The following is a 127,946-nucleotide window of genomic DNA, read 5'->3' on the forward strand; positions in this document are numbered from 1 at the left end:
AAAGCGAGTAAAATGGGTCACAGCTGCTCCCTATCGTTCTCCAATTTCCCTCCATCCCCCCAACGGATAACTCTGTAGATCCTCAAACCTCTTGCTACACGTGTTTATTTTTTGGGACATAAAAAAACAAAAACACCCCACATACCACAGACTGACTGAGTGACCTCAGCATCACTCGAGAGACTGGGAGGAGAGAGGGGAGGAGGAGGGGGGGTGGGGGTAAGGGGAGGGGGAGGACAGAGGGAGCGATATATTACTTTTCTCACTGTGGCTTTGTGTGCGCTTGTAGCACACTTCTATAGACCTTCAACCCCCCCATAAACCCCTCTGATGACCCCCCCATCCCACCCCCACCCCTGGGAACACGGCACAGCAGATGTAACTCTTCCCCACACCTTATGGTCACTATGAGCGTGTCAGTTGGTGCATGTTTGTATGCACATGCCTGTGTATACATACACTACAGGACCAAAAGTATGTGGACACCTGCTCGTCGAACGTCTCATTCTCAAATCATAGGCATTAACATAGAGCTGGTCCTCCCTTTGCTTCTATAACAGCCTCCACTCTTCTGGGAAGGCTTTCCACTACTAGATGTTGGAACATTGCTGCGGGGACTTCCTTCCATTCAGCAACAAGAGCATTAGTGAGGTCGGCACTGATGTTGGGCGATTAGGCCTGGCTCGCAGTCACCGTTCCAATTCATCCTGAAGGTGTTCGATGGGGTTGAGGTCAGGGCTCTGTGTAGGCCAGTCAAGTTCTTCCACACCGATCTCAACAAACCATTTCTGTATGGACCTCACTTTGTGCACGGACTGCAGTGTCATGCTTAAACATGGAATGGCCTTCCCCAAACTGTTGCCACAAAGTTTGAAGCACAGAATCGTCTACAATGTCATTGTATACTGTAGCATTAAGATTTCCCTTCACTGGAAGTAAGGGGCTTAGCCTGAACCATGAAAAACAGCCCCAGACCATTATTTGTCCTCCACCAAACTTTACAGTTGGCACTATGCATTTAGTGCAGGTTGCGTTCTCCTGCCATCTGCCAAACGCAGGTTATCCCGTCAGACTGCCTGATGGTGAAGCGTGATTAGTCACTCCAGAGAACGCATTGCCACTGCTCCAGAGTATAATGGCGACGAGTTTAACACCACTCCATCAGACGCTTGGCATTGCACATGGTGATCTTAGGCTTGTGTGTGGCTGCTTGAAGCTGACATTGCTTCCAGAGGCAGTTTGGAACTCGGTAGTAAGTGTTGCAACCGAGGACAGATGATTTTTACGCGCTTCATCACTCGGTGGTACTGTTCTTTGAGCTTGTGTGGCCTACCACTCCACTGCTGAGCCGTCGTTGCTCCTAGACGTTTCCATTTCACAATAACAGAACTTACATTTGACCGGGGCAGCTCTAGCAGGGCAGAAATTTTACAAACTGACTAGTTGGAATGGTGGCATCCTGTGACGGTGCCACGTTTAAAATCATTGAGCTCTTCAATTGGCAATTCTACTGCCAATGTTTTGTCTATGGAGATTGAATGGCTCTGTATTTGATTTTATACAGCTGTCAGCAACGGGTGTGGCTGAAATCGCAGAATCCACTCATTTGAAGGGGTATCCACATACTTTTGCATATATAGCGTACCTACAGTATACGTGACCAAATAATCACATTAATGAAATATTAAATACATTACAGTAAGAAGTATAATAACAGGGTGACAGAGGTTCCTTCTGCCCACTCTAGGGTTCCCTGGACACGGGCTAGAGTCAGGGCAACATATGGGTCCTCTTTCTCTGACTCTTTGTATGTGTACGTGTCCATCTTTCAATCTTTCCATTTTCATTTCTCTCTCCTTCTCTTTCTCTGAAATTCTCTCTTTCCATCCCTGCTCTCCTCTTCTCTCCTCCCCTCTCCTCCACTCTTCTCTCCTCTCCTTCCATCCCTGTTGTACATCCCTGGGTGGTCGTTTTAGGGTTAGCCCTGCCCTGTTCCACCGATAGGTCAGGTTTCTCCAGAACTCTACACAAGAGCTGGGAGGCCTGACTATCACTAGGAAACAAAAACCTTGACCAACCTTCCCTGCTCTCCTTCACTGTCTCTCCCTCTATCTCGCTCTCTCTCCCTCTCCCTGTTTGAGTCTGTTTCTCTCTCTCTCTCATTTACCTCTCTCTATTTATGTATTTCTCTCTATCTTTATCTACCTCCCTGTTTCCCTATACATCTCTTTCCCATCCTCCCCTTTTATCTTTCTCTCCATCGTTATCTCTGTATTCTCTTACTCTGTTAGTGTTTTCACTCTCTTTCAGATTTATCTTCACTGAGACCAACCCATGTCTTATCATGAATCAGTCCAGTTTAATCTACAATATCTCTGAGAAACTCTGCTATATTCTGAGCACACACGCACAGAAGCCAAAACATGCGCACCTGCAATGTCTACCTCAGGGTTTGTGCTTCGATATGCCAGATTCAGAGTCAATAGGGGGCATACACACACACACACACGCACGCACGCACGCACGCACACACACACACACACACATTCCAGTATGAAATCCATAACCTGGTGCACATTTGTGTTGTGGAGGGGAAAAACAAGAGATTGGTACCGTCTCATTCCTCTTTGCCAAGTCTCTACATCTAACTGAGCTAGTGCTTTAACCCCATACTACCTCATTAGAGAGAGAGGGGGAGAGTGAGAGAGATGGAGAGAGGAGGGGGAGAGGGAGAGAGAAGGAGAGAGAGAGAGAGAAAGAGGGGGCAAAAGGAAGAGACAGATAGAGCAGGGATGTGCCACCAAAAGGTTATGAACTCCGTCGGGGGTCTCAACTTACTGTTGAGTGTTAGAATAGTAGAATACACAAGGTGCAATTTTGAAACTTGGATGTTCATCAGCAGTTTTTCTCTTGTTATGTCAGTCACTGACAGTAACTCAATTAGCCATGTCACCGAACAATTGTTTGATTTGTAAGTTAGTCTAGCCAGCTAAACTTGTAGAAATCAAGGCCGAGTACCAACCAGGCACGCAGACCATGTGCCCAGGAGCCCTGACCTCCAGGGGGCACCCATTGATTTTGTTAGTCACTCTCAATCAAATATCATTAACAAGTTATAAGTCTTAGCAAAATGTATAGAATTGCAGGAAATTTGCTATAAAACTACAAGAAATTCTCTCCACCCCATGGTAAAATGGGTAGAATTGCAGGACATTTGTTATAAAATTGTTAAAGTTCTATGGTAAAATGTGTAAAATTGCATAAAGCTTGCTTTAAAACTGCAACATTTTCTCTACTGCCCATTGCAAAATGTGTAGAATTGCAGGAAATGTACTTAAAAAAAAGTTATATCTCCGCCATCAAGATAAGGACCACAAAAAAAAAAAGTCCTGCGAGGTGGTGGGGCCCCCAAACCAAATCTCAAGTAGGGCCCCAAAAGGCTAGGGCCAGCTCTGTTAAGGGGAAGCGAGAGGAAAAGATGGAGGGGACGGGTGGGAAAGAAAAGAGAGGCATGTGGATTCCCCTTCAGGTGGTAAACCTGGCATGACGGAATGGAACTGTGAAGCCCTGTGGCAGGCATCTGCAAGAATTCCCTTCCCCGACTTGATCCGGCTGCCATTCCTGTCAAAGAGCCCCAGGCCCTGACGTCAACACACAACCAAAATCCCTGTTTTTACCCTCCCAAACGTTCCACTTTCTGGGAGCACGGTTATCAGATCTTTAAGTCCTCCACCTCCACACAAACAGAGCCCCTCCCTTTAAAACCAGGTGTGAGCTTCAAACCGCTTCGCATGGCTGTCACAGGCACTGCCAGAAGCCTCACTGCCAGAAGCCTCACGCAAGCAGGAGCTGGCATAAACAAGGCGTTTGAAGAGCACTTTCTGATGGGCTCATCTGAGTTCACAGAGGCAGCAGGCAGTGCACGTCAGATAGAAGTGTATGTGCGACGGTGTGTGTGTGCGTGGGCGTGTTGATGTGTGTCCACAAAAATTACACCAAGATAGGAATCAAACCCATTCTGGGTGTGTGGCTGGGATAGAAGTGAAACAGACTGAAACAGGTCAAATCATATGTTATTTGTCACATGCTTCGTAAACAACAGGCGTAGACTAAACGTGAAATGCTTACTTGCGGGTCCTTTTTCCAACAATGCAGAGGAAAAAAAAGTGAATAGCAATAATGAGTAAAGATCACATGGCTATATACAGGCTATATACCCATTTTTCCATGGGGTGGAGAGAATTTCTTGCAGTTTTATGCATTTTGCTAAGACTTATACAATGTTAGTGATGTGAGAGTGACTAATGAGGTACATATAGGTAGGGGTAAAGTGACAGTTGTACAACTGAAATGTGTCTTCTGCATTTAACCCAACCCCTCTGAATCAGAGAGGTGTGGGGGGCTGCCTTAATCAACATCCACAGCACCCAGGGAACAATGGGTTAACTGCCTTGCTCAGGGGCAGAATGACAGATTTTTACCTTGTCAGCTCAGGGATTCGATCCAGCAACCTTTTGGTTACTGGCCCAATGCGCATACAGTAACAGCAGCGTGTGTGTGTGTGTGTGTGTGTGTGTGTGTGTAACAACTTCCTCTGCGCTAAACAACACTACTGCTCTCTGTCTCTCTCTCTCTCTCTCTCTCTCTCTCTCTCTCTCTCTCTCTCTCTCTCTCTCTCTCTCTCTCTCTCTCTCTCTGTCTCTCTCTGTCTCTCTTCTTAAGAAAAGTTGCTACCCCTGCTATTCCATTCATCTTTCTTTCTTTCTTTCTCTCTTTCTCTCTCTGTCTCTCTCTCTCTCCATCACCTACTCTTCAAATCTCATCTCTTTCCATCTATCGCTCTCTCCTGCTGTCTTTCCACCCAGCCCGTCAGGCGGTGAGCCTTTGAAACGCGCAGTAAAGCAGATCTGAAGGCCCTTAAATTGATACTTAACTCTCAGAATTCTTAAAAGGCTCAGGCCGATGAATTTTTTATCTGCACCACCCGCGGCTGGAGCTCTCCCAGCACAGGACGCACAAACAATGGTTTATTTCCCTTTTTCCTTCCGTCTTCGCTCTCTCTCTGTCTCTATCTCTGTGTGTAATGACAAAGTCTTTGCTGTGGCATGTCTCCATGTGGCTCCTGGTCTAATTGGTTGGTAGCATCTGTGCTAACACTGCAGAGACACTGCAGAGAGGGGGTCTGGGAGGGTGGGGGGAGTGTAATGGAGCGTCGCCTGAAAAACAACCTCCAACCAACAACAGCTTAGAGGAAACATAAATACAAACAGCCGGGTAAATAGAGAGCTAGCGTGTCTCAGAGAGAGGGCACAGGAGCCCACAGAGACATTCTGTGTATGTGTGTGTTAGTGTAAGTGTGTGTTTGTCTGCCTGGGTGCGCATGCGTGTGTGTGTGTATGTGTGTGTGTGTCTCAAAGAGAGGGCAGGGGAGCCCTTGGAGAGGCATTGGCAGGGCTCTATGTGAGCTGAGCATTAAAGGCGTTAGAGAGCGTCTGTCTCTGCCATGCTCCGAGAAGTTCACTCCTGTCCTGCCTCATTACCCGGCTCATGTCACACTGCATCTCTACGCCACACCAACACAACACATGCAATGGGAGAGCACCATAATCGCTCAGCGTATGTTATCTACTACAGTGAAAATGCAACGTGGTGGGTGTGTGTTCGCTTACTACGGATCTTCAGAGAGAGGAGCAGAAATGTGGATTTAATGTTGCGCTGCTTGTTGTGGTCCCGTGCCATGACACAGGTCGAAGGTTTTTATTGACACACTTTATGGCCCTAGTATATAAACTCAAGGATGGAACCATACGAACCGCTGCTTTAAACAGCATTTTGTTATTCAATCTCTTATTTTTTCTTTTTTTTGTTGTTGCATCTACTACCCTATAAATATACCTGTTGAAGGTTTCAGAGAGGCCCCTGGCACATTTGTGACTCGTTTCAGAAAACTAGGCGTGTGTCTTAACAAAAGGCTCCACTATGCAAGTAACCATTTCAATAGACTACTGTTGATAGACGTAGCTGGTAAATTCGCTCTGGCTATCTACTCCAATTTCAGAGCACTCTCGTCTGAGTGTGCCAGAGCGCAGAATAACTGATGAATTTATGAACACTCAACACCCGTTGAATATGGCTGATGTCAGTAAACGTTGGCAAAAAGCGTCAATTGTTGACAGCAGCACAGTTGCAGTCACCAATGCTCTGGATAACAACAAAAAACAGGCTAACCAGCTCTGCTAGGGCGAGTAAAATGGTCAGTGAGCTGTTCTCTCATTTGTGTCTGGAAGTAGCTAGCAAGCTAGCCAACGTTAGCCAGTAGGCTTGGGTGCTTGACTGTTGTTGTTAGGACAGAACGCTTGGATCACCCCTTAAAGAGATGGTTGGGGCAACATCTTAAGAGGGTGTGAATGATGCTGAATGGGTGTAGACAAAGATGAGCTCTCCTGTAGGTACCAAAACATTACTTTTCTCAAAAGTGAGGTTACAAGTTTATCAACTTTCAAAGCAGAATGACTTTCCCATTGTTCATCAAATGCAGTGTGTGATATACCATTTTGTAGCTCTGTGTCTCTGCTTTTATCCAATGTAAAAATAAAAAATCAGTTTCAAATTTTGCTACGTAAGACCGAATCAAGACGTTCGGTCACATTTGGTTGTATGTGAACTATCATGAGAGATACGGAGTTTGCATCATTCTTTAATCTGAGTTTTAGAAGGATAAGGGAGCAGAGAGAGAACGGAGGAAGAATGAGTAAGAAAAATATAAACAGGAAAAGAGAGCGATAGGGAAAGAAAGAAAGACAGGAAGAAAAAGACCAGAAGAAAGAAAAGAGGGAGGGAAAGGGAGTGCAACAGAAAAGGGAGCGAGAGATGCAAAGAGAGAGAGAGAGAGTGAACGTGGGAGAGAGAGTGATGTAGAGGGAGAGATACAGAGAGAGGTAAAGAGAGAGTGTGATGGTACCCTTGGGTATTCAAGTCTGGTTCTGAAAGGATCCCGTCGGGCTGCATATGGCACAGCAGGTAACCCTGCTAATAACCTGCTCTCTCTGTCTGTCTGCTCTACACCTCTACCACTCATGCTCTCTACACCTCTACCACTCACTTACTATAACAACATCCATCTCTCTTTCTTTACCTCCACCTTACTCACCAAATATAACCAGACAAGTTGCTCTGGGTCTTTCAATCAGGAAAGAAACATTTCTCTGTGTTTGTCTTCTCTTTACCACATTGTTTTGCATCTTGTCTTTAGAGATATGAATACCTCAATGAAAAATGGCACCTTTAAAAGAGGTTAAGAATTTGTAGCTAGCTACACTGAGTGCACAAAGCGTTAAGAACACCTGCTCTTTCCATGAACATAGACTGATCAGGTGAATCCAGTTGAAAGCTATGATCCTTTGTTAAATCCACTTCAATCAGTGTAGATGAAGGGGAGGAGACAGGTTAAAGAAGGATTTGTAAGCTTTGAGACAACTGAGACATGGATTGTGTATGTGTGCCATTCAGGGGGTGAATGAGCATGGGAAAAGATTTAAGTGTCTTTGAACGATGAATGGTGGTAGGTGCCAGGCACACCAGTTTGTGTCAAGAACTTCAACGCTGCTGGGATGTTCACGCTCAACAGTTTCCCATGTGTATCAAGAATGGTTCACCACCAAAAGGACCTTTATCAGCACTCATTGACGATGCATTGAGTAGAATGCTCAGTTGGGCATCAGTCCAAAACTAATGTTCAAAATAATATTGTGCCGAAACATGCAACCCATGACTATACTGTAGCTCAGTGATTTCTCCTTTGCTAAACTAGGCTCGTAATTTAGCATTTTTATTCATATTTACAGATCACATACAAATTTGCAATTGCGGCACATGAAAGTTCACCTGTTCAAAATGTTTTTTTGTTGTTCAAACGTTCCTCCTGTGAAGTAGGAACTAGTGTCAAATGTCTAGGATCCTGTAATCAGTCACGTATTCGCATCTATTGAATTAAACAGCGACTTCAGGGTACATTACATCGTGAAACAGTTGTTTGACCTTGGCCTTGGTCAAATGACGGACGCCATACAACAAGTGCCAGCAAGTTTCACAGGTTTCCCTCTCTCCTCAACCTGTGTGACCCCATCGTGACCCCCTGAGACCACACTGGCACTTATGGAAAGTCTTAAGGATGGTACATCACATCCTCACCCCCACTCCTTCCTTCCACCCCTCCATCCATCCCTTCATCCACCCACTTGGCCCCGGGGGGAGGGGGGGGGGGTAAGGGTGGGTAGAAAAGCGAGTCTTTGCCCTGGGTGTTGTGTATTGATTTTGGGACTCTAGAGTTAAGGAACAGATGGGGCTCAAAGAGGACATTGACGCGTGTCAGAAACAATAAGGATCAAGACTGGAGCAGAGAGGAGAAGAGTGAGCACACCGGAGGTGACATGGCACCCAGCCGCCACAGTCTGAGGAGGGAGGGAGCGAGGTAGGGAGGGAGGGAGGGAGGGTTGGCACTCTTCTTCCTCTGGGAAGACATGCAGTACAGTCTCTCACACTACAGACAGGGATGCATACTGTACTGTGTGATGAATGTACGCAGGATATACACAGTACTCAATGTAACAATGTCGTATTGTGACATGGTAAATGTTGGAGCAAGACACACACAAGATGGTGTGGAATGAGATCATTTTAAATGGAACTGGGGAATAGATCTGGATCCAAATGGAATATGTTTGTCCACTAAAAATGTATAGTGTATATCTGATATTGCCGTTTCATCAATATCTATCCAATATCCGCATCTTGAAGGGGCAATCAGCAGTTGATACATCCATTTTTGGACTCATAAATGTATGATATGTGCCCATAGAGTCTTGAAAACTATAGCTTATAAAAGCCTCACGAGCTATAGTTCAACTGTCATACCTCATCAGCATCCACAGTATGAACTTGTTCAACTCCAGTGTTTGTCTACAAAGTAAATGTAAACAAACACTATATAGCCTCAAAACATCGTTAAGCTATAATTTTGACATCATGGATGGTCAGTCATTGCATCCATAGGTGTCTATGAATTTGAGAGTGGTTACATTTTCTCCAGACCCATCCCTCAGCCTTTTACCGCAACGGGTAGGAATACCTTTGCTATTGTTTCAACTTCTGATTGTCCCTTTAAGGTGTCTTCTATACACTATATCTATACCAGCTTCTGCACACAGGAGTCTGTGAATGGGAGGGGGGTGTGTCCCTGGCAGATTCCAAGTCAGTCCGTCGCCACACTGCAGAGGGGATAAAAAAGGACTCCCTGCAGATGGGCGGAAAAATGCTGCTGTCACTCCGATCATTCCAGGAGTGTGAACTTGGCTGAGGATGAGTGCTTCTCCGGACTGGAGCCAGGCTTTGTGTCAGGGCCAGAGGGAGAGAGGGAGGGAAAGAAAGATATAAAGAAAGAAGGGAGAGGGGATAGTCATTCCGAAAGATGCCATCCTGAGGAGATGCCATTTTGGGGGCAGCTGGTACTGAGTGATTAGTCTGAGTGAGAGACGCTGACAGAGAAAGATGGAGGCATCACAATGCCCACTCGTCCTCCTTTCCTTCTCCTCCTCCTCCTCTCCTCCACTCCACAGGGTAAATAAGTCAACTCTATGGGGGACAACACTGATCCATGTTGCTCACCAAACAGCAACCCCTCCTCTGATATCATACTGACACAATGCCTGCGAGGATCATCATAACTTACATATGATAGTGTGTCTCTATGGGTTTTGTTGTTTGTCAATACTCCAAAGGACAACATACTGTTGACAAGTGTTTGTCACGTTATTTACCAGGGAAACACCATTCTATGGTCTGCGGGAGTGTATACACTGTTCAATCGAACGTGGCTTGTTATGTCATCACCCAGGTTCATTTGAAAGTCGTCTAGAAGGCAATTAAAAGGGCTTATTTCTCTTCATTCCTAGAGATCACAGGAAAGCTGTGAGCAGAATTAAATGGGGAGAAACTGGTAATTAACACAAAACTGAAGAAAATATGAGATATCCTCACAATCCTAATAATCTGTGGTCCCTCCTGTGTCTTATCGTGGGTTTATATCAAACGGAATCCAAACCGGGGTGATTATACTGTGGTGAAAACAGCAACAGGGATCAGTGGGACGTTGTGATGAAACCTAACGACCAGACTAGTAAAGTTGCGAGACTTAAGAGATGCTTGATAACAACATCCCAATCCTCACCGCCTGGCTGGAGCAGACATCCCAATCCTCACCGCCTGGCTGGAGCAGACTGATGGAGAGACAGATGAAGCAGAGGGGAGGGAAAGATGAAAAGGGGATGCACCGCAGAAATGAAAGAAAAGATAAGATCAAAGAAAAGAGGTGTTAGTTAGAGGGCGCAAGAGGTTTGTGGCACCTTAATTGGGCAGGACGGGCTCGTGGTAATGGCTGGAGTGGAATCGGTGGAATGGTATCAAATACATCAAACACATAGTTTCCATGTGTTTGATTCCATTCCATTAGCTCCATTCCAGACATCACTATGAGCCTTCCCCCCTTTACCAGAGTCCACTGTTAGAGAGAGAGATGTGATTTCATTTCATCATGGCTGTTGTGGATTAGTCACCTCCATCTTGATGTCACCTCCATCTTGATTACCTTCATTCATTTAACCCTCAGTAACAGCTCTTCATGGGTGAGCTGAGGCATCTGCTGGCTGTGGGAGGAGAGATTGAGAGATGGAGAGATCAGGAGGAGAATAGACGGTAGTGGAGTTGACTAAACTTCTCAAGGTCACTGCAGATTTTCTGTAGACTATGGGAAGAATAAGGTCCAAATTGTTTGAGAAATTGGTCTGTATTAAGAAAAATATCAGAGAGAGAGAGAGAGAGAGAGGAGGATTCGTAGCATCTGCTGTGGGGTTGATGACCATTTCTCATCATTGTAAGTCATTAGGACTGTTTCACAGGAACCTGAGAGAACACACACACACACACACTAACACATACACACCGTGCAGTACAGAGAGACTCTGGGGAAGTGTGTTTGATAGATACACTCCTTTATAAGAACTGGCAGGAAACTTTTAGTTTGTAAAGAGAATTATCCTCCTGTGCTGGTGTTCAGGAGCCGCCGAGGAAAGAAATTATATTGAAAATAACAAACAAAATACATAGTTGATTTGGCTACAGGGGACAGATAAAGGCATCACTGCTCTTATTGAAGATGGAGTAGGAGAATACCCTCTAACTCACTGGGTGTAAATCACAGATCACAGGGTTTCCTGGTTCCAGGCACTGTGTCTGTTTAACCCACACACTGGGAGAGTTGTGAAGAGAAGCGGTGATTGAACAGATCTCCAGTCTAAGAGATGAGAGTCCAGTCTGTCTCCCCCACTCTCTCACCCACCCACCCACCGAACACCATGTGGAAAATCAATATGTGCTTTCTCTCCCCTAGCTGTCTGTCTCTCTGCTCTGCGTCAGCAGAATGACTCTCAGGAGTGTGATTAAGCGTTAAGTGTTTCACAATGGCGGGGTGTGGGAGAGAGAAGAGGGAGAGAGAAGCATCAGAGGGGGGGATCCCATCACGACGGGTCTGGCAACTCGAGACATCTGTCCACCGCAGAAACGAAGGGAGGGAGAGAGAGGGAGGGAGAGAGAACGAGCAGAGGGGAAGCTCTATCCCTGGGTTACACATTATTGTTCGGTCTATATAATTATACTCGACTATAAGTGTCCGAGAAGTGAGAACTGTAACTCCCTTTAAACGTAAAATTATCTTGGAATACAGATTATTTATTGTATGTAGATCTGCCTTTTATAAGCATAAAGTGTCGTTTGAGTATTGTGAGTAATGAACATTTTCATAAGTCTGTGTTCATGAAGTGGACTATTCATCAGTCAAAGGGCGCTTTCACTGTAATCCGAGGACTTCCTGTAAACAGAAAGCAAACTTTCTCTTGAACTCATCACATTTCTCACTGGTGTGGTCTCAAGATGGTGTGGGTGATGTAACAATGATGTGGGGAGACGTATGGGGGACGCCACAGTCAGCAGCTGCCTCTGAAGTAGCTCCCTCCATCATCGGCTGTCAGCCACGGAAGCACCTGGCACCAGCATCACTCATACACACACACAGGGACACACACACACACAAACACACACATACACACAGACATATACACACACACAAAGACACACACTGTACCCGCCGTTCTGCACCAGCATCACTCATACACATCCAGCCCCACTGCTGCTGCTGACAATGATGATGATGATGATGACACACAGGATAAAAAGTATTGCTTGGTTTTTTATTCTGACACATTTGGTGATATTTTATGCGCTGCATTACTACAAGTCACACAGTCAGTTCAGTGAGACTTTGAATTTCATATGTTTGATGAATCAGAAATATTTGTGATAACTTTAGATGTTCTTCAGAGTTCCACCGGTAAATCATTTACAGTAACCTTAGTGTCAAACTTCTCAAACCCCCGCCACTCTGTAAAGCACATTGAGGGTGTTACGAACAAGTCAGAGCAGTATTATTCCAGATTCTTGGATTTTACTAGTGTTCCCCTTATAAAGTAGAGTGGTTTTAAGCTATGTGACCACAACCAGACCAGGCTTCTGCACAGCAATAAACCATTGTGGTTTCGCACTATGTTACATTTCCTTTTGCTTTCTAATACCTTAGTTTACTGGTAACATGTCTTAAAGTTAAGTGCATTTTACAGCAATTATAGGGTTATTATACAATCAGAGCATTTAAGAGCAGAACCTAAAAAACAAAAGCCAACAAAAATGGAAACTGTGGAGTGAGAAATACGTCAAAAATGGAATGCGCCACAAATGCAGGGAGAGCGAAAAAGATCATCAATATAGGTGTGTTACTGAACATGCAGTTTATTAGGATACAGATGAAACAAGTTATGAACTTCACAGGGTGGTGAACGTGCAAGGGGATGACCTTGATGCTCCTTTCCAGTAAATCATGAGGGTCTTAATCTGGTGACATGATCATCGATGCTTGGCTGAAGTTTGACATAGAAAAATAATCTTGCTCTTATCCATAATAATCTCGCTATGTAGTCTAGCCTATCCGCACTGTATCTGCGAGCTGTTGGCTAGAGCACATGCCAAGAGTGCTATTCAACTCAACAGTTTTGTAACAAAACCATTGGTATAGTTGAAAATGCGATGGAAACACATTGAAACAGATTTGATTTATTTTATTCGGTACATGAAAAGTTAAGTAACTTTTACGTGCACTAGGCCATCAAGCACTGCTTTTTATCAGCATCAAGTCAGTTTGGTGGAACACACCACTGGTGGGAACATGTGCATATTTTCTTTATGCAGAATTTAGAATATTTACAGTGCCTTCGGAAAGTAGTCAGACCCCTTGACTTGTTCCACATTTTGTTACGTTACAACCTTATTCTGAAATGCATTCAATTGTTTTGGTCCCCATCAATCTACACACAATACCCCATAATGACAAACTATTCTTTTTTTATTTTTTTGCAAATTTAATACAAATAACGGAAAAATCACATTTACATAAGTATTCAGACCCTTTACTCAGTACTTTGCTAATGCACCTTTGGCAGCAATTACAGCCTAGACTCTTCTTGGGTATGACGCTAAAAGCTTAGCACACCTGTATTTGGAGATTTTCTCCCATTCTTCTCTGCAGATCCTCTCAAGCTCTATCAGGTTGGATGGGGAGTGTCGCTGCACAGCTATTTTCAGGTCTCTCCAGAGATGTTCGATCGGGTTCAAGTCCGGGTTCTGGCTGTGCCACTCAAGGACATTCATAGACTTGTCCCGAAGCCACTCCTATGCTGTCTTTGCTGTGTGCTTAGGGTCGTTGTCCTGTTGGAAGGTGAACCTTCACCACAGTCTGAGATCCTGAGCACTCTGGAGCAGTTTTTCAGGAAGGATCTTTCTGTAGTTTGGTCCGTTCATTTTTGTCTTGATCCTGACTAGTCTCCCAGTCCCTGCCTTTGAAAAACATCCCCACAGCATGATGCTGCCAGCACCGTGCTTCACCGTAGGGATGGTGTCAGGTTTCCTCCAGACGTAACGCTTGGCATTCAGGCCAAAGAGTTCAATCTTGGTTTCTTCAGACCAGAGAATCTTTTTTCTCATGGTCTGAGAGTCTTTAGGTGCCTTTTGGAAAACTCCAAGTGGTCTCTCATGTGCCTTTTACTGAGGAGTGGCTTCCGTCTGGCCAATCTACCATAAAGGCCTGATTGGTGGAGTGCTGCAGAGATGGTTGTCCTTTTGGAAGTTTCTCCCATCACCACAAAGGAACTCTAGAGCTCTGTCAAAGTGACCATTGGGTTCTTGGTCACCTCCCTGAACAAGGCCCTTCTCCCCCGATTGCTCAGTTTGGCCGGGCGGCCAGCTCTAGGAAGAGTCTTCGTGGTTCCAAACTTCTTCCATTTAAGAATGGTGGAGGCCACTGTGTTATTGTAGACCTTCAATGCTGTACCCTTCCCTGTACCCTTCCCCAGATCTGTACCTTGACACAATCCAGTCTCTGAGCTCTACGGACAATTCCTTCAACCTCGTGGCTTGGTTTTTGCCCTGACATGCACTGTCAACTGTGGGACAGGTGTGTGCCTTTCCAAATCATGTCCAATCAATTGAATTTACCACAGATGGACTCCAATCAAGTTGTAGAAACATCTCAAGGATGATCAATGGAAACAGGATGCACCTGAGCTCAATTTCAAATCTCATAGCAAAGTTTCTGAATAAATATGTAAATAAGGTATTTCTGTTTTTAAGCCTTAATAGATTTGCTAAATTAAAAAAACATTTTTTTTCAATTTGTCATGATGGGGTATTGTGTGTAGATTGCTGAGGATTTTTTTTCATTTAATCCATTTTAGAATTAGGCTGTAACATAACACATATGTGATTCACCACCTGGATTTGGTCTTATGTAGCAACATTTGAAATTATATTTTTTACACTGGATAAAAGTAGAGACTCAGAGCTACAAAACTGTATATCATAAACTCCATTTGAGGAAACAATGGGTAAGTAATTCTGCTTTGAAAGTTGATCAACTTGTAACCTCACTTTTGAGTAAGCGTTGGTGACTGTAACAGTGCTGCTGGCAACAACTGAATTACTCTTTGTTGGCGACGTTAGCTAGTTAGCTAAACAATGGACCATAATCACAACTCATGACGTTACTACCCTGCATCAATCTGCAGGTAGCTAACCAACCAGGTTGTATGGCTATAACTTGTCAAGCAAATATGCCTGAGACACGAAGAATAAGATCATACATAACGTTAGCTAGCGACCCAGCCAGCTAACATTAGCTAGCTAACAGTACACGTGAAATGAAACCACTTTCTGTCAAAATTAGAAATGTGTAATATCTGAAAATGTAGCTAGCTAGACTATCTTAGCAGTATTTATCATGGTTGGACGCATGTCCTGTCTGATGCCATGCATGGTTGCCCTTAGTTTGACGACGTCATCCAGACAGGTGTTTTCTCCATCTCCTTAGCTATCATACTCGAATTCCACTGATTTCAAATCTCGGTCCTCCAGAAAGTGGAGAGCATACACATAACATTAGCTAGTGAGCCAGCTAGCTAACGTTAGCTAGCTAACAGTACACTTTAACTTGACATTAGGTTTATGCAGTTTTACTACACAATACATTTTTTTTTAAAGCCGTGTTTGACACGATTACCTAGACATACTGACCTGCTCCAATAGACAGACGCGTGCTATATGGCAGACCAATCCAAATTCATCTCTCGCCATGTCCAGCCCACCCATTATCAATCAAATGTATTTATAAATCCCTTTTTACATCAGCCGATGTCACAAAGTGCTGTACAGAAACCCAGCCTAAAACCCCAAACAGCAAGCAATGCAGATGTAGAAGCACGGTGGCTAGGAAAAACCTAGAGAGGAACCAGGCTCTGAGGGGTAGCCAGTCCTCTTCTGGCTGTGCCGGGTGGAGATTATAACAGAACATGGCCAAGATGTTCAAACGCTCATAGATGACCAGCAACTGGTCAGCACCTCAGGAGTAAATGTCAGTTGGCTTTTCATAGCCGATCATTCAGAGTTAGAGACAGCAGGTGCGGTAGAGAGAGAGTCCAAAACAGCAGGTCTGGGACAAGGTAGCACATCCAGTGAACAGGGCTGGGTTCCATAGCCGCAGGCAGAACAGTTGAAACTGGAGCAGCAGCATGACCAGGTGGACTGGGGATAAAAATCATGGCTAGTGGGAAGGTTGCTCACTTTTTCTGTGGCTAATCCAACTAGGCTCGTAATTTAACAATTGTATTTGTATTAACAGATGGCATACAAGTTTTATATTAAGGCACATGAAAGTTCACATGTTCGAGAAGGCATTTTTGACAAAAAACGCATTTTGATAAAAAAATATTTTTTTACGTTCAAACAGCTCTCCTGTGATGTCGTGACTTGCGACATACGCCTAGTTTCCTGAATCGGGTCACAAATGTGGAAAAAGTCAAGGGGTTTAAATAATTTCCAAAGGCACTGTACATGAAAATCTGCCGCCAATTTGTTGGAAACAAAGCTACTGTTATTAATATGCTCCTTGTTGTTGAAATACCATCCTCTATCATCCCCAAACATGTCATATCTTTGCCATTTCCTGCCACTTCCTCCCACTCCCTCTCTCCTACCTGCCTCCCTCCCTCCTCTCTCCTCTCTCTCCTCCCTCCTTCTCCTCCCTCTCTCCTCCCCCCTCTTCTCCCTCCCTCTCCTCCCTCCCTCTCCTCCCTCCTTCTCCTCCCTTCTCTTACCTCCCTCCCTCCTTCTCCTCCCTTTTCTTACCTCCCTCCCTGCCACTTCCTCCCACTCCCTCTCTCCTTCCTGCCTCCCTGCCTCCCTCTCCTCCCTCTATCCCTCCCCATATCATCCCACTGCACACTAAGACAACATAAAGCCAGTCAACAACACAGTCTTAGGGATGACAGGTGACTCTTTGAATGAATGTCCTCCTGTATGACGTTACACTCTGGGCTGTCACATCGCAGAACAGTAAAATAAATCTCACACACACTTTAAGAGGATTTTGAGGTGGGATGGGTGAATGAGGGGAAGGGTGGAGTGATGGGGGGGGCTGTGTACTGTAGTCTGTGAGTTGCCCTCAGGCGGTGTGGCTCTAATTGACTGCAGTGAGTGACATGGCCTCTCAGAGAGAAAGTTCTGTAAGCCCCTGTGTAACTGGGACTTCTACAACACAGCCCTCTAGCCTAGTGAGCTTCTCCTGTTCCCATGGTGTCTATGTCTGGGTTGTTTTCCCAACAATTACCATCCTCATTCCTCCATCTTTACCCCTCCATCCTCATCCCTCCATCCTCATCCCTCCATCCTCACTCCTATAGCCCTCCTTACAGACCGACAGTAACCCTGGTAAAAAAAGAGTACAGACATTCCCACTAAGTTCAGCTATCAACTCCCTGGAAAATTGGGGAAAATGGGGCTACATGAAAAGCCTCTGTAAATACACAAACACACAAACACACACAGACATACAGGAGTTAATGGGAGGATGGATGGATGGATGGATGGATGGGTGGATGGATGGGTTGAGGAGATTAGTGGAGAGGGAGGAGAGGGAGGAGAGGAGGCAAGAGAGGAGGTGGTCAGTGCAGGGTCCCCAGAGGTGTTCTTGTCCTGGTGCAGATGGCACATACAAGTTTGTGTGACTGTAACAGCAGGGCTAGTGTGGGAGGAAAGTTTCTGCTGCACACACTCGGAATACACACACACACATGCACAAACATACGCACGCACACACACACACACACTTCAATATGATTCTGAGGTGCCTCCTCCACCTCATGTCGTGTCTGATTTCAGGAGTGTCTCTCTCCATGTCTTCATCACACACTGATTAACAGAATTTCAGGGGAACTAAATTAAGCTCCTCTCACTCCTTAGCTCTCTGAATCAATGTGAAGATGGATGCTTTGGGCGAATGGAAGAGAACCAGCTAAGATCTCGCTATTCTAAATGGAATTTGTTCATGATGCAACATGTGTTCCTCCTCCACCTCCTCCACGTCCTCCTCCTCTTCCTCCTCCACCTCCTTTTCCTCTGCAGGTCTCAAAGTGCTGCTCAGACATTCCTTGGCCATCTTGCATTAATTATTCCTGATAAATAAATAAGTGTGGAGAGGAGCACACTCACCTCACCTCTCTTCTCTCCTCTCCCCTCTCCTCTCTCCTCTCTCCCCTCTCCTCTTCTCTGCCCTCTCATCTTTCTCCTCTCTTCTTCTCTCCTTCCTCTCCCTCCTCTCCTCCACTCACCTCACCTCTCTTGTCTTCTCTCCCCTCTCCTCTCCTCTCTCTCCTCTCCTCTTCTCTCCTTCCTCTCCCTCCTCTACCCTGCACTGATTTCAAGCCTCATCCATAATGTATGACCAAATGCTTAAGTAGGAATTATTAGAATGTTTTATTCATTGGGGGTACGACTCTGCTCTGCTAAGTAATGCGGTTGGGTTGGGGTGCGTTCATGGCGCCTAAGCGATTGGACATACTGGAACATGATTGGGATTAAATAGTAATAACTGACAGAAGGTGGAGATGCAACATTAATGCAGACAGGACCACAGACTGAATATTTACTGTTGCTGTTGGTTACATCTGCCTCCAGCCTCTTTACAGGCGGAGATGGAGATGGAGTTCAGTTCAGTGGTGAGGTGAGGTCACACCACTAATATAACTTTAGAGGACCTTTATGTCCCATATGGGACACCATGGTAATGTGTTTGAGATTATTTTATTAGAGCATTCGTTTTTCATCCATTTTCATCTACGACTTCTTAACCGACGCTCAACAACACGGAAGGAGACATACACACACATATACACACTGGTCCTAAGGGGAATACCATTCAGGTGCTGGTAGTTGATAAACTAAGCTCCTGTAAGAAAACACTTGGGCTGGTTCAGAGAAGTCATTTTCCACTTCAGAAAACTGTAGACTCCCTCAATTAATGTCCTTAGGTCCAGGAGCTTAGGTTACGAACACACACACTCTCATCTTGCTCTCAGGCCACAGCTATGTTTTGTGATTATCTAATATATTTTCTGTGTGTGTGTGTGTGTGTGTGTGTGTGTGTGTGTGTGTGTGTGTGTGTGTGTGTGTGCGTGCGTGTGCGTGTAATGTGTCTCCAGGCATAAAAGAAACGCCTGAAACTAGATCCCCCACATTCTGGTCTGAAACTAGATCCCCTACATTCTGGTCTGAAATTAGATCCCCTACATTCTGGTCTGAAACCAGATCCCCTACATTCTGGTCTGAAACTAGATTCCCTACATTCTGGTCTGAAACTAGATCCCCTACATTCTGGTCTGAAACTAGATCCCCTACATTCTGGTCTGAAACTAGATCCCCTACATTCTGGTCTGAAACTAGATCCCCTACATTCTGGTCTTGACTTGAAGAAAAAAAAACTGTCGGGGGAAGTTCTCTTCTGCACTGTTCAACCAATCCAGTAAATGTGGAGGACGAGTTAAGATGGAGTGTCGCCTTGTAACATCCAAAGGCGGAAGTCGCATCACAGGCTTTCTTTCCATTTATTTAAACGGAACATCCAGTTGTTGGTGTCTCGGCAGAGGCTAATATAAAAAAAAAACTGTTTGATTTCTTTCCCTGACACATGATGAAACAGTGTACCTTCAGAAGAAATACATGACCACTTCAAAGGGATTTCTTAGTTATTCTATTTGCTTACAACCTGCTACAGTCAGGCCTGAGTACGGTGTTGGCATATCCATAATCAGTCCATCTCTAATGTCCCAATGGGCATATTACGTAGCACATAATCATGATCACGTTTTCTCTCTCATCATATGATAATGTGATCGTCTCAGTAGTATACTGATCCGTCCTCAGATGAGATTGTGTGTGTGCGTGCGTGCGTGCGTGCGCACGTGCGTGTGTGTGTGTGTTTTATGATCACTTTAGCCGCACCACATTGACTCTAGTTTGTCGGTCAGTGAACGCCTGCCCTCCAGGGTCACCTCGTTAGCCCGTTCTCATTTCACACACCCTCCACACAATCTGTTACGCCTGGGAGAGGGTCGAGGCACACACCTGAACACACACACACACACACACACATACACACACACACCTGGACGTTGATGTGTCTTGGTGAGTCTAAGACCCAACAGATGGTCAGATCAGTGCTGCATATGTTCGCCCCCCAGACTTCCCCATACACACAATTAGAACGCACAGCTCACCATCACAGCTCATTTAATAGGAGGCCACGCTGGCCATCAAGTGCATCGTTTCCTATTTTCTGCAGATGAAGGACGCCCCTGTTTTTGTATTTTAACTGCCACAGCTAGCAAAGGATTATTTTTGCCAGCTATTGCATATTAAAGCCGTATTATGGATAACTGTCAAATTATAAATGTGTCAGAATTGGTTGAGGAAGCCAGTCATGTTATTATACCCTCGTCTCTATGTGACAGGGCAGCAAGCACCAAGGAAGGGTTGAGTCTTTTACTTTAGACCTGGTAGCTATACCATTTAGGAAGGACCACCTCACTTTAGATGAGAGTAGGAAACCCACCCGAGCTCAGTTCCGTTCTGATTTCTCTAAAACAACTGATCAAAAGTTTACCGCTCTAATAACAGCTCCTCTCTGAGTCACATCTCAAACCAGCGGCAACACTCACACACTGTCACCACACACTATGTGTTTGCTGATAGGGGGCTGATAAATTCACTTCTGAAATGTCACCCAAATTTCTACAACACGTTCCTAAACGGTCAGGGCAAGGGGATGAATAAATTCACAAGGAATTGTAAATGTGACTTTCGGGGGGAAAAGTGTTTAAAAGGAGGTTGCTTTTTAATGAAAGAGAGTGAAAGAAAAGTCACATTAACTAATTTTATTAGTCTCATACTTTGTAAACAACCGGTGTAGTCTAACAGTGAAATGTTTTCTTATGCAGAGAGAAAGAAAATAGAGAAATTATAGAAAAATAATAACACTCAATAATAAAAGTAATAATAAAAACACAATGAGTAATGATAGCTTGAGTCGATGTGCAGGTGTACGAGGTAATTGAGGTAGATACATATAACTAGGAATAAAGTGACAGATGGTAAACACTAGCAGCAGTGTATGTGATGAGTCCAAAAAGTTAGTGCAAAAAGGGTCAATGCAGATAGTTATTTGGTTAACTATTTAGCTACATATTTAGCAGTCTTACGCAGTAGTTTGAGGGTAGAGCTCTTCAGGGTTGCCGACTTGGAGCATCGGTACGGCTTGCCGTGAGGTAGCAAAGAGAACAGTCTATGACTTGGGTGGCTGAACATTTTTAGGGCCTTCCTCTGACACCACCTGGTATAGAGGTCCTGGATGACAGGGAGCTCGGCCCACACCAAGCAGTGATGCAGCCAGTCAAGATGCTCTCAATGGTGCAGCTGTAGATGTGAATGGCCCGTCGATGTGAATGGAGATTGAGGCCCTGCGTCCTGGAGTCAGTAGATGGATGTCACCACAAAGGGGTTGGATCCTCATGACAGACTCACCTCCTTCATCTCTACTGGATAGGAGAGAGAGAGAGAGAGAGAGAGAGAGAGAGAGAGAGAGGGCGGGGTGGATGAGTGAGAGGTAAAGAAAACAGTCAATGGAAAAGGTGGAGTGGTGACTTAACAAAGATGGCGGATAGAGAGATTGTGAGGAAGAGAGAGGGGGAGGGGTCGAGAGAGCGAGAGAGAGAGAGAGAGATTCTGTGAGTTGAGAGAGTGACAGACAGGCGAGTTGAAAAGGAGAGATTAAAGCGATGTTCATTTCTCCAGTCTGTTTGATTCCGGCACCATTGGATTGAAAGATGAGAGATGAAGGGATCAATATCTGCTCTGACAGGTGGAGCTAATGCTTCTACCAGGCAGAGACCCGACACACACATATACACACACACACACTGAGGTAGACGAACAGGTACTGTCTGGATGTCTGACCTACAAAGGAGTGCGTCTCCACCATCTTCCCACTGTCCTCAGTGATGGATTCTTCTCCGTACAAATCTCTCTCTCTCTCTCAGACGACATATGCAGTAGTATACAGAAGGTCTCCAGGCTGTGGAGAAGTTCAATTCAGCATACTGATGCTCTTATGGTGGGAGGAAGTTATGGTGAAGTCAGTTGGTTAGATACTCTCTCCCTCCAATCAGACATGGGCTGGGGCTAGGGTTAAGGTTTGGATTAGAGTTACCATTCAAGGTTAGGGTTAGGGTACTTTGTTACACAGCAAAGTACTAGGAAACAAGGAACTAACATTCACAAATGTAATTTTATACGCACATACTTGCATATACTCGCATTCACCCATCTACCCACCCACCCACCCACACACACACACACACACACACACACACACACACACACACACACACACACACACACACACACACACACACACACACACACACACACACCCTGACTGTGCCCCTGAGGACTGGAAAAAAAGGATGGTGCTTGTACGGTGATGATGCAGGAACACCAGATGGTTCAGCCTGAGCAGCAGCATCTCTGTTGATGTGGTCCCGGGATCCACTGGGGATCCACTAGAGCTCCACCAGAGAGATCCTGCCCAGGGCAGGGTAGCAGACTGTATCACCTGGGCTCATCCATCTGTGGGGTCAGACTAGGGGTCCCATTGTGTACACAACTCAAACATTAACACAAAGCTGTCACTGACATCCACACGTCTTCAGTGTACTGTGTCCTTGTTGTAGGACCCCTGTTGGGTGCCTCTCACTTACCCCAGCACTAGTAACCTAGCCCTACAACAGATTGACTGTAGTTCAGCAGAAGACGTCTGTCTACTTCAACTTCTTCCACTGCGCTCTGATCTAACACAATGCTTCTCATGAAATGTGTGTACGCCTGTGTGTTCTATTTGCTTACAACCTGCTACAGTCAGGCCTGAGTACGGTGTTGGCATATCCATAATCAGTCCATCTCTAATGTCCCAATGGGCATATTACGTAGCACATAATCATGATCACGTTTTCTCTCTAATGTGATCGTCTCAGTAGTATACTGATCCGTCCTCAGATGAGATTGTGTGTGTGTGTGTGTGTGTGTGTGTGTGTGTGTGTGTGTGTGTGTGTGTGTGTGTGTGTGTGTGTGTGTGTGTGTGTGTGTGTGTGTGTGTGTGTGTGTGTGTTTGTGTGTGTGTGTGTATGTGTGTGTGTGTGTGTATGTTGTTTCTAGTTAGCAGGCATTTATTTTGGGCTTGTGTGTTAATTCTAGAATGGACTTTTAACAGGATCCTTTGAGCTTTTGAAGAAGGGTAGATTAAAGCAGTGATCTCCCTCTCTTTGTCTCCAGGGCCGGCAGGGCCCTTGGGTTTGTTGTGTCCTCTGGCTGTGCCTGGCTCCGCCATGCCTCCCCTGTCCTACTTCTCAAATCTCTCATAAAATGATGCTGATTCAGACAGCTCTTCTTTTTGTTTCCTTTTCCCTTCATACCGTCTCTTTTTAGATTTTTTTCTCCTCTCAATCGCTCACTTTCTTCTTTCTTGCCTCCCGTCCGCCTCCATTTTTTTTCACCTCCCTAAACTTTTTTTTCCCTTTCATGTCGAGTAAAATGGCGCACTATACTGGGGTTGACGGATCCAAGGCCATGCTGCTGGTTTTGAGCTTTGACTTTTTGAAGTCTCGGGGAGATAAACACATTTCTCTCTTCTCTCTCTCGCTCTCTCTCGCTCTCTCTCTCTCTCTCTCCTCTCTCTCTCTCTCTCTCTCTCTCTCTCTCTCTCTCGCTCTCTCTCTCTCTCTCTCTCTCTCTCTCTCTCTCTCTCGCTCTCTCTCTCTTCTTAGGGAACATTGCCGCCCCTGCTATTCCATTCATACCGTGTGACAGGGTGTAGAATTATTCAGAGATTAAAAATGTCACCTTTGTCCCCGCGGTGCCAGGAATAAGAAAAAACATTTCATCACAAAGTCAGTAAAAGTAACAGCATGACAATCAAAAACGTTGGCCTGCCACGGCTAGAGGAACGTGTCAATCAGAGTCTCTTTAATGTGGGTAAACTCTCAGGCTGACTCAGAGCAAGGTCAAACTGTTAGGTAAGGAAGAGCAACAAACCAATGGCTTACTCTAAACCAGGTGCAGGGTGGATGTATAGCCACGGTGGGGGTGGCACGCATAACTTTTACTGGAGATTGTTTGAAGTACACAAAAAGTCACAAGCCAGAGATGCGTGCACACACAGAAGGGACTGGGTGTCTTTGTGTTTGACTGGGTCTCTGTTTTGGTTGGAGGGAGAGAGAGATAGAGATGGAGGGAGTGTGGGTAGAGAGCAAGAACAACCCCGTGAGAGAAAGGAAAGGTTGAGAGAGAAAAACATTGGGAGAGAGAGAAAAACGTCCATCATAGAGGGATAATGGAGACCTTTGCGATGAGGCTCTTTGGGCCACTGAAAGGTTTCAGCTGTCTCTGGAGTCCATAATGACAACCTCAGATGCATACACACACGTTTAAGAAATCTGACACACACACACACACACACACACACACACACACACACACACACACACGACTACAACATGGACACAGGAGAGCAGTGACTAAGTGAACCGCCAACAGCCTGATAATGAGTAATGCCAAAAGCACACTGAAATTACCCCCAATTAATATTTCATAGGAAGAAGGTCCTATGTACAGCAAATAATATTATACTATATATAATTCATACATGTGATTATAAAACAATGCGCCTAATATGACCGTGCTTGTGAATGTAGCCAGCAGGATCACATTACATTATATTTGTGCAGGGTTAAAACGGGTTGAAACAGGTTGAAAGAAAGGTACACTATCTCTCAGTTCTCCTGTGGATGTTCTGTGTCGCGTTGGAAGGATGTGAGATTCTCCGTCATCAAAGGCCTTAGTGTTTATGTCTGCAGTGAGATCAGAGTACAGCTAAGAGCCAGCCTCTACCACGGTATTCACTCTCCATCTGTCTGTCCTTCTTCTTTAATCTCAGTCTAAATTGTTTCCCGTCCAGAGCTCCTTCTGCTGTATGAACGTGAACGAAGAAGCCTTTGAAGCAAGGCAGATGCTGTGGTTTTATCCAGGGGCTATGCCTACCCTTAATCTACAAGCAAGTATTACAGAAGATGCTATGAAGTTCCGATTGAGAGACGCTTTGAAGCCTCGCCTCAGGATGCTCAGGGTCATTGTCTGTACAGCAGTAGCGCATCTCTCTCACATTACTGGCTAGTCACTGTATCCAGTATGTTTACAGGGCATCTGTGAGCACATTAAGCTGTGTGTGATAACAGTACACTGCCTGCTGTACACTAAGTGGCACCTCTGGTATCTCTATAATTCCAAATGAATGATTGAGATAAGACATCATCTCTCCTTCGGGCTCTGAGGCTATTTGGTGCTATAGCGTCAGTGCCCTCTTAGTGACTGAGGGGGATGTGTGGGTGTGGTCAACGAATAGGAGGTGACATTTGCTGAATTGATTTCTCTTTTTATTGACGGTGGATAGAACAAAATATCTCTCTTCCTCTCTCTTTTCACCACTGGCACCCCCCCCCCCCCCCTCCCCACTGGGCAGTCTCTCTTCCCTCTCTTCCTCACACACACAGTTCTCTTGTCAGCTCAGATTTCTGGCCAGTGTTTGGCCATGTCTTTGTGGTGGGTGCTCCGATGCGCTTTGGTATGTTGTGTTTCTGTGTGTTGTGTTTCTGTGTGTCTGTTTCCTGTCTCTCTGCTCTCCCCGTCTCATCTCTCCTGGTATTTCTGGGTTAGTTCCGTCTCTGCATCACCCTGCGGATCCAGTGGCGCGTCTGACAGACTCCCTCAAAGCGCCTATGAACCAGACTGATTGGCTTGGCCTGCTACTGCTGAGGGAACATCCAGTGTGGGCGGACACACACACACACACACACAAAATCCGGATACACTGTCACAGGGTTGCAGTGAACGTTGGTGCACTCTTAAACAAGTGCTGTTGCCCCAGAGGAAGTTATCGAAAGAGTTCACCAGAAATGGAACAAGAATGGGTGGCACCCAATCTGGCCGCACCACACACACACACACCCAACACCACCCATGAAAGTGCAAGCTGCCCTGAAGACCCTAACAGAAGGCATTGCCCCCTCTGCCCCTTCCTCATCCTGCTGCTCCTCTCCTGCCCATGGGATCAACGAGACACTCTGCCTTGAGGTCAGAGATCACAGGAGAAAACAGATACAAAGAGAGAAGGAAGAAAAAACATCAACCGATCAACCGAGGAATCTCTGTCATGGAGCCTGTATACTTCTGAGTGTGTTTCAATGACCGGAAACTGTGTAACTGGGATAGAAGGGGCTCTCACCGAGAGCAGAGTTTAGTTCTCTGGGGGCAGAGTGTGTGGGCTTGACTGTTGACTCTGTGTCACGTTCTGACCTTAGTATGAGGTGATTTTTCCGTAGTAGATTGGTCAGGGCGTGACAGGGGTGTTTTTGTCTATGTATTTTGGGTTTTCTGTTTTCTATGTGGGTTGTCTAGATTGTCGTTCTATGTTGTATTTTCTATGTTGGTGCCGGGTATGGTTTCCAATCAGAGGCAGGTGTTTTTCGTTGTCTCTGATTGGAAGCCATACTTATGCAGCCTGTTTTTCATGGGGTTTTGTGGGTGGTTGTTTTCCGTTTCGTTGTTTGTACCTGACGGGACTGCTGTTGGTCATTTTGTTATTTTGTGTTTTCATTAAAATGAATATGAGCACTTCACACGCCGCATTTTGGTCTCCTTTAGACGACCCTTACTACACTCTGACACAGCCTGAACAGACCAAAGGTCAGTTCTACCTCCCATGCCTATCAAATAAACAGATATTGTTATATAGATATGTGGCTCAAAATAACCTTAGACATGGGGCTCGTGGGGACGGATTTAAAGGACGGACAGTGACCCCAGGCGTAACCCCCTTTAGATCAGTGTGTGTCAGAGTAGTGAACGTGTCTGACACACACTGATCTGAAGACGGTTGCGACTGGAGTCTCTGTCCGTCCTTTCAGGTACAGCCTGAATGTGAGGGAGTGTTTAGTGGATGGTAGAGATCACTTCAGGACTGTGGTATAGGAAGGTGTAAGATACTTGGGGTAATCAAAACAGTTTTCAGTTCGGCATGTTGTAACCACCTCTTAATAAAATAGAACATGGAGTGTGGTTGTAACAGTCGTCACACTTTGTAATATTTGAGAATGTTCAAACTGTTTTCGTGTTTACTTCAAGGTAAACACAAACACCCTGCATATTTGTTTTTGTGTGTGTGTGTGTTTCTGTGTTTATAACCAGTATCTAGGCTTTAGCTTTCTTGTCGTCCTCCTAAATCCCCTCTCCCACTTCTGCTGACATTACAGAAGAGGTTCCCAGGCGTTTGGCTTCCTCAGTGTAAAAAGGTGGCCAACTGGAATCCAACCATGAGTGAAGCAGGAGCCAAAAGCAGTGTCTGAAGTCTGGGTTCCCTCCTTAGTCTCTGTGGCTAACACGCTCACGGTTCCACATCTCTTTAGTCATACCCTGTCATCAATCACGCAGTCAAACTACATCTCCCTTTTGGTGGTTTTGCATTGTTTTGGAGGGGGTTGCTGTGTATGAGTTGCATAGTATTTTACAGTGTTATTCAACTGATATTGTGATCTTCTGTTTCCATGGCCAATATGAGTTTCCCCGAGATTGTTGTCACCATCACTGTAAGCCAAGAAGCCATGGTAACAAAGTTAATCTTACACTCACCTCCATATGTATTTGGACAGTGAAGCTAAAATGTTTCATTTGGCTCTATACTCCAGAATTTTAGTTTTGGAGAATGTCAGCTTTTATTTGAGGGTATTGTTATACATATCTGTTTTGCTGTTTAGTGTCTAGTCCCCCCATTTGAAGAAATAAGTATTTGCACAAATTCACTTGTATTAATGTATGTATGAAAATACCCTCAAAACAAAAGGTGACATTCTGTACTGTCGCCTCATATAAAACATTTGATATGACATCTAAAATGGTGGAGTATTAGAGGCACGTTTTTTATTGTAGCTTGACTGTCCAAGTACATGGAGTGGCGTGTACAGTATATGTGAGGTATGGACCAATATGTTGAAAAAGCCCCTCCCTGTACATGTTCACAAGTAAAAGCTAAACCTCTACATTCCTAGGCTAGATGTGTTTCCATGGTTTCAACCACCATGTTGAGCATCAGCGTACATTTTGTGGGGACTAATGTTTATTTGTTTCTTCAACTTGAGCTCTCCACAGATGTTTCTTGTCTCATTGAGTGTGGGCTCCAGCTTTTAAACAAATCGGGTACTCTCTCTCTCTCTGTGGCAATCAAACTCTAAAGCAACAGCATGAAAATATGAATTAATTTGTGTGGGCTGATTGAACTTAAATTCAATTCCCCCAAAGACAGTGCAACCGAAGCCGGCCTCCCTCGCTCATCAGGCCAGTTTGATCGACTTTTTCATGTTGATGTTGTGAGCATTTCAATATTTGCCCAATAGCTGTACCCTTTCTTCTCCGGCTTCTACAGCACAGTTCCACATTCTCCCCAAAATGTAATTGGATCATAAATCAAAGAAAGCATGAGTGAAGATGTAAAAAAAGAGATTCACACAGTAGCTGAGAACCTTCTAGCAATTCAGACTACCATCCTACACTTGTAATTGTTTTAGACTTTTAGCTGAGAATCTGAGGAGGCGCCCTTAGTTCAATTACACTTGTCAGAGTGTGAGAGGGGGCGGCAGTTCTGCACTTTTCATGGCATTCAATCTCTCTTCATATCTCTCTCTCTCTCTCCCTCTCTCTCTCTTTCTCTCACACTTTTAATTTGATTCTGCATATTACTCTGACTCCTGGGGCTGTTGTTGTGGCTCATTTGAGGTGAGGATTTGCCCACATCCCTCTCCCTCTCTCTCCCTCTCTCTCTTGATCGCTCCCCTCCTCATTTAATATCTCCACATTTCTGTCTCTCTTTCACTCTCTCCTTCCCCTCTCTCTCTTTTCTAGTCATTATTAGTGGAATGTAACTCTACTCGCAGTACTGTAGTCTGTGATCTACCTCTCAGAAATAAAGAAAAATACCATCATCTATCTCTCTACCCTCAACATGTATAGTGTAGTTGTCCATATGTCCCATCACAGGAAGAGCTGCTACGATCACACACATACCCCCCCCCCCCCCTCTTACCCATTCACCCTCTGAATGGCACACATACACAATCCATGTCTTAAATGTCTCCAGGCTTAAAAATCCTTCTTTAACCTGTCTCCTCCCCTTCATCGACACTGATTGAAGTGGATTTAACAAGTGACATCAATAAGGGATAATAGCGTTTTCACCTGGATTCACCTGGTCAGTCTATGTCATGGAAGGAGCAGGTGCTCTTAATGTTTTTTACACTCAGTGTATATTACAGTACAGACATAATGGTTGATTAGTGGTGTTTGTTCAATCATTCCCACAAGTCTTCAGGGCAAGTTGGTGAGCCTGAGAAAGGAAAGTCGATGCTTAAACGTCTCCACCTCACCAGAGCAACAAAACAACTCAACCCAGTGTCATCCCTCTTTATAAATGCTTTTTATAAATCCTAAGTTTAACTGAGAGATAATACATAAAAAAACAGAAAGTCATATTTTAGATATTTTTTAAAACTTTTATACTGGTTTTTTTTCTTGCATTGATACAGTATACTGTACACTGGCCTTGCCTTCCCATCTTCCCTCCCTCTCTGTAAGGGGCTTTGTAGCAGCATAACCAGAGATGTGGGAGGTATTTGGACCACTCAGAGGCAGCTTTGGACGGATCCCGGCCGGAAGAGCAGGATTCTGAGGATCATCCTGGATGTGGAGGGCAGCGATCTGAGATGAGCCCTTACAAACTCCCAGATTCAGCTCAGAAATACTCAGAAATACGCACACGCACACAGTAACCTACACAGCACACCTGAGCTCAAACCTTATCACACACATACCTACATCTGCCAGCTCACAGAAGGTCAGTGATTGTCAGCACAGCCGTCCATGACATTCCCCCATTCAAGGTAGTGACTGGAGTTAGGGGTAAAACATATTTCGGTATGAAAGACTTTATCTCTGTCTTCTCCACAAGAGAAAGCTGTTATTCTGGGTGATAAACGTATGCAGAGCATCAGACTCCTGTGACAAGACCTGCAGTAAGATAAGGCCCTACTCTCCAGAAAAATACATATTTCTGTCTCAGTATTTGCATGTGTGTTGTGATAGAGCGAGATAGGGGAAGAGAAAGAGGGGGGGGTATAGAATAGAGAAAGAAAGAAATAGAGAGAGAGAGCGTGAGGTAGAGATAGAGAGATTGTGAAGGTCCATAAACATGTTTCCAGTTCTGTCTCTCCACTCTAATCTTTACAGCGCTACAGAGATGGACAGGACTGGTGACTCCTGTTCGTTTTAATAAGACTCAAACTCAGTCCAACAATGTCATCAAGATGTCAGAGACGCCACAACAGGCCGCTCTCACAAGGAACCAACACATAGACGTCCAGGAGGGCAGGGAAGCTTCAGTAATGCTACAGGACAGAACACAGAACAGAACACGCAGCTTGACCACCAGAGAGGGAGATGGGGCGGAGGGGGTTGTGGGGGTAGAGGCGGGTTTCATGTCTACATCAGTGTGTGTATGTGTGTGTTTCAATGTATGTGTGTTCTCTCTTATAATGACCCTCATTTGCTCCAGAGGACCCTGCTATAATAACCTATATCCAGAATAGGACATGTAATCCATGCAAACAAATCACCTACGGGAGTACGGGCGGTCTGAACCCGGTCGGACTGCCTGGACCGTGTCCTATTTCATTTGGACCGCGGGAGCTGAGCCAATAGATCACATCGCTAACAGAGAGGAGCCAGGGGAGTCAACATGTGGAGCCAATAACCCCAATAACCCCAATAACCCCAATCTTTAATTATCATTACCATCAGGGAGGGGGCACACACACACACACACACACACACAGACACACACACAACACACACACACACACACACACACACACCACACACACACACACACACACACACACACACACACACACACACACACACACTACCTAGCAGCAGAGTGAATATCCACCACATCCCACACTTCATCATTTAGAGGCCATTCTCATTCCCCGGTGTTATAGCAGCATTTCCCTTTATTATTGTGTTAAACAGGATAGATGTTGGCATCATAAATCAAGGGTGAAAATGAGCTTTCTGAGCTGCATGGCAGGGAGAGGACTCTAAGGACTTTAAATACATTTACCCCCGAGATCAATTTCACCTTGCATTGCCTCTTTTTTGGTCTACAGAAAAGTGTGGGTTTCAGTTGGTTTGTGTGTGGTGTGTGTGTGTGTGTGTGTGTGTGTGTGTGTGTGTGTGTGTGTGTGTGTGTGTGTGTGTGTGTGTGTGTGTGTGTGTGTGTGTGTGTGCGTGCGCGTGTGTGACGTGCATTCATGCGTACGTGCAGAACTTTTTTTCCCCGAAAATATACTTGTCGGCCATCTTCTCATACGGAAGTTTTTCACACACACAATTGACTGCTAATGTCTACAGTATCCACTGGGATTGTATTGGCTCCCGCTCATTGTTGGCACATGCTTTCATCAATGAAAATAGTCTGTATAGCCGGTGTAGCACGATTCGATCTTAGTCCTGTATTGACACGTTGCCTGTTTGATGGTTCGTCAGAGGGCATAGCGGGATTTCTTATAAGCTCCTGGTTAGAGTCCCGCTCCTTGAAAGCAGCAGCTCTACCCTTTAGCTCAGTGCGAATGTTGCCTGTATTCGATGGCTTCTGGTTGGGGTATGTACGAACGGTCACTGTGAGGATGACGTCATCGATGCACTTATTGATGAAGCCAATGACCGATGTGGTGTACTCCTCAATGCCAACAGAAGAATCCCGGAACATATTCCAGTCTGTGCCAGCAAAACCATCATGTAGGTTAGCATCTGCTTCATCTGACACTTTTTATTGACCAAGTCACTGGTGCTTCCTGCTTTAATTGTTGCTTCTAAGCAAGAATCAGAAGGATAGAATTATGTTTCAGATTTGACAATGGAGGGCGAGGGGAGAGCTTTGTACGCCTCTCTGTGAGTGGAGTAAAGGTGGTCTACAGTTTTTTCCCTCTGGTTGCACATTTAAATTTGGTAAAAACGATTTAAGTTTCCCTGCATTAAAGTCCCGGACACTAGGAGTGCCGCCTCTTGATGAGCGTTTTCCTGTTTGCTTATGGCGGAATACAGCTCATTGAGAGCGGTCTAAGTGCCAGCCCTCGGTCTGTGGATGTATGTAGACAGCTACAAAAAAATACAGATGAAAACTCTCTAGTAGATATGTGATCTACAGCTTATCATGAGATACTCTACCTCAGGTGAACAAAACCTTGAGACTTACTTAGACATCGTGCCCCAGCTATTGTTTGCATATATGCATAGTCCGTCACCCCTTATCTTACCAGACGCCGCTGTTCAATCCTGCCGATACAGCGTATAACCAGCCAGCTGTATGTTGATAATGTCATCGTTCAGCCCGACTCCGTGAAGCATAAGATATTACATTTTTTAATGTCCCTACAAATTCTCATAATGAAGGACAAACCTCGGTCATTCTTTTCTCCATCGTCTCTTCACGCAAATGAAGGGGATTTTGGGCCTGTTCCTTGGAAAGCAGTATGTCATTCACGTCGGGCTCGTCAGACTCTTCTCTCCGGCACAGTGTTCTATGGTTGTGTATGGACTGGAATAACCCATGTCCTAAAATGGCCTTTATAAAAACAGCAAGTCCCTTTTAGAGAGTGTAAAAGCCTGGGAGCGAACATGTGCGTGCACACACACACACACACACACACACACTCACACACACTCTGACCTGTAATAGCAGGTAGTCTGAGCCTAAAACACCCTGACAGGTCAAAAACAGGCCAGCCCGTAGGTCAGTATGCGTGGATGTGTGTGCGTTCCTGCTTTCATGGGTGTGTTTATGTCTTCATTCATTCTTATATCTGTCATTTTTCTTAGAGGTGGTTCAGATCCTTGTTTAGGTTCTTGTTTAGCAGTACTAGTCTGCCAGTCGTGTTTAGGTTATTTAGTCTGTAGCAGTACTAGTCTGCAGTCTGTTTCGGATATTTAGTCTGTAGCAGTACCAGTCTGCCAGTCTTGTTCCGGATATTTAGTCTGTAGCAATACCAGTCTGCCAGTCTTTGCCAGATGAGCTGGACTGTGGCCTGGAATGTTGATTTGGGGGGTGGAATTGGGGAAAATGGTGTTGGATGGGAACCTGCCCTGCATCGTGTGTTGGATGGGAACCTGCCTGCAATCGTGTGTTGTGCATCTAAATCAGATTATATTTCCTCTTCCCTTTTTCTTTTCTCCTCTCCTTCCTATCCTCTTTCCTCTCCTCCCTCTTTCTCTCCTTTTTCTTCTATTTTCTTCTCCTCTTCTGTCCCTCTGCCCTTCCTCTCCTCTTGTCTTTCTTCCCCTGTTCTCTCTCCTCTCCTCTCTCTTCATCTCTCCTATTTTCTCCTTTCCTCTCTCTCCTGTCCTCCGTCCTCTCCTCTCTCTCCTAATCTCCTTTCTCCTCTCTGTCTCCTTTCTCTCTCTCCCTCCCTGTCAAAGGGAGCAACACTATGGCAACAGTGAGTCATCCTCTATAACACAGCCAACCAATTAAACGCAGAGTTAGTCTTATAAAAAAAAAAAAAAAACTATTTTGCCAGGCACAACCAGTGGTGTTCCAGAACTTAATTTACTTCAGGAATTACCTGCCGCCCCACGCAAGGCAGCCACACGGTAATGCCATGGCACACTGAAAGAGGGCATGTAAGATTATATGAATATGTGTCATTGCCATGACTGCACTTAAATGCACTCCACAGATGTGTTAACTGGTCTAGACTCTAGACCATTCATTCCAACTGGCATAATCATGTGAATGCATGATTCTTTTAGTTTTATTCACCAGAGCAGGAAGCGACATAAAGTAAGCTGTAGAATATTGCAGTCTTTTATTATACACTGTGACATCCACAGAAAATGAAACTGAAAGTGAATTTGCATTACAGCACAACATGAACTACAGTCACATTGTTCTGATTAAAGCTTTGTGACAATGCATTTAGCTCATAGTGCCTGCAGTGTGTGTGTGGGCGTGTGTGTGTGTTCATGCACCAATGATTAACCCATTAAGTGACCCGAGGGCAGCCGCCCTGTCCTCTGTTATAATTAGAGGATCTGTCAAGCAGGGTGGATGTGGACCATTCTATCGTTATATACTGTGTGTTCACTATTACTCACTTCAGGTGAGTCACAACGACAGTCGCTCTGTCAGCCACAGTGACAGAACAACACCACAGGCCTTTTCCACACACACGTGGCCGCACATGTGCAAGTATAGATGGAAAGTTACATAAACAGCATTACTATAAACTTTAACCTAACCCACAGAGAGAGGAATCAGGCACACAGAATCTTGAGAGTGGGTAGAACCCCAACACCTGAAGGCATCCTGCTCTTTTAATGGCAGTGTCTCACAACCCTTCAGCCTCCACTATACCCCCTACAACACACACACCACAAACACACCTTTCAATCCCCACATTCCGTTAGCAAGATTAGTCATACTGGGCGAGTCAGTCTACTGGCCGTCAAGGGGTCTGAGTCACACTACCGCCGCCTGATAGAGCTTCTAACAAAACTATTACACCATGTTGACCTCTGACCCCACCAGTAACAAGGTCATACTTCCTGTTAGAGGTCACCTACATCTCAGCCCTCTGGCATTCCAGCTATGAATGAGTCTCTCTGTTTGTTTGGTCTTTTTTTCTATTCTCTATTTCTCTCTCTCTCTTCTTTCTCTCTCTCTCTCTCTCTCTTATTTCTCTCTCTCGCTCATTCGTCTCTCTCCATATCCTGTCAGTACTGCCCCCCTCTCTCTCTCTCTCTCTCTATCTCCCATCTTCGGGTTTCACTGTGGCCTCATTGAATTGAAACACTGTGTTGTTACTACGTGGTTGCTATGTGAGACCTGTTGTCCACTGTGGTTTATTTCATACATATCAGTTTATATCATCCACTCAAAATGATAGTTCACCCAAATTACAAAATTACATATTGGTTTCCTTACGCTATAAGCAGTTTATGGACAAGGTATGACATTTTTTACCTGGCCACTGTTCAAACGCTATCTTTTCGGCATTTATGTCACAAATCCGATGCAAGTCAATGGTTTGCTTGGTTCGCTTCGTCACATCATCTATAGGTAACTTCATTGAGTTACACATTGCATTTTAAGATACGTTTGGATGATTTGGACCCGCAGCGCAAAAATGCTAATCCATAAACTGCTTATAGGGTAAGGAAACCAATATGTCATTGGTAATTTGGGTGAACTCTCCCTTTAATGAGAAAAGAAAGAGGAATCCATTTTGTTTCCATCTAGAAACCTACAATTGTAGTTGGATACTTTGGATAGAAACATTAACATTCCACAGAAGTACAGTAGGTACGTCAATAGGACAGGGTCATGGGTTCAACCAGAGGGAACAATGTTTACGTTCCTTATTCCTGCCTGGAGCAGAGAGAGGTGGAGATGGGCTGTACAGATAGAGTGACTCAGATTTAAATGTCTCCATGTTTAGGACTCCTTTTACCAACTAACTTACCCTCACAAGACTGTTATATTGCACTGTATCACCCCCTTGTGTCTTTTTAGTAAACTGCAGGTTGAAGAGGTGCAATGCAGAAAAAGGATGCTGTGAGCAGACATCGGGAAAAGAGGGAGATTGTGTGTGTGCGTGTGTGGGTGGGTGTGTGTTTGCGTGTATGTGTTCGTGTGTGTGTATGCGTGTGTTGCTCAGCAGAAGGAAAGGTCAGACTCAGAGACAGTGCTTGAGCAACAGACAGGAGAGGAGGAGGGAGAAGCGGAGATTACACAGACCTGCCAACAGGAGGGAGATTTTAAGTAAATGAAGTCATTTTATGTGTCAACATGATCTAGCCATATGTTTCTAGGCACTTCTCAATATAATGCATAATATGCAAGTCATCTTAGTAAGATGGGAATGCAGACACACACATCACACACACTAGCTCTCCTCTCTCAGTTGGGCAATGTGCCTGGTCCTGGCTGTGCAGTAGCAGGGGGATGCTCTCTTCTGTCTCTACTCTGGGCTACTAGCCAGGACTCTGGCAGTGGTGCTCACTCACATGTGTGTGTGAGAGCATTAGCCTCTGGTACCCAGCAGCATCCTGCATACAGCGAGCGTGTGTGGTGTTGTGTGTGTGTGTTTGAGTGTGTGTTTGTGTGTGCTTCTCGATGGAAAGGGTTTTCTGTTGGTTTCACAGCATGAATAACCCTGGTGTGAATCATCTGTGGTAATAGAGCTATTCTGCCCAGCGCGTTTGAGGCTTAAATTATGCCAGAGCACATGCAAACACACACACACACAGATTCTGGACATGGTGTGGAAACTGTTTTATACGCAACCAACATTTCTCCACCAGTGAAAATAAAATGTTTATCCCTTGTGCAATTTGTCATTCATTGTCTGCAGAATAGAAAAGTAGAGTTTCTCTCAGATTGAAGAAATCTGTTTTTATTTTTCCATGAAATTGGAGGAGGTTTTCTGAAGTTATGCAAGACATAATTTCTAACATACATGTTTTCAAAAAAAAGGTTAAATATAAAACTGTATCCCGTTTCTGTAGTTGTCATTTGTGTACGGACATCATGTTTCACAGGCATCTGTAGATTGAGCATGAATCACACTCCACTGCTCTAATGATGCTTACCTATGTGAAGGAGTGCTTGTCTTACTCAGACTATAGAACATACATCAATTAACACGCACTGATGGTGTCTTCATTTCCTAAAATATAGAAATAACTATGGGTAGCCTACGGTACATACTGTGACATCCTGAATGGTCTGGTGAAAACTGAGTATCCAGTGTATGCTAATGCTATCAGTGGCTATGCTAGTGATGACTTTGACTTAATGCTAGTTGTGTCATGCTAATGCTAGCTAGCTATAACATGACTAAAGCTAGCTGTGATTGTGGCTAATGCTAGGTGTAACAATGACTGGAGCGAGGTCTGAATGTAGCTAACACTAGCTGTAATTATGGCTAATGCTAGCTGTAACAATAAAAATATAACTGTGATTGTAGCCAAAGATAATTATACTCCCAGCTACAAGGATTCCCTGACATCTTATCAACAGTAAAAGCTGTTGCATTTCTAAGAGGCTGGGCTCCCACTGCACACTGAAGCTGTATGGGTAGTGGTTACAGAGATGGATTACCTACAATCCCACACAGGGACACACACAAAGCCACAGCCCAGCCTTCACCTCCCTGCCTGCCTGGCCACTCCATTTAAAATACTTGGGTGAGGAGAGAAGAGAGAGTATTCAGGCGGTTTGAATTGGTAATGCGATATGTGAGAGCAGAGCAGGGCTAAGCCTGCCTAGATAAGGTCAGCAGGATGGGAGAGTCATAATAATGTATAATGTGAAACGATACAATAGAAGAGGCCATCGGTGTGATGTCCTTGGGTGCGGAGCACATGAGGCTGCTGAGGAGAGGACGGCTCAAAAGAATATGGCCTGAACAGAGCAAATGGAATGGCTTCAAACACCTAGAAACCATGTGTTTGATGTATTTGATACCATTCCACTCATTAACCCGATCTCGTTCTCCTGTGGTGTGGATGATCATGAATACGGATCTGGTGTGGGGATCTGGTCTGGTGTCAGTGTTCTGCTGGGATCACCTCCAGGATGATCTGGACAGATCTGTTAAAGGAATCTGACGACAGAATAAAATACACAGAAATACAGTTATGATACCATTGTGGTTAGGACACGATTATTTGCAAAGTGTCAAAATGGACACATTATTGGTATTAATGCAGCAATTACGATAGGATGCCATGCTGAAAATGTATTGGAAATTGCTTATATGTTATGGTAAGCAATGCATGTATAGTCTCATGGTCAACTGAAGCACTGATCAATCCTTTGCAGTCTGTATGTCAGTAGTATGTATCATTTTCACTGTTATGTAAAGTCCATGTAATGGCTCCTACATGTAGGTAGCGTGTTACCTAAACCCTTCTGTAGCCACTTGGGTCTGCGGTCAAACACAATGAAAATATAGTAGGCTGGGATTCCTGTTAGTGAGATGGCGAATCCTATCCCTGTGTTGACGGGGTCGGAGTAGAGAGAGAGGAACACCATGAAGAAACAGGTGAAGGAGAAAATGGCTGGAATGAAAGAGGAACCTGGAGAGGAAGACAAAGAAGTACAAAGGACTCAAGGATCAATTCCGTAAAGCGTTCATTAGTTGACTAAGACAGCCATCAGACAGACTCATGCTCTATTTGTGTGTCCATGTGTGCAAGATGCTTGCACATCCATGGCTCCTGCATCGTCCTCCACAGCCGCATGAAGTGGCACAGAAGGAGAGATGTCATCATTGACTTTGATGTGTGTATGTGAATGTGTGTCTGTGACTACATGCCTGTCTGTGTGTGTATGTGGGTATGTATGTGTTCACGTGTGTTGGACTGACCTTGAAAGGACGTGGCATGTCAGGGCGTGTGTATCTCATGTAGATGAGGCCCAGCACAGCCACACCAATGAAGAGCCAGCGGAGGAAGCTCATGAAGTTCAACAGGCTGTAGATATCTCCCACAAACAGCTGGAGCACCGTCATAGGGTACTGGAGACACACACAGAGAAAGAACACACACACACACACAGAGAGAGAACACACACGGATCCAATGAGGATTTCGTAGAGATGCTAAAAGGTAACCACAAAGCATGTTAACAGTTAAACATGCAAACGATGAGTACGGAAAGGAATGCAAAGTATTAACTGTGAACCCTAAAGAACAGGGCCCAGATTCACAGATTTGCAAAAACTTAAGACGCTTCTTAAGAAAAAAATAAGTTCATTTGCAATTCCTCAACAATATCTTAAGATTGAATGATTTTCTTATGAACTTCTCAAATATCTTCTAATGACTCTTCTTAAGATCTGTGTTGCTAGGCAACCAATTTAGCTATCTAGCAATGGCAATCATTTTAGCATATTTCTTACTGAGATTACGGTTCTAAAACTTGTTTAAAATAATCAATACTGAAACTTTCAGATAAAGTTTGTGTGAATTAAACATGGTCAATTGCTTTCATGAGCTTTTTCTCTCACTGCCCTGAGTTTAAGACAAGGGTTTAGCTTCAAATAACTTTATTTTCAAAAATCGAATTTCTTCTTAACTTTTTGCTTAACATAAGAAACATAACATAAGAAACAGGGCAAGAACATTTCCAATAACCTTTTTGAGGAATAGCAACTTTGCCTAACTTTCTTCTTAAGTCTATAGTTAAGGAAGAAATGACAGTTAAGAACAAATTGCTTCTTAATTAAGAAGGTTTTGTGAATCCGGACCCTGATCTTCATAAAGACAGTAAACAATGACGTGTGTATTTTTTTTTATGTTTATCTGACCAGAATGATGACGGCTGCCAAAGGTGTGTGTCTGCGGACGTGGATCATGGACAGAACCTCAGGGAGATGGCCTTCTCGTGACGCCACATAAAATATTCTAGAATGACCAACACAATCTTCAGGGTTACATGAGAAAATGTTAAATACCATCAAAAACAACACTTCGTCATCGTCAGAGCCAAAAAATGTATTGTCACATACACTTGATAGGTGCAGTGAAATCTGTTGTTTTACAGGGTCAGTCATAGTTGTACGGCGCCCAAGAACTCACTCTTTTGTTATTCCTCTATTAAAGTTGGCAGTGTCTAAGTAAAACAATGTCAGCTATTTTGTTTTCACTGTACCACTATACTGTGTATTCTATGTTCGACCTCCACATCCAAACTTCTGCATAACACAGTTTGGCAGTTGAATGAAAAAAAAGTGGTGAGATTCCTCACGCACAGTTGTGTGTGAGGGAGGGAAGGCATTTTGTCATTCTCCTTGGCTAGCAAGAAAAGCTAGCCAAGGCTGTGGTTTGACACCTGTGTTGACGCAGCCCACCTTGAGAAAGCGAACAAGCAGCCGTTCATCGTACCGAAGCACGACAAGGCTACAAATACTGGCACTGCCACTGAAAAGTTCCCCATCGTCTTCTCTGCAAATGTCTGCACACAAAACAGACAGCGAGAGAGAGAGAGAGAGAGAGAGAAAGGAGAGAGGAGCGGAGAGAGAAAGAGGAAGAGATGACGAGAGAGAAAGCGAGAGGAGAGAGAGTAGTGATGAGAGAGAGAGAGGAGAGAGATGAGAGAAAGAGGAAATAGTATGAACAAACATGGACAAAGAGCTACAGAGAAAGGTTCTCAATGACTGAACATCTAGTTTAAGAACATAGGTAGCTAAATGCATTCAGTCTTTCCTTAAGAGCAGCATCACTGACCTTTTAAACTATAATGAAAAACTCCTTTAAAAAGGCCTGATCAGATCAGAGCCCTTTTAGTGAATGAATCTCCCCCTACACCAAACTGGCTGGAGAACAGCGTGCAGACCAAATTTTAGGCTCTGTCTAAGACTATGCAATTTACAACAGAACCTAATGTAATTATTATGAGAGGGATGGACTGTGTTGGAATCACATTAGGCCATACTGGGAAGCATAGGTGTTGGGCTTGGCATCCCACTAATGATGAAAGGTTAAGAGCAGTTTAGAGTGCAGGAAAGCATCACCACTGATCAGTCACTCCTCAGAGCTAGATGGAATTAGGCCTAGATGAACGAGGTGTAAGACTGCAGTCAATACACCTCAAGTGTATCAATACATCACGCGCAGAAATCTATAGGACTCCGGGGGGGGGGGGGGGGGGGGTAGTAAGATCAGTGTCAATGAAATCGGCCGATAGACAGAGAGTTCGTTAGACAGAGAGTTCGTTAGATGCCTTACCACGGCGACGGATTGCGAGGCCAACAGCTCCTCTGCTGACATCACAGTGTAGTACGCCACATTGGTCAGCACGTAGCAGGAAGTGACTATTGCCATGGAGATACAGATGGCCAATGGCACAGTCCTGAGGATATGTACAAATTTGAGACAGACAACCCAATCAAAATATAACTTGATCTCACCTTATGATCAGGCAAACCTGTGTAAATGAGATATGAAATGACAAACTCACTTTTCTGGATTCTCCACTTCCTCAGTCACAAAGTTAAGGTAAAACCTGTTGGATAAAAGTTAGAGATTTACAACAATATGACATTAGGATATAGATAACAAGAGCTCATGACAAGTCAATAATGCATTATACCTTTTGGCTTTATGCAAAGTGTCAGATATAAGAGCTAGTATGCTATTAGAAGGTCCATACCTACCACCCAGCATAGGCGTACATCCCAGAGTAGAAGGCCAGAGGAAGACCTGTGAGCTTGATATTACTGACCTCAAACGCATTTTCAAAGTTCTTAGTCTCCCCTGTATGCACACACACAGAGTGAGACACACACAAAGAAGGAATTACACAAACACCAAAGAATATCCATTCTAGTTGATTGTTTGACTAGGTGCATCTTTCTAAGTATATCAGCATGGGTATGTGTAAGAATGCACCCCCAAGAGCATTCCAGTACAATACACACATATGTAGTGTATTTCTGTCTAATGGAATACACTTCCAAAGGGGCAGATAATAACCCTCTAAAAGCTGAAATGCACTGATGTTCAATGAACATTGGTATGGCAGAACATAAAGTCTGTTAGCTATGTATAGGCCTGCAGCCACTCTGTAGTTATTATAGCCTGTAATGTGTCGAACAGGTACTCTGTAGCCATTACACACCGTGGAGTTGAGTTTAATCGTCTAGTTAAAGTACACCTGGTATCTGTGGAATGTCCCTGTAACAAACAAACAGATATAACCCTATGTACCACAAACGGGGTTTCAAGGTTTTTGATGAGAGCCAAGAAAGAGTGTTAGATTCAATGTGATGTGAGCATAAGCATGCCATTTGTGTTGCTTTAATCCAGTGTAAAATATATGATGATGGTGATGGTGATGATGATGATTCATGTGATGATGAGGATGATGAGGATGATAATGATGATGAGGATGAATGTCATGATGATGAGGATGATCAATGTGATAATGAGGATGATGATAAGGATGAATGTGATAATGATAATGAGGATGAATGTGATGATGAGAATGATGAGGATGAGGATGATGATGGTGATGATTAATGTGAAAATGAGGATGATGACAATGATAATGAGGATGAGGATGAATGTGATGATGATGATGATGATGATGATTAATGTGATAATGAGGATGATGATAAGGATGAATGTGATAATGAGGATGAATGTGATGATGAGAATGATGAGGATGAGGATGATGATGGTGATGATTAATGTGAAAATGAGGATGATGAGGATGAGAATGATGAGGATGAGGATGATGAGAAGAATGAGAAGAATGAGGATGATGATTAAGATGATGAAGGCTAACCTTTGAAGAGCATATAGAGGCCAGGTACGATGATGATAACGATAGCCAGCAGCTTGCAGAAGGTGAGGAGGATCTGAATCCTGTTTGTCCAGCTCGTACTCATACTGTTGAGATACATCACTGACGCTGTGGAGTAGTACACACACACACACACCACACACACACACACACACCAACACACACACACACACACACACACCACACACACCACATATTATGTGAAACTGACTGGTGTCTTACATTCTGCTGAACCATCTCACTGATAAGCACTAAATCCTATATTCCAACGTTTGTTCAATTCAATATAATACTGTAGCATAAATCTTAGACATACTTATTCCTATAGAGGTGGCCAGTTTAATAGCGATCTCTGGCACTCCACACGGCATGAATATAGGCTCCAGGATGTATTGTCCGAAGGCCAGGGATATCACTGCCAACCCTGCAGGTCTAGAACAGACAACACCATCACACACAGACCCCAAAACACTGACCCAAAAATACACATGCAGCAAACACGTCGACCGGAAATGCTGACCCACAAAGCTGTGAGATCTGGGGCCGCATGCACTGTTCAGAGTGTTTGGGAGCATATCACCTCCAACTGACCTGTCTTACACTTGTTTATAACAGTCAATTAACTATTAGGTTTGAAACATTCCCTGTGGCTCAGTTGGTAGAGCATGGTGTGTGCAACGCCAGGGTTGTGGGTTCGATTCCCATGGGGGTCCAGTATAAAAATTTATAAAAACATTTTTAAAAAATGCATGAAATGTATGCATTCACTACTGTAAGTTGCTCTGGATAAGAGCGTCTGCTAAATGACTAAAATGTAAAAAAATATATATTATTACTGATATTCAGTGGTTACTAACTCAAAGCTCTCTGTTAGGTTCAGTTGAGAAAAAAATATTAAAAAAGATATGATTATTACTGATATAAAATGGATACAATAGAGATAAAGTACATAAAGTACATTGAGTACATACGTATAACTAAAGGTACTCTGTGTCCAGAATGAAATGGCAAATGTTATGTATTCAAAATATCTGGAACAAATCTGGTCAGACATGTAGAAGCTAATAACCGTCAAACTTAATTCTCAGAATACTGAGATATTATTACACTACACAGCAGGTAGACAGACGTACACACTAAGTATCCAAAAAAGCCATCACACATTTCTTCCACATGTGGAAGTGAATCAATTCCAGTGTTTTCTATTGATCTTGGCTCTAATAAGAATCTAATAACTGTTTCCCAGTCTGTGGGCTCATCCCCGATCACTGTTCATTTCCCATATACCCAAAACCATACATCCCCCTAGCCTGATGATACTCTGCAGTACAGTATAGTATAGCAGGTTTGTTTACACTGCTCTGCTACCACGGATATCAACGGACCAGGATGGGATCAGAGAGGCTTTACTACCTGTACAACGCTGAGACCAACGCTAGAACGTCCCTCCCCTTCCTCACAAACAGACAGTATAGAGTGATAAGCACACACCGTATTGCAAGTGTCTACCCCACTTCCTGCCTCTGTCTCTGTCACACACACACACACACACACACACACACACACACACACACACACACACACACCTGATGGCGATGACGTCAGCCCAGAGACGTATGAAGGCCATCTGTGGTCCAAAGGCCTCCAGAATATAGGTATAATGTCCTCCAGATTTCTTGATGCTGGTTCCCAGCTCTGCATAGGACAGGGCCCCTGGGATAGGAGAGAGGGAAAGGTTTAGGACAGGAAACTGGCTACCCATCTACAACAACAAACAGGTAAGTGGCTACTGTAAGAGGAAAATGTGATTCCTTGTATTTTCCATTATGTGCATTGTACAGGTGTAGGACCTCAATTATATCCCTCGTTTTGCTGAGAATTTTCCAGGAGACGCAGTTGAGCTTCGTGATTTACATAAATTGACTGAATACCAACACTAACACATGGTTATATTAACAGTATTGCACTTTTCATGTAGCCTACTTTTGGCCAGTTAATAGCCTAACCACTGCTCAAGAAACATAACGTTCAAATTCTGTTGCTGCAGGATTATTTTGCTGTGACAGTATAGGTCAAAATTACAGGGCCACTGTAGGATTTTGTCATTTTTACGTGTCTGCGTGCAGTATGAAGGAAGTTAGTTAGCATTGACTCCCAAACTTCATCTGACTCTGGGTAAGTAGTATCCCTTTAAGATCCTACAGCTGTGTGTGTGTGTGTGTGTGGGTGTGTGTGTGTGTGTGTGTGTGTGTGTGTGTGTGTGTGTGTGTGTGTGTGTGTGTGTGTGTGTGTGTGTGTGTGTGTGTGTCTGTGTGTGTGCGCACATGCGTGTCTGTGTGTGTCAGAGAGAGAGAGAGAGAAAGAGAAAGAGAGAAAATGCAAGATAGGCTAACGTAAAGGGTAATTGAGGTTTCAGCAGTTTGATGGTTAGTTAGAAGGCAGTAGCTACAATAATGCTGCTGTAATTACAGTTTCAAGATGAAATAATACTAGGGTAGAAGCAGAAGCTTTCCCATAGCAGCAGACAGTTAGTAAAGTTCATCCATCCCCCTAAGCTTTAAATCACACTCATTGTCTCAAGAAAAGCTGCTTTACAAGTTTAGCACTTTGTTTAAGGAGTCATCAGCTCTAGTGTCTTCAAGGAAGGGGAAGCAAGGGAGTCGTAACACAATAGACTGAACTGCAATAAAAACACTTCTTCCACATACCTTCAGTTCACACGCATCATAAAACCACTCTGCACACCTTTACTCAGGTCTGTCTCCTCCCTCCCTCCCTGAGGAGGGGTGTCGTCGTGGCGACGAACATGTGTGACTCACCGAACAGAGACAGTACTCCACAGGCGATCCACACCACCAGAGACATTCCAACACTCCCAGAGTTCTTCAAGATTCCCTTGGGAGAGATGAAGATTCCTGCGCCGATGATGGTCCCTATGATGATGGAGATTCCCCGAAGCAGGGTCACCTTCTTCTTAAGCTCTACCTTTCCGTGCGGGGCGTCAGGGTCCTTTTTTGGGACAGGGGTATCCCCTGGGTGTTCCCCATTTGGGGGGATGTTGTTCACCCCAGTCCCCTCACCATTAACTGACCTCCTGGTCATCCTTGAACTCTCTTACACACACACACACACACACACACACACACACACACACACACACACACACACACACAGTGTTTCTCACACACACTCTCTTCAACACAAGATATGTCATAAACAAGCCCCTCACACTCCCTTCTGGCACACTAGGTCCCAAATCAACCTTAGTGTTTTTTCTTCTGTCTTCAGCGACCTGCTGTTGAGACTACAGAACAGTAAGTTACTTTGACAAAGCAGGTTGTTACCGGTCCTGCTGTGCAAATAAACTTCTATTACTGGGAGCTAGACCAAACCTCTGGGGAATGGTCTCTCCTTCTCTCTCTCTCTCTCTCTCTCTCTCTTTCTCGCTCCCTTCCTCTCTCTCTTAGACACACATACACACACTAATCTCGCTCTGAAGCCCCACTCATTCAGTCGATCTCTCTTTCACTCTCCCGCTTTGTTTCGCTGCATCACACTTTTCTCTCTCACCCTCTTCTGTCTGTCCTCCACTAGTTCTGTCTCACTCTCAGTCTCTCTCTTCAACATTCCCTCTCTCCCAAACCTTGCATTATCTGGCTGGTCCCTGTGCCTCCCTGAAGAACCAGTCTGGTAGTGTTCCTGCTGTGAGAGGTGTTACACTGACCCCCTCTGCCTCAGGATGTTCAGGGTGTATCTAAATAATCACCTGAGTGCCAACTCCACACTCCCCCTTTGGAGGCTCCAACACAGTTCTCCCAAAAACAAAAGGGGAACAAGAAACTAAGTTCTGTCACCCAACGCTAGCTGCCTGGCCAAACCCCTTTGACGTCACATGATGCATGCCAATCATCCTCAACGCCTATGTTCTGGACTTGTCATTGACCACATTTACCACAACTACCCTTGTGAATACACACGGCTTCCAGTAAGATCGTACACAATACCACACTAAGCAAACACTACCAACCAAGTAATGACAAAAGCAAACAACCCCTTGATTCGAGCAAAGTTTCAAAGTTGTAGGGGCGTGCCAATATTTCCTCAAACACCTTTGTTTGAAATATTGAGCCAACCAATCATATAGGTACACCAACTGTATATCTTCCTGATAAGCTGCCAGACAAACTGGGTCAGAAGCCCTGGTTTGACATAAATAACTTGGAGTTCTAGGGCAAGGTGCCATATTGGCTCTGAAAAGGTACGTTGGTGGATCCATCTGCCTTTCAGGGGGTCAACAGAGAACACCTGCAGAGGAAAACTGTGTAGCATGCTAGTAAGTATGGGGAACCTTCCCTAGCCAGAAAATGATGCAACATTACAGCTGCCTGACAGTTATGAGAAGCCAGGTGATACGTGGATACAAAATATGTTAGTTGGAGTGATGTACCTGAGGCTGAGGGTTATAATAATGTCCGGAACAGAGCAAATGGAATGGCGTCATACACCTGGAAACCATGTGTTTGACGTATTTGATACCTTTCCACCTATTCCGCTCCAGTCATTATCACAATCACATTCTCCCCAATTAAGGTGCCAACAACCTCCTGTGATATAAAGGTAAGTTTTATTAATGTCACTTTAGTTACGGTGTACTAGTGCTCAATTCGAAGCAACCTTGGTCAGTGATTTGTTTCCTCTTTGTCCAAAATAACTTTTCACTTATCTAGAAGTTATAGCTTTTTTGAATGAATAGACATTCTAAGAATTCAGAGATTCTCCTAAAATCAAATACTTAGAAAAACATTTAATCATCGTCCAATTGCTTAACACTCCAACGGTGTCGAAAGGTTCCTAGTTCCTGTAACCATAGCGTTGTGACGGTGACTGTTTTTCAGAGAATTCTGGATAGTTTGATATTGCCTAGTCATAGCCTGACAGTCACCATGATGATGAGATTACGTCAGCCAAACGTTTGGAAGAGCCTTACTTGTTCTCTTCCCTCTGTGTGGTGAGAAAATGTATTTGCATATTTGATACGCTCCCCCTCAGGCAAGCTATCCTTGTCAGGGCAACTATGGTAATAGGAGGGTTCGCACTCTCTCTAAAGGATCCAACACTAAGAGATTAAAGAGAAAATGGACAAAACCTTTCTGCTTTTCCCTTGTACTCTACCCTGAAGCGCTCCAACACCCTGGGATACTACAGGGTGAGGCTTATACAAACACTAACTAATCTGTGTGTGTGTGTTTTGTGTGTGTGTTTTGTGTGTGTGTTTTGTGTATTGTTGTGTGTGTGTGTGTGTGTTTTTTGTGAGTGTGTGTGTGTGTGTGTGTGTGTGGTGTGTGTGGTGTGTGTGTGTGTGTGTGTGTGTGTGTGTGTGTGTGTGTGTGTGTGTGTGCTCAGAGCTGGTTATTAAAACAGAAGCTCAGACAGTTTGTTCAGCTGAGCCACAGCAGTGATAATAATGTCAGAGCTGGTTAACCTGGGCCAAAGCACACACACACACACACACACACACACACACACACACACACACACACACACACACACACACACACACACACACACACACACACACACACACACACACTTTACTCTCCAAAACAACATACACACGCAAACAGGGCACATTTTGTATCTGCAGGGCATGCACACACATCCCTAGAGCATTCACATGATCTACTGTGAGCGGATGTGTTTACCTGGAGAGTGAAACCTAATGAGGATGTGTTCCTAATGAAACAATTACTACAGCGATTCATAATGCAACAAAACGCTGAGTGGGCTAACACTTCCGGCAGAGGCAGGCAGATGTCTGACGGAAAGAGAGAACACAATAGCATCGTGCCATGCTGCTGTTGGTCCTGTGGCTATAGGCTGCTGTTCTGTTTGGCTCCTGTTGTGTTTCTGCTTGTCTGTATTTTAATTATTAAGACCCTCCCCCTTCCAATCTGGGAGGAGAACACACTGGCATCTCCCAGGGCGGGGAGCTGCTGAGAGCAACAGTACTCCACCAAATCCAGTGAATCCCTGTGAAATATAGGTCAAGCTTGAAGAGTAAGGTGGGTTGGAAGGGGGGAAGGAACGGGAAAGGGGATACCTAGTCAGTTGCACTTCAACCAAAATGAATGCATTCAACCGAAATGTGTCTTCTGCATTTATGCCAACCCCTCTGAATCAGAGGTGCAGGGGGCTTCCTTAATTGACATCCACATCATCGGCGCCCGGGGAGCAGTTGTTGTTGGGGGTTAACTGCCTTGCTCAAGGGCAGAACGGCAGATTTGTCCACCTTTCCGGCTTGGGCACTGAGGGGTTTTTGGGGGCGCAGAGAGAGAGAGGGAGAGAGCAGTAGTATTGGTTAGAGAAGAGGAAGTTGTTTGTTCATAGAGTGACCAGAGGTCTGTTTCTGTGGGCCTGTATGTGAAAGGGCAGAACAGCAGATTTTATCACCTTGCCAACTATGGCACTGAGGGGTGTTGGGGGGGCAGAGAGAGAGAGAGAGAGAGAGAGAGAGGAGAGAGGGGAGAGAGAGAGAGAAAGAGAGAGAGAGAGCAGCAGTATTGGTTAGAGAAGAGGAAGTGTTTTTTTCATAGAGTGGCCAGAGGTCTGTTTCTGTAGGCCTGTGTGTAACTAAAGTTATGGAATAACCTCCCACAGTGTGGTTATGTAGTCATGTATGACTGCATTGTCAGTGTCACAAGATAATGTACATTTCCTTACTGATATGAGATACACTATAGCCTTCAAATTCAACTCTGGACCACAAACCATTGTTCCCCTCTAATCAGGCACTGATTTAGTAATTAATTTGTGTAATTAATTATCAGGTAGAACAGAAAACCAGGAGTCTAGAGACCTCGTAGGGTAAGAGTTGAATATCCCTGCACTAGGAGAATAGCAACGGAGAATAGCACATCAGGAGAATAGCAACGGATGCTAGACATGTGCAAACACATATACAATTGAAGTCAGAAGTTTCCATACACTTAGGTTGGAGTCATTAAAACTCATTTTTCAACCACTCCACAAATGTCTTGCTAAAACAACGCGGTTGGATAAAACAACCTCGGCTGGATAAAACGGCCTCGGCTGGATAAAATAACCTCGGCTGGATAAAACAACCTCGGCTGGATAAAACGGCCTCGGCTGGATAAAATAACCTCGGCTGGATAAAACGGCCTCGGCTGGATAAAACACCCTCGGCTGGATAAAACGGCCTCGGCTGGATAAAACAACCTCGGCTGGATAAAACAACCTCGGCTGAATAAAACAACCTCGGCCGGATAAAATAACCTCGGCTGGATAAAACGGCCTCGGCTGGATAAAACAACCTCGGCTGGATAAAACAACCTCGGCTGAATAAAACAACCTCGGCCGGATAAAATAACCTCGGCCGGATAAAACGGCCTCGGCTGGATAAAACAACCTCGGCTGAATAAAACAACCTCGGCCGGATAAAACACCCTCGGCTGGATAAAACACCCTCGGCTGAATAAAACAACCTCGGCCGGATAAAATAACCTCGGCTGGATAAAACGGCCTCGGCTGGATAAAACAACCTCGGCTGGATAAAACAACCTCGGCTGGATAAAATAACCTCGGCTGGATAAAACAACCTCGGCTGGATAAAATAACCTCGGCTGGATAAAACACCCTCGGCTGGATAAAACAACCTCGGCTGAATAAAACAACCTCGGCCGGATAAAACAACCTCGGCTGAATAAAACAACCTCGGCCGGATAAAACAACCTCGGCTGGATAAAACGGCCTCGGCTGGATAAAACAACCTCGGCTGGATAAAACAACCTCGGCTGGATAAAACAACCTCGGCTGGATAAAACGGCCTCGGCTGGATAAAACAACCTCGGCCGGATAAAACAACCTCGGCTGGATAAAACGGCCTCGGCTGGATAAAACAACCTCGGCTGGATAAAACAACCTCGGCTGGATAAAACGGCCTCGGCTGGATAAAACAACCTCGGCTGGATAAAACGGCCTCGGCTGGATAAAACACCCTCGGCTGGATAAAACACCCTCGGCTGGATAAAACAACCTCGGCTGGATAAAACAACCTCGGCTGAATAAAACAACCTCGGCTGGATAAAACACCCTCGGCTGGATAAAACAACCTCGGCTGGATAAAACAACCTCGGCTGGATAAAACAACCTCGGCTGAATAAAACAACCTCGGCTGGATAAAACACCCTCGGCTGGATAAAACAACCTCGGCTGAATAAAACAACCTCGGCTGGATAAAACAACCTCGGCTGGATAAAACAACCTCGGCCGGATAAAACAACCTCGGCTGGATAAAACACCCTCGGCTGGATAAAACAACCTCGGCTGAATAAACGGCCTCGGCCGGATAAAACAACCTCGGCTGGATAAAACGGCCTCGGCTGGATAAAACAACCTCGGCTGGATAAAACAACCTCGGCTGGATAAAACGGCCTCGGCTGGATAAAACACCCTCGGCTGGATAAAACGGCCTCTGCTGGGTAAAACGGCCTCGGTTGGATAAAACGGCCTCCATGTCTGGACATGTACGGACATGTACCCATTCTCTTTTGTACTACTGGGGTCAGTCTAGGACAAGTCATCAAATTTCAAGTTGCATAATATCATGGAGGTGATTGCTTTCACTGCTGTAGTGTCGGGTCAAAATGACCCGAGGACAACACAGTGTCGGGTTGGGTCAAAATGACCCGAGGACAGCTGGACGGTTAACAAACTATAGTTTTGGCAAGTTGGTTAGGACCAACTTTGTGCATGACACAAGTAAATTTTTCCAACAATTGTTTACAGAAAGATTATTTCATTTATAATTCACTGTATCACAATTCCAGTGGGTCAGATGTTTACATCCACTAAAATGGTGCCAAAAGAAATGGCAACAGTTTTACGGACACCCAACCAATTGTGCTATTATGTGAGGTTTTTTCATGTTATTTGTAACTTATTTTGTACATAATGTTCTGCAACCGTATCTTACGACAAAAAAGAGCTTCTGGATATCAGGACAGCGATCATTCACCTCGGATTAGACAAAGATTTTTTCTTCAACAAGCCGGAGGCACAGGACATTCTCCAAACACCCGACAGGGTCAACATCCCCGTTATTTGCAAGAGGAAGAAACGCAGGTACAGGGGACACAGAGCGGGATGCCTCGTGAGGACCCGCAGAAGGCGAGTGGGAAAGCTGCAATTACTGTTAATATTACTTGCCAACGTGCAATCATTGGACAATAAATTAGACGAGGTACGATCACAAATATCCTACCAACAGGACATTAAAAACTGTAATATCCTATGTTTCACGGAATTGTGGCTGAATGACGACATGGATATTCAGCTAGCAGGATATACGCTGCACCGGCAAAATAGAACAGCACACTCCGGTAAGACGAAGGGGGGCGGTCTGTGCATATTTGTAAACAACAGCTGGTGCACAAAATCTAAGGAAGTCTCTAGATTTTGCTCGCCTGAAGTAGAGTATATTGTGATAAATTGCAGGCCACACTACTTGCCTAGAGAGTTTTCAGCTATACTTTTCGTTGCTGTTTATTTACCACCACAGACAGATGCTGGCACTAAGACCGCACTCAGTCAGCTGTATAAGGAAATAAGCAAACAGGAAACCACTCACCCAGAGGCGGTGCTCCTAGTGGCCGGAGACGTTAATGTAGGGAAACTTAAATCAGTTCCACCAAATTTCTATCAACATGTTAAATGTGCAACCAGAGGTTAAACAATTCTAGATCACCTGTACTCCACACACACATTCAAAGCTCTCCCTCGCCCTCCATTTGGTAAATCCGACCACAACTCTATCCTCCTGATTCATGCTTACAAGCAAAAATTAATGCAGGAAGCACCAGTGACTCGGTCTATAAAAAAGTGGTCAGATGAAGCAGATGCTAAACTACAGGACTGTTTTGCTAGCACAGGCTGCAACATGTTCCGGGATTCTTCCGATGGCATTGAGGAGTACACCACATCAGTCACTGGCTTCATCAATAAGTGCATCGAGGACGTCGTCCCCACAGTGACTGTACGTACATACCCCAACCAGAAGCCATGGATTACAGGCAACATGCGCACTGAGCTAAAGGGTAGTGCTGCCGCTTTCAATGTGTGGGACTCTAACCCGGAAGCTTACAAAAAATACTGCTATGCCCTGCGACGAACCATCAAACACGCAAAGCGCCAATACAGGGCTAAGATTGAATCATACTACACCGGCTCGTCTTATGTGGCATGGCTTGCAAACTATTACGGACTACAAAGGGAAGCACAGCCGCGAGCTTCCCAGTGACACGAGCCTACCAGACGAGCTAAATTACTTCTATGCTCGCTTCGAGGCAAGCAACACTGAGGCATGACTGAGAGCATCAGCTGTTCCGGATGACTGTGTGGGCACACTCTCCGTAGCCAACGTGAGTAAGACCTTTAAACAGGTCAACATACACAAGGCTGCGGAGCCAGACGGATTACCAGGACGTGTGCTCAGGGCATGTGCTGACCAACTGGCAAGTGTCTTCACTGACATTATCAACATGTCCCTGATTGAGTCTGTAATAGCAACATGTTTCAAGCAGACCACCATAGTCCCTGTGCCCAAGAACACAAAGGCAACCTGCCTAAATGACTACAGACCCGTAGCACTCACGTCCGTAGCCATGAAGTCTACCAGACGAGCTAAATGCCTTCTATACTCGCTTCGAGGCAAGCAACACTGAACCATGCATAAGAACACCAGATGTTCTGGACAACTGTGCGATCACGCTCTCCTGAGCCGATGTTAGTAAGACCTTTAAACAGGTTAACATTCACAAGGCCATAGGGCCAGATGGTCAGCAAATGCCTGGTAATCCATCTGGCCCTGCGGCCTTGTGAACATTAACCTGTGGGTGTCTTCGCTCACATTTTCATCCTCTCCCTTATCCAGTCTGCAATACATACAGTGATTCTTCATAAGTTTTGATCTTATGCCGCAACAGTTTGTGGTAGATGGTGGCAGATTGTGGTAAATTGCTCATTCCTTCATTGTGCCACACTATCGCAAGGGTGAGTTAGAACGCGGATTAGGCTTTTGGTGTTGTTTTTGGTTTCAATCCCTCAAAAAAAAAAAAAAAATTCTAAGATTACAAACTGGCTTTATTTACCACAGTTTGGAGAGATTGATAGACTCTCTATATATAAAGTGAGTTTCTGAAACATGGAGTGCTTCTTTGCTCATGTGAAGAAGAAACTGAATGAGAGTCCAGTGAGGATACAGACAGAAAAATGTTGCCCATATTTTCAATTTAATTTATGTGTTTTTATTTATGTAATGTACTAGTTTATTTAGGCAATTTAATGCATTTGTTTAGGCTTGGCCTATTTAGTAGGCTATTTTGCAGCATAAAGCTATATTTGTCAGCACAAAGCTGAGAGACTCACTCATTTGTGGCTTTTGATAAAAATAAATAAGTACTGACATTCTTTTTGACAGTCTTTAATAAAGAAATGTTTTTACCAAGTTAATCTGCTCATGTTGTGTGTGTATGTGACGTTGTTACAATGAAGAATGTAAACAAAATAAATCAAATAAATCCTATTCCTAATTAACAATCAGAATCCAAAACATACACATACAAACGATAGCATCACACAAACAGCAACGACATCACACCTGCTCAGACCCACATGCTCACACCCGCATCTCCAGCTCCTGCATCACTCTCCAACACATGGCCTCAGACTGCATTATTTTGTTTCTCTCTGTCACCCACATACTTTCAACATTTAGATAATAAAGCATTTGACCTTTCTATTGTGTTAATGATGGTTGATTTCCAGTTTAAGTATATGTTTAATCAAGATGATTGACAAGAAAAGTATTCACTAACCCATCAGGTATCTCACTGCACCCTCCTCATATGCCATGTCTTGAAATATGCAGACAGACAGATTTCCATTGTAATACTTCTGACGTCCAATTTTGTAACTCCACCCATAACTTTTGAACTTTATAACATTCCCAGAAGGCATGGATTATTATAACCTAATGAAAAATGAACCTGGTAATCTAAATGAATTTACTGCGGGCCTAAGACCTATGGGTTTAACCTTCTGAATTAATGATTATTTTGAAGAAAGAAGCTGCCTCTTATGAGTTCTGAGAGTCGATCCATTATCCAACAAAAAAACATATGTATTTAGCCCAATTGTTTTTATCACTACAGACAGTAGGCTATTATTCCTCATTATCTGCATGTCTTTTCAACATTTGGCTAAAAAGAAACCATGCCATAAATAAAGAATCATATATTTTTATTTTCACAATGCAATGTGGCACATTGACAACTCAAATCGCTTTGAAAGATCCTTCTGATATTTGCCAACAGATGAAGCTACTAAAACAATAACTTCAAAAACAGTCCATTCGTCACTCAGATTTCTTCAAATTGCTGTGCAGGAAACAGATGTCATCCACCGTGCCTGGTCACAGGCTCGCAGCTGGCTTCCCTCTGACACCAGAAATCCATCTGTAGGTGAAGCTTAATCCTTTGAAACCACATAATTACCAGGTGAAGAGCAGGCTGTTTGCTTGCCTCCAAGGCAAGTGTGGCCTCTTCGAAGCGAAAGAGGAAACCAACATGATCGACAAGTATTCTTTCACAATAGCAGATTTTTTTGCCCAATGCAAGGGCTCTAGTGCTAGAGAGAGACTCTCGAACAGATACATTCACACCTTAATTTATTCCAATAGCTTGGCTTGGTATCAAAAATCCCCCAATTTGTGCCACAGTTTAGACTACCGATAGATGCTGTGGTCAGTGTCACGTCCTGACCAGTAAAGGGGTCATTTGTCATTGTAGTATGGTCAGGGAGTGGCAGGGGGTGTTGTTTTTGTGTGTTTTGGGGTTGGTTTATTTAGAGGGGATTTGTTCTAGTTTTCATTTTCTATGTTCGTTTTCTATGTGTGGCCGAGTATGGTTTCCAATCAGAGGCAGGTGTCTTTCGTTGTCTCTGATTGGAAGCCATACTTTGGCAGCCCTATTTTCCTTTGGGTTTGTGGGTGGTTGTTTTCTGTATAGCCTGTGTGCCTTACGGAACTGTTTTTGTTGTTTGTTTATTTTGTTTGAGTGTTCTCTCTAAATAAAGAAAGAAGATGAGCACTCAACACGCTGCGTTTTGGTCCGCTCCTTCCGACAGGTATGACAGTCAGTCAGAGTTGAGTCCTTTTGTATAGGCTAGACTAATGGCCAAAAAGCGCAAACTTGTAATGTATTAGAGTCCTCCAAAGTTTTACATTTCAAACTCAATATCACAGACCTGACTTGCCCTAACAGGCGGTGTCAGAGGAAGGTCCTAAAAATTGTCAAAGACTCCAGCCACCCTAGTCATAGACTGTTCTCTCTGCTACCGCACGGCAAGCACTACTGGAGTGCCAAGTCTAAGCCCAAGAGGCTTCTAAACAGCTTCTACCCCCAAGCCATAAGACTCCTGAACAGGTAATGAAATGGCTACCCAAACTATTTGCATTGCCCAACGCTCTTTTACACCGCTATTACTCTCTGTTACTATTTATGCATAGTCACTTCAATAACTCTCCCTACATGTACAGTGGCTTGCGAAAGTATTCACCCACCTTGGCATTTTTCCTATTTTGCTGCCTTACAACCTGGAATTAAAATAGATTTTTGGGGGGTTTGTATCATTTGATTTACACAACATGCCTACCACTTTGAATATGCAAATAATTTTTACAGCTGCAAGTCTCTTGGGGTATGTCTCTATAAGCTTGGCACAATTAGCGCCATCCATCATTCCTTCAATTCTGGCCAGTTTCCCAGTCCCTGCCAATGAAAAACATCCCCACAGCATGATGCTGACACCACCATACTTCACTGTGGGGATGGTGTTCTCGGAGTGATGAGAAGTGTTGGGTTTGCGCCAGATATAGAGTTTTCCTTGATGGCCAAAAAGCAACATTTTAGTCTCATCTGACCAGAGTACCTTCTTCCATATGTTTGGGGAGTCTCCCACATGCCTTTCGGCAAACACCAAATGTGTTTGCTTATTTTTTTCTGGACACTCTTCCGTAAGCCCAGCTCTGTGGAGGGTACGGCTTAAAGTGGTCATATGGACAGATACTCCAATCTCCGCTGTGGAGCTTTGCAGTCTCCTTCAGGGTTATCTTTGGTCTCTTTGTTGCCTCTCTGATTAATGCCCTCCTTGCCTGGTCTGTGAGTTTTGGTGGGTGGCCCTCTCTTGGCAGGTTTGTTGTGGTGCCATATTCTTTCTATTTATTAATAATGGATTTAATGGTGCGCTGTGGGATGTTCAAAGTTTCAGATATTATTTTATAACCCAACCTGATCTATACTTCTCCACAACTTTGTCCCTGACCTGTTTGGAGAGCTCCTTGATCTTCATGGTGCCGCTTGCTTGGTGGTGCCCCTTGCTTAGTGGTGTTGCAGACTCTGGGGCCTTTCAGAACAGGTGTATATACACTGAGATCATGTGACAGACCTTGTGACACTTAGATTGCACACAGGTGGACTTTATTTAACTAATTATGTGACTTCTGAAGGTAATTGGTTGCACCAGATCTTATGTATATATATATATATTATTTTATTTTTTTCTTCTAAAAACTCAACCTCAAAACACTCTCCTGCAACCCGCCTCACCAAGTAAAAAAAAATATATATATATATATTATTTACCTCAAATCTGAAATCCAAACAGAAGCTAGCCAGAGGTTAGCCATTTCACTGGCTAACGTTGGAGTTCAGCTAGCCACGGTTAGCAGTCCTCAGCTATCCATTAGCTCGAAAAGCTATCGCCAGTTTTTGTACAGCGCAACTCAGACCAGAGCATACCAGACCTATTCTCTCTCCATATCCCCGGATTTCTACCACAGGCTCTGGACATTTACACCTGGATCTTGCAGCGAGCTAGCTGCTACCTGAGTGACTATTGGCAAACGTCGGTCCTGGAGCTAACATAAATTATTCCGGAGCTAGCCAGCTGAAGAGTTCCATCAGCCACTCCTGGGCTACAACTACCTATCCGGACCCATTTTTACTGCCGATGCGGAGCCCCATCGGGCCTTCACGACTGGACCACCGACGTTATCTGCCCGAGGGAGTTATCCAACTGGCCCCTCCGTCGCGACGTAACCTGAACGCCCATCTGCGGCCTGCTAATTCGTTAGCTATCTTATCGGCTGCTATCTGAATAGGTCTATCGGACAACTTTTTTTGGGCCAATATAACTATAACTATTTTGCCAATTGGACTGGGCCCCCCTACCACACGGAACCCCACTAATCTACAGACGGAAACGCACGAGGTGGCTAAAAACAGACTTCCCTCCATCTTCTACCAGCTTGCTATCTAATTCTCACTGGACCCTTCGATCACTCGGCTAAGCATGCCTCTCCTTAATGTCAATATGCCTTGTCCATTGCTGTTCTGGTTAGTGTTTATTGGCTTATTTCACTGTAGAGCCTCTAGCCCTGCTCATTATACCTTATCCAACCTCTCAGTTCCTCCACCCACACATTCTATGACATCTTCTGGTTTCAACTATGTTTCTAGAGACAATATCTCTCTCATCATCACTAAATGCCTAGGTTTACCTCCACTGTATTCACATCCTACCATACCTTTGTCTGTACATTATACCTTGAAGCTATTTTATCGCCCCCAGAAACCTGCTTCTTTTTCTCTCTATTCCGGACGTCACAGACGACCAATTCTTATAGCTTTTAGCCGTACCCTTATCCTCATCCTTCTCTGTTCATCTGGTGATGTTGAGGTGAATCCAGGCCCTGCAGTGCCTAGCTCCACTCCTACTCCCCAGGTGCTCTCTTTTGATGACTTCTGTAACCGTAATAGCCTTGGTTTCATGCATGTCAACATTAGAAGCCTCCTCCCTAAGTTTGTTTTATTCACTGCTTTAGCACACTCTGCCAACCCAGATGTCCTAGCTGTGTCTGAATCCTGGCTTAGGAAGTCCACCAAAAACTCTGAAATCTTCATCCCTAACTACAACGTTTTCAGACAAGATAGAACGGCCAAAGGGGGCGGTGTTGCAATCTATTTTAGAGATAGCCTGCAGAGTTCTGTCCTACTATCCAGGTCTGTACACAAACAATTTGAACTTCTACTTTTAAAAATCCATCTCTCTAAAAACAAATCTCATACCGTTGCCGCCTGCTATAGACCACCCTCAGCCCCCAGCTGTGCTCTGGACACCATATGTGAACTGATTGCCCCCCATCTATCTTCAGAGCTCGTGCTACTAGGTGACCTAAACTTGGACATGCTTAACACCCCAGCCATCCTACAATCCAAGCTTGATGCCCTCAATCTCACACAAATTATTAATGAACCCACTAGGTACCACCCCAAAGCCAGAAACACTGGCACCCTCATAGATATCATCCTAACCAACTTGCCCTCTAAATACACCTCTGCTGTTTTCAACCAAGATCTCAGCGATCACTGCCTCATTGCCTGCATCCGTAATGGGTCAGCGGTCAAACGACCTCCATTCATCACTGTCAAACGCTCCCTGAAACATTTCAGCGAGCAAGCCTTTCTAATCGATCTAGCCCTGGTATCCTGGAAGGATATTGACCTCATCCCGTCAGTAGAGGATGCCTGGTTATTTTTTTTTAAATGCCTTCCTCACCATCTTAAATAAGCATGCCCCATTCAAAAAATTTAGAACCAGGAACAGATATAGCCCTTGGTTTTCCCCAGACCTGACTGCCCTTAACCAACACAAAAACATCCTGTGGCGTTCTGCATAAGCATCGAACAGCCCCCGTGATATGCAACTTTTCAGGGAAGTTAGAAACCAATATTTACAGGCAGTTAGAAAAGCCAAGGCTAGCTTTTTCAAGCAGAGATTTGCTTCCTGCAACACAAATTCAAAAAGTTCTGGGACATTGTAAAGTCCATGGAGAATAAGAACACCTCCTCCCAACTGCCCACTGCACTTCTACGGCTGGCCATGCTTTCCGCCTGGCTACCCCTACTGCAGTCAACAGCACTGCACCCCCCACAGCTACTCGCCCAAGCCTTCCCCCTTTCTCCTTGTCCCAAATCCATTCAGCTGATGTTCTGAAAGAGCTGCAAAATCTTGACCCCTACAAATCAGCCGGGCTAGACAATCTGGACCCTTTCTTTCTTAAATTATCTGCCGAAATTATTGCAACCCCTATTACTAGCCTGTTCAACCTCTCTTTCGTGTCGTCTGAGATTCCCATAGATTGGAAAGCAGCTGCTGTCATCCCCCTCTTCAAAGGAGGGGACACTCTTGACCCAAATTGCTACAGACCTATATCCATCCTACCCTGCCTTTCTAAGGTCTTCGAAAGCCAAGTCAACAAACAGATTACCGACCATTTCGAATCCCACCGCACCTTCTCCGCTATGCAATCTGGTTTCAGAGCTGGTCATGGGTGCACCTCAGCCACGCTCAAGGTCCTAAACGATATCGTAACCGCCATCGATAAGAAACAATACTGTGCTGCCGTATTCATTGACCTGGCCAAAGCTTTCGACTCTGTCAATCACCACATCCTCATCGGCAGACTCAATAGCCTTGGTCTCTCAAACGATTGCATTGCCTGGTTCACCAACTACTTCTCTGATAGAGTTCAGTGTGTCAAATCCGAGGGCCTGTTGTCCGGACCTCTGGCAGTCTCTATGGGGGTGCCACAGAGTACTTTGCCACCATGGCCTTTTTTGCCTTTACCTCCCTTATCTCACCTCATTTGCTCACATTGTATATAGACGTATTTTTCTACTGTATTATTGACTATGTTTGTTTTACTCCATGTGTAACTCTGTGTTGTTGTATGTTGTCGAACTGCTTTGCTTAATCTTGGCCAGGTCGCAATTGTAAATGAGAACTTGTTCTCAACTTGCCTACCTGGTTAAATGAAGGTGAAATAAAAAAAATAAAAAATGTAGGGGCTTCATAGCAAAGGGGTGAATACATATGCGCACACCACTTTTCTGTTCATTTTTTGTCATTTTTTAACAAGTAAATTTTTTTGTTTCACTTCACCAATTTGGACTGTTTTATGTATGTCCATTACATGAAATCCAAACAAAAATAAATTTAAATTACAGGTTGTAATGCAACAAAAAAGGAAAAATGCCAAGGGGGATGAATACTTTTGCAAGGCACTGTACATATTACCTCTATTACCTCGACTAACCAGTGTCCCCGCACATTGACTGTGTACCGCTACCCCTTGTATATAGTCTCGCTATTGTTATTTTGCTGCTGCTCTTTAATTATTTGTTCCTTTTATTTCTTATTCTTATTCATATTGCAGACAGTCTGAGCACTGATGGAGGGATTGTGAGTTCCTGGTGTAACTCGGGCAGTTTTTGTTGCCATCCTGTACCTGTCCCGCAGGTGTGATGTTCGGATGTACTGATCCTGTGCAGGTGTTGTTACACGTAGTCTGCCACTGTGAGGACGATCAGCTGTCCATCCTGTCCCCCTGTAGTGCTGTCTTAGGCGTTTCACAGTCCGGACATTGCAATTTATTGCCCTGGCCACATCTGCAGTTCTCATGCCTCCTTGCAACATGTCTAGGGCACGTTCACGCAGATGAGCAGGGACCCTTGGCATCTTTCTTTTGGTGTTTTCAGTCAGTAGAAAGGCCTCTTTCGTGTCCTAAGTTTTCATATCTGTGACCTTAATTGCCTACCGTCTGTAAGCTGTTAGTGTCTTAACAACGGTTCCACAGGTGCATGTTCATTAATTGTTTATGGTTCATTGAATAAGCTTGGGAAACAGTGTTTAAACCCTTTACAATGAAGATCTGTGAAGCTATTTTTGATTTTTACAAATTATCTTTGAAAGACAGGGTCCTGAAAAAGGGACGTTTCTTTTGTTGCTGAGTTTATTATTGGAATACAAACAAAGCCATCCACCCTTGATGGGCTATAAGCAGGACAATAGACTTGCTGAGAAATTGATGTTTTAGGTATAGCCAGGCCTGGAATTTCATGATTTTAGGGCCAAGGCCATTTGCCCTTCAAAGGGTGCCCAATCTGCCAGGGCACCAAGGCCATCTGCTAGGACACCAAGGCCAATAACCAAAATATAAAATTCAATTGGGTTTGAAAACCAAAAAACAGTAGCTATTATTTTAAGAAAAACATACGTGTTTGTAAATGTACATAAACAATTAGCCTACATGTCGAAGTGTAGATGGTAGCCTTTGCGTATTGGCTACAACCTGTCATGTCCAGACCTACAGTGCCTCCGGAACGTATTCAGACCCTTTAACTTATTTTAAAATGGATAAAAAAATGTTAAAGATACTCAGCTATCTACAGACAATACCCCTTAATAACAAAGCGTAAACAGGTTTTTAGAAAATGTTGCTGATTTATTAAACATAAAAACAGAAATATGTCTGGAGGAAACCTAGCACCATCCCTACAGTGAAGCATTGTGTTGGCAGCATCATGCTGTGGTGATGTTCTTCAGCGGCAGGGACTGGGAGACTAGTCAGGATCGAGGCAAAGATGAACAGAGCGAAGTACAGAGAGGTCCTTGATGAAAACCCTGACGTTTTCTTGTCATTTTATGAGGTATGTCTTACCATGTTCCGACCATAGGAATGTTAAGGGGATTCTTTTATAAACACTTCCTGATATGCCATTGAAACCAGTTTTTCAACTTTCCTTTGTTGTCCAGCAGCCAAAGACAAAATCTTAGACATATTAACAACCCATGATTGATGATGCGTCTTTACATCTTCCCTCTTTCTACATTTCTGAAGGATATTTTCATCTCTGTCATATGAAACCGCACTTTTGAGAACAGTGTTTTCCCACTAATTGCATTTTGGAATGTTGCGCTTATTACTGCTGAAGTTCTATCCTTTAGCTGTTCTTGTCTAGGTGTGCCAAGCTTGTAACATCATACCCAAGAAGACTTGAGGCTGTAATCACTGCCAAAGGTGCTTCAACAAAGTACTGAGTAAAGGGTCTGAATGCTTATGTAAACGTGGTACTTCAATAAAAAAATATATATACATTTGCAAACATTCTAAAAACCTGTTTTCACTTTGTCCTTTTGGGTTATTTTTTGTAGATTAATGAGGGAAAAATGAATTTAATCAATTTTAGAATAAGGCTGTAACGTAACAAAATGTGTAAAAAGGGTAGGGGTCTGAATACTTTCCGAATGCATTGTATCTGAGAGAGTAAATGTGAGGGAGAGGTGCTTCGGAGCACGGCGATTGGCAGCAGGGAGAAGGAAATGAATTATTTAAAAAATGTGGACCATTTGGGAAAACACAACAAATACAATAATAGTACAGCTAAGATTGAAAACAGTGGCATGCATTCCTGATTGCAATTGCTTTACCCAACATGTTGCAGTCCATTTATTGTTTAATTATTGTTTAAGGCTCTCTTTGCTATTTCATTTTAGAACTAAAATGCTTGAATGAAATGATCAGACCAAAAGATGAGGACACAACAGTTCACCTGACATAAGACGAAAGTTTTACATATCTAACTCTATCACAGACCTGATTTGCCCTATTGAAAATACATCAACAACCCCCTACAAATATTTAAATGTATTATAATCCACATGATAATCAAAACAACCTTTTACCAGTTACTGATGTATCTACTGTATATCTAATAGACATAAGCATATGCAGTATTTGTTAATCAACATCTTTTTCGTTAATTAAATAATGATTTAAAAAAAAGACTAGATGGAGTAGATGTGCGCAAAGCCGCCCTCTGGTGTTTTAAATGAGCATTAGCGCCAAGCACCGCGACTCACCTTAGCTTAACATACCTCAGCATACCGCACGCTATACTGCAGTATGATGCAACTTTTAAATGAGGAACCCCTGTTTAGGTTTCAAAGAGACCACCATAGTCCCTGTGTCCGAAAACACCAAGGTAACCTCTCTAAATGACTATCGCCCCATAGCACTCACATCTGTAGCCATGAAATGCTTTGAAAGGCTGGTTGGTCATGGCTCACATCAATACCATCATCCCAGACACACTGGACCCACTCCAATTCACATACCGCCCTAACAGATGATGCAATCTCGATTGCACTCCACACTGCCCTTTCCCACCTGGACAAGAGGAACACCTATGTGAGAATGCTGTTCATTGACTACAGTTCAGCATTCAACACCATAGTACCCTCCAAGCTCCTCACTTAGCTAAGGACCCTGGGACTGAACACCTCCCTCTGCAACTGGATCCTGGACATTTTTATGGACCTCCCCCAGGTTGTGAGGGTAAGCAACAACACTTCCGCCATGCTGACCATCAACACTGGGACCCCTCAGGTAGAGGTCTTCCCGGTTCCAAAAAGTTGGACCCGTTCCGAAATGGATCCGTGGCTTTCCCACCCGACCCAGCATGCATAAATAAATAAAGCATTTACAGAGACCCGTTCCGAATAGACCAGAGGACCGTCATACCCGTTCCGAAAAGACCTTTGGTAAAAACAGACCCAAACAGACATGTGCTGGTTCGAATCCGAGAGTATTAAGAGAGAGAGAAAGAAACCTCCGACGGGGCGCTGCCAGCACCGTCAATGAACAAGCCATATTGGCCAAATGATACACAGTTACAAACAGGCTATAATAAATGACTAAAAAACTGTTAGTTGAGTTTCGATGTGTAGTATATTCAAAACTGTATAGCCTATTGTTTGATTGGTATTTATTTGATCATTTTTGTACCCTTATTTGACCAATTAAGTTGACCGAGAACACATTCTCATTTACAGTAACGACCTGGGGAATAGTGTCGGGTTTGGTTCCTTCCTTGTCAATCTTTGGCTTATTGGTGAAATCAGCAGTCAAACAACATCTTCTTTAAGTAATCAATCATTCATTTATTAATGCAATTGCAGACAGAAGTTGACAACGGGAACACAGCACGCATGTTTCACAGTAAGTTCTGCACCTCACCTAAGGGCACAGCTGATTTATACATGTGATCACTCCCTAGTGGTACGATCACCTACGTCAATGTATGTGTATCAATAAGCTGAGGTTACCTTATAAGGCAACCCAGTACAGTAGCTTCTCTGAATTTATGATAATTGTCCACTATCACACAAGATCAAAATATCAAAACCAGACAGACCCAGCCTGCAATCCCACTCTCTCAGCAGCCAGGGCTTAACCACAAAAACTAATATAGATGGCTTGTGCAACGTATAGTGGCAGAGTTCTTAGACACATAGCAACAGTATCTTATTATCAGGCCTGCAGCAAAACATATGGATCTTAAGGTCCCCTTAATCTTTGGGACCCACCCCCTACAATAGTTACAGGAGAGAGGAGGGGGGATGAATCAGCCAATTGGATGCTGGGGATGATTAGGTGGCCATGATGGTATGAAAGCCAGATTGGACATTTCAACCAGGCCACAGGTTAACACCCCTACTCTTACCATAAGTGCCGTGGGGTCTTTAATGACCACAGAGAGTTTTTACTTTCCTAAAAAAAAAATCATATTTAAATAATTGGTTTAGATTCTTAAATAGGCCTACAATAATAATAATGATATACAATAATAATAATAATAATAATAATAATAATGATAAAACAAATTATAATAAATACGAAAATCAATATATTCAAGTTTGAAAATTGCATCAAACCTGAATAGTGAGATGCACACAGTCCATTTGGCTGCACCAATGTTCTTCTCATCTTGATCCACTACAATATTAAAACTTGTCCTGAGGATATCCCCCTCGTCAGCTTCTTTTCACTATCCTCTTTCTCCTTTAACTTTCATTTTACTTAGGCTTTGCAGTCAACAGTAGCCTAGGACAAGGCTGCTTTCACTTGTTCTTTCTTTTGTCAGCAGCAGGTACACATGAGGTGAGCAGCTGTAACCAGTTTGAGCTGGACATAAGCTATACGTTTTATTGAGTTGCAATTGGCTGACACAGAAAAGAAGCTTGTGCAGTTCTCATTACCTCACAAACATGAAATGAAGAGAGGATGGGTCCAATCGGGTCCAGTCAGTAAATCAATTTGAACTGCATATACCCGAGACCCGTGGCAATTATACCAGACTCGACCCAGATCCGAGACAAAAGTCTGAATTTAGGAACCGGACCCAATCTCGTAATTTTGGGTCTGTTAGACCCGTGAAGACATCTACCTACAGGGGTGTGTGCTTAGTCCCCTCCTGTACTCCCTGCTCACCCACAACTGTGTGGCCACGCATGACTCTCCGCGCAAATCAGACCATCATTACGTTTGTCGACGACACGGCGGTGTTAGACCTGATCACCGGCGACGATGAGACATCTTATAGGGAGGAGGTCAGAGACCTGGCAGTGTGGTGCCAGAACAACAACCTCTCCCTCAACGTCAGCAAGACAAAGGAGCTGATTGTGGACTACAGGAAACGGAGGGCCGAGCACGCCCCCATTCACATCGACGGAGCTGTAGTGGAGCGGGTTGAGACCTTCAGGTGTCCACATCACTAAGGATCTATCATGGTCCACACACACCAACACAGTCGTGAAGAGGGCACGACAACGCATTTTCCCCCTCAGGAGGCTGACATTTTTTTGCATGGGCCCTCAGATCCTCCAAAAGTTATACAGCTGCACCATTGAGAGTATCTTGACTGACTGCATCACCGCTTTGTATGGCAACTGCTTGGCATCCGACCACAAGGTACTACAGAGGGTAGTGCGTACAGCCCAGTACATCACTGGGGTCGAGCTCCCTTTGTTCGCTCGGCTACCGCATGGCCAACGGTACCAATGCACCAAATCTGGAACCAACAGGACAGCTTCTTCCCCCAAGCCATAAGACTGCTAAATAGTTCAATAAATATTTAACCAAATAACTACCTGGACTATCTGCGTTGAGCATTTTTTTGTTGCACTAACATTTTAGTCTCATCATCACATATGCTGCTGCTACTGTTTATTATCTGTCACTTTATTCTTAGTTTTATGTACCTATCTACCTCAATTACCTAGTACCCATGCACATCGACTCGGTAATGGTACCCGTGTATATAGCCAAGTTATCCTCTTATGGCTAGGGGGCAGTATTTTCACGGCTGGATAAAAAACGTACCCGATTTAATCTGATTATTAGTCCTGCCCAGAAACTAGAATATGCATATAATTATTAGCTTTGGAGAGAAAACACTCCACAGTTTCTGAAACTGTTTGAATGGTGTCTGTGAGTATAACAGAACTCCTATGGCAGGCAAAAACCTGAGATGCTTCTGTTCAGGAAGTACCCTGTCAGACCTTTTATTTTCTTTCTTTGACATCTCTTCCAAAAACGAAGGATCTCTGCTGTTACGTGACACTTCCCACGTCTCCAATGGAGTCTCAGAGCCCGGGAAAAACAGGAATGATGTAATTCAAAGCCCTGGCTGAAACAAAGGAGAGCAAAAGCTGAGTGGTCACTCAGTGGACTAAGCCTTACGCTCGCGACCCGCCCCGCCCCAGGCTTTCGGTTTTTCCCTCAGTATACAGACAGGCAGATTCCCGGTCGGAATATTATCGCTTTTCTACGAGATAAATTGCATAAAAATTGGTTTTAAACAGCGGTTGACATGCTTCGAAGTACGGTAATGGAATATTTAGAATTTTTTTGTCACATTCTGCGCCATGCTCGTGGCCGAGATTTAGCGTTGGGATAGTGTCTAGAACGCACGAACAAAACGTCTTGATGGAACATAACTATGGATTATTTGGGACCAAACCTACATTTGTTATTGAAGTAGAAGTCCTGGGACTGCATTCTGACGAAGAACAGGAAAGGTAAGAACATTTTTCTTATAGGAAATGTGATTTTGGTGAAGGCTAAACTGGTTAGGTGTCTAAATAGCTAGCCCGTGATGGCTGGGCTATGTACTTAGATTATTGCAAAATGTGCTTCATCCGAAAAGCTATTTTAAAATCGGACATATCGAGTGCATAGAGGAGTTCTGTATCTATAATTCTTAAAATAATTGTTATGCTTTTTGTGAACGTTTATCGTGAGTAATTTAGTAAAATCACCGGAAGTGTTCGGTGGGAATGCTAGTTCTGAACGTCACATGCTAATGTAAAAAGCTGGTTTTTGATATAAATATGAACTTGATTGAACAGACATGCATGTATTGTATAACATAATGTCCTAGGTGTGTCATCTGATGAAGATCATAAAAGGTTAGTGCTGCATTTAGCTGTGGTTTGGGTTTATGTGACATGATATGCTAGCTTGAAAAATGGGTGTCTGATTATTTCTGGCTGGGTACTCTGACATAATCTAATGTTTTGCTTTCGCTGTAAAGCCTTTTTGAAATCGGACAGTGTGGTTAGATAAAGGAGAGTCTTGTCTTTAAATAGCTGTAAAATAGTCATATGTTTGAAAAGTGGAAGTTTTCGGATTTTAGAGGAGTTTGTATTTCGCGCCCTGCCCATCATTGGATATTGGAGCAGACGTTCCGCTAGCGGAATGTGTAGATGTAAGAGGTTGTTACTCATTGTGTATTTGTTATTACTTTTATTATTAAGTGTTTTACTTTGGGAAGGGCCCGTAAGCACTTCACTGTTAGTTTACACCTGTTGTTTACAAAGCATGTGACAAATAACATTTGATTTGATCTCAATGGCCAATGAATGGAGGAACATATAACACCCCTCCCAGCAGACAATCATGTTCATATTGTCATGCTGCGTCACGCGGTTGCTAAGCTAATTGTCACACAATCTCTTCTAAAAGTCAGGGTATGAGTCGAGAAATATGCCTATATTCCTCAAAAATATTTTTACAACTATTCGATATTATAAACAACAAGTTAATTATCTCACATCCCGGAAAATATTTTTAATGTTGTGCTTCTTGTTCACGTAATTCATGCTAATATTTCTTTTTTGAGCTAGCACCCAGTTGACTCCCATTCACTCATTGAAGGAGTGCACTTTTTGTCCCAGAATCTCCATTGACAACATAGGGCATCGTTCACAATGTCCGTTAATACGAATCCAATAGAGTTTCCCATCTCCTCATTTCTTAAAGTAACCCTGCCTGACATTTCCATAATGGTAAAGATTTGATCATATTACTCTAGTGCTAGCCTCCCTACACTGGCTTCCTGTTAAGGCAAGGGCTGATTTCAAGGTTTTACTGCTAACCTACAAAGCATTACATGGGCTTGCTCCTACCTATCTTTCCGATTTGGTCCTGCCGCACATACCTACACATACGCTACGGTCACAAGACGCAGGCCTCCTAATTGTCCCTAGAATTTCTAAGCAAACAGCTGGAGACAGGGCGTTCTCCTATAGAGCTCCATTTTTATGGAATGGTCTGCCTACCCATGTGAGAGACGCAGACTCGGTCTCAACCTTTAAGTCTTTACTGAAGACTCATCTCTTCAGTAGGTCCTATGATTGAGTGTAGTCTGGCCCAGGAGTGGGAAGGTGAACGGAAAGGCTCTAGAGCAACGAACCGCCCTTGCTGTCTCTGCCTGGCCGGTTCCCTTCTCTCCACTGGGATTCTCTGCCTCTAACCCTATTACAGGGGCTGAGTCACTGACTTACTGGTGCTCTTCCATGCCGTCCCTAGGAGGGGTGCGTCACTTGAGTCACTGACATGGTCTTCCTGTCTGGGTTGGCGCCCCCCCTTGGGTTGTGCCGTGGCGGAGATCTTTGTGGGCTATACTCGGCCTTGTCTCAGGATGGTAAGTTGGTGGTTGAAGGTATCCCTCTAGTGGTGTGGGGGCTGTGCTTTGGCAAAGTGGGTGGGGTTATATCCTGCTTGTTTGGCCCTGTCCAGGGGTATCATTGGATGGGGCCACAGTGTCTCCTGACCCCTCCTGTCTCAGCCTCAAGTATTTATGCTGCAGTAGTTTATGTGTCGGGGGGCTAGGGTCAGTCTGTTATATCTGGAGTATTTCGCCTGTCTTATCCGGTGTCCTGTGTGAATTTAAGTATGCTCTCTCTAATTCTTTCTCTCTTTCTTTCTTTCTCTCGGAGGACCTGAGCCCTAGGACCATGCCTCAGGACTACCTGGCATGATGACTCCCTGCTGTCCCCAGTCCACCTGGCCGTACTGCGGCTCCAGTTTCAACTGTTCTGCCTGCGGCTATGGAACCCTGGCCTGTTCACCGGACGTGCTACCTGTCCCAGACCTGCTGTTTTCAACTCTCTAGAGACAGCAGGAGCGGTAGAGATACTCTCAATGATCGGCTATGGAACTGGCACCTCCAAAGCCAGTTCCATGCATTAGGCCTCCAGTGCGCCTGGCCCATCCAGTACGTCCTGTTCCTGCTCCTCGCACTAGCCCTGAGGTGCGTGTTAGCAGTCTGGAGGATTAACAGAGAGAGAGAAAGAGAGCGAGATAGGGAGAGAGAGCGGGAGAAAGGGAGAGAGAGGGAGAGAGCAGGAGAAAGAGAAAGAGAGGGAAAGAGAGCAAGCGAGAGTGAGAGAGGGGGGAGATATGTCAACCCACGTCAACGTTGTGATTTAGAAATCTTGAACTTGACCTGAAAATGTGTGATTAAATGTCATTTTGCATGTAATTTAGGAAACCCCAATTGGGGCTATAGAATATTGTTATGATGCCACATAACTTCCTATAGGCAGACATTAACCACAAATGAATGGCTGTTTGTTAGGCAGTCTTTAATCTTCTTATAGATGTGTTGTATTGATAGTGCAGGTCTATATCTGAAACCTTTAACCCTAACCGTTAGTTTTGTTTGACCCAGTAAGTGGATCTTTTACGGTCTGTTCCCTGTTCCATGTTATCCTTCAACCCTTTGCCCTGTTGGGACATGACCAGTAAAAAATCTTGGGGTTATTTCAGTTCAGCCACTTAGAGAAGGAAACCACGGGCTCTTACATTAACATTTTACATTTTAGTCATTTAGCAGACACTCTTATCCAGAGCGACTTACAGTAGTGAATGCATACATTTCATACATTTATTTCCATACTGGTCCCCCGTGGGAATCGAACCCACAACCCTGGCGTTGCAAACACCATGCGCTACCAACTGAGTCACACGGGACCTCTTAAAACATATGCGGTAGCTCTACCAATAACAGTAGAACAACAACTGTAAGAACAGATCCACACCTGCCTAATCAGATACCATACACCACAGGAACTTGGTGATGCCTTAGTTGGGGAGAACGTTAATGACTGGAGCAGAATAAGAGGAATAGTATCAAATACATCAAACACATGGTTTGCAGGTTTTTGATGCAATTCCATTTGCTCCGTTCCGGCCCCTCAGAAGCCTCCCCCTACCATACACCATAATGACAGCATCCAATCCAAAGTTGTATTTTTACATGACAATAAGACATGCAGCCGTCTAGCGTTGTTAGGCTTTCTGAAAGTGTTTTATTTCACAGGGAAGATTGCCTCCTTCCTTTCGAGTCAACACGTCAGACCACTCTGGGATCCCAATAAGCTGCAAAGCCTCAGCGAAATGTCAAGATAATGAGAAATTCTAATAAACACAGCTGAAAAAAGTCAATATGCTGTTTGAGGAAGTGAAGTGGGAAAAGAAAGGAATCACAACACATTAACACCCAGGTCATGTATTATGCCTATGGCTGGGAAGCTCTGGCTACAAATTCATTGGAAACTGGAAATCTAATTTCCAACGCATCTCATATGTGGAGAGGTTCTCTGCCTCTCAATCATTTGTTGTTGACCCCCCCTCTCTTTCTCTCTCATTCCTTTTATTTTTGTAATTGCCCTCCAGTCCTGTGTGTAGTATATTAGGATGTCAACTGAAGTTCCGCAGTTTGTTCATGTATTCATTTCTACCCGACTCCGGGTTGCAGAGGGTGAAAGGGGAAGCAGGGAAGGAAATAGAGATATTTAGATGTGGGGTGATTGAAGGGAAGAGGAGGGGTTTGAGGGCAGAGGTTCACTGTGTCTGTGTGTGTTTACAGTGTGTGTTTATCAGACCAGCCCTGACATTTCCCCTTCTAGAACACCTGTGAGTGAGACGCCATGTTTTTCTACTCCCTCCTGTTAAGTCTCTTTGCTGTTTACTCCCTGCTATCTTTAGGTCTTAGCTGAGAGTTCAACTCTGTTTTTCACCCTTTCGTCTCTCTGTTGATAGAATGATAGATTTCCAAAGATAAAATACCTCAGATGAATCTAATGCCAAGAATATCAAACCCTACCTTTTTTTTTTTTACAGAGGAAAAACTTGTCTCAGTGAGTGACAGCAGATTTATTAAGTCAAAACACATTACTGACTTTTCTATGCTGAATTGTTTCTCTATTATGTGTCTCTCCCCATCAGTCTCCCAGATAGACAGAGTTCCTCAGGACAGGGTTATTGTGTGTGAGACTCACCTCGATAAGGAGCACAGACCCCGACTGGTATAGGTGTATTCACATCTTGTTATTATTCAGAATAAATCTGCATAGCAACTCAGCTCTCTCTCTCTACAAAACAAGTGAGGAGAAGAAAAAAAATACCTTGGGCTTGGTTATCACACACACACACACACACACACACACACACACCTTCTCTATAGATTGAAGCAAATTGATGCCAGTATAATTGGTGAAGTAGGGATTCGTTATACTGATTCTATTCCTGATGCTATTATTCACAATTAAAGAGGAGAGTCTTGAATATTTCAATAAGACTTAGAGAGTCTGCTATGTGCATACCAATGCCATCAGGGAGCAATCTGCCTCCCACGTTCTCTACTACCAGTCAATAAAGCCAGAGTACACCGAGACAGCTGAGAGAGGAGGAACCACTAACTTACATTCACTTCTAAAAAACACATACAGTACCAGTCAAAAGTTTAGACACACCTACTCATTCCAGGGTTGTTTTGTTGTTGTTTTATTTCTACATTGTAGAATAATAGTGAAGACATTGAAACAATTAAATAAAACATATGGAATCATGTGGTAACTATGAGAAATGAGAAATCTATGAGAAATGTCAGAACTCTGTTGGGAAAGAATATTGAAAAAATAAATGTTTGGAGAAGTAGGAAGTCAAAATATCTGGATCACATATATAATATTCCCGGTGTATTCTAGATGGCCTACACAGCATTCACAAGCCCCCCTGAGAGGGTAGACAGACCTACTGCAGCAAAGAAAACACTTTCCCAGATATTGAACTGTTATTCACATTTGAATGAACTACAGGTGTCAGGGTCTTATAATTAGTTTCACCTGACCCCTGTTTTACCCGGGGTTTAATCAGCACAGGAAGCTGAGAGCAGCAGAAACACACACATACCTGCATCAGCACCAGCCATCAGAACCCAATGCATGACCAAAGGCCTTCCGTCTGCGAGATTACAAAAGCAATATTCAATTCCACTGAGAAAGAGATAGAAAGACAAAAAAGAGACAAAGATAGACATAGAGAGAGAGAGAGAGAGAGAGGGGGAGAGAGAGAGAGAGAGAGCGAGAGAGAGAGAGAGCCTTAGGGGAAGGAATAAAGAGGGGAGGTGTAATTCCTTTGGAAAGATTAGAATACGCTATACCAATCCTCACACATAAATAACATACAGCGAGAGAGAGACAAGGAATATGAGAAAGAAGGGAGAGAGAGACAGCGGTTTGAAACAGGAGGAAATCAAGGAAGATATGTTTCTGTTGTCTGGTTGGGCTGTTAGAGACACAAAGGAAGGAACCAAAATGAATATGTTTAGCTCATCTCAGATGAGGAGTATTCTTTCACTTCCTCTACTGACTGTAAAGTACCACTGCAAGGGAGTGTGTTAGAGAGTGCGATAATGAGAGAGCAACGGAGAGGGAGATAGTGTGTATGTGAGTGAGTGAATGGGAGAGGGAGTGTGAAATGAGCGATAGAGGACATGAATAAAACATTCCATCCAGATTGACGGTCTGAGAACGTGCAGCAGGCTAACAGTGAGTACGCCAAATGGTTATTCACAGGCAGAGGCTCTCTCTCTCTCTGCCTCTCTCCTTCTCTCCTTCTCTCTCTCTCTCTGCCTTGCTTTCTCTCGCCTTCTCTCTCTCTCTCTCTGCCTCACTCCTCTCTCTCTCTCTCTCTCTCAGTCTTAGATCTGTCTACTTTGCATTATGACACGTCCATTTCATTCCCTGTCAGGTTTCCAAAGCACACTTAAACAGACAAGCACATTTGTATACCTAAATAATTACTAACTTTCCTCTCTCCCTGATCTGACTTTCACACCACTAGTGTCATCTCTCCTGCCAGTCAGTTAGCATGGGGAGTGCATGGTGGAAACGACAACTAGGCGAGGCTAACACTACGTAATGCTACAATGCTGTATGCTACAGTACAATACTATGATACGCTACATGTCATTCATTACACATTGTTTGTCATTCATGCCTTGCTTCGTTATGCGACAGTACATGCTCTAACATTTAAAAACGAATCCATGCCGACACACTGTGCGATGGCGGCATCGTCCTTAATGAGAATTACTGGTGAAAAACCATAGGTATCGGACAGAGACAAATGCAAGATTGTCTGTTTTACATTAGGATGGTGAATGTCACCGATAATAGCAAACTAGACTTTCTCTTGCAGACTAAATTCTCTCTCTTTCTCTCTCTCTCCTTCACAGACTCTTCCCCCAGGAGGACAACAGAAGTTGTAAAGGCCGCGGCAGCAGGAGCAGCAGGGGGATTATGGGTTTGAGATGTTCCTGTTTAATCTGTTTCCTCCCTGGCTTTTTAATTGCAGGTGGTCCACGGAGAGCCCAGCGCACTAACGGGTCAGGATTGCTCCAAAATGGCCGCAGGTGGCGAGGGACAGGGATCAGAGTGGATGTGAATGATAATAAAACTCCCAAAGTCCCCAAGGAGCTTAGCCTGCCTGTATCTCTCCCTGCCTGTCTGTCTCTTTCTCCAACCTCCCGTCCACTATCTTTTGCTGTCCGTCTTCCTCGCCGCCTCCCCTGGGCTCCCGCCTCAGCCCTACTGTCTTGTTCGCTCTCTCGCTTTCCCTCTTTCTTGCTCAGTCTCTCTCTCTCTCTCTCTCATCCCTCTCCGTGTATCACTCTCCTTTGCTGTTTTTCTTTTTCTCTGTCCATCACGGTTTCTATCTCCTCTTTTTCATGTGAAAATATATTAGTGTCAGGAGTCCCCTGCTGCTGCTCGCCTGCTGTAATACCCATCACCAGAACAGACCCACTGTCCACACTGTCAGCTGGCTGGCTGTGTGTGTGTGTGTGTGTGGGTGTGTGTGCGTGTGCCTGTGCGTGTGTGTGTGCGTGTGCGTGTGCATGCGTGCCTGTCTTTCTGACTGCGTGCCTGTCTTTCTGCCTGCCTGCATGCCTGTCTTTTTGCCTGCCTGCCTGCCTGCTTATGTCTACCTGTCTGTCGATCTGTCTGCCTGACTGCCTGTCTGTCTATCTGTCTGTTCATACACAAATATCATCAGTTTTGGGGTGATCTGGGCTCAGTGTTTTGCTGCTGTTTTGAGCTATCAGTGGTTATTTAGTGATGGGCTTTGAAGTGCTTTGAACGCCTACCTTTAGGGATGCAGCGGTTCAAATGGTTCTCTTCTCTTTCCCATTACTTCCTCTCACATGACACATACACACTTACTCACAAACATACACACGTACGCACACACATAGGCTAAATTAGAACTGATGCAGACCAGGGCCCTGCAAAGTGTCAGTCAGTCTGGGAGAGCAGGCAGCAGGCAGCTCTGATTCCCAGCTTTGACATGCTGGATTAATGTAGACAGGTGGGGACCAGGGGTGTGCTACCCTCATTTAGCGTATTCACTGCCTGTGTGTGTGTGTGTGTGTGTGTGTGTGTGTGTGTGTGTGTGTGTGTGTGTGTGTGTGTGTGTGTGTGTGTGTGTTAGTTAGTTAGTTAGTTAGCATGTGGAGTCCTCCAGCTAAGTAAAGGGGTTATTGATTTATAGCACAGGTGCAAACTGAACTGAAAAACGCTGTGCTTAAATCTACATCTCAATCCTGTCCCGGGCAACCCTCTAGGCTCCCTTTTATTTATTTATGACAAAATCACACCAACTCTCTCACCCCTATCTTGAAAGAAATCGATAACCAGGTCTACTTGAATTTTCCTTCAGTGCTAAGGAACTGACAATACATGCACACACTTATACTCACACACACACTTTAGAGCGAAGACTGTTTGTTTGTGTCTCAGTGCGCTGAGATGGTTCCGCAGATTACTCCTTGTTCACAGCTTAAACACTGAGCATCTGGTGAGGTACCGTGGTCAAGAACACAACACCGCACACACCGAAACACACCGACACACACACACCCTACGTAGATCCTCCATATGTTCCTGAGGAGCTGCAGCACACCAAGCGCAGAGCAGGGGTAAGGAGCCTTTCCTGTTGCGGACTTATTGTGTAGGAGAGTAGCCTAGATGTCAATTCTTAGAGTCCCGCTCTCTCGCACACTCCCTCTTTCTCTCTTCCTCTCTCTGACTCACGCACACATAAATACACACACACTCATATGAACACACACACACACACCTCTCTTTTGCTCTCTTCACTGTAGACAAGAGCGCCTCAGGGCGATCAATAAGGTAGAGGAGCCCTGAGGAACCACACTGAGTAGGACAGTAAACTCTCTCTGACCCATCAAACATTGTCTGTCTGTCCCACACACACACACACACACACCTCCCTTTAACCTCTCACCGTGCTCCTACACAGCCCATTGGCCAAGTCCACCTTCTCATTTTGGTTCCGAGCTTCTGATTGGCTGCCTCCACACCAAAAATGGGCCAGCACATTTGATTGGCCCACTCATATCTTAAATATAATTGAGATTTAGATATGAATATTTAATATGATTTGGAAACAAGTTATATAAGAAAAAAATCTGTTTGTTGACACCATAACTATTGGAAAGATCTTTAGAGATACTTATCACAGACAGATGCCAATCTAGAGAAATGACAGTTAATGTTGCTGTTTTGTTTAGCTTGTCTCCAGCGGGACATATTTGCTAAATAAGTTACTTCTAGCTACTGCAGAACTTCTTTCATCACATATGTTTTGATATCACTCAGACATGACATTTTCGTTGAACAGAATAACCCATTTAGAGGTCAAGGCGTTGGGATATGTGAGTAACCCTGGATGTGTGTGTGAGTGAGTAGCAGACCCCTGCCTGTTGGTTATTGAGTGACAGAAGATGGACAGAGGTGATGTGGACTCTAGCGGAAAAGCTGCCAGCGAGAGGGTAGAGGGTAGAGAGAGTGTGTGACTCCAGGGAATCGACTGATGGAAGTATCATCCAACACCCAAACAGAAAAACTCATCACAACATATTCAAACCATGATACAAGACATGGGTCCAGGGCTACTGTACCTCAAGTCTAAGGAAGGTACCATCACTGCGCGATGCTAACCTAGCCATCCACCACAAAAATGGTAGTATTCTAGATCTCTATCTTTCACGTCACTCACATCTAAGATCTTTTATTCAGTCTAATAATCCCAGTCAATCATTTTTCTTGCTCAGGCTGATTGCTTTACAACGTAAAGACACAACTCATATCTTACATCACCTGCAGTAAGAATCAACCACTCAGGGTTAAACGCTGCTGAACAGAATTGAAGGGAAAGCCTTTGTTTTTGATAGCCCAGTTTGTGTGGTTAGATATGACTGCACTCCTGATGGGATTTTGATCTTTTCTGAATACCTAATGTTCTATTTCACTTACAGCAGCGTTATGCATCCATCCACAGTAGGATACAGACCTCTGGTGGGTTTGTTAAGGGGTTCTGCATGGTGCTGCAGTGACCCCAAGTGGCCAAGAGGAGAATTGACCCGGCTCAGTCAAGCTGAGACAATAGGGCTCATGAGGAGATGAAGCTCTCCGAGACTCATTCAAACACAATTTGTAACACACTACACACATATGCACACACACCTAGTCATGACAGGTACTCAGGCTAGGGAGTTGACTGGTAACACTTGTGCGTGCAAGTGAGCTGAGTAGCATACCAGTCCCTGTGTGTGAGCATGCCTTCGAAGACAGAAAGTAAAGGACATGATTAATTCTCCCCGCAATGTGTCTGTGAGGGAGAGGAAGCAAGGGAAGGAGAAGTGGGAGAGAGGAGAAGGAGGAGAGGAAGAGAGAAGAAGGAGGAGAGGAAGAGAAGAGAGGAAGGAGAGGAAGAGAAGGGAAGGCAAATCTCCCTGACAGTCTGATTTAGTGCACAGATGTTTGTGCTAGGCAAGGTCGGCGTGCCGTGAAATGTAATCATCCCACCCCCCGGACACACACAACATGGCATATCGCGCTCACACACATACACACATTCACGCACAGACTAACACACAGACAGACACACACCTGCCACCACGCAGCAAGGCGAGAGTCAGCATCTTTTAGCGCCAAGCTAATAAATACCCCCATCCCTCTGAGGTGTTTAAATCAGCATCCGTTCACAGCGCTGCAAGTGTGTGTGTTTCTCAGGGGGAGCAGGGTTCCCGACAGCTGGGTTGAAGGCCTGTTCATCTCCACTGGGCTGAGGCGGCTACTCTCTCTCTCTCTCTCGGTCTCTTTCTCTCCTTATCTCTCGCTCTCTCCCTGTCTGTCTCTGGTGTGGATCAAAGTCTCCTGCCAGCCCAGAACACACACACACACACACACACACACACACACACACAGTCTCTGCCTCTCTGTCTCTACTGGCACTGAAGTCTGCCTAGCTGGATCATGCACCTACAATGTGCCGTATGTTCCCCTGACACATGTCCTGAGGTACTAACAGCTAGCGAGGAGAAGAGGAGGAGAGATAGAGACAATTGCTGAATGAAACAGAAGTAAGTGAGAGGTAAAGGTAATCATCAGAAATTCCTTTCATTGTACAGTTGTAGGGACTCACCAATCAAAAATGGGAAAGTCTTCCATATCTTTGTCATAATGCATCTCTTGAAATAATTACCTTATAACAATGTTTTATCTGTCAGGGTAGATTTTTTTTATTCATCTTTGTTTCTCTCTGTACTATTTCACCCAAAACAACAGTGTATGTCTGACAGATGTGTGCGGTTAGATGTGTTGATACCATATCGGCTCATGTTTTGTTCGTGCTGACACTGGCTTCACAGTTCAAAGCTCTTTGACTGAGTGATAATTCAGAGCATGGAGAGAGAAACAGAGAAACCGAAAGACCGAGACAGAGAGGGTAACGGAAGTGGGGGTGATGAAATTACATTCAATATATTCCATGACCCTCTCTCTCTCTTTATTCGATTCCTGTCCAGAAGCCTCGTCTCAATCGATTGAACAAGTAATCTCTGAGAGCTGGCATTCCGATGCACAGCTTAATAAGAGTGATGTTACAGATGCCAAGTTTTGTGTGTGAGTGTATAACTCTGTGATCCATCCAAACTGTTTATACATCATAATGTCAATGAGAGAAATGCAGTGTGTTTGTCACTTTATCTCTGAAGAGACAAACAGGTTTTATCTTATGTTAATATAACCCTCTATTGATTCCGCTTGCCTTAGCATAGATCCATGAGGACTAGATCAGTCATGTCTGGTGAGCCTCTAATTGCACATGTATAGAGTGTCTATATTGTGAATGTCAAGGGGGGGATGGGTTCATATTTTAGCTTCCAGGCATACTTATAAAGACTGCATGCAAAGATGAGAGTTTTTGTTTAGTCATGAATAAGTATTTGTCTACTAAAGAATACATGTAACATGGATACCAAATGACCAGCAAAGCCAACATTGTCTTGTCTTTGTCAATGAAAGCAACCTTGTGTATCAGTACTAAACACAGGCAGTAGGACACTGAGATGCAGACAGTGTCACACACAGGTAGTGACACTCCGTCTGCGTCTTGACTCTGTGTACCTGACAGACTTGTTAGTTTCGCAGTCAGGAAGAACCCTCCATTATGTTTCTCTATATATTACTGTCAAAGACCAGAGGAAGCAAAAACACTATGACTGCCAGTTTACCATACATACTGTACATACATGCATATGTCTGTACTTATGAATACAGAACTATTAACACGGTATATGCATGCATACATATATATCTGAATTATTATCCGTGCTCCGTCATGTCACTGGTTTTATTGGGCCGGAGGCAGACAACACTGGCTGGCTGAGGAGTTTGCTAGTGTAATTGTTTTTTCCTCTCGTGGTTTTGCATGTTCATTAGGGCTCTGTGGCATTAATATACGACTCTGCAGCCTCGGCTCGGCTTGGCTCTGAATCAGTGGCTCAGTGTGTAAAGAAAACTGGAGCCTGCGGACTACTGCAGGCACTGGGCTGGTTTAAGACCCCCGTCTCTTATGAAGCTGTTATAAAGACGACACAGGTATGCTCACACACGCGTGCACACACTCGGGCACACACGCGCGTACGTAAAACTAAAAAACACACACACGAACGTAACACTCGCACACACAAACAGAACACTCCAAAACACACACATGCACACACACACACACACACACACACACACACACACACACACAAATTAGCACTTGAGGCCAATCAGAAGGTTGTACATGATCTGAGACTGTCCTGATACAGAGGAGTATCAATTATGTTGAGAAACGTCTAATGAAATCACTGCCTCTATGGCTGACAGAATGTCAAGGGCTGTTGAAATTACCAATTGAGGGTAATTGTTATGCCAATCCAAAAATATATCTCTGATGAGAGTGAGAGACGGACAGGGGGCAGAGAGGGAGAGGAAAAGAGAGAGGAGCGATGGGAGGGGAGAGAAGGAGAAAGAGGAAGAGGGAGAGAGAACGAGACAGGGAGGGACAGAGAGCGAGACAGGGAGGGAGAGAGATAGGGAGGGAGAGAGAGCGAATGAGGCAGGGAGGGAGAGAGAGAGAGAGCGATAGAGACAGGAGGGAGAGAGAGAGAACGATAGAGACACGAGGGAGAGAGAGAGCGATAGAGACAGGAGGGAGAGAGAGAGAGCGAGACTGGGAGGGAAAGAGAGAGAGACTGGGAGGGAGAGAGAGCGAGACAGGGAGGGAGAGAGAGCAAGACAAGGAGGGAGAGCGATAGAGAGATGCTAAACACAGATTGTGTGAGGCAGTACAGATAGTAGTGTGTAGCAGATCCTACGCCACCCCAGGTTTATGCAAGAGCATGGGGAGCTCTGCCTAACCATACACAATACAGGTTGTTTAGATCCAGTGGGAGCTCACACCATTTCATCCAGGGAAGAGGCTGAGTCTGCAATACGTTCTGATATTAATTGGGGACAAATGTCTCTTTGGTTAAAAACAAGTACCACATTTTAAAAGTAATTAACAAATAAAAATAAAGTGAAATCAATGAAAATACAAAATACAAAAAGGGAAGTCCTTGTCTTGTTGACGCTCCCACAGTAGTATGGGCTCTCACAGTAGTATGGGCTCCCACAGTAGTATGGGCTCCCACAGTAGTATGGGCTCCCACAGTAGTATGGGCCGTAGTAGCAGTACACTTGAGAATGGGCCATGACAATCATTCAGAGATCTAGGGGAGTCGCGTCAAGGCCACCCACAACAACGACATAAGAACGGCTCCTGACTAACTCAGTCTATCGGTCTATGTTAAATCTTCAAGAACAAAAGCAATATGCCCAAGGACTAAACCAAAACCAAATCATGAGGGTGCCACAAAGGAAATAAACAATACAAATAATAACTATTTCAAAAAAACTCACACTCGGTCCAGTGCTCACTCGCTCCGCTAGGCAACACACTCGCTCCAGTGCTCACTCGCTCCCCACACACCCGTAATTATACCACCCAGGGCCATGCACAGACCTTTAAGGGGGCAGGTGCTCAAAATGACCTGCCTGACCACTGGTTTGCAGTACTCATTGAAAACATGAGATCGACAAAAATAATCAAATATTGCATAGTCTATATTGATTAAATTATGGTGGCTTCATTTTTATTTTTTATTTAACCTTTATTTAACCAGGTAGGCCAGTTGAGAACAAGTTCTCATTTACAACTGCGAACTGGCCAAGATAAAGCAAAGCAGTGCGACACAAACAACAACACAGAGTTACACATGGAATAAACAAACGTACAATAGAAAAAATCAATATACAGTGTGTGCAAATGAGTTAAGATTAAGGAGGTAAGGCAATAAATAGGCCACAGTGGCAAAGTAATTACAATATAGCAATTAAACACTGGAGTGATAGATGTGCAAAAGATGAATGTGCAAGTAGAGATACTGGGGTGCAAAGGAGCAAAAAAAATAATAACAATATGGGGATGAGGTAGTTGGATGGGCTATTTACAGATGGTCTATGTACAGGTGCAATGATCTGTGAGCTGGTATGACAGCTGATGCTTAAAGTTAGTGAGGGAGATATGAGTCTCCAGCTTCAGTGATTTTTGCAATTCGTTCCAGTCATTGGCAGCAGAGAACTGGAAGGAAAGGCGGCCAAAGGGGGAATAGGTTTTGGGGGTGACCAGTGAAATATACCTGCTGGAGCGCGTGCTACGGGTGGGTGCTGCTATGGTGACCAGTGAAATGAGATAAGGCGGGGCTTCACCTGGCAACGACTTATAGATTACCTGGAGCCAGTGGGTTTGGTGACGAATATGAAGTGAGGGCCAGCCAACGAGAGCATACATGTCGCAGTGGTGGCTAGTATGTATGGGGCTTTGGTGACAAAACGGATGGGACTGTGATAGACTGCATCCAATTTGCTGAGTAGAGTGTTGGAGGCTATTTTGTAAATGACATCGCCGAAGTCAAGGATCGGTAGGATAGTCAGTTTTACGAGGGTATGTTTGGCAGCATGACTGAAGGATGCTTTGTTGCGAAATAGGAAGCCGATTCTAGATTTAATTTGGGATTGGAGATGCTTAATGTGAGTCTGGAAGGAGAGTTTACAGTCTAACCAGACACCTAGGTATTTGTAATTGTCCAAATATTCTAAGTCAGAACTGTCCAGAGTAGTGATGCTAGACGGGCGGGCAGGTGCGGGCAGCCATCTGTTGAAGAGCATGAATTTAGTTTTACTTGCATTTAAGAGCAGTTGGAGGCCACGGAAGAAGAGTTGTATGGCATTGAAGCTCGTCTATGGGGTTAGTTAACAAAGTGTCCAAAGAAGGGCCAGAAGTATACAGAATGATGTCGTCTGCGTAGAGGTGGATCAGAGAATCACCAGCAGCAAGAGCGACATCATTGACATATACAGAGAAAAGAGTCTGCCCGAGAATTGAACCCTGTGGCACCCCCATAGAGACTGCCAGATGTCCGGACAACAGGCCCTCCAATTTGACACACTGAACTCTATCTGAGAAGTAGTTGGTGAACCAGGTGAGGCAGTCATTTAAGAAACCAAGGCTGTTGAGTCTGCTGATAAGAATGTGGTGATTGACAGAGTCGAAAGCCTTGGCCAGGTCGATGAATACGGCTGCACAGTATTGTCTTTTATCGAAAGCGGTTATGATATCGTTTAGGAACTTGAGCGTGGCTGAGGTGCACCCATGACCAGCTTGGAAACCAGATTGCATAGGAGAAGGTGCGGTGGAAGGTGCGGTGGATTCTAAATGGTCGGTGATCTGTTTGTTAACTTGGCTTTCGAAGACCTTAGAAATGCAAGGTAGGATAGATATAGGTCTGTAACAGTTTGGGTCTAGGGTGTCTCCCCTTTGTAGAGAGGGATGATCGCGGCAGGGTTCCAATCTTTGGGGATCTCAGACGATACAAAAGAGAGGTTGAACATTTTAGTAAGTCAGGGTCCAGATTGTCTAGCCCAGCTGATTTGTAAGGGTCCAGATTTCGCAACTCTTTCAGAACATCAGCTATCTTGATTTGCGTCACGCTCTGACCTAGGAGAGCTGTGTTTTTCTATTTAGTTAGGTCAGGGTGTGATAGATGGGTGGGCATTCTATGTTTTCTTTTCTATGTTTTGGCCAGGTATGGTTTCCAATCAGAGGCAGCTGTCTATCGTTGTCTCTGATTGGAAGCCATACTTAGGCAGCCTGTTTTTCCTGTGTTGGTGTGGGTAGTTGGTTTCTGTTTTGTGAGTTACCTGACGTTTTTGGTGTTTTCTGTTGAAGTGTCATTATTAAAGAAAATATGAGCACTCTACACGCCGCGCCTTGGTCCCATTTATACAACCCATGTTACAATTTGGGTGAAAGAGAAATGGGGGAGGTTTGGGCAAGTTGCTGTGGGGAGTGCAGGGCTGTTGACCGGAGTAGGGGTAGCCAGGGGGAAAGCATGGCCAGCCTTACAAAAATGCTTATTGAAATTCTCAATTATCGTGGATTTATCGGTGGTGACAGTTTTTCCTAGCCTCAGTGCAGTGGGCAGCTGGGAGGAGATGCTCTTATTCTCCATGGACTTTACTGTGTCCCAGAACTTTTTGGAGTTTGTGCTACAGGATGCAAATTTCCGTTTGAAAAAGCTAGCCTTGCTTTCCTAACTGCCTGTGTATTTTGGTTCCTAACATCCCTGAAAAGTTGCATATCGCGGGGGCTATTCGATGCTAATGCAGTATGCCACAGGATGTTTTTGTGCTGGTCAAGGGCTGTCAGGTCTGAAGTGAACCAAGGCCTATATCTGTTCCTGGTTCTACATTTTCTACATTGAATGGGGCATGCTTATTTAAGATGGTGAGGAAAGCACTTTTAAAGAATAACCAGGCATCCTCTACTGACGGAATGAGGTCAATATCCTTCCAGGATACCCGGGCCAGGTCGATTAGAAAGGCTTGCTCGCTGAAGTATTTTAAGGAGTGTTTGACAGTGATGAGGGGTGGTCGTTTGACCGCAGACCCATTACGGATGCAGGCAATGAGGCAGTGATCGCTGAGATCCTGGTTGAAGACAGCAGAGGTGTATTTAGAGGGCATGAGGGAGCCCATGTTTATGGATTTGGGGTTGTACCTAGTAGGTTCATTGATAATTTGTGTGAGATTGAGGGCATCTAGCATAAATTATAGGATGGCCGGGGTGTTAAGCATATCCCAGTTTTGGTCACCTAACAGTATGAACTCTGAAGATAAATGGGGGGCAATCAGTTCACATATGGAGTCCAGGGCACAGCTGGGGGCTGAGGGGGTCTATAACAAGCGGAAACAGTGAGAGACTTGTTTCTGGTGGATTTTTAGAAGTAGAAGCTCGAATTGTCTGGGCACAGACCTGGATAGTATGACAGAACTCTGCAGGCTATCTCTGCAGTAGATTGCAACTCCGCCTCCTTTGGCAGTTCTATCTTGTCGGAAAATGTTGTTGCTAGGGATGGAAATTTCAGGATTTTGTGTGGCTTTCCTAAGCCAGGATTCAGACATGGCTAGGAAATCCAGGTTGGCAGAGTTTGCTAAAGCAGTGATTAGGGAGGAGGCTTCTAATGTTAACATGCATGAAACCAAGGCTTTTACGGTTACAGAAGTCAACAAATGAGAGTGCCTGGGGAATGGGAGTGGAACTAGGCGCTGCAGGGCCTGGATTAATCTCTACATCACCAGAGGACCAGAGGAGGAGTAGGGTAAGGGTACTGCTAAAGGCTATAAGAACTGGTCGTCTAGTGCGTTCGAAACAGAGATTAAAAGGAGCCGGTTTCTGGGGCGCAGAAGAATAGATTTAAGGCATAATGTACAGACAAGGGTATGGTAGGATGTGAATACAGTGGAGGTTTGGGTGACGATGAGAGAGGTTGTCTCTAGAGACATCATTTAGACCAGGTGAGGTCACCGCATGTGTGGGAGGTGAAACAAAAGGGCTAGCTAAGGAATATTGAGCAGGGCTGGAGGCTCTACAGTGAAATAAGACAATTATCACTAACCAAAACAGCTATGGACAAGGCATATTGACATTAGGGAGAGGCATGCTTAGCCGAGTGATCATAGGGACCAGTGGGTAGCTAGGCGAGCTGGAGACACAGCTATTCAGACAGCTAGCGGGCCGGGGCTAGCAGGCTAGCAGAAGGGCCTTAGGGGGAGACATTGCGACTGAAGAAGTCTGTTGTAGTCCCCTTGGACGGTTACGTCGGCAGACTAGTCGTGTTGGATCAGCAGGGCTCCGTGTAGGCAGTAAAAGGGTCCAGACCAATTGGCAAAATAGGTATTGTAGCCCAGGAAATTGACTGATGGTCCTCTTCAGCTCACAGTCCGATATGCTCTAGACAGCTAGAGGGCTGCGACTAGCAGGCTAGCGGATGGGCCTTCAGGGGACGTCGCGACAGAGGAGCCTGTTGAAACCCCTCCGGCGGAATACATCGGTAGACCAATCGTGATGGATCGGCGGGGCTCCGTGTTGGCAGTAAAGGCCAATTGGCAAAATATGTATTGTAGCCCAAGGAGTGGCTGATGGACCTCTTCAGTTGGCCGGGAGATGGGCATAGCACGAAGCTAGTTCCAGGCTCACTGGTGCTTGCTTCGGGACAGAGACGTTAGCCAGGGGGTAGCCACTTGGATAGCAGCTAGCTAGCTGCGATGATCCAGGTGAAAAAGTTCAGAGCTTGCGGTAGTTAACCGGAGATGTGGAGAAAAAGCAGTCCGGTATGCTCTGGGTTGAATCGCTCTGTGCAGACTGGCAGGAGTTGACCGGGCTAAGGTAAGCTGATGACCGCTAGCAGTGGCTAACTGACTAGTAGCTAGTTTGCTGGCTAGCTTCTGTTGGGGGTTCCGGTTCTAAAGTATAGAAAACAGCAGATCCATACCACATTGGGTGGGGCAGGTTGCAGGAGAGTATGTTGAAACTGAGGTTAAAAATTTTAAAAATATATACAAAATATATCAAAAGGGAAAAAAAGATAAATACACGGGACACAACAAGACAAAGACAAAGACGTCTGAACTGTTACGCGATCTTGGATTCCAAGAAATATCCACAATAAAATATTCATAAAATATGTATTTATTTAGACATGTTTAGCTTGTGAAAGTTGTCAGATGTTCTGACATAGGCAGAACATGACTGAGAACAGCCTGTACTCTTATGGGTGCACAATTTAACAACTGAATTTATTACAATTTGAATTCAGTATTTTATCCTTAATTTTCTTCTGTGATATACTGTGCAAGTGCTGGGGGGACAAAAGACTTGAGAAAATGATTAGTGCCATTTGCTCCTCTCAAGACCACACAGTGATGACTTTCAAAAAGTGGAGGACAAGCAAGATTGGGGACTGTAAAGTACACATTTTGTCAGAATAATTTTCGAAATAATTTGAAATCTGTTAAGGTCACAAATTATTTTTTTCTCTAGACTCTAGGCTTACGTTAGCTACTCTGGATACCTGCAGATGTTAGCTAGCTAGCTAACGTTACAAGGCGGGAAAGCATACCTAACTGATTTGCTAACTAGCTTGCTGTATGGGTTAACTAGCTATCATAGCTATTGAGAGCACCCAGGTCACCCGTGATACAAGTCAGTATTCGATCTAACTGCACTGTCCAATTTACAGTAGCTATTACAGTGAAATAATACCACGTTATTGTTTGAGGAGAGTGCACAATTTTGAACATGAAAAGTTATTAATAAACAAATTAGGCACATTTGGGCAGTCTTGATACAACATTTTTTACAGAAATGCAAAGGTTCATTTGATCAGCCTAAAACTTTGCACATACGCTCCTGCCATCTAGTGGCCAAAATCTAAATTTCAGCTGGAATAATACATTATGGCCTTTCTCTTGCCTTTCAAAGATGATGGTACAAAAAAATACAAAAGAACAGTTGTTTTTTTCATTGTATTAACTTTTACCATATTTATTGTTATATTCTCCTACATTCCTTTCACAGTTCCACAAATGTCAGTGTTTCCTTTCAAATGGTACCAAGAATATGCATATCCTTGCTTCAGGGCCTGCGCTACAGGCAGTTAGATTTGGGTATGCCATTTTAGGCGAAAATTGAAAAAAAGGGGCGGATCCTTAAGCATTTGCCTAGTGGCAATAGACAAGTAGAGTAGGGGCACCTCCAAAAGTTGCACACATGGGGAACATTTTTAGTAGCCTAAGGTCCTTTTATAAATGCATTTCATGCAATTCTACGTCATTTTACATGACTGGAGACTTTAGCAGAATCTTTTTTTATACTACACAAATGATCGGAAGGACAGCCCAGACAGCAAAAAATGTCCCCCGCTTTGTCATTCAAGACATGATTTGCATCTCTGGTGGGTAGCCCCCCTCATAGGACCACTATAAGCCCTTGGCGGGCCGCTTTTGCATCTCTGGTGTTTAGCCTCCACTCAGAGGACAGCTATAAGCCCTAGGCAAGCCATTTAGCCATGAGTTAATTTGAAAGACAATAGCAAGGAATTTCTCTAATCTGAGATTCGGCCTGCCACCTTACAGCTAACCACAGCCAGCCAGAGGCTGCAAGCTGTTTTTGTTATTTCTATAAATACCTTACATTTGTTGTGATTTTAATTTGATTCAATGTATTTGCCAATTTAAAAACAATAAAGCCACACGTGGACATAATGCATCTACAATCATTGAGGATAACAGAGAAAGTGATACACCTAATAATTTACAGTTAAAGAAAAATATGATATATTGATTATGCCCAAAAGTAGCCTACATTTTTGCCTTTGATTTAGTATACTATATATTTGAGGCAACACAAACGGTTTCTTTCTAGTAATAAATGCCACTCTCGAAATCATCTCACCCACTTGAGAAAAGGTGTTGATCGCTACGTACAGTATGTGGCAGCACCTCTTAAACACCACAGAAGAAGCTAAAAAGCCTCAACATGAAGTTAACTTGGTTACCATCCTCCATCGAGTTTTCAAACCTGTCTTCGATACAGACAGTAAGTAACCAGTAGCTTTTTGGAAAATACTATTCCACAGACTTTTGGAACTAAAGCACAGTTTAATTGTTTGTATTTATCAACGAAAAACCAAACAAAGTGGCACCCATTCAGTCGATATAGATAGATGGAGCACCAATTCGCTAGCCTGGATTTTGAATCATGCATGGAAAGACAAGAGTGCCAGTGCCATTCGTGGGAGACAATAGACCTCATTAGCTAGCTAGTCGTTTTTTAGGGGGGGGGTGTCACCAACGCAATTGAAAATGTATAGTTCTCATCTTTCCATGCACCAGATTGGAATACAGTGTATTTGCTCAAGTAACCTTACTGCTTTCCTTCATTTGTGAGTAGTTTTACTTGTGTAGCATTAACGTCAACGAGGAAAATAACTTTTGTTAATGTTACTTGGCTAGCTTGCTAACATTACATGTCTGGCTAGAAACAATAAGATGGCTGGCTAGCTTGCTAACGTTAGCTAACTGGCTAGAAACAATAACTTGGCCATTGGTAGTTAGCTAAATGATGGCAAATGCTGTTAACTTGGCTAGTTTTCTATCTGATTGTGTCCTTCCTAGCCAAATTACTTAGCTAGCTGCTTGCTACATTTGATGGTTTGCTAGCTAACAACATTGACTAACGTTATATGTAGCTATGTAGCTAGCTACATTCAGAGGAGAAAAAAGCCCCTTTATTAATGTATTTATTCACCACAGCACCATGTGGATGTGATAGCCATGGAAGCATGTAATATAACATTCACTTAGCCCAGATGAGACTGTGTGTAGCGGCTGTCGGGAGAGAGAGTAGACCAAGGCGCAGCGGAGTTAGTGTTCATCATGATTTTAATTGAACAACGTGAACACTATACAAAAACAGGAAAACTGACAGCCAAACAGTCCTGTCAGGTGCAAACCACTCAACAGAAACAATTACCCACAAAACCCAAAGGAAAAACATGCTCCTTATGTGTGACTCCCAATCAGCAACAACGAACTTCAGTTGTGCCTGATTGGGAGACACACACGGCCCAAAACAAAGAAATACAAAAACATAGAAAAAGGAACATAGAACGCCCACCCAATGTAACACCCTGGTCTAACCAAAATAAAGAACAAAAACCCCTCTCTAGGGCGTTACACCGTTACACTGTGCCTATCATTCTTGCACAGTATTTACTTAATTTCAATGTAATGCTATTGTTTCAAACAGGGCCAGGAGTGAGACACTACAACGGGCCAACGGTGCCAACTTTGGGCCACAGTGATGAATGCGGCTAAGAACATAACTGTTACCAACTTAAAGGGTAGGTAGCATAAATTAACCATATGGATTTGCATTAGTATACACATCAAAAGTCCCAATGCAAAGTTACACCTCACTTTTCTATTTTTCAAGTTATACATAAAACCGATAAGAACGCCAAAGTCATGTTGGAAAATGATTTTCTGGAGTGTGATGTAATATGGACGATCTGGCAAGCCAGCCTACTCTCTATAATGTAAACTCCAACAAATTAAACTAAATCTTTTGCACTCGTGACTACTGGTTTCAATTTCATTTTCAGCCAACTTACAAGCAAATACCTTATGAAATGATTATAACATTAGCCCTACCAGCCTGCTAACGTTAGGTTTGCACTTCATGAGTCTGCCAGTTGCTATCAACACCTAGCTTACAGATACATTATAGTAAACCAACATTTTTTAAATACATAACCACATCTAACCAGTTATCAAAGAATATTATGTGCAGTTATCTTAGCCAGAAAACTAGCCAGCCAGTTAACGTTAGCTATTTTAGCCAACTAGCTAGCATAGCCAGCTAACATTACAACAATGATGACCAGCGAGCATAAGCAGTACCCTTCAGAACATTACTAAAACAAAACCCTCCAGCAGATAAAAAGAAAAGTGAGAGCAGAGACTTCCATATTGACAGCTGGGGCCCATCATGGTAAGGAATGTAGGCTGAATTAGCTACCAAAAAAAACTTGTAGCACAGGATGCAGCTCCACATGTATGGAATGATGATTGGTAATATGGCTAGCTAGTTTTCTACTGTGAATACACATTATAAGGTAAACTTCCTTTGAAACTACAACTGAACCACGTAAAAATAACTTGTTGTAGGTGCTTGTGCAGCAGGTGTATTCCGATGCCGACAGGCATGGAGTCTGTGTGCTGTCAGTGTAACCGATGTGAAATGGCTAGCTAGTTAGCGGGGTGCGCGCTAATACGTTTCAATCAGTTACGTCACTCGCTCTGAGACCTTGAAGTAGTTGTTCCCCTTGCTCTACAAGGGCCGCGGCGATGGGTAACAATGCTACGTGGGTGTCAGTTGTTGATGTGTGCATAGGATCCCTGGTTCGAGCCCAGGTAGGGGCGAGGAGAGGGACGGAAGCTATACTGTTACATCAGGAACACCGGCAGACAACGTCCACGATGACAGAAGAAGGAGTGAGTTGTATAATGCAACATTCTGGCTTGTTGCCTACATTCAGACATGTTGCCTACAGGCAGTTCATCATCTAGAATTGGGGCTATCTGGGGACATACAACCATGTTCCAATTCCTGCATGTGCAATCAATGGAATAGGAAATAGGTTCCCAAATGAGGAGAACATCCATTCAAGTAACCATAATTGACAGTTGTAAAAAATATATGCTATACCAATACTAGTACATCACTTCCATTTTGTGGTCACAGTCCCCATAAAAATTATAATTAATATACATAACAATAATAATACAATTTAGAAATACAATAAATACTTTTAGATATGTTTATACATTTTTTACGGATGATTGAGTTGAGAGCTCTGAAAGGCTTGGCGGCAGCAGCAGAGACGTGAAGCGTTTGGTGTAAAGTGTGTCAAGCGGCCCAACGTCTGATGAACATAGACCCGCGGGCGGGTGTGTAGGTGTGGAGTTAGGCTTGTTAGAGGCTCAAAGTGTTGCTTACACTTATCCAATTATATGTGTATTAAGGAAGAACTCTGTAACAAAACCCGAATGAACAGTTACATCTCTACCCTAGCGGACACACAGGAATCAGCTGTGTTGAGAGAGGAGTCCTTCCATCTACTGTCAAGACTAGATCTTCACTCATTTTCTTGAGGGCTTTGATGGTGCCACTCTGCTCGACATCCCATGTTTTGAGGACTGCTTGCTCAAGGTGGTTATGCCGGTGATGGAAGAATGTGCTGTGGTGAATGGTGGCCACTCTCATTGTCGAACACTCGGAGGACTTTGGTTGGCATACAACCTGACACCAAAATGTCAGCAGAAAGGAGCAGATTGCCTGCTGGCACCCTCCCGAACATAGGTTGGCTAGACCATTGCCTCACATGGTTGCACAAAATGCAGATCTGTGTGATGTTGAGAACTGTTGTTCTGGCTGTTGACATAGTCCCTGGACTCTCCGCACCACACCTAACACAGATTTGGAAAAGCTTCATCAGTTGGGACTGGAACACAATGAACTTATTTTCCTCGTCTGGACTGGCTGAGGCCTCAGGCTCCCAAAATATATCAGATATTATTATAGCATCAGACATTTTTCCAGACGCTGTAGGGCAAACAAAGTTATGTTCGCAATGCACACCACTACTCACCCAATGATCACTTCATCATCCTCATCCTCAGCTGGGATGTAGTCCTCATCCTCCATGTCCTCTCCATAGCCATAGATGGCCTCATTTGCCTCCTCAAAACCCAGGTCCATATCTTCATCTTCTCCATTGAATGTGCATTGCACAAATTGGGACTGCGCCATAGTGTTGAAAAAATTTTATGAAATGTATGCATTCACTAATGAATGCATACATTTCAATCTGGATAAGAGCGTCTGCTAGATGACTAAAATGTAATGTAAAATGATGATTGTTTGACATCCGAGACATATTTCAGTATGTGCACACAAATTACATCTGCTCAGGTTTTATGATAATCAATTATTGGTGGGGGGGGGGTGTATAATGATTTATTATTTTACTATACTATTTGTGTTCTATGATTATTAATGTTCATGTGAAAGTTGTTATTTATGCTTAGGCCATTTTGTTCCCTTGGGGATCCAAAAAGTATATCTTATCTCAGAGACTAATATATCCGCCTGACGTAATTTATTCATAAAGACTAGCTATCATAATTTATCACAGCATACAAGCAATATCATATAATATAGCTAATATCTCAAATAATATGTTATATTAGCCAGATGGCTTTTGTTGTTACCTAACTGGCTAAACGTGAATTAGCTAGCTAACTTGCCAATTGACCTAGCTAGCTAGCCAGCCAACTTTTGGTGGACAATTTTGGGCGCTCAACTTTTGCCGTACAACTTTTGGTATGCAATGCAATGACATTGACCATCTGCAAAAATAACATTAACTGACGTTAGCTAGCTAGGCAAGTTAGAGATGTGGCTGGCTGGCTCCCATGTCTCCATCCCAGCAATGTGTCGACATGTTTTGGAACACATTCACAAGTTGACAAGCTGAATAAGCTTGCTAGCTAGCAGAGATAGAGGCTATGTACATCAGCTAAGTTACAGTGCATTCGGAAAGAATTCAGACCCCTTGACTTTATCCACATTTTATTACGCTACAGCCTTCGACCAAAATTGATTAAATTGTTTTCCCCCCCTCAATCTACACACAATAACCCATAATGACAAAACAAAAACACGTTTAGACATTTTTGCAAATGTATGAAAAAATTCAAATGCAAATATCACATTTACATAAGTATTCAGATCCTTTACTCAGTTTTTTTGTTGAAACACCTTTGGCAGCGATTACAGCCTCAAGTCTTCTTGGGTATGATGCTGCAGGCTTGGCACACCTGTATTTGGGGAGTTTCTCCCATTCTTCTCTGCAGATCCTCTCAAGCTCTGTCAGGTTGGATGGGGAGTGTCGCTGCACAGCTATTTTCAGGTCTCTCCAGAGATGTTCGATCGGGTTCAAGTCCGGACTCTGGCTAGGCCATTCAAGGACATTCAGAGACTTGTCCTGAATGACTCCTGCATTATCTTGGCTGTGTGCTTAGGGTCTTTGTCTTGTCGGAAGGTGAACCTTGCCCCAGTCTGAAGTCCTGAGCACTCTGGAGCAGGTTTTCATCAAGGATCTCTCTGTATTTTGATCTGTTCATCTTTCCCTCGAAGCTGACTAGTCTCCCAGTCCCTGCTGTTGAAAAACATCCCCACAGCATGAGGCTGGCACAACCATGCTTCACCGTAGGGATGGTGCCAGGTTTCCTCTAGACGTGGTGCTTGGCATTCAGGCCAAAGAGTTCAATCTTGGTTTCATCAGAAGTTTACCACATTGAACTTACCTGGTTTATCTCCGTCACTGCTGACACTCGCAATGTACCAGTAGGTTGGTAGGAAACAGAGGTTGCAGGCTTCACATTTGGTACAGCACCTGGTTTCAGTCGGAGTCTCATTTCGAATCCTGCCTTCCACTGGTTATAGCCATTGAAACCTTCCGTGGTGAAATGAGAACTGCATACAGTAGACGTGCCGATGGTTCCCTTAATCCAATTCGCTCACTTCAACCGGACAGTCCGGTCCCACTTCAAAAGCTCAATTCTCGTTTTTGGGCCACAAATGAGTCGTAACCCCATCCTTGTGGGTATTACTGCACCCAGCAACAACACACCTCCTTGGAATATTTAGCTTTTAAAAAAGCTGTTGGGTTGAGATTTCCCCAAAAAGCTGTTGGGTCTAGCTGCTGACATGGAAAACTCACTAGCTCGCTCGACTACCACTACCAAATGCACAGGAGAAGAGCAGATGCAGTTTTTCTCATACATTAATATGGTTTCTTCTTCGTGGATGTGCATAGTAGCCCACCAGCGCCAACACTTGGTCTGGAATGTAATTACATGCTAGCATTACTAGTAGCTAACATTAGCCAGCTGGTGCTACATAGTTATCACCGGTTCTCCATATGACGTTGAGAAAAAATGCATTGTAGGTAACGAAGATATCCAGAAATAAGTTAATACAATTTGTAAAAAACCCAAAACATAACTATATTATGTTTGTGGTTATAGGTAACCAGATCGTGACTACAACAAAGTTATTAAGTCTGACTACACTGTGTTGTTACTTTGGTGAGTGAAAACTCATGCTTCCTACCATTTAAATGTAAATACTTACTGGAAATATCTGCCATATGTCTTTACACACTATCACAATACATGTATGTAAAATGTAAGGGGTGGGGGAGAGAAATATGTTAACTTAGTGTTTTCCGAATCATATTTCGCACCTGCAACACGGTGTCTTCATGTAACCATGATAGCGTTCCGACCCCAGTGCAGCTCAGTGTAAACAAGTGTAACGGTAGTGTCGGTAACTCCCGGCAACAAAATGCAAGAGAAGTATTAGAAATGACACACAAAGTTAACATATTTCTTTCCCCCACCCCTTATATTTTACATACATTTGTGACAGTCTGTAAAGACATATGGCAGATATTTCCAGTAAGTATTTACATTTAAATTTTAGGAAGCATGAGTTTTTACTCACCAAAGTTACAACACAGTGTAGTCAAAGACTTAGTAACTTCGTTGTAGTCACGATCTGGTTACCTATAACCACAAACATAACAGTATTTTCCTCTTCAATGGAGCAGTGTGGATAAAGATAAAATGTGCAGTACAGTTGCATATCCCATCCCTGCACTGAGGTACGTTTTCCAACCCATATCTTACGCCGTAACCATGACTGCGTTCCGACCCCAGTGCAGCTCAGTGTAAACAAGTGTAACGGTACGGTCGGTAACTTCTGGCAATTGCATTTTGTAGCTTAGGTTTCTGGCTGTAATGGTTGCCAAGGACCTGAAGTCGACAGTGTGGTGGATGATATCTCGCATTCTGTCAAACCATCTTGACATCTCCACAACCTGGACTGGGGCAGGGGATAAGGCCTGTTTCAGGGACTTGTTTCTGAAGACCATTCTTCACAGTAAGTTTTGATATTATTAAATGTGTTATACTTGTTCTCTACTTTTATGTAAATACTTAACCGGATGAGGGGGTCCCGATTCAGGTCACCCATTACCTGAAAGAGGCTTCCGATTGTGAAGGCGGGAGGCGGCAATGCGAAGGGGAGAGGGATCCGCTGCAGTGAGGTAGAACATCAAGTCTCTGACCATTTGTCTCAAAGCCAGCCTCTACCCCCAAGCCACAAGACTGTTCCAACAGTTGAACCCTGGGCTAACTACTGCACCCTACCACACACTTACCATTTATTTGTATTCTGTACACAATGAAATCCCTTTTGTCTACCGCAACTCAATATTAGGAATATGAATGTTTTGTACACTCAGTGTATCTTGGGAAGGGTATACCAATTTTTCTAGAGTATTGAAAGTTTGCAAGAGCACAGTGGTCTCCATCATTGGGAAATTGAAAAAATATGGAACTACCCAGATTCTGCCTAGAACTGTCTGTCCGACCAAACTGAGCTAACGGGCAAGAAGGACCTTCATCAGGGAGGTGACCAAGAAGCCAATGACCACTGACAAAACTAGAGTTCCTTGGCTGGGATGGGAGAACCTGGCAGATGGACAACAGTCTCTACAGCACATCACCAATCTGGGCTTTATGGAAGAGTGGCCAGACGGAAGGCACTCCTGAGAAAGGCACATGACAGCACACCTGGAGTTTACAAAAAGGCATGTGAAAGACAGCATAAGGCAAAAAATGTTGTGGTCTGATGAGACAAATTCAACTCTTTGGTGTGAATGCAAAGCACTATGTCTGGAGAAAACCAGGCATAGCTCATCTCCTGTCTGAGATCATCACTACTGTGAAGCATGGTGGTGGCAGCATCATGCTATGGGGATGCTTTTCAGCGGCAGGGAATGGTAATAATTGAGGGAACAGTGAATGGAGCCGAATACAGGCAAATCCTTGAGAGCCTGTTTCAGAGTGCAAACAACCTAAGACTGGGGGGGCGAAGATTTACAATCCAACAGGACAAGGACTACAAGCAAAGCAGCCAAAGCAAAACTGTAATGGCTTCAGAACAAGAAGATGAAAGTCCTTGAATGGCATAGCCAAAACCCAGACTTGAATCCCATTGATAATCTGTGGAGAGAAGATTGCCGTTCACTGCCGCTTCCCATCTAATTTAACAGAGCTTGAGACAATCTGCAAGGAATAATCTGAGAATATCCCCAAATCCAGATGTGCCAAGCTGATACAGACATATCCAAGACGACTCAAAGCTATACTCGATGCCAAAGGTGCTTCTACAAAGTATTGACTCAGGGGTGTAAATACTTATGTAAATGAGATATTTCAAAAGATTCAGAAAACATGTTTTCACTCTGTCATTATAGGTTATTGTATGTACACTGAACAAAAATATAAATGCAACATGTAAAGTGTGGGTTCATGTTTCATGAGCTGAAATAAAAAATCCCAGAAATGTTCCATAAGCACAAAAAAGCATAATTCTCTCAAATTTTGTGCAGAAATGTGTTATATGCCTGTTAGTGAGTATTGCTCCTTAAACCAAGATAATCCATCCATCTGACAGGTGTGGTATATAAATAAGTTGATTAATAAACAAGATGATCATTGCACAGATGCACCTTGTGCTGGGGACAATAAAAGGCCACTTTAAAATGTGCAGTTTCGTCACACAACACAATGCCACAGATGTCTCAAGTTTTGAGGAAGCGTGCATTTGGCATGCTGACTGCAGGAATGTCCACCAGAGCTGTTGCCAGAGAATTGAATGTTAATTTCTCTACCATCAACTGCCTCCAACGTCGTTTTAGAGAATTTGGCAGCACATCCAACTGGCCTCACAACTGCAGACCATGTGTAACTACGCCAGCCCAGGACCTCCACATCTGACTTCTTCACCTGTGGGATATTCTGAAGGGGGATGGGGGTGGTGCTAAGGAGTATATCTGTCTGTAATAAAATGTGGAATAAGTCAAGGGGTGTGAATAGTTTCTGAAGGCACTGTATATGCGACAGGTAGCCTAGTGGCTAGAGCAGGTAGCCAAGTGGTTAAAGCGTTGGGCCAGTAACCGAAAGGTTGATGAATTGACTCCCCGAACTGACAAGGTAAAAATCTGTCGTTCTGCCCCTGAACAAGGAAGTTAACCCACTGTTCCCCGGTAGGCATTCATTGTAAATAAGAATTTGTTCTAAACTGACTTGTATAGATAAATTAAGGTTACATTTAAAAAAAAAAAAAATATATATATATATATATATATATATATATATATATATATATATATATATATATATATATATATATATATATATATATATATATACATATATATACAGTGGCTTGCGAAAGTATTCACCCCCTTAGCATTTGTCTTATTTTGTTGCCTTACAACCTGGAATTAACATGGATTTTTGGGGGTTTTATATGATTTGATTTACACAACATGCCCACCACTTTGAAGATGCAAAATATTTTTTATTGTGAAACAAACAAATAAGACAAAAAAAAACAGAAAACTTGAGCGTGCATAACTATTCACCCCCCGCCCCCGCCTAGTCAATACTTTGTAGACCCACCTTTTGCAGCAATTACAGCTGCAAGTCTCTTGGGGTATGTCACTATAAGCTTGGCACATCTGGCCACTGGGATTTTTGCCCATTCTTCAAGGCAAAACTGCTCTAGCTCCTTCAAGTTGGATGGGTTCCGGTGGTGTACAGCAATCTTTAAATCATACCACAGATTCTCAATTGATTGAGGTCTGAGCTTTGACTAGGCCATTCCAAGACATTTAAATGTTTCCCCATTTGAGTGTTGCTTTAGCAGTATGCTTAGGGTCATTGTCCTGCTAGAAGGTGAACCTCCATCCCAGTCTCAAATCTCTGGAAGACTGAAACAGGTTTCCGCTCAAGAAGTTCCCTGCATTTTGCACCATCCATCATTCCTTCAATTCTGACCAGTTTCCCAGTCCCTGCCGATGAAAAACATCCAGCATGATGCTGAAACCACCATACTTCAATGTGGTGATGGTGTTCTCGAGGTGATGAGAGGTGTTGGGTTTGCGCCAGCAATAGCGTTTTCCTTGATGGCCAAAAAGCCCAATTTTAGTCTCATCAGAGTAACTTCTTCCATACCTTTGGGGAGTCTCCCACATGTCTTTTGGCGAACACCAAACGTGTTTGCTTATTTTTTTCTTTAAGCAGTGGCTTTTTTTCTGGCCACTCTTATACACTGCTCAAAAAAATAAAAGGGAACACTTAAACAACACATCCTAGATCTGAATGAAAGAAATAATCTTATTAAATACTTTTTTCTTTACATAGTTGAATGTGCTGACAACAAAATCACACAAAAATAATCAATGGAAATCCAATTTATCAACCCATGGAGGTCTGGATTTGGAGTCACACTCAAAATTAAAGTGGAAAAGCACACTACAGGCTAATCCAACTTTGATGTAATGTCCTTAAACAAGTCAAAATGAGGCTCAGTAGTGTGTGTGGCCTCCACGTGCCTGTATGACCTCCCTACAACGCCTGGGCATGCTCCTGATGAGGTGGCTGATGGTCTCCTGAGGGATCTCCTCCCAGACCTGGACTAAACCATCCGCCAACTCCTGGACAGTCTGTGGTGCAACGTGGCGTTGGTGGATGGAGCGAGACATGATGTCCCAGATGTGCTCAATTGGATTCAGGTCTGGGGAACGGGCGGGCCAGTCCATAGCATCAATGTCTTCCTCTTGCAGGAACTGCTGACACACTCCAGCCACATGAGGTCTAGCATTGTCTTGCATTAGGAGGAACCCAGGGCCAACCCCACCAGCATATGGTCTCACAAGGGGTCTGAGGATCTCATCTCGGTACCTAATGGCAGTCAGGCTACCTCTGGCGAGCACATGGAGGGCTGTGCGGCCCCCCAAAGAAATGCCACCCCACACCATGACTGACCCACCGCCAAACCGGTCATGCTGGAGGATGTTGCAGGCAGCAGAACGTTCTCCACGGCGTCTCCAGACTCTGTCACATGTGCTCAGTGTGAACCTGCTTCTTCTGTGAAGAGCACAGGGCGCCAGTGGCGAATTTGCCAATCTTGGTGTTCTCTGGCAGATGCCAAACGTCCTGCATGTTGTTGGGCTGTAAGCACAACCCCCACCTGTGGACGTCGGGCCCTCATACCACCCTCATGGAGTCTGTTTCTGACCGTTTGAGCAGACACATGCACATTTGTGGCCTGCTGGAGGTCATTTGGCAGGGCTCTGGCAGTGCTTCTCCTGCTCCTCCTTGCACAAAGGCGGAGATAGCGGTCCTGCTGCTGGTTTGTTGCCCTCCTACGGCCTCCTCCACGTCTCCTGATGTACTGGCCTGTCTCCTGGTAGCGCCTCCATGCTCTGGACACTACGCTGACAGACACAGCAAACCTTCTTGCCACAGCTCGCATTGATGTGCCATCCTGGATGAGCTGCACTACCTGAGCCACTTGTGTGGGTTGTAGACTCCGTCTCATGCTACCACTAGAGTGAAAGCACCGCCAGCATTCAAAAGTGACCAAAACATCAACCAGGAAGCATAGGAACTGAGAAGTGGTCTGTGGTCTCCACCTGCAGAACCACTCCTTTATTGGGGGTGTCTTGCTTATTGCCTATAATTTCCACCTGTTGTCTATTCCATTTGCACAACAGCATGTGAAATTTATTGTCAATCAGTGTTGCTTCCTAAGTGGACAGTTTGATTTCACAGAAGTGTGATTGACTTGGAGTTACATTGTGTTGTTTAAGTGTTCCCTTTATTTATTTGAGCAGTATATAAAGCCTAGCTCTGTGGAGTGTACGGCTTAAAGTGGTCCTATGGACAGATACTCCAATCTCCACTGTGGAGCTTTTCAGCTCCTTCAGGGTTATCTTTGTCTCTTTGTTGCCTCTGATTAATGCCCTCCTTGCCTGGTCCATGAGTTTTGGTGGGAGGCCCTCTCTTGGCAGGTTTGTTGTGGTGCCATATTCTTTCCATTTTTTAATAATGGATTTAATGGTACTCAGTGGGATGTTCAAAGTTTCGGGATATTTTTTTTATAATCCAACCCTGATCTGTACTTCTCCACAACTTTGTCCCTGACCTGTTTGGAGAGCTCTTTGGTCTTGGTGGTGCCGCTTGCTTAGTGGTGTTGCAGACTCTGAGGCCTTTCAGAACAGGTGTCTATACACTGAGATCATGTGACAGATCATGTGACACTTAAATAAAGTCCACCTGTGTGCAAACTAATTATGTGCCTTCTGAAGGTAATTGGTTGCATCAGAGCTTATTTAAGTGCTTCATAGCAAAGGGGGTGAATGCATATGCACTCACCACTTTTCCGGGTTTTTGTGTTACATTTTTTGAAACAAGTACTTTTTTTCATTTCACTTCACCAATTTAACCTGTTATGGATAGGGGGCAGTATTTTCACGGCTGGATAAAAAACGTACCCGATTTAATCTGATTATTACTCCTGCCCAGAAACTAGAATATGCATATAATTATTAGCTTTGGATAGAAAACACTCCAAAGTTTCTAAAACTGTTTGAATGGTGTCTGTGAGTATAACAGAACTCATTTGGCAGGCCAAAACATGAGAAGATTCCGTTCAGGAAGTACCCTGTCTGACCATTTCTTCCCCTTGTTGATTCTCTCTATCCATTACAAAGGATCTCTGCTGTTACGTGACACTTCCTACGGCTTCCATGGGCCCTCAGAGCCCGGGAAAAAGCTGAATGACGTAATTCAAAGCCCTGGCTGAAACACACGAGCGCTTTTGCTAAGTGGTCTATCAGCAGACAAAAGGCTTAGGCGCGTGCCCGAGTCGACCCCGTGATGTATTTTCTTTCGGCTGTTTACCTAATTGCAGATTCCTGGTCGGAATATTATCGTTTTTTACGAGAAAAATGGCATAAAAATTGATTCTAAACAGCGGTTGACATGCTTCGAAGTACGGTAATGAAATATTTAGAAATCTTTTGTCACGTTATGCGCCATGCGTGCGACCCTTATTTACCATTGGGATAGTGTCTAGAACGCACGAACAAAACGTCGCTGATGGAACATAACTATGGATTATTTTGGACCAAACCTACATTTGTTATTGAAGTAGAAGTCCTGGGAGTGCATTCTGACGAAGAACATCAAAGGTAATCAAACTTTTCTAATAGTAAATCTGATTTTGGTGAGTGCTAAACTTGGTGGGTGTCTAAATAGCTAGCCCTGTGATGCCGGGCTATCTACTGAGAATATTGTAAAATGTGCTTTACCCGAAAAGCTATTTTAAAATCGGACATATCGAGTGCATAGAGGAGTTCTGTATCTATAATTCTTAAAATAATTGTTATGTTTTTTGTGAACGTTTATCGGGAGTAATTTAGTAAATTCACCGGAGGTTTGCGGGGGGTATGCTAGTTCTGAACGTCACATGCTAATGTAAAAAAGCTGTTTTTTTATATAAATATGAACTTGATTGAACAAAACATGCATGCATTGTATAACATAATGTCCTAGGGTTGTCATCTGATGAAGATCATCAAAGGTTAGTGCTGCATTTAGCTGTCTTCTGGGTTTTGTGACATTATATGCTAGCTTGAAAAATGGGTGTCTGATTATTTCTGGCTGGGTACTCTGCTGACATAATCTAATGTTTTGCTTTCGCTGTAAAGCCTTTTTGAAATCGGACAGTGTGGTTAGATTAACGAGAGTCTTGTCTTTAAAATGCTGTAAAATAGTCATATGTTTGAAAAATTTAAGTTTTCGGATTTTAGAGGAATTTGTATTTCGCGCCACGCCCATCATTGGATATTGGAGCAGGTGTTCCGCTAGCGGAACATCTAGATGTAAGAGGTTTTAAACTATTTTGTGTATGTCCATTACATTAAATCCAAATAAAAATTCATTTAAATTACAGGTTGTAATGCAACAAAATAGGAAAAACGCCAAGGGGAATGAATACTTTTGCAAGGCTCTGTATACAACCACCCAAAAGGACACTTGGCGAGTGGGAGGGCAAAGGGGCAGTTGCTGGGCACAGGTAGGCCCCTATCTTTAGGGGTACAGTATACCTGAGGAGAAAGGTGTGTTCATCCCTCACTATAAGGGGAGCCAAGCAGGTGCACCTGTTTGGGTAATCAAAGGCAACCAAACATGAATTGGGCTCTCACACACAAAGGGCTGGTTTAACCTCTCTCAACAACAGCCAGTGAAATTGCAGGGTGCCAAATTCAAAACAACAGAAATCCCATAATTAAAATTCCTCTAACATACAAGTATTATACACCATTTTATAGATACACTTCTTGTTAATCCAACCACAGTGTCCGATTTCAAAAAGGCTTTATGGCAAAAACACACCATACGGTTATGTTAGGTCAGCGCCTAGTCACAGAAAACCATACAGCCATTTCCCAGCCAAGGAGAGGGCTCACAAAAGTCATAAATAGCGATTAAATTAATCACTAACCTTTGATGATCTTCATCAGATGGCACTCACAGGACTTCATTTTACACAATAAATGTTTGTTTTGTTCGATAATGTCCCTCTTTATGTCCAAAAACCTCAGTTGAAATTGGCGCGTTATGTTCAGTAATCATTGTCTCAAACAAACATCCGGTGAAATTTCAGAGAGCCACATCAAATGACAGAAATACTCATCATAAACATTGATGAAAGATACAAGTTTTATACATAGGATTAAAGATAAACGTCTTGTTAATCCAGCCGCTGTGTCAGATCTCATAAAGGCTTTACGGCAAAAGCACACCATGCGATTATATTAGGTCAGCGCCTAGTCACAGAAAACTATACAGCCATTTTCCTACCAAGGAGGTGTCACAAAAGTCAGAAATAGCGTTAAAATTAATCACTTACCTTTGATGATCTTCATCTGGTGGCACTCCCAGGACTCCATGTTACACAATAAATGTTCGTTTTGTTCGATAATGTCCCTCTTTATGTCCAAAAACCTTTATGTCCAAAAACCTGTGTTTAGTTCAGTAATCCAAAGGCACAAAGCGCGCTCTCAACATCTAGACGAAAAGTCAAAAAAGTACAGTAAAAGTTCGTAGAAACATGTCAAACTATGTTTAAAATCAATCCTCAGGTTGTTTTTGTCATAAATAATCAATAATATTTCAACTGGACAAAAGCTTCGTCAATAGAAAAGGAGAAACAAGAAAGGCGCATTCCCGATCACGCGGTGGACTCATGTCTGGAAATGTCCACTGTCCACTCATTGAAAGTGCTGTATCTCCCTCATTTTTCAGAGTAAGAGCCTGAAACAATGCCTAAAGACTAGCCACATGTAGACGAAGCCATAGAGATTGTGAACTGGGTCCTAAGTCTTTGTATGGTGGATAGGCTTTCAATGGAAAAACAGCCTTTCAAAATAATAGTACTTCCTGAATGGATTTTCCTCAGGTTTTTGCCTGCCATATCAGTTCTGTTATACTCATAGACATTATTTTAACAGTTTTGGAAACTTTGGAGTGTTTTCTATCCAAATCTACTAATTATACGCATATCCTAGCTTCTGGGCCTGAGTAGCAGGCAGTTTGATTTGGGCACGCTTTTCATCCAAAATTCCGAATGCTGCCCCCTACCCCAGTGAAGTTAATAGCATGAGATTGACACATCGTATACAAACCCCCTTTTGCCACATACTGTATGACAATTCTGATCATCACAAAGAGGATCCTGTCAGTTCTGGGTTTGTAATGAGCCCTCTGTCAATACACTGTCTATCAGTCTGCAGCCTCATCAGACCCTATTACCCTGTCTCAGAAAGATCCCTACGGACCAGCCACACACACACATAGACAGCAGAGAAGAGGTATGGGCTGGAGGGAGGGTAAGAGGAATGGGAATAGAGAGAGGATACGACATGAAGAGGGGGGACTGTAGAGAGAGAGAGAGAGATAAAGCCTCTTAAATTGAATTGAATTGAGAGAGGGAATCAGACAAGGAAGAAGAGAGGGAGAGCGGACGGGTTGTGTTGATCACCATGGAAGCTGTCTCTCCTCAGATAACAGAGAAAACATGCTCCCACTTGTAATTGTTTTCACTAGCGAGTCCCCAAGGCTTGATGTAAAAAAATATCAGCATAAAAAGATAATTAAAAAGTTGCTGTGGTGTGAATGTGTGCCTGAGCCGGCACCGGCCCCCGTTTATTTGTCTGTTTATTGGCATGAGAGGGAGATATGAGAGAGAGAGCAAGAGAGAGAAGGGAAGTCCCGGGGGTGAACACATGGAGATGGTTGGGCTGGAGTCTGGAGTAAACATCTTTCTCACCATCCAGCCAGACCAGATGCTCCCCACCTCCCATAAGGCTCTAGTCAAAAGTAGTGCACTATAAGGTGACATTATTATTAAAGAAAATGGGGGGGGGGGTAGTAGATAGATTGTATCTTCCATAAATGTAATTGTCTGCATCATTTCCAATCCTCAATATATTTTTTGTATATATATATATATATATATATACACATACACACACACACACGGTGCATTCGGAAAATATTCAGACCCCTTGACTTTTCCCAATTTTGTTACGTTACTGCCTTATTCTAAAATGGATAAAATGTATTTTCTTTCCACATCAATTTACACACAGTTCCCCATAATGACAAAGCAAAACCATTTTTGTAGAAATATTTAGAAATGTATTACAAATAAAAACAGAAATACCTTATCTACATAAGTGTTCAGACAATGCTATGAGACTCAACATTTTGCTCAGGTGCATCCTGTTTCCATTGATCATCCTTGAGATGTTTCTACAACTTGATAGACGTCCACCTGCGGTAAATTCAATTGATTGGACATGATTTGGAAAGACACACACCTGTCTATATAAGGTCCCACAGTTGACAGTGCATGTCAGAGCAAAAACCAAGTCATTAAGGTTGAAGGAATTGTCCGTAGAGATCCGAGACAGGATTGTGTCGAGGCACAGATCTGGGGAAGGGTACCAATCAATTTCTGCAGCATTGAAGGTTCCCAAGAACACAGTGGCCTCCATTATTCTTAAATGGAACAACCAAGACTCTTCCTAGAGCTTGCCGCCCAGCCAAACTGAGAAATCGGGAGAGAAGGGCCTTGGTCAGGGAGGTTACCAAGAACACAATGGTCACTCTGACAGAGCTCCAGAGTTCCTCTGTGGAGATGGGAGAAACTTTCAGAAGGTCAACCATCTCTGCAGCACTCTACCAATCAGGCCTTTATGGTAGAATGGCCAGACAGAAGCCACTCCTCAGTAAAAGGCACATGACAGCCTGCTTGGAGTTTGCCAAAAGGCACCTAAAGGACTCTCAGACCATAAGAAACAAGATTCTCTGGTCTGATTAAACCAAGATTGAACTCTTTGGCCTGAATGCCAAGCGTCACGTCTGGAGGAAACCTGGCACCATCCCTACGGTGAAGCATGGTGGTGGCAGCATCATGCTGTGGGGATGTTTTTCAGCGACAGGATCTGGGATACTAGTCAGGATCGAGGGAAAGATGAACAGAGAAAAGTACAGAGAGATGCTTGATGAAAACCTTCCAACAGGTTCACCTTCCAACAGGACAATGACCCTAAACAAACTGCCAAGACAACGCAGGAGTGGCTTCGGGAGAAGTCTCTGAATGTCCTTGAGTGGCCCAGCCAGAGCCCGCACATGAACCCGATCGAACATCTCTGAAGAGACCTGAAAATAGCTGTGCAACGACACTCCCCATCCAACCTGACAAAGCTTGAGAGGATCTGCAGAAAAAAAGGGAGAAACTCCCCAAATACAGGCGTACAAGCTTGTAGCATCAAGACTCGAGGCTGTAATCACTGCCAAAGGTGCTTCAACAAAGTACTGAGTAAAGGGTCTGAATACCTATGTAAATGGGATATTTCGGTTTTGTTATTTTTTATATATTTGCCAAAATTTCTAAAAACCTGTTTTTGCTTTGTCATTAGAGTATTGTGTGTAGATTGATGAGGAAAATGTTTTATTTAATCCATTTTAGAATAAGGCTGTAATGTAACAAAATGTGGAAATTCAAGGGGTCTGAATACTTTCAAAAATGCACTGTATATGTATTTTTAATATCTTTTCCTTTATTCTTTTCCCCAAACCCTACCACACCTCCCCTAACTGGAGGAAACTTATGGACAACAACACTTAGGCTTCTACTTCCAGCGTATACATACTATGTACATGTTATGGACAATGTATTTTACAATAGTTATTCTCTGTTTTTAATCCCATCCTTCAGCTATCCTCAACCCCTACCATCTATCTCTGAAGACCATCCAGTTTGACTTCTATTTGCCATATATTTTTAACTGTGCTGTTTCACACAAGTTCTGAAACTATATACAGTTGAAGTTGGAAGTTTACATACACTTAGGTTGGAGTCATTTTCAACCACTCCACACATTTCTTGTTAACAAACTATAGTTTTGGCATGTCGGTTAGGATATCCACTTTGTGCATGACAAGTAATTTTTCCAACAATTGTTTACAGACAAATTATTTCATTTATAATTCATTGTATCACAATTCCAGTGGGTCAGAAGTTTACATACACTAAGTTGACTGTGCCTTTAAACAGCTTGGAAAATTCCAGAAAATGATGTCATGGCTTTAGAAGCTTCTGATAGGCTAATTGACATCATTTGAGTCAATTGGAGGTGTATCGGTGAATGTATTTCAAGGCCTACCTTCAAACTCAGTGCCTCTTTGCTTGACATCATGGGAAAATCAAAAGAAATCAGCCAAGACCTCAGAAAAAAAATTGTAGACCTCCACAAGTCTGTTTCATCCTTGGGAGCAATTTTCTAACGCCTGAAGGTACCACGTTCATCTATACAAACAATAGTACGCAAGTATAAACACCATAGGACCACGCAGCCGTTATAATGCTCAGGAAGAAGACGCGTTCTGTCTACTAGAGATGAATGTACTTTGGTGTGAAAAGTGCAAATCAATCCCAGAACAACAGCAAAGGACCTTGTGAAGATGCTGGAGGATACAGGTACAAAAGTATCTATATCCACAGTAAAACAAGTCTTATATTGACATAACCTGAAAGGCCGCTCAGCAAGGAAGAAGCCACTGCTCCAAAATCGCCATAAAAAAGCCAGACTACAGTTTGCAACTGCACATGGGGACAAAGATCTTACTTTTGGAGAAATGTCCTCTGGTCTGACGAAACAGAAATAGAATTGTTTGGCCATAATGACCAACGTTATGTTTGGAGGAAAAAGGGGGAGGCTTGCAAGCCGAAGAACACCATCCCAACCGTGAAGCACGTGGGTGGTAGCATCACGTTGTGGGGGTGCTTTGCTGCAGGAGGGACTGGTGCACGTCATAAAATAGATGGTATCATGAGGCAAGAAATTTTGTGGATATATTGAAGCAACATCTAAAGACATCAATCAGGAAGTTAAAGCTTGGTCGTCAATGGGTCTTCCAAATGGGCAATGACCCCAAGGATACTTCCAAAGTTGTGGCAAAATGGCTTAAGGACAACAAAGTCAAGGTATTGGAGTGGCCATCACAAAGCCCAGACCTCAATCCTATAGAAAATTTGTGGGCAGAACTGAAAAAGCGTGTGCGAGCAAGAAGGCCTACAAACCTGACTCAGTTATATCAGCTCTGTCAGGAGGAATGGGCCAAAATTCACCCAACTTATTATTGGAAGCTTGTGGAAGGCTACCCGAAACATTTGACCCAAGTTTAAAATGTTTAAGTCAATGCTAGCAAATACTAATTGAGTGTATGTAAACTTCTGACCACTGGGAATGTGATGAAAGAAATAAAAGCTAAAATAAATAATTCATTCTGGCATTTCACATTCTTAAAATAAAGTGGTGATCCTAACTGACCTAAGACAGGGAATTTTTACTAGGATTTAATGTCAGGAATTGTGAAATACTGAGTTTAAATGTATTTGGCTAAGGTGTATGTAAACTTTCGACTTCAACTGTACATATTACGGACAGTGTATTTTACAATAGTTATCGTTGTTTTTAGGCCCACCCTTCAGCTCTACTCAACCCCTCCCATCTATTTTTCCTATATTTTTAAACTGTACTGTGATGTTTCACAAATGTTCTGAACCTGTCTATTCTTGTAGTTTCTACAGATTTTAAAATAAAATAAATGTTTTTGCTAAAAGTATTATATTATTGATAGATTGACTATGACTTTTCATATCACATTTGTGACACAGCCATTCCTTTCCAAGATGGCATAGCAGTCAGACATCCTTTGTCCTCGTCTTGGCCCGTGTGTGTGTGTGTGTGTGTGTGTGTGTGTGTGTGTGTGTGTGTATGTGTATGTGTATGTGTGTGTGTGTGTGTGTGTGTTGTGTGTGTGTGTGTGTGTGTGGTGTGTGTGTGTGTGTGTGTGTGTATATATATATATGTATATATATATATATATATATATATTTACTTATTTTCTTCGCATATCTTTTTATATCTTTTTTTCTAAAAACTCAACTTCAAAACACTCTCCTGCAACCCGCCTCACCAATTTTTTAAAGTATTATTCACCTCAAATCCACAACAGAAGCTAGCCAGAAGTTAGCCAGTTCACTGGCTAATGTTAGTATTCAGCTAACCACGGTTGGCAGTCATCAGCTATCCTTTAGCTCGAAAAGCTATCGGCAGTTTTGTACAACGCGACTCAGACCAGGGCATACCGGACCTATTTTCTATACATATCCCCGGATTTCTACCGCAACCTCCGGACATTTACACCTGGATCTTGCAGCTAGCTAGCTGCTATCTGAGTGACTATTGGCTAACGTTGGTCCCAGAGCAAACTCCAATTATTCCGGAGCTAGCCAGCTGAAGAGTTCCATCAGCCTCTCCTGGGCTACAATCACCTATCCGGACCCGTTTTACTGCCGATGCGGAGCCCCACCGGGCCTTCACGACTGGTCTACCGACGTTATCTTCCCGAGGGATTTATCCAAATGGCCCCTCCATCGCGACGTAACCTGAACGCCCATCTGCTAACTGCGGCCTGCTAATCGTTAGCTGTTTTGAGCATATCGACTGCTATCTGAATAGATCTATCGGACAATTTTCTTGGGGCACTATAACTATTTTGCCAATTGGATTGGTCCCCTCTACTACACGGAACCCCACTAATCTACCGACGGAAACGCACGAGGTGGCTAAAAACAGACCATCTGATAGCTGTCTGAATCGCAGTGACCCCAACCAACCTCACTACTCACTGGACCCTTATGATCACTCGGCTAAGCATGCCTCTCCTTAATGTTAATATGCCTTGTCCATTGCTGTTCTGGTTAGTGTTTATTGGCTTATTTCACTGTAGAGCCTCTAGCCCTGCTCATTATACCTTATCCAACCTTTCAGTTCCACCACCCACACATGCGATGAAATCACCTGGTTTCAATGATGTTTCTAGAGACAATATCTCTCTCATCATCACTAAATGCCTAGGTTTACCTCCACTGTATTCACATCCTACCATACCTTTGTCTGTACATTATACTTTGAAGCTATTTTATCGCCCCCAGAAACCTGCTCCTTTCACTCTCTGTTCCGGACGTCCTAGACGACCAATTCTCATAGCTTTTAGCCGTACCCTTATCCTATTCCTCCTTGTTCCTTTGGCGATGTAGAGGTGAATCCAGGCCCTGCAGTGCCTTGCTCCACTCCTATTCCCCAGACGCTCTCTTTTGATGACTTCTGTAACCGTAATAGCCTTGCGTTCATGCATGATAACATTAGAAGCCTCCTCCCTAAGTTTGTTTTATTCACTGCTTTAGCACACTCTGCCAACCCGGATGTCCTAGCCGTGTCTGAATCCTGGCTTAGGAAGACCACCAAAAACTCTGAAATCTCCATCCCTAACTACAACATTTTAAGACAAGATAGAACGGCCAAAGGGGGCGGTGTTGCAATCTACTGCAGAGATAGCCTGCAGAGTAATGTCCTACTATCCAGGTCTGTACAAAAACAATTTGAACTTCTACTTTTAAAAGTCCATCTCTCTAAAAACAAGTCTCTCACCGTTGCCGCTTGCTATAGACCACCCTCTGCCCCCAGCTGTGCTCTGGACACCATATGTGAACTGATTGCCCCCCATCTATCTTCAGAGCTCGTGCTGCTAGGTGACCTAAACTGGGACATGCTTAACAGCCCAGCCATCCTACAATCTAAGGTTCATGCCCTCAATCTCACACAAATTATCAATGAACCTACCAGGTACAACCCCAAAGCCGTAAACACGGGCTCCCTCATAGATATCATCCTAACCAACTTGCCCTCTAAATACACCTCTGCTGTTTTCAACCAAGATCTCAGAAATCACTGCCTCATTGCCTGCATCCGTAATGGGTCAGCGGTCAAACGACCTCCACTCATCACTGTCAAACGCTCCCTGAAATACTTCAGCGAGCAGGCTTTTCTAATCGACCTGGCCCAGGTATCCTGGAAGGATATTGACCTCATCCCGTCAGTACAGGATGCCTGTTTTTTTTTTAAATGCCTTCCTCACCATCTTAAATAAGCGTGCCCCATTCAAGAAATTTAGAACCAGGAACAGACATAGCCCCTGGTTCTCTCCAGACCTGACTGCCCTTAACCACACAAAAACATCCTGTGGCGTTCTGCATTAGCATCGAACAAGCCCCCGTGATATGCAACTTTTCAGGGAAGTTAGAAACCAATATACACAGGCAGTTAGAAAAGCCAAGGCTAGCTTTTCAAGCAGAGATTTGCTTCCTGCAACACAAACTCAAAAAAAGTACTGGGACACTGTAAAGTCCATGGAGAATAAGAGCACCTCCTCCAACTGCCCACTGCACTGAGGATAGGAAAACTCTATCACCACCGATAAATCCAATATAATTGAGAATTTCAATAAGCATTTTTCTACAGCTGGCTGCTTTCCACCTGGCTACCCCTACCCCGGTCAACAGCACTGCACCCCCTACAGCAACTCGCCCAAGCCTTCCCCATTTCTCATTCTCCCAGATCCAGTCAGCTGATGTTCTGAAAGAGCTGCCAAAATCTGGACCCCTACAAATCAGCCGGGCTAGACAATCTGGACCCTTTCTTTCTAAAATTATCTGCCGAAATTGTTGCAACCCCTATTACTAGCCTGTTCAACCTCTCTTTCGTGTCGTCTGAGATTCCCAAAGATTGGAAGCAGCTGCGGTCATTCCCCCTCTTTAAAAGGGGGGGACACTCTTGAACCAAACTGCTACAGACCTATAATCTATCCTACCCTGCCTTTCTAAGGTCTTCAAAAAGCCAAGTTAACAAACAGATTACCGACCATTTCGAATCCCACCGTACCTTCTCCGCTATGCAATCTGGTTTCAGAGCTGGTCATGGATGCACCTCAGCCACGCTCAAGGTTCCTAAATGATATCGTAACCGCCATCGATAAGAAACAATACTGTGCAGCCGTATTCATTGACCTGGCCAAGGCTTTCGACTCCGTCAATCACCACATCCTCATCGGCTGACAACAGCCTTGGTTTCTCAAATTATTGCCTCACCTGGTTCACCACTACTTCTCTGATAGAGTTTACTGTGTCAATCGGAGGGCCTGTTGTCCGGACCTCTGGCAGTCTCTATGGAGGTGCCACAGGATTAAATTCTTTGGCCGACTCTCTTGTCTGTATACATCATGATGTCGCTCTTGCTGCTGGTGATTCTCTGATCCACCTCTACGCAGACGACGCCATTCTGTATACTTCTGGCCCTTCTGTTGGACACTGTGTTAACAACCCTCCAGACAAGCTTCATGCCATACAACTCTCCTTCCGGGGCCTCCACTGCTCTTAAATACAAGTAAAACTAAATGTATGCTCTTCAACCGATTGCTGCCTGGCATCTGCCCACCCGTCCAGAATCACTACTCTGGACGGTTTCTGACTTAGAATATGTGGACAACTACAAATACCTAGGTGTCTGGCTAGACTGTAAACTCTCCTTCCAGACTCACATCAAACATCTCCAATCCAAAGTTAAATCTAGAATTGCCTTCCTATTTGCAACAAAAGCATCCTTCACTCATGCTGCCAAACATACCCTCGTAAAACTGACCATCCTGCCAATCCTCGACTTTGACGATGTCATTTACAAAATAGCCTCCAATACCCTATCGATATATTGGATGCAGTCTATCACAGTGCCATCCGTTTTGTCACCAAGCCCCATATACTACCCACCACTGCGACCTGTACGTTGGCTGGCCCTCGCTTCATACTCGTCGCCAAAACCCACTGGCTACAGGTTATCTACAAGACCCTGCTAGGTAAAGTCCCCCCTTATCTCAGCTCGGCTGGTCACCATAGCAGCACCCACCCATAGCACGCGATCCAGCATGTATATCTCACTGGTCACCCCCAAAGCCAATTCCTCCTTTGGCCGCCTCTCCTTCCAGTTCTCTGCTGCCAATGACTGGAACGACTTACAAAAATCTCTGAAACTGGAAACACTTATCTCCCTCTCTAGCTTTAAGCACCATCTGTCAGAGCAGCGCACAGATTAATGCACCTGTACATAGCCATATATAAACTAGCCCAAACAACTACCTCTTCCCCTACTGTATTTATTTAGCTCCTTTGCACCCCAGTATTTCTACTTTGCACATTCATCCACTGCAAATCTACCATTCCAGTGTTTTACTTGCTATATTGTATTTACTTCACCACCATGGCCTATTTATTGCCTTAACCTCCCTTATCTCACCTCATTTACTCACATTGTATATAGACTTATCTTTCTAATGTATTATTGACTATGGTTGTTGTACTCCATGTGTAACTATGTTGATTTATGTGTCAAACTGCTTTGCTTTATCTTGGCCAGGTCGCAGTTGTAAATGAGAACTTGTTCTCAACTTGCCTACCTGGTTAAATAAAGGTGAAATAAAAAAGAATAATACTTTTTTTTAAATGTGTAGAGACATGCTCAGTACAACATATCAGTTATTGCTCGGTCTGGGTCTCACAGAGAATAATAGAGAAGGGTCTGGACCAATTGTAATGATTCTACAGATAGTGGCACCATTATTGATAGAGGTCTTGCGACGTTCTGTATGATCCAATATCATCCCTGACACTTTGGGTTGTATGCACACTGAAAAAATGCACACTCAACTGTTGTATAATTTCAGCCAGTAGTTTGAAAGTGGTGCTCACATGCCAAAAGTGGTCCCCATTTTCTGTGTACTACATCATCAAATTCTGTACTAGGTCATCCATTTTGTATGATATGTTACATACTGCAAATGTGTACTATATGTTATGAATTTGTTGTGCTTAATATTGTGGAGTGCATCTTTAAGTGTTACAGATGTAGGATCTTAATTTGAGCCAATTTGCTACAGCAGGAAAATAATCCTGCAGCAACAGGAAATGTGAATTATGTGTATTATAATTAATGGATTTTTTTTGTATGGTTGATACATTTTGTTAGGTCAAATCAAGTCTGACAATTTAAAAAGGGGAAATTACAAACTTTAGAATCCTTTTTAAACCTCTAATACACTACAAGTTTGCATTTTCCTGCAGTGGCAGGAAGATTCTCAGCAACAAAAGGGTGATCAAATTAAGATCCTACAGCTGTAGCAGGATCTCTATTGATTATGTCCTGAAATTAACAGAGGGAAAGGTGAGTGAGCAAAACACACACATACACGAGTGTGTAGGTCACAGCGAATGTATGTGTGTAGTAGAATAGCGAGAAAGGAATTAATGTTATTTTCTCAGTGTGTTGGTTTTCTGCGTCATCTCCTCCGGTCTTTCCTCCCCCTTCCATCACTTCATGTCCTAATGGCCGGGTCTACAGCTATGGCTGTTGCAGTGACTGTATTACCGCCACACACCAACCGGCAGGTCCTGAGTCATGATCACAGTAAAATTCCCAAGTGACCATTTGAGTCACGGTAATCCGCCTCTTTTGCACTCTGGACATACGTTGGTAGTACCTAACTCGCTAACAACCATCGGGTCGCTGACGGCCTGGCACCAGGGCGCTACGTCCCTGTATCACTGCAAATGCAGTTGAAAATCACATCAAACAATGCTTTTAAAACTCACCTCACTGTGATTGATCAATTTGAAGAAAGAAGTTCAACAACAGGTTGAAACTGAGTGGAAAACATGGGCACTATTGTTTTCAAAGCCTAAAACAACAAAGTCGACAACGCTTTCTAAGGTGATGATTAATTCAAAACACCCATAGGCATATCAGAGCTTATGCATAGGCCTATATATGAGTCCAAACCCCAAAAAACCCTGAATTAAAATAATGATTGTGCAGTTATACCAATACATAGCCTACCGCATACTACGCATGTCAAAACAAAAACGGATTTAATTACTCTTCCTCCAAATAAAACAAATTCTAGTAATCGCCTTTGAGTGTGGACTGTATTATTATGCCTTCTGGATGGACTAATTACCTTATGCAATGCTCCAAACCTTCTATCCATGAGTCTGTGAGAACATATAGGCCTGGGAAAAGCTGTTGGTTCATTGATTGTGCAGGGCAGCTGTTACGGACTCCTCTTGGAGGAGGGAACGCAACACCCTGCTACACTCAACTCCCCGTAGAGTGAAAGAGGTATGTGATTGTAGGTGCGGGTAAGGATGACAGAGCCAGAATATACAGTTTACTGGGGAATTTATTTCCTGAACATGGTAATGTGGGGAGATGGGGCTGGACAGAACCAAAGCAAAGACATTAAGAGTGCTCTCTCCTACCTTACCTGCCTACCCACTACTTACCTAACCTTAACACCACCTGGCGCGCTAGCCAAAATACAGGGGATGGTCCGCCCAGGTCTTACCTAGTGTGCATAGACAGAGTACATACTACAGGTATATGTATGCCCACAGGCCTTTTGCCTAAGCACTCCCAAGGTGCCTTCCCCCCTGGGAACAAATGAATCAATAATCAAACACACTGAGTCCTATTGGCAGCGGCTACAAATACTTTTAACAAACTGTCTCTGTGCAACAGCCAATACAAGACATCCAAGAAGCTCTCACGTCCTCAAAGGGACACTGGCTTTTCAAGCTGCAGAAGGAGTCGGTAATTGCAGACAGCTGTACCTCCTGATGAGAGGGCGGGGTCAGAGCGCCAATCTGTAATGGGGTCGACCAATCAGCTGCTTGGGGGAATCCAAGAAGCCATTTCCTGAAATACACACATACATATACACACAACCCACAACACAGAAACCTGGTAACGTAACACCAGCTTACAGAGTTAACCAACAATTATAGTGGAATTTGTATTTGATTTTGAATAGCCTAGTAATAGGGCGTTATTTTATATTTCATAATTAATAGGCTGACACATTACCTTTAGCTACAGAATATCTCACCACCGTGCGTTCAATCTCCCTCCTCTTTCTCCTTAATTCCTTTCTCGAGTGCGCAGATAGAGGCCTGTCAACAGTTTTAATGAAGTACAATGAGTGTACAAAACATTGGGAACACCTTCCTATATTGAGTGCACCCCACCTTTGCTCTCAGACCGCTTCAATTCATCAGGGCATGGACTCTACAAGGTGTCAAAAAGCATTCCAGCTGGGATGCTGGCCCATGTTGACTCCAATGCTTCCCACAATTTGTGTCAAGTTGGCTTACAAACGGGAAACTGTTGAGCGTGAAAAGCCAGCAGGGTTGCAGTTGTTGACACATTGAAACCGGTGCGCCTGGCACCTACTACCATACCCCGTTCAAAGGCACTTAAATCGGTTGTCTGCCCATTCACACCTTTGAATGGCACACATACACAATCCATGTCTCAATTGTCTCCAGGCTTAAAAATCCTTCTTTAACCTGTGTTCTCCCCTTCATCTACACTGATTGAAGTGGATTTAAGTGACATAAGTAAGGGATCATAGCTTTCACCTGGATTCACGTGGTCAGTCTAGCAGGTGTTCCTAATATTTTGTACACTCAATGTATGTTTCATTGTGAAAACATGTTACTATTAATGTTCCCAAACATATTTCACTTGGTTTCCCAAATTAAGCACTGGGTAGCTGCAGGGACAGGGTTGGAGAGCCCATGGCATACAAAGTTTAGACGGAATATCACCTGTTGCCAGGTTTGGGTAGGTTACTTTCTAAATGTAATCTATTACAGTTATTAGTTACCTGTCCAAAATTGTAATCAGTAATGTAACTTTTGGATTACCCAAACTCAGTAGTGTAATCTGATTACATTCAGTTACTTTTGATTACTTTCCTAATAAGAGGCATTAGAAGAAGACAAAATGTATGTTACGAATTGAACGACATCTATTGCAGGATAAATCAATGTTAAAGTTTACATAGCTGGCCATATATGGATGTTACATTTTACTTTATGGGCTGGTTATGTAGGCTTCATAGAACCCATCACTTTCTACTACACATAATAATATGATTAAATTATATCTTTACATTAATATATATAATTTATAAGTCCAAAAATGGATGTAGCAACTATAGATTGCCCCTTTAAGTCTATCAAAAGTGTGTGAGTTTGAGCATGTGTCCATTACGCCTATGGATTTATTATTTTGAAGCCTCACTTGTGTTCCATAGCCTGGGATCCACACTACGCAGCTGTTGCAAGAGCGCATTTTTCACTGGCTGTCCACTGGTTTCAAAAACAATGATTGTTAGGCAGCTTAAACTTCTTGAAATCAACCATTATTGGGTTCAAATACACATTTAGATTTGTGAACATGTAATCCATTACTCCCCAACCCTGCCTGTGGCGCAGCGAGAGGCTGCAGGCTCCTCAAACAGTGGTTGATGGACGGTACAGTAGGCTCCTCAAACAGTGGTTGATGGACGGTACAGTAGGCTCCTCAAACAGTGGTTGATGGATGGTACAGTAGGCTCCTCAAACAGTGGTTGATGGACGGTACAGTAGGCTCCTCAAACAGTGGTTGATGGACGGTACAGTAGGCTCCTCAAACAGTGGTTCATGGATGGTACAGTAGGCTCCTCAAACAGTGGTTGATGGACGGTACAGTAGGCTCCTCAAACAGTGGTTGATGGACGGTACAGTAGGCTCCTCAAACAGTGGTTGATGGACGGTACAGTAGGCTCCTCAAACAGTGGTTGATGGACGGTACAGTAGGCTCCTCCAGTTGATGGAATGTAGTGGTTGATGCTTGGAGTGAAATAACCAGAGTAAACGAACCGGCAGGAAAGTGGCCTCCATTTTGTATTTGAGTGCAAGCTGATGACATTTCTTTTGCCCCTGCCCCTGCTCATTTGATAATGGGCCATAATAAATCTAAACAAATTTTACATATTAGTAAAGACAAGATTAAATTGAGAACAGCGTGTGCAACTTGAGGCAAGGAACAGAGCAAAAGCTTTTTTTTGCGTCTTTCTCAAATCATCAATAGCAGCCCATATACTGTATGTTTTGATTTCTAAGTCATTCTAATGTTTGCATTATCCACAACTAAATTGCCAAATAACTCTAAATCTAGTGTATAGGACCTGTTTCAAATGATCACTTTTACGCTCAACATAGCCACATCATATGTGCACTTGATCCGAAATGGGTTAATTATATTCCTCTTACTATACAATCATATAATATAAAATAATGGCATGGGATTTATCAGCATTTCTTGTCTGCTAAATAAGCAAGCCCACAGCCTATGGCATGGTGCATAGCCAGCTGACAAATGTTATGACCGCCACAGCCCCACTCTACACCTGTAATTGCAAACCAAGTGCACCGTATAGGCAATAGGGTGCCATTTGGGACGCAGATTTGAGTAGCCCAGCAGCCACCACTGTGTCCTGTGTGATGAGTTGCATGGTCTAATGGACAAAGACTTAACATAGTAAATGTAAATCCGAGATACTCAAATTAGTATGAGATATTAAGTTAAAATGAAAGGGGGGTGGTTGGTCAGGGTGGATAATGCAAATGTCTAGCAAACCAAAGGCTGTGTGTTCGAATCTAGCATTTTAGCTAATTAGCATTTTTTTTTTTTTTTTTTTTACTTTTGGCTACTTTAGCAAATTGCAAACCCGTCTCCTAACCTTAACACTTTAACCTAACTCCTAACCTTAACCCTTACCTTAACCCTTTAACTTAACTCCTCAACTTAACCCTAACCCTAACCTTGACCCCTAACCCTAACCCCTAGCTTAACTAGCGTTAGCCACCTAGCTAATGTTAGCCACAACAAATTGGAATTCGTAACATATCATACATATTGCAAATTCGTAGCATATTGTACGAATTGTAATTTGTAACATATTGTACGAAATGGATGATGGACATCCACAAATGAACACATACCATATGAAACGTAACATATCATTCTAAATGTAGAGATATAGATTTACGTTTACTATGTTATGTCTACTCCAGGCTGGAGGAACACACAGGTAGTGTGTTTGTTTATATGCTGTCATCTGTTAGTGGTTTTTGTCACACAGAGCAGTGGATTATTTTGTCTTCCCAGCATCAGCCTGACAAAAGACTATCTATGTCTATTCTGGATATTGCAGAAAAACAAATAAAAAGAGAAACGCAACGGAAACACATTGGCGGCACAGCGGGCAGTCGCTCTAGTCCTCGCACGATCTCTGCTTCCGGTCACAGAGCTGCCACTAGCCATGCAGGTACAGTAATAGAAAAACAATAGCCTCCACCGAGTGCGTTACACCTACAGTTGGAAAACCCAATTTATGGAGCCCGAATGCAGCCACTCCAGGGGAGTTTTGATTGTTCTGCTGTGTGCGTGTGTGTGCGTGCGTGTATGTGTGTTATTTCCATTTCTTTTGGATGGATCTGATGAACTCATGGGCGCTGCAGCATCAGTGGGCCTAGGATGGAGCAGGTGGGAGAATGGATGGAGGTAAAGATAGAGAGAACAACAGAGAGAGAGAGAGAGAGAGAGAGAATGAAAAAGGGAGCGTCGAGTCAGATTGGATTTCCACTAAGAGCTTTGAAGACAGACATCTCAATCTGGTCTGTTCCCGGTGGAGAGCTGAGCTTTCCCCTGAAACCTCTTTCCCTGGAATACCTAACCACTCTCTCCCCTAGAGCGACAGGTGTTAAGCACAGAGATCTAGGATGGCTCTCTCTCTTTTGCCCCCCTCTACCTCCATCCCTTTTTTTGCCTCTTTTTCTCTCTTGCCCCCTTTCTCCTCCTCTCTATCTCTCTTTCTTTCTCTCAACCACCACTAACCTACAAACTACAACATTTATTTTACTCTCAGTACGGTATAGGCCTGCTCTTGTCCTTACCAGACCTCTATGGTTGACCTCGACATTACACCTCACCCTAATGTCTGCCTTTACCTCAATGCTCTCTTTACCACTACCTGAACCCCAACACACTGGCCATTCAGCATGAAACCCAGGGTCTCAGGTAGCTTTTCGATGAAGCGCTGTTCTCGTATCATCTTATCGTCTGTTGTTCCAGCCCAGCACAGCATTGACCAGCAAACAGCAGCCTGCCGGGCTATCAGGGGAAAGCAGCAATTTCACCTGGATCTATGCCAGAGAAGGGAGGAGAGAGAGAGAGAGGCTCTGTGGGAGTTATGTGTAAATGTAGAGCTGCTCAGCCCAGTAGACCCTGCAGGCAAGAATACATCATTTCAAGAGATTTAAGGTGTGTTCGTGCGTGTGTGTGTGTGTGTGTGTGTGTGTGTGTGTGTGTGTGTGTGTGTGTGGTGTGTGTGTGTGTGTGTGTGTGTGTGTGTGTGTGTGTGTGTGTGTGTGTGTGTGTGTATGCGTGCTGGCGTGCATGCTTGTGTGTGTATGTGTGTTTGTGTGGGTGCGTGAATGCGTGTGTGTGGTTTAGGTCCCTTCTGTGTTTGCACACATGCTAAACTGTTTACTTACCCTGCCCTGTGGGCTTACCTTGTAGTCTATCTACCTTCTATACTCTCACAGGTCTACAGACTGAACGTTCACTACTCCTTCACCGATTGAAACACACATATTAGAGGCCAAGGTAGTAGCTACAATGTCCATGGTTAGCCACTTCAGTAGATAGATATATTTCAATCTAACTTGGAGGTTGCGTCTTTCTCTCACACCCACCTCCCACTGGAGGAGCCTGTTGATTCTTAGAGTCCATTGAGAGGAAGGTCGTACTGTCAATAATTTCATTGGACTACATAATGATTTGGCCCTGAGCTTGGGGAGGTGTTTCCACAGCTTCGTTGATAAGGTATTCACATACTCTGTCCATATGCCTCTGCTCTCCCCACTGTAGGAGCTTGTGTACTTTACCTTGACATTTAACTTCTCATTACATAGATAGACCACTTCATAACTGGATATGGTGTAGGAGGTTGTTAAAACTCATTCAGGACTGTCTGGCATCCTCGGCAGAGATGTTTACTCAAATTGAATGCAGTAAAATAAATGGGAGATGAACAATTGCATGGTGTTGAGCTTTGGGAAGGGACCAAACTAAAAGGGGATGTGGTAGCGAGCGCTGGCAGAAGACAGAGGGAACAGTGATGTGTTTATCGTACGCTGACGATGACTCCCTTTTGACTTCAACTTCGTTTACGAAAGAGGGTGAGAAGTGTTGTCTTGAGATGTCAGGGGTTTTCAATCACTATTCCATTTGTCTGTTCTGAAAGGACCTTACAGAGACCAAATAGAAGCACGGCCCATGTGTGTTCGTGTGTGTGTGTGTGTGTGTGTGTGTGTGTGTGTGTGTGTGTGTGCGCGTGTGTGCACTTTGCAGGATTAGCTAGAGACCGATATGCACGTTCAAAGCATGGAACGAAACAAAGCTCCAGGCTTATACCAGAAGATACCACACACAGCTCTGCCATCAGCATCTTACAGAAGACACACATCATAGCAATTACCTGCAAGCCCAAACCAAGTTGCTTCTGAGTGGAATACATGGCGGATTCACATTCCTCTTCTCCCCTACAATCCTAGGGTGTGAGTTTTTAGGTGTCTTTGCAGATGCCTTGAACACTGTTTGGAATATTCCTTTCAGTCTGTTCTGTAGGGAAACGGGCCATCGTTTTGCACTATGTGACTTCGGATTGGGTAGCTATTGGAAAGTGTTTTGTGAAAATGTGCTTTTAAGAAGATTATTTCACAAATAGAAATGTTTCAAAACATTTCTTGAGAGCTAATCCGGCTTCTACATTATTGGTAGATACATGTACAGCAGATCAAATCAAATGGTATTTGTCATGCGCCGTATACAACAGCTGTAGTAGACCTTATGGTGAAACGATTCCTCACAAGTTCTTTCCCAACTATGCAGAGTTAAATAAGAAACATAAAAAAAACACATGAGAAGTGGACACAGACACAAACACACCCTCTTACACATACACAACGTTGACATTTGAGAAGATGAGTGTAAACTCCCGTGGGAGTGTGTGTCCCGCGGCAGGCTAGCACACAGCGGAGAGAGAAGGGATGGATGGAGTGGCTTACAAGTTAAGCTGATGGAAAGCATAAATCTCTCCCTCTGACATTTCCCTCCATCTCCATCCGTCCCTCTCTCCTCTCCTCCGCTCCCCCGCTTCTCCTCTATTCCATGTTCTGTACACTCCCACTGTGCATGTACACTGAGTAGACCGAACATTAGGAACAGCTTCTCGTAGCGTCTCCTTTTTAGTACCTTTTCATGTATGACATTCGTGGGAGTGTGTAAACGTACATGTTTTATTACCATAGCATTTTTTTTGTATGTTCTCCATAGTTATGCACTTGAAAATGTATCAACTGACCAATTCGCCCACTTGGAGGCCCAGCTTCCTATCTCAATGTATTGCCATTCTTTTGCATTTCAAAGATGATGCAACAAAAATGAAAATAGAAAACACACGTTTTTTTGGTTTGTTTTATCTTTTATCTTCTATTGTGTTATCTTCTCCTACATTAATGTCTCCACAAACATCAAAGTGTTTCCTTTCAAATGGTATAAAGCATATGCATATCCTTGCTTCAGGTCCTGAGCTACAGGCAGTTAGATTTGGGTATGTCATTTTAGGTTGAAATTGAGATGAAGGGTCCTATCCAGAAGATAGAAAATATTTTGCCTTGCCACCTTCTGAATGGCACACAATCCATGTCCAAATTGTCTCAAGGCTTAAAAATCCTTATTTTACCTGTCTCTTCCCCTTCATCTACACTGATTGGAGTGGATTTAACAAGTGACATCAATAAGAGATCATGGCTTTCATCTGGATTCACCTGGTCAGTCTATGTCATATACACTAATATTAAACCATGGAAGAAGAATTCTCCCCGCTCATTCTATGGTGAGTTTTTGATAGACATCAGGAATTAGATTTCATTATACAGTTTTACTTCACAAGCATCCCAGAACATTCTAACAAAAAGTTGATACAATTCTGCTGAGACTAGCCAGGTAGCTACCTCCCAAGCATCAAAACACTTCTGACAGGTGACTTTGGGCTGAACTTTGTTTTGATAGTCTGCTGCAGGTATACTAGCTGATCAACTGTCTATCCACAGACAATCAGTGTCATGCATTAAAACTAAACTGCATCTCTTGACATGCCACATGCTTATATTGGACCTGATGGTTCTTAAGGACAATATATGAATACATGTGCCTGCAAGGGTGTATATGAATGCTGGAGCTGCACATGTTTAAAAACAACAATGGTGAAGACATCAAGATGCAGCGTGAACGAGATTGTGTGTGTGTTAGAGGATTAGTTTCTCTCCTGTGTGTGTGTGTGTGTGTGTGTGTGTGTGTGTGTGTGTTTTAGAGGATTAGTTTCTGTGTCTGTGTGTGTGTGCGTGCGTGCATGCAGCAGCCCCACATTAATTACAGTACAAAGGCTGTCACCCATCCCTCACTCAGAGGAAGAGAAGGAAGACAGGGCTCCAAGCACAGAGCTGTTTGAAGTGCCTGTTCCACGGCAGGCATATTCCACAGCCTGATAAACATGGGGGGTGGAGGGACTGAGGGGCGTTGCAGGGAAGAGTGGAGGGGTTAGGATGTGGGGATGCTGAGGTGGCTAGTATGAGTGGGTGGGGGGGTACGAGAGGTGATGAGGGGATGAGGGGATGGGTCGCTGTTCATTTCTCCTCCCTGATGAGTGTTACGTGAAGATGGGGAGGGGGGGATGGGGGCATCTCTCCCTCTCTTTGATCTCCCCCTATTGACCTGAAGGGAAAGGGGGGGGGGAAGCTCTCACTTTTAATAAACGCCTAGTTGTTGAGCGAGAGGCACGGAGCAGGATTCTCACAGATACATAATGCATGGACTGGGTCTCTTTTCTTCTCTCACTGCAGCTCCCCAAGAATAAATATCATCTTTATTTTTACCCTCCCTCCCTCTCTCTCCCTCCCTCCCTTACTCTCTCTTTATCCTTTTCTACACCTTTCTGCCGTTTAAAAGAGATCTTTTTACAAAGCCAGGATGTGACAGTGTGCTCGGCTTGCTTTTAGACTCCAAACGGGCAGGAGCTGAGGGTACCATGTTAGAAATGTGTTATTTTAATACACAAACAACAGACTACAGACAGATTGGTATCTACTCTGTCACAGACTACAGACAGATTGGTATCTACTCTGTCACAGACTACAGACAGATTGGTATCTACTCTGTCACAGACTACAGACAGATTGGTATCTACTCTGTCACAGACTACAGACAGATTGGTATCTACTCTGTCACAGACTACAGACAGATTGGTATCTACTCTGTCACAGACTACAGACAGAGTGGTATCTACTCTGTCACAGACTACAGACAGATTGGTATCTACTCTGTCACGGACTACAGACAGAGTGGTATCTACTCTGTCACAGACTACAGACAGAGTGGTATCTACTCAAGTCACAGACTACAAACAGAGTGGTATCTACTCTGTCACAGACTACAGACAGAGTGGTATCTACTCTGTCACAGACTACAGACAGATTGGTATCTACTCAAGTCACAGACTACAAACAGAGTGGTATCTACTCTGTCACAGACTACAGACAGAGTGGTATCTACTCTGTCACAGACTACAGACTACATACAGAGTGGTATCTACTGTCACAGACACAGGTAACACACAGCATAGGAGCAAGATACATAGACTAAGGAAATAGTTGTTTGCTGTGGGTGTGGGGGGAAGGGGATTGTGTGTGTGTGTGTGTGTGTGTGTGTGTGTGTGTGTGTGTGTGTGTGTGTGTGTGTGTGTGTGTGTGTGTGTGTGTGTGTGTGTGTGTGTGTGTGTGTGTGTGTGTGTGAGAGAGAGAGGTGGGTAGAAAGGGATTAACATATTTACATTGTTGGGGTGAAGAGGAGAGGAGAATCTGGGTGAAGAACAGAACAAAATCATAGGCCCACCCACTTGGGTGCCAGGCCCACCCACTGGAGAGCCAGGCCCAGCCAATCAGAATGAGATTTCCCTTACAAAAGGGCTTTATTACAGACAGAAATACTCCTCAGTTTCATCAGCTGTCCAGGTGACTGGTCTCAGACGATCCCGCAGGTGAAGAAGCCAGATGTGGAGGTGCTGGGCTGGCTGGTTACACACGGCCTGCGGTTGAGAGGCCGGTTGGACGTAATGCCAAATTCTTTAAAACAACGTTGGAGGCGGCTTATGGTAGAGAAATTAGCGTTCAATTCTCTGGCAACAGCTCTGGTGGACATTCCTGCAGTCAGCATGCCAATAGCACTCTCCCTCAAAACTTGAGACATCTGTGGCATTGTGTTGTGTGACAAAACTGCATATTTTAGAGGGGACTTTTATTGTCCCCAGTACAAGGTTCACCTGTGTAATGATCATGCTGTTTAATCAGATTCTTGATATGCTACAGCTGTCAGGTGGATGGATTATCTTGGCAAAGGAGAAAAGCTCAATAACAATGTAAACGTGTACAAAATTTGAGAGAAATAAGCTTTTTGTGCGTTTGGAAAATTTTGGGGATATTTTATTTCAGCTCATGAAACATGGTACCAACACGTTACATGTTGCTTTTATATTTTTGTTCAGTATACAGTATATGTTAACGCACACACACACACACATCTGCCTTACAGACCAATCAGATGGCATTGCCCTGTTTTGGGGGGTTAATGAATCACTGTTGTTGCGGTGACACACTGATACCACATTGCCAGAGCATGTCATCTTCAGGCGCCTGTGATGTCAGTCAGTGAGATGTGAAAGCCATTAGTCCAGAGCGCTGTGGTACGAGGCCCACTCACCTCCTCCAGGAGTCATACCTGCTCTGATGCTGCTGCTGCTCGGCCAAGCATAAACATCACAGAGTTACACTGTTGATGTTATTAGATTGCCACTTCCAGACAGCCAATAGAGCGTGCATAAGGAGGCTATCTGTTTGTCTGTTTGTTTGTTTATTTGATTCCACTGGTAAATGATTGGTGAAAGCTCTTTGTCCATATGCAAATCAAGCTGTGGTCCCTTCTCGTGTGTATGTGTGTGTGTGTGTGTGTGCGCACACGTGTGTGAGCGTGTGTATGTGTGTGAGCGCGCATCTATGTGTGTGTGTGTGAGCGCGCGTGTGTGTGAGCGCGCGTGCGCACATGCATCTATGTGTGTGTGTGTGTGTGTGTGTGTGTGTGTGTGTGTGTGTGTGTCTCATTATGTGTGTTCATGTGTGTCCTTCATAGTGGAAGCCTTTTCACTTACAACCCCCAGCAGGCGATAAATCTAATGAGTGTAATGCATGAGCATGTTACCTGTGTGGCAACACTGCCACCTTCAGGAGAAATCATTTATTTTGATTTAAGGACATCTGATTGTGGAGAGAAAGTCTACATCAGCACTGAGTTCGTCCTCTTTTGTAAGGATTCTGTAAGAACACACACAAACGCTGTCCTACACACAAACACACTCTCACATACACACGTATGCATACACACAAACACACTCTCACATACACACGTGTGCATACACACAAACACACTCTCACATACACACGTATGCATACACACAAACACACTCTCACATACACACGTATGCATACACACAAACACACTCTCACATACACACGTATGCATACACACAAACACACTCTCACATACACACGTATGCATACACACAAACACACTCTCACATACATACGTATGCATACACACAAACACACTCTCACATACACACGTATGCATACACACAAACACACTCTCACATACACACGTATGCATACACACAAACACACTCTCACATACACACGTGTGCATACACACAAACACGTGTGCATACACACAAACACACTCTCACATACACACGTGTGCATACACACAAACACACTCTCACATACACACGTATGCATACACACAAACACACTCTCACATACACACGTATGCATACACACAAACACACTCTCACATACACACGTATGCATACACACAAACACACTCTCACATACACACGTATGCATACACACAAACACACTCTCACATACACACGTATGCATACACACAAACACACTCTCACATACACACGTGTGCATACACACAAACACACTCTCACATACACACGTATGCATACACACAAACACACTCTCACATACACACGTATGCATACACACAAACACACTCTCACATACACACGTATGCATACACACAAACACACTCTCACATACACACGTATGCATACACACAAACACACTCTCACATACACACGTATGCATACACACAAACACACTCTCACATACACACGTATGCATACACACAAACACACTCTCACATACACACGTATGCATACACACAAACACACTCTCACATACACACGTATGCATACACACAAACACATACATAAAGTGGGGAGGAGACTCACTCGTTCTCTTTCTCACCGCGCTTCTCTCATTGACCCCTTCTCTCTTGGTCTCCATCCTAAGTGGCGGTGGGTGTGAATGGTGTGAGTAATGGAAATGGATGAGTGCAGGAAAGAGAGCAGCTCTCACTGGAGAAGGGAGTGGAGGGATGAGGGCTGGGGAAAAACAGACCAGATAAACAGGACCGACATACTCTTAATGGATGTTATGCAGTTGTACATGTGTGTGTGCTTACGTGTGCATGCTCTTGTGTACGTGTAAGCGTCTGTGTGTGTACCTGAACACTCCGTACTCCCCGTCACCCCCCCCCCCCCTCACCCTCATTATCCGTTACCATTCTCTGTCTGGGGTTTGTGTTTTGTTTTTTTGTTTTTTTTCTGCCTGGCTATGTAATTACAAACCCCGTCATTACTCTGTGCACCGATGCAATCGTCTGTCCCTGATTGATGATGTCGTAGCGAGCACTGCTTCCGGCTCCACAGCGTGGAGGGTGGAAAGTGGTGTGTGTCTGGGTTGCCAGGTTAAGGCTCTCATTCCCTTTACTGTTCTTTCCTTTTTAGTCTCATGAACGTAACCCACACACAAATACACACACACACTCACAGATTACACAACAGCATCTTTGTTTATACCTTAGGAAACCTAGTGCTCGAAGCCCTGGTCTGAGATCAGATTTCTCTAACTTAATCCTGTCCTTCACTATAATGAGCTAGCACATACTTCTGTACCTGAGTCAGTGCTTACAGGCATGTTTCTCTCTGTGCGATAGGACTAGTTCTCTAATCCCTCCGCGAGGTCCAAACGCTACGCCTCTCATTTA

At 43.8% G+C, this 127,946-nt stretch overlaps 1 protein-coding gene across 6 annotated transcripts; it reads right to left on the reverse strand.

The window, feature by feature from the left end:
• Positions 1 to 36,512: 36,512 nt before the first annotated feature.
• Positions 36,513 to 72,881, reverse strand: LOC115172203 (cystine/glutamate transporter). 6 transcript variants are annotated; one of them, XR_003871402.1, is made up of 13 exons: positions 72,866 to 72,881; positions 45,387 to 45,680; positions 44,154 to 44,280; positions 42,884 to 42,999; positions 42,550 to 42,675; positions 41,417 to 41,516; positions 41,221 to 41,265; positions 40,989 to 41,112; positions 40,112 to 40,215; positions 39,569 to 39,665; positions 38,628 to 38,777; positions 38,161 to 38,337; positions 36,513 to 37,862 (listed from the first exon to the last, which is right to left on the reverse strand). XR_003871402.1 is itself a non-coding variant. In XM_029729404.1 (13 exons), the coding sequence occupies exons 2-13, from the start codon at positions 45,667 to 45,669 to the stop codon at positions 37,807 to 37,809; spliced, it is 1,509 nt and encodes a 502-aa protein (XP_029585264.1). In that variant the 5' UTR covers positions 45,670 to 45,680; positions 72,866 to 72,880; the 3' UTR covers positions 36,513 to 37,806. The 6 variants fall into 6 exon arrangements, 1 of the variants encoding a protein (XP_029585264.1); XR_003871406.1 differs by lacking the exon at positions 72,866 to 72,881 and adding an exon at positions 46,334 to 47,028 and having other exon boundaries at positions 45,387 to 45,676; XR_003871405.1 differs by lacking the exon at positions 72,866 to 72,881 and adding an exon at positions 46,334 to 47,028.
• Between the last annotated feature and the right edge of the window lie 55,065 nt (positions 72,882 to 127,946).

The sequence above is a fragment of the Salmo trutta genome, chromosome 3, assembly GCF_901001165.1.
Source record: "Salmo trutta chromosome 3, fSalTru1.1, whole genome shotgun sequence".
Taxonomy (NCBI): Eukaryota; Metazoa; Chordata; class Actinopteri; order Salmoniformes; family Salmonidae; genus Salmo; species Salmo trutta.

Excerpts from the sequence above, each read along its gene's own strand:
- LOC115172203 (XM_029729404.1), bottom strand. The coding sequence starts at position 45,669 with ATGACCAGGAGGTCAGTTAATGGTGAGGGGACTGGGGTGAACAACATC. Across the intron at positions 44,281-45,386 it reads TGGAGTACTGTCTCTGTTCG|GGGCCCTGTCCTATGCAGAG; the intron begins GTGAGTCACACA and ends CTCCTATCCCAG. Across the intron at positions 42,676-42,883 it reads GGCCACCTCTATAGGAATAA|CGTCAGTGATGTATCTCAAC; the intron begins GTATGTCTAAGA and ends ACTACTCCACAG.